The sequence below is a fragment of the Chiloscyllium punctatum genome, chromosome 45 (assembly GCF_047496795.1).
Source record: "Chiloscyllium punctatum isolate Juve2018m chromosome 45, sChiPun1.3, whole genome shotgun sequence".
Classification (NCBI taxonomy): Eukaryota; Metazoa; Chordata; class Chondrichthyes; order Orectolobiformes; family Hemiscylliidae; genus Chiloscyllium; species Chiloscyllium punctatum.
In genome coordinates this window covers 16,164,587-16,308,765 of record NC_092783.1, presented here as the reverse complement: position 1 = coordinate 16,308,765, position 144,179 = coordinate 16,164,587, and the positions used below count along the sequence as shown (strand labels likewise).

Genomic DNA, 144,179 nt, shown 5'->3' with positions numbered 1-144,179 from the left:
GACTTAAATGTTGAATCGACATTCTAAAGTAACTTTAGGATACTCCTCCCTAGATACTTATTTGTGAGGCTAAATCATGATCGTACTCTGCCAGATCACAAATTCAGGTGAAAACGGCCCTTTGCCACAGTTTTGCTTGTTCAAGGTCTCAGCTCAGTTAGAAATGATTTCTGCCTCTGTGTCAAAGGCTTTTGTGTTCAAGCTTTGCACCAAGTCATAAGCACATAATTAAGCCTGGGAGTTTCAGTGCAGTTCTGGTGACTGCTGCTGCTGCCTTTCAGGTAAACCAAGGTCTATTTCAACAATTGGAGGTAAAATCATCTACTGTTTAAAAGAAGTAGTGAGTTCTCATAGATGTACTGGGGCCAATATTTACCCAGCAACTGGCAACACTACACCAGATTAGATGGTCATTATCTAGTTTTTGTTTTAGAGATCAGGCTGCATACAAATTTGGTGCCACATGTCATACATTGCACCAGCAACTTCAAAATATATATCTGTGATATACTTTGGGATGCCATGAATTCTCAAAAAGCACTATAGAAATGCAGAATGGCAGCCCATCATTTTCCTATTTAATTGATTATTAAATGTGGCTGGTGTTCTGAACTCAGTGATGCTCTGTTCTATTCTAGCTCCAGCTGTCTGCTTGACTTTACTTCCTCAGTCTCTCTAATTTGGAGTAAGTGAATCCCACCAGGAATGTCTACCTGCAGCCTAATCAGTGATCGGTATCAACATTTTCTGTTCATTTTGTTCTTCATCTTTAATTGTAAATGTTTTTCCTCAAATATTCTCAAACGTTTTCCAAGTACTAATGGGTCGTAATGTTAATTCCTGGTAAAATTAATCTGATTTTTGTTGGATCTGAGGTTTCCCGTGTCATTTTTGAGTATGCCTAGTGCTGCATATGATATACTTGTATACTTTCTGATTGAGCTGGGTTTAGACCCTGACATGGTGCTAGAATGAGGGATATGCCATGAGTTTGGAGATTGTAGTGGTGTACAGTTCTGCTGATGGCTCATAGCACTTGGTTTTGATTTGTCTTGAAGTGTTCTAAATCAATCCCCATTCAAAGCAGTAGTAGCACCAGTGCACTCATGTGCAGAGAGAACCTTTGTCTTCACAAGGATGGTGCAATGGTCAATACTACTAATACTACTGTAGACAGAACTCTCTACAACTGTTAGATCAATAGAAATTAAGTTGTGTTTCTCATCAGTCTTGTTCATTCTCCTGTTATCTGCCTGCTGGATTTGTGGCAAGTTTTGAGTCACACCGCATGGAAACAGACCCTTCAGTCCAACCAGTACATGCTGACCATAATCCAAATTAAACTTTTCCCATCTACCTCTTTCTGGCCCCTATGTCTCCAAACATTTCCTATTCATGTACTTACCCAAAGTCTTTTAAACATTGTAACTGCGCCCACATCCACTATAGAGTCATAGGGATATACAGCATGGAAACAGACCCTTTGGTCCAACTCATCCTTGCCAACCAGATATCCTATATAAATCTAGTCCCATTTGCCAGCATTTGAGCCGTATCCCTCAACTCTTTCTATTCATATGTCCATCCAGATGCCTTTTAAATGTTGTAATTATACCAGCCTCCACTTTCCTCTGGTAGCTCATTCCATACACACCCACTCTGTGTGAAAACATTGCCCCTTAAGGTTCCTTTTAAATCTTTCCCTTCTCACCTTAAACCTATGCTCTTTAGTTTTGGAATCCCCCACCCCAGGGAAAAGATCTTGCCTATTTACCCTATCCATGCCCCTCATGATTTTATAAAGCTGTAGAAGGTCACCCGTCAGCCTCCGATGATCCAGGGAAAACAGCCCCAGCCTATTCAGCCTGTCCAAATAGCTTAAGTCCCCCAACCTTAACACCATTCTTGTAAATCTTGTCTGAACCCTTTCAGGTTTCACAATATCCTTCCTATAGTAGGGAGGCCAGAGTTGCACACAGTACTCCAAAAGTGGCTGAACTAATGTCCAGCCGCAACAACTTGAGCAACAGAGACAGCAACTTTGAACATTCACTGCTGGATCGGACAGCAGTATAAGTCACTTCCTCTGGAAGTTCATTCCACACACGAACCATTCACTGCGTGAAAACAAAAATGCCCCTTTTTTAAAAAAATCTTTCTCCTCTTACTTGAAAAAAATGCCCCGAGTCTTGAAATCCCCACCCTACGAGAAAGTAACCTGTCATTCAACTTATCTATGACCCTCATGATTTTATAAACCTCTATAAAGTCACCCCTCAACCACCAATGCTCCATGAAAAATATCCACTAATTGTCACCCTTTTAACTCAAGCCCTCGATTCCTGGCAACATCCTTGTATATATTTTCTGAACTCCTTCCAGTTTAATCGTATCCTTCCTATAAGAGGGTGACCAGAATTGGGCACAGTACTCTAGAAGACGCCTCACTGATGTCCTGTACAACCTCAACATGACATCCCAACTCCTATACTCAAAAGGTCTGAGCAATGAAGACAAGGTATGTCCTTCAGGATTTTCCCAGCTTAGTTAGCAGTGCTGCTATCAAGCCACTGTTGATGGATATTGAAACTCCTGCACCTCACCTCCTTTCCTCAACGTTCTGTGCGGGAATGCCCGAAACATCGATTCTCCTGCTCCTCAGACGCTGCCTGACCTGCTGTGCTTTTCCAGCACTGTACTCTCGACTGATCTCCGGCATCTGCAGTCCTCACTTTCTCCCATTCTGTGCCCTTGCCTTGATGTTTATTTCAGATTTATATAAATAGTAAAATTTGAATTCATATCTCCAGGTTATTAGCATACTCATCTGCATTGCTATTCCAGTAAGATAACCACTTTGCTACTCTAGTTGTCTCCTGTACACTCTCATGCCAAAAATGGATGGATTCAATTGTGGTTACAAATGACATTATTTGGTTGGTCTGTTTATTGGCCTGATGTACAATATCTACCAAAGAAATCGGTAAATTACTGAAGAGCGTGTGATAATGTGGCTATAAACCATTGTCTCAACACTGAGCAGATGTAGATTATGAAGACGACTACTTTTTCAGCTCTAATATCAAGTTCACGTTGCTCTGCACGGAAATCTATACCATGTCAGTTGGTCAGATCTTGTGCAAATCTAAATTGGCCTGTTGGTTAGTGCCTAATTCAGGGAAAAGAACTGGCATACTTACTCAAATAACTCTTAAGTAAAATTGAATGAAAATGCCATACAAAGTGGGTAACCTAAATTGCACCCAGGTGTGTAAATCATGGCTGATTTTCCTCAACTATTCCACTGTATTTCAAATGGCCTGGGAAGCAATACCAGTTTGATGTTGATGTTAACAATCCATCTAACAGCCCTAAAAGCTTCCAACTCCAAATGAACCAAAACTCATCCTGTCATCTCAGTAATTTATGTAAAATGGGAACAATTTGTATTGATACTGTGCCTTTTCAGGCTTCCAGCAGATAAAATAGTTTAGAAGTGTAGGCCCTGCAGAGTCATATGATTTTAATACTAGAATAAATATTTTAAAAGCAGATTAGGTGCGAGATGTGATTGTGGTGCAGTGAATATTAATGTAATTAATATAGACTTTAATGTATTGGTAACATTTATATGGATTGAGCTGCCAGAGGAAGTGGTGGGATTACAACATTTTAAAGGATGGGTACATGGATAGGAAGGGTTTAGAGGATATGGATCAAATACTGGCAAATGGGATTAGATTAATTTAAGATAGCTGTTTGTCATGGATGAGTTGGTATGAAGGGTCTATTTCCATGCTTTCAGCTCTATGACTCTATATTTACTAACATTGACCAATACCGTATCAGAGTTGCAATGGACTGATTGCACTGATGGGCAGTAGCTAACTCAGTTCAGTATTTTTCCAGTCAGATCTCCGCTCTTGTTTGCCACCATCCAGAACTCTTACTTAATAACTTTGAGATTGCAAATCTGTGCTTTTAGGGGGACTCCAAGAAAAGAATTGTACAGAAACATTATTGATTCTGTTACAAACTAGCTTAACTACAAACCAGACCATCATTTAAATCAGAATAAATATCAACAGAGTAGTAGTTTGAATAATTCCCTTGCCTTCTGACCCCGAGAGAAATTCAGGTCAGAAGTCACAAATGTACCTCCCACTTCTCTCGCAAAGATGGATTTTTCAGTATTGTAGCATGAACTGAGTAAGAATGGCAATGCCTGTCCCTCACATCATTCCCCTCAGCCCTCAATGCCAATATTTATATTGTAGGATCCTGAGGTTAAGCTAGAGTTAGCCCCATTACCTTGCACAGAAATGGCCCAATTCTGTAAGTGTCAGAGACTCCAGCTTCACCCCATTCCTCTTCAATAAACAGTAACCTTATTCAAACTGAATAGTATTTTGTTTGATACCTTTGTGAAAAAAGGTGATCATATAGCAGTCAGTCAAACGATTCAAGAACATATTCAGAAGAGCATTATTAACTACTCAAAACTGTTGTCAGTAAAAAAACAAAACTCATGGTCTTTTGATAGTTGTGTCAACAAACTTGGGAGTTCAGCCAAACATTCTATTTGTAAAGTCTGTAAAGCTTAATTTATGAAAACCTTTTGAAGTAGCTTGAAATGATGGTCATCCATTGCAATGCTTCAACCATGCAAAGATGGCTCGACTGTTTATCAATGTAAAACTTAACATGGAAGTTCCAAATAGCACATTAATAACAGAGTGCAGAAGAGAGCTCTATTTCCAGTAAAGGACGTACTGTAATGAATTTTAGCACTTCCACAATGCTGGTCATTGGTGACTTCCTTTTAAGAACAAAGCCCTAGGATTGATCACTTATTATTCCTATGGAAACCAAGAGCTGTTTGTATTAAAAACAACTATTTTCCCAGTCACCAATGAAATGAATTGCAGGACAAGATTTCATATTTTAAGGCATTAAATTTAACAAGCAAATTAAAATCCATACAGATGGAGCATTACTTAACAGGCAATTAAAAGAAAAGAGACTTTTGCATAAACTAATTAGTTTAATCAAAATGCCTCATGAAATGTTTTAACTTTGCTGCCCATCCATCAGAAGCATGTGATGTGATCAAATCTCAATGTATTCTCAGTTTCTAGGAAGATCACTTCAGCTTCCATCAAAAATTGTTCCACTCAGCCAGATTATCCCAGCACCAACGTCCACCAGCATAGCCCATCTTGACAATTCCTGCCATCAAGGGTCCTGTTCTCTTGTGCACAGAAAGCCAACGTTAGCAAGCATTCTGCTGAATCATTAACACAAAATCAACCTGCAGTGGTCTTGACACCTGATGCTTCCCTCTAGAGTGGCCATACTCTTTCTTTGTTCCTCTCCAGATCTGAATATCTGACCAAAAAAGTAGCTGTCCATATTTCTGTGCCAAGCTGTCACCTGATTTTTCAATAGTAACAGTTTGGATTCATTGCCTTGTGTCCAGGCAGAATTAGTGTGTGCCTCATTCAGAATGTTCTGCTTTACCTTCAGTTTGAACAGATATTTTAAAACATCCACCTTGTAAAGTTTCACTTTGGAAACCACTATAAGAATAATCATCACTTGTCATGCAGCATCTAATGATGACACGTGGTTGCCAATAATTTCTAACCTTGGAACAGTCTTCCATGTGTCATGGATTGCTGGCCTTACAGGATTCACTCGCACCCACCCACCTCACAGAAAATGTCATATTTCAAGAGGACAGGCTGGGACATTGTTCACTGGAGTATAGGAAGTTGAGAAGTGACCTTGTAGAGATTTTTAAAAGAACAGAGTTTGGATAAGGTGTCTTTTTCCCTAGGGTAGGGAATTTCAAGACTTTGGGGGGGGGGGGTCATATTTTTAAGGTGAGAGGAGAACAATTTAAAGAAGACATGAGGGGCAACCTTTTTTTTACAAAGTGGTTCATGTGTGGAATGAACTTCAAGAGGAAGTGGTGGATGTGGGTACAGTCACAATGTTTAGAAGATGTTTAGATAAGTATATGAATTGGAAATGTTTGGAGGGATATGGGCCAAGTGCAGGGAGGTGGGACTGGTTTAGTTTGGACCTATGGACTGGTTGGACCAAAGGATCTGTTTCCGTGCAGTATGACTATATAAAATGGAGACGGGGAGCCCGGGTCCACCAACACCCTGGAGTCGTTCAGGGAGAGGTGGGCGCCGCAGGGAGTAGAGTGCATTATTCCCCCGTCCAACTCTATTTTGATTTAATCCCTACCCTCCCCTTCACTGTTTTGATCGCACAGCATTGCCCTTTGATGTGAAGGCCAGTGCTTGTCACTGGCCACTCGGGTGTTTTTCCTATCTTCCTGGCGGTGGAAATTGAATAAAGATGTGTGCACTTTGTGTCTCTCACTGTGTCTCACACCTACACATACACACCACGGGTGCTGGGACAAATATATGCACTACTGCAGTTAGGCAGTAGTGTGGAGGGTTAAAAAAAAAATTAAAAATATATATAAATAGGGATTTTTTTCACTGGCCACTCGGGTGAGAGAAAAAAAAGAAAAAATAAATAAACAGGAGTGTGGAGATCACACGAAAAAAATATTAAAAAAGAAAAAAAAATAAATGGAGACGGGCAGCAACATGGAATTGACATCTATTTTCATGTGGGTTCTGCCAAGCATTACACCCAGTGTAAATTGGGTGGCATTTTTACATCTCCTGGCCCTACTTCTAGTCTCCATCCCCCTTACATGGCATTATTCAGCTTCAGCATGGCAAATATCCAGTCTCTGTCTTGGGCTTCATGAAGCCCCATCACTCACTTTTCAAAAAAAAGAACTCTGCCTTTTTAAAGGTTTGCCGTGTGACTCAGCTCCTTGTGTTATTAAATCTGATTCAAAATTGATGACAGCAAAAATATATGATAGTGAAATGATGCAATCGTTTGACAGTAGCTGTCTACCGTGGGATTCTCATCTAAAAGGACAAGGACAGTTGGAAACATGCTCCCCTCTTAGTCACGTCTCACACCCTGAGTGTTTGGCACTGTTCCTGGGTCAAAGCCAGGAGAACTCACCCATCACATTGAGTAGAGAAATTCAAAAATATGTCTCATCACCGCCTTTGCAAAAGAACTGAGATAATACATGTCACCTTGGTAGCAGTGGTGACATTCTGGGAGTGCTTTTTGTTAAATTCGTCCTATAAATTAATTTTTCCCACATCATTTCTTGTTACCAGGAACTACAACAATCTTTGATTCACCACCCCAGGCCCCATCCTCAACCCAGGGAATTTGACATTGATGATAACAGTCCGACGGATTAAGAATCATGTGGAGTATCTTTGTGCTCTTATAGGTGCTTCTCGCCACAGAGCTGTGAAAATACAATAACATGTTAGTAAATAAAGGAGCAGAGTTTCCTATCCCTGTGCAATCAAAATAGATCAGGTGAGCTAAACACATAGTTTAGCAGCATGGTAGTTTAGTGGTTAGTACTGCTGCCTCACAGCACCAAGGACTCAGGTTTGATTCCACTATCAGGCGACTGTGTAAAATTTGCACATTCTCCCTGTGGTCGGTATGGGTTTCCTCCAGGTGCTGGATTAGTGGTGCTGGAAGAGCACAGCAGTTCAGGCAACATCCAACGAGCAGCGAAATCGACGTTTCAGGCGAAAGCTCTTCATCAGGAATAAAGGCAGTGAGCCTGAAGCGTGGAGAGATAAGCAAGAGGAGGGTGGGGGTGGGAAGAGAGTAGCATAGAGTACAATGGGTGAGTGGGGGAGGAGATGAAGGTGATAGGTGGAAAAGGGGATAGGCAGGTCGGACAAGTCAAGGAGACAGTTACTGAGCTGGAAGTTTGAAACTAGGATGAGGTGGGGGAAGGGGAAATGAGGAAGCTGTTGAAGTCCACATTGATGCCCTGGGGTTGAAGTGTTCCGAGGCGGAAGATGAGGCGTTCTTCCTCCAGGCGTCTGGTGATGAGGGAGCGGCGGTGAAGGAGGCCCAGGATTTGCATGTCCTCGGCAGAGTGGGAGGGGGAGTTGAAATGTTGGGCCACGGGGCGGTTTGGTTGATTGGTGCGGGTGTCTCGGAGATGTTCCCTAAAGCGCTCTGCTAGGAGGCGCCCAGTTTCCCCAATGTAGAGGAGACCACATCGGGAGCAACGGATACAATAAATGATATTGGTGGATGTGCAGGTGAAACTTTGATGGATGTGGAAGGCTCCTTTAGGGCCTTGGATAGAGGTGAGGGAGGAGGTGTGGGCACAGGTTTTACAGTTCCTGCGGTGGCAGGGGAAAGTGCCAGAATGGGAGGGTGGGTCGTAGGGGGATGTGGACCTGACCAGGTAGTCACGGAGGGAACGGTCTTTGCGGAAGGCGGAAAGGGGTGGGGAGGGAAATATATCCCTGGTGGTAGGGTCTTTTTGGAGGTGGCGGAAATGTCGGTGGATGATTTGGTTGATGCGAAGGTTTGTAGGGTGGAAGGTGAGCACCAGGGGCGTTCTGTCCTTGTTACGGTTGGAGGGGTGGGGTCTGAGGGCGGAGGTGCGGGATGTTGACGAGATGCGTTGGAGGGCATCTTTAACCACGTGGGAAGGGAAATTGCGGTCTCTAAAGAAGGAGGCCATCTGGTGTGTCCTATGGTGGAACTGGTCCTCCTGGGAGCAGATACGGCGGAGGCGGAGAAATTGGGAATACGGGATGGCATTTTTGCAAGAGATAGGGTGGGAAGAGGTGTAATCCAGGTAGCTATGGGAGTCGGTGGGTTTGTAAAAAATGTCACTGTCAAGTCGGTCGTCACTAATGGAGATGGAGAGGTCCAGGAAGGGGAGCGAGGTGTCAGAGATAGTCCAAGTAAATTTAAGGTCAGGGTGGAATGTGTACGCCTGGAGGAAGAACGCCTCATCTTCCGACTCGGAACACTTCAACCCCAGGGCATCAATGTGGACTTCAACAGCTTCCTCATTTCTCCTTCCCCCACCTCATCCTAGTTTCAAACTTCCAGCTCAGTAACTGTCTCCTTGACTTGTCCGGACTTGTCCGACCTGCCTATCTTCTTTTCCACCTATCCACTCCACCCTCTCCTCCTTGACCTATCACCTTCATCCCCTCCCCCACTCACCCATTGTACTCTATGCTACTCTCTCCCCACCCCCACCCTCCTCTAGCTTATCTCTTCATGCTTCAGGCTCACTGCCTTTATTCCTGATGAAGGGCTTTTGCCCGAAACGTCGATTTCGCTGCTCATTGGATGTTGCCTGAACTGCTGTGCTCTTCCAGCACCACTAATCCAGTATTTGGTTTTCAGCATCTGTAGTCATTGTTTTTTCCTCCAGGTGCTCTAGTTTTGCCCCACAGAGCAAAGATGTGCAGGTTAGGTAGATTGTCCATGCTAAACTGCCCATAGTGTCCAGGGATGTGAAGATTAGATGGGTTAGCAATAGGAAATGCAGGGTATAGGACAGGGGGGTGGGTTTGGAGGTTTGGTGAGGGCTGAATGGTCTGCTTCTACTTTCGATGATAGTGTAAAGGGACTGTCACTTCCATCACCAACAATTTTCGTCAGCATGAGAAAGGGGTGGGCCGTGAGCCTGTGTTTTGCTGTCCTGACATTACAGGAGCAGATATTATTTAACCTTACACAATCTTCAAGGAGTGGGACCACATTTCACAGTTGACTTGCTTCATGCCAGTTCAGAGGTATTGTGAACCATGGAGGAGTACCAATTTAAAATTAAGAATGAGAGCACGTATAATTTCAAAAGATTTTGCCAACTTAAAATATATAATACACTGCATTTTATTTTGACATGTTTTTAAAACAATAATTGATGATAAGATGTCATTCTTAAAAAAAACATTAAATTGAACGGCATCCCGAAATTGAAAATTCCTTCAGCTCAATTCCAGTAAATTATTCGCTGGATAAAGTGCCGCTTTGCACTGAACACTAATGGAGTTCACATTTGATTGTGTAAGTTGTCATGTTTCCTTTGATAGCTCAGCCATCATTCAGGCTGTTTCAACGATTTGAGAAGGTACCAGAACTACGAGCAGACCTCAAAGATTTAAAAGTATTTAGCTCTGCAGATTTTGCTGACAGAGTTGTTCAATAGAATCTCATTTTGAGTGTTTGAGTAATAAGCTCACTTATGCATTATTTACCTGGGTTGTTTACATAGCTGTTCGGGAAATTTGAACTCGGTCCAGTGACTTCTTTTTGAGTTGCTGAGAGGATTTTTAAGGGTGAATTTTGAAGTTATATCTGCTTTTCTTGTCAGATTTATAAGCTTCTCAAATAATTCTCAATGATACATAGTGGGGAAGAAGCTGTTTTTGAATCTATTATCAAACTTATGAATGGACATCTCAAACATCAATTCTGACCTCCTCTCTTTGCACCTTCACTGTGACTGTAACACTGAATCCTGCACTCTGTTCTGCTACCCTGACGCACTTTGTATGGTACAATCTGCCTATAGTGCATGCAAAACAACTGTATGTTGGTATATGTGACAACAATAAATCAATCAATCATGACTGGTAGTTGGTAATTGTATATGAAGGAGGGTATCGAGGGAGGGTTGTGGGTGAGGTTTAGATTGTCTTTGCTCAAGTCCCTCAACAATGCTGCTGTCCCAGCAGATAAAGGTGAGTCTTTTAAACTGGACACTTTGGCATCAGCCCACTTCCACCTGACCCTTGAATTTGCTTCCAGAGGCAATGGCCCCAAGCTCAGCCCATTCCCAATTTCCTTCCACAAATCCAGCAATTCCCACCACCACCTCCACCCCCCCCCCCCCCCCCCCCCCCCCCACCGATCCCCAAGTTGTAAATCTAAATGTCACTTTTCCAAAGTGTAGTGTACAAGGCTGACCTCAGGAAGAGGACAGTCACAAACTCTGAGCTGCCATTCCACAAACTATGTAATCGTTCAACTCTGTAATGACAACCAACTGGATGGAGAGACCAAAACAATAGTTTGGATATCTCTGTACATATCGAAAGGAAGCATCATTGCTGCAATGAGATAACAGCTTTTGTTTTCCCCAAGGGTTACATAAAATAGGGAGGAACTAGGATTTCCAAAATAGCATTTACAACTTTAGGACATTCCAAAGCACTTTATGATGAATGAAGTATTTTTTTTCAAGGAGCGGTCACTGTTGTAAGGATGAGCGCTATCAGCAAAGCGATAAGTGTAATCAGTTTGAAGTGTTGGTTGAGAGACCAAGGTGGCAGAGCGATCTTCCTTGCATCTCACTGAATAATCCAGTGGGATATTTGTACCACCCGCCTGAGGTGATAGGTGCCTTAACATGACTTCCAACAGTGAAGCTCGCTCTCAGAAGGACAAAGAATTGTCAGCTTTGATGATGTGCTCAATGTGGGATGTTTGGAGTTATTTATAAAGACATCTTTGTAAGAACATATAAATTAGGAGCCAGAGTAGGCCACACAGCCATTTGAACGTGTTCTAACAGTCATGGTTGACCTGAATACACCATTGTCCCCGCCCATCCACTATCGCCTTTTAGCCTCATTCTATCAACCCCCACCTTAAAGAGGTTCAAAGGAGTTTCTTGCATATCCTCTTGCAGAAGAGATTTCCCAAGACTTCCATCCCTCTGATTAAAAGTAAAATCTCCTAATCTCAGTCTTAAATGGTGGTTGTCTTATTTTTAAACTTTAACCATTAGTTCAAGAATTGTCAACATTCTTCTTACAGACTCAAAATGTCAAGACCTTTTCTGTCTCCACCAATGCTGCTAGCCCTGCTGAGTTTCTCCAGCATCGTCTGATTTTATTTCAGATTTCCAGCATTTTCTGAGGTTTGTTTCAGTTTCCCACAGGTCGCCTTTGAAGCATGGAGGAAACAGTCAAAATAGGGGGAGTCCCTGTCAACACAGGGCAGCTGTGTCAATCTCTGCTGTGTCCTCCCACTCTGCACACTGGCAAAGCGCCCAGTCCACCTCCACAGACGTTGGGAAGGCATAGAAAAGGTAAGTCTGATGAACTGAACAAATCCTTCACTTGGCTTCTCTCTGCTGCTGCATGCAACCGTAAGCGGTGTGAAGCCACTCCCAGTGGAAGTGCACAGAGAAAGGAACACCTTGGAGGGTTATTGTACCATTTCTTTCCCAACCTCCCGTCTCCAATCCTAATTCTGAACTTTTGGGAAAATTCCAGCCATTTCTTGTTTATTCATTCATGGAATGAGGGTATTGCTGGCTCACCCAGTATTTATTGCCTATTCCTAATTGCTCAGAGGGCAGTTAAGAGTCAACTGCATTGCTGTATATCTGGAGTTGCATGTAAGCCAAACCAGGTAATGATGGCAGTTTCCTTTCCTAAAAGACATTAGTGAATCAGACGGGTCTTTCCAACAATTGACAATGGATTCATGGTCAACATATGACTCTTAATTCCAGATATTTATCGGATTCAAGTTCCACCATCTGCCACGGCAGGATTTAAACCCAGGTCCCCAGAACATTACCTGTCTGTCTGGATTAACAGTGGTTAATAGTACCACTAGGCCATTGCCTCCTCATTGATCAAAAGAGAAGTATAGTGGTAAAATATTCCACAAAGAAACAAAGTCACAATTTCTTATTAAATTACAACTGAATTTTATTAACAGATCAAACAATCTAACAGTGCTTAGTCCTGCTCACATGGGAATCAGAAACGACAAGTTAATGATTAGATTTCTAATCATTGACAGTGCCTGTTTTTCTCAAGATACCTTCCAGTCACCAGTGTCGCTAATCTGAACACTCAGACTCTTAGCTTGATTATGCCTGAGAGTCATTTGCTGCATTGTTTAAAAAAAGGCCTTTGCTGTAATGCAGTTAGAATGGTCTATGGTACAAGGTCAGCCCCTGCTTATAAACTCCTGTGCTGTTTGCAGTCAGGCTGCTGCTCTAATTAGACTCAGGAATACACAAAAAGCATGAAATACGTGTTGCACGCATTGTGTTAACCTTAGACAATCAACCATATAACAATTAATTGCTGATGCCAGGCAAAGAGAAAATATCCACCTTGAAATGACTTTTTACAATGTACATTTGAAATGGAAAGTGCTCAAAGGACACAAGCTCAGTACAAAGTGGCTGGAGTTTATAAAAGGAAAACAAAACCATTGTCATTGCAGCTCTCCTGCCTTCAGCTCTAGTCTGTTCTGTCTTCCCCAGACCACACCCTGTCCCTGTTTCCATGCTTGTTTAAAACTTGCTCCAACCTGGAACATTCCCAGTTCTGACAGCAGCTCTAACCTGATAAGTGAACTCTGATTCTGTTTCCATCGAACAAAGCAGTCCTCTGAGATATTAGATATTGGAGCAGCTGTGGGCCAATCAGCCTACTGGGTCTGCTCTGTCATTTACTGAGCTCATAGCTGCTCTGATAATCCTCAACTCCACTTTCCTGCCTTTTCCCTATAACCCTTGATTACTGGTTAAAAATCTATCTCAGCTTTAAAGTTACTTGATGTGGTGTTGAACTGGGCTGGACAAAATCAGAAATCGCATGACACCAGGTTATTGGCCAAAAGGATTATTTGAAATCACAAGCTTTAAGACTGTAGCCCCTTCATCAAGTGCTCCAAATGGTAAAGGAACAACACTCCAAAAGCTTGTGATTTTAAATAAACCTGTTGGACGAGAAGCTGATGTCGTGCAACCTCTCACTTTAAAAATACTTGACGACCCTCTGTGGTGTAGAATTCTGCAGGTTCACTCCCTTCTGAGAGGGGAAATTCCTCCACAACTCTGTCCTAACTGGGTGACAGCTCACCCTGAGATGATGCTCCCTAGTCCTGGAGTCTTCTACAAGGGGAAACAACCTCTCTGTAGCTACCCTGCCAACTCTGTAAGAATCTTATTTGATTCAACAAGGTCTCCTCTCATTCCTTTAAACTCCAGTGACTACGAGTCCAACTTATGAAACCTCTCCTCATTAGAAGATCCCTCTGTACACAGGATCAATCTACTGAAACTTCCTTTGACTATCTCCAACTATCTCTTTCCTTCAATAAGGGACACAAAACTGTTGACTTTATTCCAGCTGTGCCTTACAAATTGTCAGCAAGACCTCCTTATTTTCATACTCCATTCCCTTTGAAATAAAGGCCAACATTCCACTTACTTTCCCTATGACCTTCTGAAATTGAATGCGAGCTTTCTGCAATTCATGCACAATGACACCAAAATCCCTCAAACAGCATCTGATTTATCCAATTAAGTAATATTTACCTCCGCTTTTCTTCCTGCCAAAGTGCATAATCTCACCTTTTCCATATTGTACCCCATCTGCCAAGATTTTGGTCACTCCACTAACCTGTCTATATCAATCTTAAGAGCCTGTATGTTACCTCCAACACTTTCCTTCCCACCTATTGTTTTATCACTGCAAACTTGGCTATAATACATTCACTTCCCTCATCTAAGTTACTTCTGTATATTGCAAATAACTGTGGTCCCAGCACTAATCCCTGTGGCACTCTGCGAGTTACAGGTTGCCTTCCTAAAAATGCCACCCTCATCACCCTCTGTCTTCAACTAGTCTTCCAATCCTCTATCTTTGCAAATGTACTCCCCCCAACAACATAGGCTGTTGTATTATCAAATAACCAAAAATGTGGCACCTGATGAAACACTGTTTGGAAATCCAAATGTATTGTTTTTTTTCTAGTTCCCCTTTATTGATCCTGCGTCTTATTTCATTGGCACCACATGCACCACTTTCATTCTCTTCACACTGTGGCAGCAGGGTGTATCATCTGTGAAACCAGCAGCAACAATGAATTGAGTCTCCTTTGGCAGCACTTTTCACAACCGATACCATCAAGATCGGCAAGAAATGGAGACACATGGGAATACCACCAACCTGCAACTCCCCCTCCAAGTTAAACACCAGCCTGAGTTGCAAACGTATCCCCATTTCTTCATTGTCACTGGAATTAATTCCTGGAACTCCTTCGCTCACAACAATGTAAGTGTACCTCACCACATGACAGTTCATCACCACCTTCACCAGGTCAACGAAAGATGAGCAGCAAATGCTGACACGACCAATGATGCCCACATCCCATGATTGACAAATGGAGGGCAATATGGGAAAGTGTGAATTTGTCCATTTTAGCAGAAAGAACATTAAAAATACTTATTATCCAAATGGTGAGAGTTTCCAGAGCTCTGAGATGCAGAGGGACGTGGGTGCCCTAGTGCATGAATTGCAGACAGTTAGCCTACACTTACAGCAAGTAATCAGGAAATCTCATGGAATATTATGAATTATTGGGAGAGGAATTGAAAGCAAAAGTAGAGAGACTACACACATACACACCCCCTCTCACACACCCACCCTCTCAAACACCCATCCATTCACACACATACACATACCCATACACACACTCCCTCTCACACATGCCCACACCCCTACACAAACATAGCCTGCCCATACACACACACCCTCTCATGCACTGCCATTTACACCCTCCCAAACACTCCCTCTCAAACTCTCTCTCACACACACTCACACTCCCTCACCCACACATACCCCACACACTCCCGCACACAGACATACCCATGCTCACACTCTCCCTCTCGCACATCCATGCACACATTCCCTCACACTCACCCTCTCACATACTGACCTCCACACCCCCAACAAACACACTCCCCTCTCTCATGTTCCTCAGACCTCCTTGCCCTGCCTTCCTGATTGCTGTTCTTTCAGGAGGTCAGTGCCTGTGAGCAGAAAAGTCTCATTATAACCCATCGCACTTACCAATTCTCAACTCTTTCCCTGACTCACTCACAGCCATGTCCCTGACCTGCCCAGCCTTTTTTCTGTCTTCACAAATGTCCTCCATGAGCACTGCCTAGTGGTCTCACTGACCCTCCTGGTGGCAAGGCCTCAGCCTAACTGAAGGTAGAGATGTTGGCTCAGCTCTCTCAATCAGAGGCCTTTTCCCTGCTGCATTTGCAGTCTCTGATTGGAGGAACATTTCCTTTCCAAATCTGCCCCAGGGATCTAACTGTGTTTGGAATACTAGTTGCATGTTTAATAGGATGGTTTGATAGGCCACATTCTGATCCAAGCTTGTTTTGGCCAGTTCCTCTTCCTTCTCCTTCAGCCAATTCTAAATCCAGCTCCCAAATTTTACCTAGAATTTCAAGTAATACCTCAAAAGCTTTCTGGACATTCAGGTATTTAAGCCAGGCACCATCTCAATCTTGGCTGAAAATGTGTTGCTGGAAAAGTGCAGCAGGTCAGGCAGCATCCAAGGAGCAGGAGAATCGACGTTTCGGGCGTGAGCCCTTCTTCAGGAATCCCACCATCTCAATCTTTCCAAAAACGTTTGCAGTATATTATTTGATATCCTTCAAAGTCCTTGTGTATATTTAAGACTGTGATAGGTAGATTCTTGATCAGTCGGGGAATCAAGGGTTAATGGTAACGGGCAAGAAAGTGGATGTGAGGAATGTAGGATCAGCCATGACCCAACTGAAGGGCAGAACAGGCTTGAGGGGCTGAATGGCTACTCCTGTTCCTATTTCATGTGGTCTTTCATGCAGACCATAGTCAAGGCTTGATCCTAGTCATTAATTCCATTATCCGATCATTGATTAGTGTAAAAATTATCCTACCCAGGCTCATTCTGTTACTCTACATGCGATGAATCAGCTTGATTCTAGTTCAATAATTCATTCATTCCATGTGATCTCATGCCACCTTAGAGGTTTCAGGTTTCCCGCTTCGTCTCATTTCACACTGAGCTCTTGTGACCCTTCTCTGTGAAGCTTCAATTTTCGGCCCTTCTCTGGCATCTGATTGCCTTCGAAGGTCTATTCATAATGTGGCCATAAGCTTCAATATGCCTACTGCAGATGGTAAAAAGAGTGAGACACCCCCTTCAGCTCCTTATTTTTCCCAGTGGCTGCCCTCTCTGTCTTTTGACAAACATTTTGATTTGCTACATACTTGCATCACAAGTTTTTTCTCCTCAATTCGTTCACAGAATACAAATCTCACCAGCTAAGCCATCATTTACTACCCGTGTCTATGTGCCTTTGAGAAAGTAGTAATGGTGAACTGTCTTATTGAAGGGTTGAGGTCAGAAGTCACTATGTTCACTGGGCTGTTGGGAAGGGATTTCTTGGATTTGAAGTCAGCATCAAATCATTGAAGCCTTACAGTGTTTGAAGCAGGCCATTTGATCCATTGAGTCTACACAATCCAGAACATCCCATCCAGACTCACCCCCTACTCTATGTCTGTAACATTGCATTTTCTCATGGTTAATCCACATAGCCTGTACATCCCTGGACACTATGGACAATTTAGCATGGTAATTCACCTAATCTGACATCTTTGGCCTGTGGGAGGAAATCCACATAGACACAGGGAGAATGTGTACACTCCACACAGACAGTCGCTCAAGGGTGGAATCGAATCCCAGTGCCTGGTACTGGTGAGTCAGCAGTGCTAACCATCGAGCCACCAATAAATAATGGCTTAGCTGATGAGATTCATATCCTGTGAATGAATTGAGTAAAAGAAATATAATGTGATGCAAATCAAATTGCTTGTCAGAAAACACAGGAGCCTCTGAGGGAAGAAAATGGTGATATCTTAGCCAATGACAATAGTATGACTTAAACCTTGGTTTGGGTCAAAACACCTGATGCCCTGTTTTTGCAGGTTCTATGCATTATAGATTTGAAAGTTTCTGTTGAAGGAGCCTTGGTGAGTTGCAACAGTGCATCTTCTAGACAACATCACTCTACCACCAATGTGTTCCAGTGATAAGGCGAATATTTGGATTAAGGGTCAATTAAGTTTGCTGTACTCATCCAGACAAGAGAGAGATTCTGGCACACTCCTGATCTGTGTCTTATACAACTTCCAGAGTCGGGAGGTGAGTTTCTTAATCTCATATCTGCTTTTGCAGTCTTAACATTTCATGTTGCTAGCTTAGTTAAGTTCTGATAAATGGTGAACCATCATGAATGTTTATGTTGATGGATGCAGCACTCGAAACTGAAGGGAGGATGGTCTTTGTTTGGCATGATTATTCTTTATCACTCATCATCGCCAACAGGCGATGGGAATTGACTGCTTCAGTATCTGAGAAGTTCTGAACCAAACTGGATGTTGTGCAAGTATCAATCAACATCCCCAAATCTCACCTCCCAATGAAAGGAAGGCCATTGCTGAAGCATCTGAACTGAAGGAAATATTTCTTCAAATAACTCACAATTTCATTTTTAATTAAAGAGTCAGAGATGTACAGCACAGAAACAGATTTTTTGGTCCAACTTGTCCATGCTGACCAGATATCCCAACCCAATCTAGTCCCACCTGCCAGCACCCGGCCCATATCCCTCCAAACCCTTCCTATTCATATACCCATCCAGATGCCTTTTAAATGTTGCAATTGTACCAGCCTCCTCCACTTCCTCCAGCAGCTCATTCCATCAATGTACCACCCCCTGCATGAAAATGTTGCCCCTTCAATCTCTTTTATATCTTTCCCCTCTCACCCTAAACCTATGCCCTCTAGTTTTGGACTCCCCGATCCCAGGGAAAAGACTTTGTCTATTTATCTTTCCCATGCCCCTCATGATTTTATAAGCCTTTATAAGGTCACCCCTCAGCCTCAGACGCTAAAGGAAAAACAGGCCCAGCTTATTCAGCCTCTCCCTATAGCTCAAATCCTCCAACCCTGGCAACATCCTTGTAAATCATTTCTGAACCCTTTCAAGTTTCACAACGTCCTTCCGATACAAAGAAGACCAGAATTGCACGCAATATTACAAAAGTGGCCTAACCAATGTTCTGTACAGCTGCAACATGACCTCCCAACTCCTGTACTCAATACTCTGACCAATAAAGGAAAGCATACCAAACACCTTCTTCACTATCCTATCTACGTGCGACTCCACTTTCAAGGAGCTATGAACCTGCACTCCAAGGTCTCTCTGTTCAGCTACACTCCCTAGGACCTTACCATTAAGCGTATAAGTCTTGTTAAGATTTGCTTTCCCAAAATGCATCACCTCACATTTATCTAAATTCCATCTGCCACTTCTCAGCCCATTGGCTCATCTGATCAAGATCCCGTTGTGACTTTCTTCACTGTCCACTACACCTCTGATTTTGGTGTCATCTGCAAACTTACTAACTGTACCTCTTATGCTCGCATCCAAATCATTTATATAAATGACAAAGAGATAGGACCCAGCATCAATCCTTGTGGCACATCACTGGTCACAGGCCTCCAGTCTGAAAAACAAACTTTCACCACCACCCTCCGTCTGCTACCTTTGAGCCAGTTCTACCTCCAAATGGCAAGTTCTCCCTGTATTCCATGAGATCTAACCTTGCTCACCAGTCTACCATGAGCAATTTTGTTGAGCGCCTTATTGAAATCCATATAGATCACATTCACCACTTTGTCCTCATCAATCCTCTTTATTACTTCTTCAAAAAAAACTCAATCAAGTTTGTGAGACATGATTTCCTATGCATAAAGCCATGTTGACTATGCCTGATCAGTGCTTGCCTTTCCAAATACATGTATATCCTGTCCCTCAGGATTCCCAACAACTTGCCCACGACTGACGCCAGGCTCAGTGGTCTATAGTTCCCTGGCTTGTCCTTATGATCCTTCTTAAACAGTAGCACTATTTTAGCCAACCTCCAGTCTTCCAGCACCTTACTTGTGACTACCGATGATAGAGACATCTCAGCAAGGAGACCAGCAATCACTTCTCTCGCTGCCCACAGAGTTCTCAGGTACACTTCATCAAGTGCTGGGGATTTGTCCACTTATGTGTTTCAAGACATCCAGCACTTCTTCCTCAGTAATATGGACATTTTTCAAGATTTCACCATCTATTTCCCTACACTCTATATTTTCCATGTCATTTTCCACAGTAAATACTGATGCAAAATACTTGTTTGGTATCTCCTCCATCTTTGCTGATCTTTGAGGGGACCTATTCGCTCCCCAGTTACCCTCTTGTCCTTAATGCATTTGTAAAAACCTTTTTGGATTCTCCTTAACCTATTTGCCAAAGCTGTCTCATGTCCCCTTTTTGCTCTCCTGATTTCCCTCTCAGTATACTCCTACTGCCTTTATACTCGAAGGATTCATTCAATCTACCTTGTCTATACCTGATATATGCTTTCTTCCTTTTCTTAACCAAACCCTCATTTTCTCCATTCATGCAGCATTCCATACACCTACTAGCCTTTCCTTTCAACCTATCAAGAATATCATGTCTCTGGACTCACGTTATCTCATTTCTGAAGGTTTCCCATTTTCCAGCCGTCCTTTAACTATGAACATTTGCCTCCAATCAGCCTTCCTTCAACTTTTAGATCCAGTTGAACATTTTCCATCACTATTTAAAAATTAAGAGTTATGGTCACTGGCTCCAAAGTGCTCCCCCACTGACACCTCAGTCACCTGCCCTGCCTTATTTCCCAAGAGTAGGTCAAGTTTTGCACTTTTTCTAATAGGTACACATATTGAATCAGAAAATTTTCTTGTACACACTTAAATTCCTCTCCATCTAAACCCTTAACACTATGGCAGTCCCAGTCTATATTTGGAAAGTTAAAATTCCCTCCCATAATCACCCTATTATTTTTACAGATAACTAAGATCTCCTGACAAATGTTTCTCAACTTCCCTCTGACTATTGGGGGGTCTGTAATACAATCCCAATAAGGTGATCATCCCTTTCTAATTTCTCAGTTCCATCCAAATAACTTCCCTGGATGCATTTCCAGGAATACCCTCCCTCAGCACAGTTTAATGCTATCCCTGATCAAAAATGCGACTCGCCCTCCTCTCTTGCCTCCCTTCCTGTAGCATTTGTACCCTGGAACATTAAGCTGCCAGTCCTGTCCATCCCTGAGCCATGTTTCTGTAATTGCTATGCTATCCCAGTCCCATGTTCCTAACCATGCCCAGAGTTCATCTGCTTTCCCCGTTAGGCCCCTTGCATTGAAATAAATGCAGTTTAATTTATCAGTCCTACCTTGTTCTCTGCTTTGCCCTGACTGACTCACTTTATTTCTCAACTGTACCAGTCTCAGATTGATCTCTTTCCTCACTATCTCCCTGAGTCCTACCCCCCAACTTACAAGTGTAAATCCTCCTGAGCAGTTCTAGCAAATCTCCCTGCCCAGTATATTAATCCTCTTCCAATTCAGGTGCAATCTGTCCTTTTTGCACAGGTTACTTCTACTCCAGAAGATATTCCAATGATCCAAAAATGTGAACCCTTTTCCCATATACCAGCTTCTCAGCCATGCATCCATCTGCTCTATCCTCCTGTTCCTGCCCTCACTAACTCGCAGCACCAGGAGTAATCCAGATATTTCTACTCTCGAGGATCTCCTTTTTGAATTCCTGCCTCTCTATATTCTCCCTTCACAATCTCAACATTTTCTCTTCCTATGACATTGTACATATTGGAATCATGGACTTCCTGCTGGCCCCTATCCCCTTTGAGAACATTCTGCACCCTCTCTGAGGCATCCTTGATTCTGGCACCAGGGAGGCAACACACCGCTGATTTTTCACTGCTGGCCACAGAAACATCTTTTTGTGCCTCTGACAAGAGAGTCCCCTAACACAATCGAGCGCTTGGAACCTGATGTATCCGTCATTGCATTAGAGCCTGTCTCAATACCAGAAACTTGGTTGTTTGTGCAACATTCTCCTGTGTGTCCCTCACCCTACATTTTCCAAAACAGCATACCTGTTTGAAATGGTCTACCTGCCTACCTCTCTTACCTTTCCTGGAGTTAACCCACCTACTTGACTATATCTGTAACTTTTCTCCCTTCCTATAACTGCCATCCGTCACATCCCTTGCTCTTGTACCAGTCTCAGATTGACCACATTCCTCACTACATCCTTGGGCGCCCCCACCCCACTCCCAATCTTAATAGTTTAAATCCTCCTGAGCAGCTTGAGCAAATCTCCCTGCCAGCATATTAGTGCCCTTCCAATTCAGGTGCAATCTGCCCATCTTGTACAGGTCACTTCTACCCCAGAAAAGAATCCAATGATCCAAAACTGTGAATCCTTCATTGCCTCCAACTGATCCATTCGATCTGATAGGATTCACAACCAATGGTATTTATTGTAGATATAATCCTCAGTAACACACCAACTCTTCCTAAACTCTCACATCTGACAAGAAGAGCAAATTATTCTCTTGAAGGCCATTTTTTGCTTGTTCCAATCTACAGATCCAGAAAATAGCCCTGTCTTATTCCTCTACAAAACACTGCTCCATGCTAACTTTAAGCTTAAAAATATAAGCCATAAGTATTATCAAGAGACATAATAAAACATAACACTCAATAAAACATAATCAAGGAAGAACCCACTCTACTTACTACTGCAGACTTACTGCAAGTCTACACTTAAAAATTCACTTATCGGTTTCTGTGCTGTGACCTCTCCCAAACAGGCTCCCCCAAAATTCAGTTGTGAATTTCACTGTTAATTTTCCCAGTGGCATTCCAATGTCCAGTGATACATGAATTCGAACAGCAAAAAGTTCACTGCTGTCAGTTAGCAGTCTCTCTCTCCTGCACTGACTTCACCATGTGCTGCCTTTATCTGTTCCTCACCCTTTTAAAAAAGTGCTGTTGTTTTGACTTTTTGCTGCAAATTTGCAAATCAATGCAACAGCATATAAAACAGTAATTGCGGCTTCTAGAATTTGATGAAATCACCTCCAACACCGAAAACACCTCAAAAAAAAAGGAGCAACCTGTTACGCCCAGAAATTTTTTCCGTCCTCCAGTTTGGACTACCCATACTTAAATGGGATTTGGGCATCTCTGGCTTGGCCAGCATTTACTGCCTATTCTGAGTTGCCTTTATGGTGTTGGTGGTGAGTTCTCCTCTTGAACTGCAGCAATCCATTTACTGCACATACACAAAATACTCTGAGGGAGGAAATTCCAGGATTTCGACCCAGCCACAGCAATATATTTCCAAGTCAAGACAGTGAGTGGTTTGGAGGGAAGTTTGCAGATGGCACTGTTCTCATGTTTCTACTACCCTTGTCTTCTAGACAGAACTGGTCATGGGTTTGGAAAGTGCTGTCCATGGAACCTTGGCGAGTTATTGTAATGCATCATGTATATGGTGCACACTGCTACCGAGCAAGTGATGGAGTGAACATGGATAGTGTCAGTTAAGTGGGCTGCTTTAATGCATTATTAGAGCTGCAACCATCTAGGCAGGTGGGGAACATTGCATCACACAGACTCATGCCTTGTAGATGAGGGGCAGGCTTTGGGGAGTCAGGAGGCCGGTTACACACTGCAGGATTCCTAGCTCGTGTAATGAATGTGACTAATCCCAGTTCAGTTTCTGATCCATGGTAACCTCTGGGATGTTGATTGTGGGGGTTTTAGGACTTGTAGTCATTGAATTTCATGGGGCAGTGGTGGGGGTTAGACTCTTTGTCAGAGATGGTTACTGCCTTGCATTTGTGTGGTGTAAATGTGACTTGCTCAAATCCAGCTCTGCTTCGTTATCAGTGGAGTCGTGAATGTGCAATGTTCAGTACCAATCATCACTGAACATTCCCACTTCTGACCTCATGATGAAGGGAAGGTCATTGATGAAGCAGCTAAAGATGATTGGCCCAAAGGCACGACCAAAGGAACTCCTGCAGAGATGTCCTGGAGGTGAGATGACTGACATCTAACAACAATTGTATTCCTTTATTCCAGCCAGCAGAGATTCTCCCCTTTCCTTCTCCCGGCCAATTCTTATTGGCTCTAGCTTTGCAAGGACTTTTTGATGCCACATAGTCATATGCAACTTTGATGTCAAAGGCAGTTAATGTCACCTCCCTTTCAGTTGTGTGGATGCTATTGCATATTTTACTAGCTTTGGTTGCCTATGAGAAGATGGTGATGAGTCACTTTCTTGAATGTAAGTGCTTTGCTAGGCCATTTAAGGCAGCAACTTCAGAATGAATGGTAGCTGCTTCTTCCTCACAGGTTATCTGTTGCCTGGAATATTACATCAGTGTTGTTATGGACTGGGAAATATAGCAAAGAATTAAACAAGGGGCATCCATGAGTAGAATAAGTTATATCATTGCTGCTTGTTATAACTTGTGGCAAAACTAGTTTCTGAACTGTTAAAATACCATTGAGGAAACTGAAAAGGAGGAAGATTTTATGGAATCTAAAAGTATATTTGCATTTGGATTACATATATGCACATGGACTTGCAATAGAGATCCGAGAGTTCTCAGGTTTAACCTGTGACACATTAGATTATCTTAATTAGCTTGTGTTAAAATTAATCTGTATTTTCCTGGATAGGGAAATAAAGCCCCCCTGACTCTAGACTGGTATGATGGACATTAAGAAACATATTCTTGTCCTCCATGATCAAACAATGGAAACATTTAACATAAAAAGACAATGGCAGCACCATAAAGAACTTGGTTGTTCTGTCCCACTTTCTATTTATGCTTCTTGGTTTGTTAAGTTGGGTGGTATCATTTCTGGTACTCTTTTGCCTCAGAGGTTGGTAAATGGGGTCTAAATCAGTGTGTTTATCCTTACATACAGACATAGAAGGACACCACTTCAATTGGGACAATACATTCATCCTATGATAGGCTAAACAGAGACACACACGGGAATTTCTGAAGGCCTGGCACTCAAACCGGACCTCCATCAATAAACACATCGATTTAGACCCCGTTTAACTGGAAATGATTACACCCACCTTAAAAGACCAAGACACGTAAACAGAAAGTGGTACAGAACACCAGCACTTCACTGGTGGCTCACTGATGTTTCCGAACTTGGTGATGAAACGTCTGAAAACAAACCTGCCAGCTCAGCGAGCAAACCTACATTCTGAACCTCAACTTAAGCTACAAATCTTCTCAAAAATTGCAAACAAAGAATTATACATTCTGGAGTGATACATTTTGGAAGAGACAAAATAAAGGCAACAATTCTAAAATGGATATATAAACAGTGGAACATGGGGGAGGGTGTGGTATGTACACAAATTGTTGAAGGTGGCAGCCAAGTGGTTAGTAAGGCATTAGAGTTTGCAGGCTTTATAAATAGAGCTGTAGAGTACAAATTCAAGGAAGCTATGATGGACTGAAAGGGTTGGCTTCAATCGGAGCATTATATCTAAATTCATACTTTAGGATGTTTGTGAAGGTTTTAAAAATGCGATTTATAAAAATACTCCTGGGGACGAGACTTCAGTTCACTGCATACATCGACAACACTGGGACTATTTTTTGTGGAGAATCTGGGAGAAGTTTGGTAAGTGTGTTCATAATCGTGAGGGGTCCAGCCAGAGAAGGCAAGGAGGAACTGCCCATTGGCAGAAGGGTCAGAAATCTGAAAGTAGCAAGAATGCACTACCTGAGTGTATTGTGGAGGCAGATTCAATCCTGGATTTCAAAACTAAACAGAAAATACTTATACAACTACAATGAAATGGCAGGTGAGAGATAATTTGTTAAGGTTTCTTGCTCTGGATATTTCACATCAAATTTAACTGAGGACTCCAGATGAGACAAAGCCTAGTGTTATGCACTGAAAATGCCAGTGGAAAACGCAGCAAACTTTTATAAAGCAATAAGATCAAATAAAATTGCATAAAATGATGCTGACACAAAGTACACAAATGTAGCCCATTTTATTGGTAACTCAATGCATGTTTAACATATGTAGAAAATACTTCAATCAGAAGACAAGCTACTTTGGAAACCAAAGACAATAAAACAGTGAATTACAAGATAAACAGTTTCATCACAATGGACCCCTTTTCCCAGTTTAAAGTTAGTATTATGAACTTTTTTTAAATAACTATAATCTCTTTATCTTTTGTTAAATTTATTATTTTACAATAACCTCTACAGTTTAACTGCCAGACTACCATAGAAAAATCAATAATTTCTATGAGCTGCCTACACATTACATGTGATAATCACATCGCTATATCAAAAAGTAAGAAAACCGCAGTTCATACAAGAACTAGAGTAGCAAATAACATTATACAAACCAGTCAAATAACCTATTATAGCAATATCAATGATACAAGCCAAGTATATGCTACTAACAATTGTTGCATTCGCTACAATCATACTATTAAAAAAACACTAAAATTCACCCACATATGATTAGCATTAGTAAATGCAGACACATACAGCAAAATAATGAGAACATGCTCCAGCCAACAGTAAATAATGACACACCCATATGTAACCATATATAAGTCAACCCTATAAATATATACTGTTTATATAGATTTTAAAGAGACAGTGCTTTTACAGCCCTACACAGGTTATGTGAAACAAAAAACACCTGGAAATTTTTGTTTGAATCAGTGCAGCAACCTTAAATTCCTGGAAACTTTCAGTCAAGCTTAAATCAAAGTTGTTAGAATTCTTTTCCAAAAAATAAAGAAATCAATGTTTGACTCCATAAATTAGCTTAAAGTTATCAGTGATTAATGTTTGTTTAAATTCCAATCCCTCCATCATCCCCGCCCAAAGAAGCAAGCAAGCTGTATTTGTATTCAAAGGTGGCTGTGACAAGGTTAATTAGGTGCTACTTAAATTCCATGTCAATTGTTTCAAATACAACCGGAGTGGGCTTTGGACTATCTCTTTAAATGTACATTTTTGATACTAAATGACTTACACAGGATACAGATGGCTTCCTTACAAAACATTGACAAAAAAATTGTTACAAAGTAGTACATAAAGGTGCGAGGACACTGGCAAAGTTTACCAACAGGTCTATTCGACCTGCTTGAATGGTCAAAACCAGTGTTATTCCTTGGGCAAATGTTTTCATAAATAAATTAAACTTCCAAAATTTTGCATTATGCTCCTTCCCACAAGAAAATCCCACAGAAAACTACCATCTTAAAGCAGGTTTAGCCACAAGAATCCAGAATTGGACAAAAATCTAAGATGGTGAGAGTCTCTACTGGCAAAATTCAATAATAAGTGACAGAAGAAACTCAACCCGTCATTAGTACTTTGCTGCGCTGTTAACTGGGGTTACTCCTTTAGAAATGGAGTATCCTAGTTTGTGGGCAGGATAAAAGACACTGTACATTGCAATCTACAGCAAGTGCATTTCCCAATGACAGGGCATGGAACACTAATTGACAGCAAAGATTAAAAAGTGCTTAGCTGTAGCTTTTAAGACATGTTTTTCTTTAAACCAATGTTCATCCACGTGAAGTTAAAAACAAATGTCCCATTTCACAAGGTCAAATGCTCTTCACTGCACCAATAAGGTAGATATAATACAGTAAGACTATGAAATACTACATCATGAAAGCACTTTGCAGAGTCTTGGCAGAGATAAAGTGGAGCATTTGGCTCTGTAGGAATCCAATACAAAGTTTCAGAATGTCAATATATATTTAATCTCCCTGGATTCCAGACAGTATAGCATCCAAAGGGGACAGGGAAGGGGTAAATAGTGTACAGGAATTAGTAGCTTTCAGCAATTGGTCAAAATGGATCTGACATGAAGTAAAAATATTCGACAGTAGTGAAATTTTAAGAGCCACCAGATTTTTGAGCACCACTTTACCTTGCTATGACTGTCTAAGTGAACATCATCAACCAACTCAATGCACTAAAGGTTTGTTGTGCAGATTTTGCTGGCCTGTGGAGCTCTCTCCAATCAACTGGAGTTGTGCACCTGCATACCAAGAACCAATTACAAAACAAGATTCACATTATGCTGTGCTCAGCTCAGACAGAACCATACTCTTTCTGAAACTAATTGGTCGATTCTCACACCTTGGTTTGCATTATACAAACCCAGCTTGTGGGGACTGGAAAGTCCAGGCCCTGGTATTCTTGACATCTGAAAGTTCCATAAAGTGGAGCACTTTAAAAATGCTGTACAAATAGTTACCTGGTTATAGAAGCATTGGTGGAATGTTTGTTTCTTGTTAGAAATTTAATTTTTTACAAAAAACATCTGAACCAGCAGGCTAGTGTATTTCTGTAAACCCTCACATTTCTACCAGTTTATCATTTTATAATGCTGGTATTAAGCGTGATAAATTCTAATGTAGATCTGTGCTCTCCAAACATATACACAGGAATAATGCCTTTCCTACAGAAACACCGTATAACACCATCTCCCGGTCAACCTTGAAACAAGACAGGTTTTGCAACACCAGAGGTATTTGACAGAGGCAATTTCTAAAAGCCATTTCTCTGGGAGATTGCCAGGTGCACATTAACTCCTTGCAACCTTATGAAGTCAGGGCATGAAATAAGAGTTAAGAAAGGAAACAAAAATAATGGCTTTCATAAACACTTTCAACACCAAGTAAGGGAAGTAGTGTAAGTAGTACTTTCCTTTCAAATACAGAATGGAGCACTGAGCAGCTGTTTGCAAACAAGAATGATAGGTTGTTGGAATGAATAGCAGATTTTGTTTTTAAAAGTTGTAAATTAAGATTAGCAAATACTTTGCATATCTGTTAAGCAATACCACTTATTCCATGCCCTGTAAATGAGGCAGAATAAATCGGCTTTTCTTTGGTGTGATGAACATGTGCTTTACAGGCAGTCTGCCTGCATGAAGCCAAAATCTGGGTAGTCGCCTTTCAAAGGGTTTACTCAGACAGCATCCCACTGCCACAAGGAATGTTAGCATCCATAAACTATTGAAAAATAAAGTTTAAAAAATTACACATCAAGAAGAACCACAACCACCTAAAGCTAATTGCACATAATTTTCCTCATCCAAAAATCCATTAAACAAACCAAAATACTGCACTATCCTCACATAAGTACAATATGCTCAGCCATACCATTGTAACTTAATAATAAGGTGAAAATCAAAAGGAACTGAAGTTCAGAAGACAGTACATGGATACATGCATTTTCACATTCTAATTAGCTTGCTGCATTAAAAGGAGCATAGTTATATGTGCCAAATGAAAACGAAAATTTAAAACTTCAAAACAGAAAGAATACTGTTTCAAATTCCATCTCCCTTTCTTAAACTAAAACAAACTTCAATTAAAATACTCAACTGATTTTTTTTTAAAAAGATAAACTTAAATGTTTTAAAATCTGTTTCAACAGCACAATACACTTTCCTGTGCTACCCTCCCATCACTTTGTTTTGTATTCCCGAGAGGCCTTCCATGCACACAAGTCCAAATGATCTAACTGTAACAAGTTGGGATTCTCTAAAGCACAGTGTAGAAGTTTTAATTTAATGTACTATGTAAAAATCTGTTAAGGCACTAACTAGGGGAAAGAACTCATCAAATAAGCCCCCACAACATTCACACCTGTGCAAAAACTGAGTCAAAGAATTACTCCCATCCAGAACACACGGATGATGCCTGTTCTGTGACCACTTCTTTTCAAACACAATTACTTCATCAGTGCTACAACATTTAATAAAGTTCCAAAAATGTATCCAAAGACACTGCATGTACATTCCAACATGTTCCAACTTAATTTCTCTTGAAATGACAGGTACGTTAAAAAGAATCCCTTTGGGGTGATCAGGAACTAAATCTCGAGTTACAAAAAAATTCAGAATTCAAGTATCATAATTTACATTTTTGTTCAGACTGTTGTAGCTAGTTCTGTTGGAAACTGTAAGAGTCACATGTCTGCTTCTGCAGCTCTGATGCTAAAGCTGTATTAGTTGCTGGAACTAGTTGAACTACTCCTATACGTAAATAGGATATTATGGCAGTAATGTCACTGCAAATTGCACAAGCATAACTGACAATAACAACTCAATGCCACAGGCCCTCGTGATTGAAAGTCTATACAGTGAGCTGGTATGTAACACACTTTCAATCTGCATGACACACTAAAAATACCAAGAAGTTAAGCAGGGAGGGGTCAAAACAGCTCTGGAACATGATGTGGGACATGATTTAAACACAGCTTTAGGGTGTGTGCATGCATTTAGTTATCTTAAATTACAAATCAGCACTACTGATGCACAAATGAAATCTACACAGTGCACAAAGATTCTAGCAGTGATGAGGTGCCAGAATACACCTTAAATCCCTGGACTCTGAGAAATGACATAGTACGTGCAGTACAATTAAAATACACACCTGTCCTTCGCAAGTTAAAAGAATGGCTGACTTAGAATAGTTTACTCAATATTTAATAATACAGCAGTGACCATATTTGTTCACCATCTCTCCAACTTCCAATTCATTTAAGTAAGCTATTCATCCTCAACAATTCTTGATCAACTATGAAGAACACACAGGCAAGAAAAATTTACAGAAGCAACTGCTTAAAAATATGCTCACTGAAAAGTGATTAAACGGTTCTTAAACCTGCAGCTTTAAATAAAGCTCACAATTCCCGTATGGACGGCAGCACCAGATGACTGAAATGTTCAATGGATTCACTTCTCAGAAGAGCAAGTAGATGTTTTCATTTCTCATTTTCATACTTAATTAAATGTACTGTTCAGAAACCAATACTTTAAGAAATCAGATTAATACAAAATTAATGTTGCAACAAAACTCTAAAAATGTGACATTTCAAACTATTTTACATACCATTCAAAAATGTAATTTTTCTTTAATTTTGAAGACCTCTCATAAATGTTCCAAAATACAATGAAACAGTGATATGCTTGAAGATTAATGAGTTATGCAATTCAGGATTTGTATAGGCTTCAACTTTTCAATCAAACTAAATGATGCATCCATTACTTGCCATTTTATTATGTAATAGGCCTACAAAAAATGCATTCTTTGAACTTCCTAAGCAATAGTATTAACACTTTGAGCAGCATAAACCTATTTCAAGTAGCAGATTCATCAGTGTGTTCAGGCAAAGAGCTGGCAAAATAAAGCAACAGTACATTTAAAAACAAATATTTGTGTTGGTTCTGAAAATTATTTCCAAATCATTGTAAAATATTTAAAATGTGGTCTATTTCCAATATCATTTTTTCCTTTAAAAAAAGGGTTAAAAACCAAGTCTCCTTACTGCTGAATGTTCTGCAGACTTGTGACCCAGCTCAGAAGCAAAACATGACACCACAGAAGAGTCCTGTCTAATGGAATGAAGCACACTCCTCCTTCATACAAAACTGGATTTGTCTAGATCTCGTACAGTAGCACAGCACATTTGCAAATAAGAAAGCTACAGATAAGAATACTGATTTATTTTAGTGGGACTGAGTGGATAGCCAGCATAAAGAGTAGGTGCCCTGGAAGCATTAATGTATGACTGGGTAGCAAATGGATGCTGGTACTGGCTGGGAGCAACGCTGGCAGATGGCAGAAGGCTTGGGCCCATGCTGACTGGCACCTGTTGGAGGAGACTGGTTGGATGAGCTGTGTACGTTGGTTGTTGCATGGCATGTCTGGAGGAACTTTGTTGGTTCAGAAGATGGGCCATGGAACTGGAGGTTGCCAAGGCAGCAGCAGTTGGTGTGTAGGTATACATGTGGGGTTGTCCTGAAAGGTGCGTTGGGGCTGACACAGCCGTCAGGTGAGGGTGAACCACTGGATGTGTGGGACTATTATGCTGGAAAGAGTAAGGAGGTTGAGCAAGAGTTGGTGTCACGTATGCCTGTTGTCTGCGGGGAGCAGGATTCACACTTCGCTCTTGAGTGACAGGTTGCTGGGCCTAAAAAAACAAGGAAGTGAAAATGATTATAAAACTTTTAAAGATAAAATTTTGCTTTTAAACACAAATGTACATTAAGTGGTCTTCTGAAAAAAAAAATCAGACTCCCCAGATCCTTTTGCAGTACAATGGCAACTTTTCAAAGCAACAGCACTAGCGGATAATGCGAAGAACTAACTAACTTGGAAATTGAGTAACACAGACCATTGGTACTCAGGTTCTGAAAACAATCAACAGACTTCGGTGAGGTCACGGCAAAGATGTCACAATCCTTTATCCCTCAAGCTGACTACTTTACATTTTAATGGCTGAAAAATTGTAGGCTAGGAAGCTGCAGAAAAGTTGCAGCCAGTGTTTCCAGTTCCTGCATTTTTCACAGATATTCCTTAATAAATTTGGGAAAAATGATATTAATCAGATGTCCTTTCAGGATAGTATCGGTTGTGAACTCCAAGACAGTGATGACTGCTTGAATGCCAATAGTTGAGAGGCCGTGTTTTGTTTTGTCTACTGCTGGCTTTTGCTTAATGGAGTTTTTGAAGCTTGATTGTCATTGCAAATAAAAATCCCTGTTTGCGTCTTTAAAATTCTGAAGTTTAAACAATTCCCATCACAGTGAACGTCTTCTACTGCCTCCTCAGCTCAGGAGCTAATTATGCCACCTGACCAATGCATCCCATGTCAGCCAGGAACTAAAACACACCACTAGCTTGCCCCAATATCAGTAGCTCAAAATGCACAACAACCCTGGTTGCCACTCCCAAGAATTCAGACACACCCTGCCGCTCCATGGGCAGCACAGTGGCACAGTGGCTAGCACTGCTGCCTCACAGCACCAGAGAACAGGGTTCAATTCCCACCTCAGGCAACTGTCTGTGTGGAGTTTGCACATTCTCCCTGTGTCTGCGTGAGTTTCCTCTGGGTGCTCCGGTTTCCTCCCACAGGTTAGGTGAATTGGCCGTGCTAAATTGCCCATGGTGTTAGGGGCAGGAGTGAAGGTAGGGGAATGGGTCTGGGTGGGTTGTGCTTCGGCGGGTCGGTGTGGACTTGATTAGATTAGATTAGATTACTTACAGTGTGGAAACAGGCCCTTCGGCCCAACAAGTCCACACCAACCCGCCGAAGCACAACCCACCCAGACCCATTCCCCTACATTCACCCCATTCACCTAACACTACGGGCAATTTAACTTGGCCAATTCACCCAACCTGCACATTTTTGGACTGTGGGAGGAAACCGGAGCACCTGGAGGGTGCCCACGCAGACACGGGGAGAACGTGCAAACTCAACACAGGGAGTCACCTGAGGCGGGAATTGAACCCGGGTCTCTGGAGCTGTGAGGCAGCACTGCTAACCACAGCGCCACCGTGCCGACTTGTTGGGCCGAAGGGCCTGTTTCCACACTGTAAAGTAATCTAATCTATATTTCAATCCCATTCAGCTCAGAAATTCAAACAGCACCCCAACATCCCTTCCTGCTAAAGCACATCAGTGAGGAACTTAAATACATTCATTCCCATCCTGGAGTTCTCAAACTTTCTCCCTTTCCCTCCCCATCCTGGAGCTCAAAGTCATTTGCTCCCCTCACAAGCCCAGAACTGCCTTCAAGCTCCACCTCCAGGCAGAAACTATCATCATGGTTTAGAAGTATTTAGATATACGCTTGCAATGCTAAGACATCAATATGGGCCAAGTGCTAGAAAATGGGATTAGAATAGTTAGGGCTTGTTTTTCCCTGGCTCACGTTTGATGGGTGAAGGACCTTTTCTGTACTGTTGACCTCTATGACTCCTGCTACTTGCTGCTTTTTTTTGCATATTTTCCCTACAGACTCTCTTGCCAAAAACCATAAATCCCTATCCCTTAGTTCAAGTTAGCAAACAGGAACATTTTTTTGTGTCCAGATTACATAAATCTGACATGAAGTTTGTACACCTCAATTAAGTCAGTGCTCAATCTCCTTTGCTCTAACATCAGCTTCATCAAGCCAACCTTGTAGCTTTCGTTACAATTTCACACTTATCTTTTACTTATAAATGGTGTACCATGACAGGTACCTTGTTATTGCTTTTCACATTTGTCCTAGACTTTATTGATCATTGCTAATAAATGGTAGAAAAAAAATGGAACGGATGTGAAACAACATTTCAGCTAAACTGCGCAGCAGCCTGAAAACATTACTGTAACTTGTAACTTGATGCACATACAACCATAACAAAAATTTAAAGGGCATGCACACAAAATGTTTAAGGTCACACTGATTACATTTGTTCACAATTTCCCCACCACCAGTTAACCCTGATTCCATGTTATTCTCCAAAAAGTCAGTGTTTTTTCCTAACGTGTTATGGTCTTGCGTACTTCCCAATCTTTAATCTTAGAATTTAGTTTAAATGTTTTTTTTTGGCAGTAAAACTGGTCCTCTCCCTAAATAAAATTATGTATCAATCTTACAAACAAAGAGAATAATTACATACTTGACTGAGGTTAAGAGGCTGCCGTTGTCGGTATGTGGTTGGTGTTGTTGAGTTTGAAGTCTGACCACTCATAGGCATGCCTGTTTTCGCCTTATAAACATTCGAGAAAAAGCCTAAAAGGCATAAGAAATTCATAGGTGAGTGCACAAGGCAAAACTTAACAACATGTTGTATTTCAATCCCCTTCAATACGAAGATCAAAAATCAGGCGAACCTAGAAGAGAAAAAGGAAACAAACTTCCAAAAATATAATTAAAAACCAATTTAGATTCACAATAAATAAATAAATAAATAAATCCAAAGTCAAATTGGTTTCGCTTTTGCATGAATTGAGTTCCCAATATAACATTCATGGTTGCACAAAGGTAATGTCACTAATAATCCAAAATCCCGGATTAACATCTGGGGTATACAGGTAGAATCTACACTCAATCATAAATCTGGAGTTGGACGCTAATCTCAGTAAAAATGACCAAAAATCTTTTAATGTAAAAAATCCATATTGTTCACCAATGTCCTGTAGTGAAGGAAATCTGCTGATCCTAGAAGCTTGGCCTTCATATCACTGTACTTCTACAGTGATGTGGCTGATTCGATGGATGGGCAACAAATACTGGCCTTGCCAATGGCACTCATGATACCACAAAGGGATAAGAACAGAAAAACTTGGACAATTGAGTAAACGCAACACCTCTTTAAATTATTTTTCCACCCAATGAATTTAGTTGAATCTTGTAATCACTTCAATACAAGACCTTTCTGATCTTTTCCCCTGTAGAATTTTGTGTGGGAAAAGCAATACTTGCCCCCCAATGGTAATTAATACCTGATGACAGGTTAAAAGGAAGGCACGGGACAGTTGAGGGAAAGAGGGATTGAATTTCTTACGAATGTCTAGTGCTGCTACCCAATGGAATGAATATGCAATAGTACTCCATGTCATTATGGAGGTACAAGCAATGTTTAGATGTATCTTGATAAGCTTTAAAAACCAAGTGTGGATGTTTGCATTTCAAAGGTTAATAATGGTAACACTTCCAAATTAAAAATAGAGGGGATTACTTCATCAGCATCAGCAACTGAAGCCACATTTTAAAGGGAGTGAGACAAAACTAATTTCAAGGAGAGACTGTTAAAAGAAAGGAACCTCAGTTTTTACATGTCTGAAACACTAACAAGCATATTTGATTTCAATGCCCCTCATTATCAGCTTGGTTGAGAAAGCTCAGATGACAAAACCAATTATACATTGAAGTTATTCAATTTTTAATCAATGTTGAATACATTTTGAAGCGAAGATAAAATTATCCAGCTAAGTTTACAATGATGTTTCATTGCTAGAAGTACTTTGGTACACAATTATATTCCTACCTGACAAACTGTTGCTTTCTCCCATACTGTCACTGACTTGTGCCTTTAAAGGCTGTACAATGATTGTACGAGATCCAGAACTATGACTGACATCCAAAGTTCTTTTAGAAGCTTCCTGTGTACTGCTGATAACTTGCGTTGCTCGAGGGCGTTCACATGGATAGGGACTGTTACTGTTTGAGGAGTCAGATTCTAAAGAATCATGCACAGTGACGTAACTGATGACATTTGATCTCTGTTTCGTGCTCGAGCTAAAGAGAAAAAGAGGAAAATAAAATATTTACAATGCTCAATACATCTCAATGCTCCCGGAAACTCAATTGTTGGATTTAAGTGTTGGAACAGTGACACTTAATATTTGTTTGACCTCTATTTGCCTCTTTCCAACTCTGGATCAATGCTCCTTACTTTGCCATCCAAATACTAATTACTTTGATTAAAGTAACTGAACAAAGAACGTACAAAACATAGAAATGCAGAATTTGTTGATTACCACAGTCCTAATTTCAAAACTGATTATCCAAGATAGTTCAGATTCCTTCTCTTGATCAACATACTGCTGGGAAGTGTGCATTTAAAAGGCATCTGGATGGGTATATGGGGGGGGGGGGAGGGGTTTGGAGGGATATGGGCCTGGTGGTGGAAGGTGGGACTAGATTGGGTTGGGATATCTGATCAGCATGGACAAGTTGGACCGAAGGGTCGGTTTCCATGCTGTACATCTCTATGACTCTATGGAAGTCAGGCAAGAACAACATTGAGGTCAACAACACTGCTTGAAGATCAAGAGCTTGTAAACACTATAAACAAAATGTGAAAGCACGTCTAATTGAGTATCATAAGGTATGTGCCATTCATAGATTATAAGCTGCCACAGCGTGTCAGGGCGAAACGCAAAAAGCTAAAACTACTGACAGCCTACCACTTGTATGGAATGAAGTCTTTTCTTGGGCATCTGAATTTGTTGACTCTAAAAATTCTAGGACTTAGTTTATCACTAATGTTGTGCACTTGCATCAAAATTTACAGAAAAACATTAAATAATTTGACCCAAACTAGAAGGTACAGGTAAGATGATAATATCAATTCAAAGGCAAGTAAATAAGCAATGATCTGATGAGCGACAATGCAGATTTCAATGTACTTTAGCACCTCCAAAGTCAAGCAAGCTTCGACTACCTAGGTTGCATTTGGAAGTGGTGTGGGCAATGTCTTCACCTCCTGTGATTATTTGTGTAGAATAATTTACTTACCTCCCAACCTTCTGCTTTGTTTCTTCCTCTTCATCTGTGTCACTACGAATGGTGATGACACTGACAGCAGGACTGGGTGTATCGGGAATCACAATGGTCTGTCGCTGATGGTCAGCTGTTGTGCTGCAGTATGGGGAGGGTGCACTTGATGGACTGTTTTGAACCACCATGTATGTTTGAGAGGGAGTGACATCCAACACAGGAACATTTCTGATACAGAATTAAGTAACAGACAAGTTTGTTATGGAAAACGAGTGATTTGAGATTCATGGCTTAAAATCATCAGTTAACTTTTACAGAAGCTCTGTTCAAAAAGATATCAAAGCAGTTAGACTTTTATATAATTCAATTTTGAAGAAGCTGAGCTCACTGTACACAGACAAAAAAATATAACTTGTGTAATGCATGAAAGGTTCACGTGCAAACCCACATATTCCGTCAAAGGTGGTTATTTTAATTTTAGTGTGTTGGCAATACACCATGTATGGATCATGAAGTTATGTCAGGGATTTTCCTACTGTTTTTGACGATATAACTGGAAAGGACCATCTAGAAAAACTCACCACACGTGTACTGCATTTCATGCAGAAAATAGTGAATACAATGGATCAGATGTTACTCAAGTCCAGAGAGTAGTTATCTGTTGTTTCAAATTCAAATAGAGTAGCAAATTCTATTCTCAGAATTTTTAAAGAATACTTTTTGATAAGTTATTTCTTTTCCAACTCTTCCCTTGAAGATAGAGGCTCCTAGAAGGTGCAGTTCCACTGGTGCTTAGCACCACCAGAATCAGGGCTGAAGAGGCATTCTTCTGCAAGAACATCAAAGTACATACTGGCACCATAGGCAAGCCTAACAACATGGGATTTGGGACACATCAGTTAGGAGCAGAAGTAGGTCATTCGGTCCCTAGAGTATGATTCGCCATTCAACAAGATCATGGCTGACTTGTGTGTGTTTCAAATCCACATCTGTGTATACCTTTGATTCCCTTGTCTAATAAGAATCTACCCTCCCCCAACTTAAAAATATATTTTCCTTCTGTCTTCTGAGGCAGGGCTCCAAAATTGCACTACTCCCCAGAGAAATAAATTTTCTTCATCTCCATCATAAAAGAATGCCCTATAATTTTTAAAACACTGCCTTACCCCCAAATGGAACCTCCTTTGTTTTACATTAACACTTATGCACGCTTTTAGTGTGCCAACCAACTGTAGATGACATCTTTCACAAATATAAGCAGGAAACATTGTTTAACATTTTGACTTCTCAATACCGTTTGAAAATGCATAAAAAGTTCTGACTTAAATTACTTTATCCTTCTGAGTTGTCAAATGCATCAATTTGATCTTAAATCTGATTTCTGCTCAACTCTAGGCAGAATTATTTTAATTCTTCAAGTTTAAGAGTTCCTACAAAGGTATTCCATTCATTGCCAATAATTACGTTTCTAACTTAAAACAATAGTGCATGCAAGGAATTGTTAATTCCACTGAATCAAGATTGCTTCACTGCACTACTAAATAATTAATATTTCTGATAAAAAAAAGTGTTAAATAAGCAAAATAAAAACTTTCCCAAGTCTCCTGACTTGATAAGTCAACGTTCTGAATGGAAAAACATTTTAATTTCCCCATAGTACATTAGAAGGTTGAATGCACTCTTGAAACAAAACATTACACATCATAAACCATGCAAGGAACATTCCTGTTGCACACAAAAATGATTATTCAACCATAATTTTTCGATTACTTTGTACATTTATAGCATCTGTTTACTTCAAGCCCGAAACATGAGCAGGTGATTTTGCAGAAGAATCCACTTTGACTTCAGTGACCTATACTTTCTACACATTTCTTCATGTTTTAAGATTAAATCAGTTACTTCAAATACTTTGTCATCCCACTATACAGAGGTTGACTATTCTTCCCTCCTTTGTGATTTAGGATCAAGATTGTTATCTTATTAGACAAAAGGAACATCCAGAATATAGTAATTTGTGTTGATAGGACAATTTTGTTTGGTATTTGTTTGATCATTTGTCAATTAACGATGCTCAAGAAGCTCAACACCATCCAAACAAAACAGTCTGCATGATTAGCTCGACATTCAACACTTTCAACATTCACTCCCTTCACCACTAACACAGTGTACACTGTCTACAAGATGTACTGCAGCAATTCATTAAGGCTGCTCTACTAGCAATTTCTAAACTCACAACTATCTAGGACAAGTGCAGCAATTTCATAGGAGTACCGACCCACTGCACATTCCCCTCCAAGCCACACATCATCCTGACATGGAACTGCATCATCATACAATCAATGCCGCTGGTCAAAATCACAGAACTCCACATCTCTTAGGTAAAGTACTGACAGTATATTTATCCAACATGGGCCACAATGGGTGAAGATGTCTGACCACCTGTACCACATTTTCAAGGACCATTAGGATTGAGTAATAAATGTTGCCCCAGCCAAAATTGCATAAATGGATTTTAAGAATATATTGGTAAATCTGAATGTTTAACTTTTTGAATGCATTACCCATGCACTCAGCTAGCCTCTTCCCAAAATAATTAATGCTTGTTGTGACAGTTTCATAAGGGTTCATGCGCCTGCATCTCCCTTGTGTGAGATATTTGAAAGTAATTGTGATTGAGTTCATTACTCTGGGGCATTACATCTGAGGACCTGTTTTCTGCTAGATCCAAGGAAGCATTTTCAACAAAGTCATTTGATAGTCATGTGAAGCCTTTTTATTTGCCCCATTCTGGGTCTAGACGCTAGGACACCACTGTTTACTAACACCCCATCCCAAATATTACAGCTGAGGAGAGTAGAGATATAAATTGCTCTTAAATGCATGTACATGTTCTAGGCCTAGTGGAACAGATCAGAGTACCCTTCTTGTGGAATCAATGGACATTAATATCTCTTGCTTTTCAATTGGGGATGTGGAAAGGGCAGTGTAGTATGCAAAAATACAGGGCCACAGGACAGTAATCAACAGCAGAAAACATTGCTGATAACAAATCTGATTTAGCAAAGGGAGTTGACGCCAATGTAGCATTACAGCTACTCAACTAATGCGCTTGTTGGAACCAGCCAGCTTAGCAGAAACCAGAGACTGAGTCAGGGATCTTCACTATCTCAATGGATCAATTATACAAAAAGCAGTACATTTACCTAGCCTTAAATATTTTATCTAAAATGAAGTGTAACTGATTTCATCCACTTTATTTGATGCACATAGATTATGTTTTAAGTCTACAGTATATGCACTTTACCTTGCATTGTGAAGCTGTTTATTCCTTTTTGAGGAAGACCTGGAGTTTTGCTGCTGGCGTACCACATGGGCAACACCGACATTTAGGGGCTGCGCAGCTAAAGTCACATGGCCAGCCAACAAAGATGGCTGCTGCACAATGGCATTATACTGGCTTCCATGGGAATGTGCATTTCTGAGAACAAAGAGTAAAAACAATGTAAATGAAAATAGCAAACAGTTAACATTAAAACCACAAAGATAAGTGAACTTGGTACCCAAAAACTGGGTTTAGAAAGATGGGTGAAAGCTATAAATAAAACCGTCATTGATGACTCATCTTGTTGCAGTATTTTCAAAAGTTACTTTGAAGTTTAAAAATAACCCAATTAAGTTACAAATTACCACTGCAAAAAAAAAAAAAGCTACATGATATTGTTCAACTTTAAAGTTTTTATTCAGTACTACAGTGAACCTAAAAATGTCTTTTATATTTACTTCCCCTCACCCCCAATAATGTTAAATTTGTGTCACGGCAAGGTGCAGCATTATCTCAGATTTTCACAGCTGCCACTTTATATTACTTCTTAGTAGCAGAGATAAACAACATCACTGGATTCTACAGTATATGCTATGATTATGTTATTGGACTAATAGAGGCTTGGACTAATGATCCGGAGACAGAAATTCAAATTCTGGAATAAAAACTAACATCAGTAGTGGTCACCTCAAAACTAGTGGACGGTCATAAAAATCTATCTGGTTCACTGCATGCCCCTTCAAGGAACTTGGTTAGCCTGGACTGACAGCAATGTGGTTTGCCGAAAAGCCATCCAGCTTCATTCAAGAAGGTGGCTCACCTTCTCAAGAGCAATCAAGCACAGGGAATTTTTCCAACAATGCTCAGTCTGTGAATGACCAATTTAAAAATTCTACAGTATAACTCTCAGAAAAAGCACTCGAGTGTAACTTCCATTTCCGTTAACCTTAAACTAGAGTATATCATAGCACTTGATAATTAGTAAGCAAACCGAGGTATCAGTTTTAACACATACCGAAAAGATCAAACGTACTCATTTGCAAAAGGTTAGGCAGCTTGTTTTTATTGCTCAAATGTACTTTCCCTTCCACATAACCCACGAAAGATATAATGCTAATAATTTTTGTCATGTCCAATTTATTGGAAGTTACTATACAAGGAGGTAATCTTATCTGGGGAATTTCTACAAACAGAAATTTTAGAAAAAGCACAAATTAGAATTAAACACATATCTGGGATCTAGATTTTTTTTGTTAAAACATCAATTTGATTTTTTAAAAGCATTTTCATCAAAAATGGCACAATTTCATTGGAGTGATAATGCTACTGGCAAACTATTATTCAAATATTATCCCATTCCAAGACAAGCCTTCCTTGTAAATGGATGGAAATGCAAAGAAGAAGAACTGAAAAAGAAAAATGTTTATTTCCTTAAAGGTTACTTGCCTCCAATCTGTTATTTGCTGGGTACTAGTCATAGCATCTGGTATCACAGTAGCATGTGGAACTGAATTGTGGACAGCCACTCCAGGCAACTGTTGCCAAGTTGATGGCAACAGGATTTGTTGGGTTCCTCCAGGCCACGCCTGCTGCAAACAAAGACAGACTGTCAAGGTTGCCACTGCCTGGAACATTAGCCCAAAAGTTTGCAGACACCCGTAAAGAACACAAAGCATCTAGGTGAAGACCGCACACAGCTGGCAAGAGAAGCACAATGGTAAAACAAAGATCTGTGATGTTAGATTTACACAACGCCTCCCTCCAAAGCCAATACCTGCACAGGACAAGGCATTACAGTTTAATGAGAGAAAGAGAAAGTGAGTATATCCAATATCTCGCAGCTCTGAAGCAGAAACAAACATTTGGATATTCTGTGCGACGAGCCATTCTGCAGGAATACAAACACACAGACACAGCGATCTCTTCTAAGCAGGCTCATGCCAAGCAGCAAGGGGAAAAGGGAGGGAACATTCTAACCAACCTTTGATCTGAGATAGCAAAATGCACGTGGTCATTGGAAGCAACTGCAGAAGTTGGATGAGCCATTTAAAAAAATAAACATGCTACTAATGTTTAATTTCAGACCACAAAAATTATTTAGCAATCTTACAATCACCTAAGTGTTTCAATAATTGTTGAAAACCACCATAATTAATTTTCCTTAATATACGAGCAAACCCCCAATGGCATTATAGGATATGGTTTTTATAACAATAGGAGCTGGTTTCAAAAAACAGGCATATAACAAATGCTACAGGAAGTAATTCTGACAATCACAAGTAGTGCACATTTACATAGTTTCACTGAACAGCATGACATCATCAGGGACAATTTTAAATATCAAATACTTAGCTTATGATTTCCCTAACATCCCAATTTTAATATGACTTCATATATAAAGATTAGATCAGAAAAATAAATATGTTACAGCTATTGAACTCACTGAATAAGTACCCAATTACTCCAAAACCCATGATTAATGATTCCGGTAATTTGGATCCTTGCAATGTGCTCCCCAATTCTTTCTTGCCAGTTCCCACCGTTAAGATAGGAACATGGTATTTAAGGAATGTTTCTTCAAAAAACAAAGCCAATTGCTAATGGGCTGTAATTTAATAGCTGTAATGCTTTACTTATTTTTAATCAAAGGATAGTTTGATAGGGGACAGGTTTTGAGTTTTTTTTCCAAAGGAAATTACATTAAAGTTTGAATATATTAATAACATCTGATGGTCAGCTGTGATAGCAGGTTTTGTCTGCTATTAAAAGGCTATTTGAGGCAGTAATTAGACAGGATGCAAGTTAGTGACCTTTTTAAAAGATCAAAGGTATCCAATGCTGTCATTGGTGTGATCACTCACATCCCTGCAATCTCAATTTAAATCCATCCATTTTAAAGAAAATAAAAATGCTACTTAATTTTTGCAGTCTTCACTATAAATTTGCTCAACTGTTAATCAGTTCAGATTGAGTCAATTTTTTAAAATTTGACCACGTCACCAGTCATTGACTGCTTGTGAATGAAGTATCAGTTTAAATCCAATGGACTCAGCATTCCTAAAAGGCTTTAATCTGGTTGCTACTGTCCAGCACAACTTCTGTTTCAGAAAAGTCATGAATGAAGGTACTATAAATCAAGTGTTCAGTATCAAGATATGATATCCCAGTCCCATGTTCCTAACCATGCCCTGGGTTCATCTGCCTTCCCCGTTAGCCCTCTTGCATTGAAATAAATGCAGTTTAATTTCAGTCCTACCTTATTCTCTGCTTTGTCCCTGCCTGCCCTGACTGTTTGACTCACTTTATTTCTCAACTGTACCAGTCTCAGATTGATCTCTTTCCTCACTATCTCCCTGAGTCCCACCCCCAATTTACAAGTGTAAATCCTCCTGAGCAGCTCTAGCAAATCTCCCTGCCCTGACTGTTTGACTCGCCTTTGTTCTCAAATGAACCAGTCTCAAACTACAGAGGAGGAAGTGCTGGATGTCTTGAAATGCATAAAAGTGGATAAATCCCCAGGACCTGATCAGATGTACCCTAGAACTCTGTGGGAAGCTAGAGAAGCGATTGCTGGGCCTCTTACTGAGATATTTGTATCATCGATAGTCACAGCTGAGGTGCCGGATGACTAGAGGTTGGCTAACATGGTGCCACTATTTAAGAAGGTGGTAAGGACATGCCAGGGAACTATAGACCAGTGAGCCTGAAATCAGTGGTGGGCAAGTTGTTGGAGGGAATCCTGATGGACAGGATGCACATGTATTTGGAAAGGCAAGGACTGATTAGGGACAGACAACACGGCTTTATACGTGGGAAATCATGTCTCAGAAACATGAGTGAGTTTTTTGAAGAAGTAACAAAGAGAATTGATGAGGACACAACGGTAGATGTGATCTATATGGACTTCAGTAAGGTGTTCAACAAGGTTCCTCACAGGAGACTGGTGAGCAACGTTACAAGACATGGAATATAGGGAAGACTCACCATTTGGATACAGAACTGGCTCAAAGGTGGAAGACAGAGGGGGGCTTGGAGGGTTATTTTTCAGATCGGAGGCCTGTGACCAGTGGAGTGCCACAAGGATTGGTGCTGGACTACCTTTCGTCATTTACATAAATGATTTGGATATCAGCATCAGAGGTATAATTAGTAAGTTTGCAGATGACACCAAAATTGAAGGTGTAGTGGACAGCGAAAGATGGTTACCTCAGGTTACAACAGGATCTGGACCAGATGGGCCAATGGGCTAAGAAGTGGCAGATGGAGTTTAATTCAGATAAATGCGAGGTGCCGCATTTTGGGAAAGCAAATCTTAGCAGGACTTATACACTTAATGGTAGGGTCCTAGGGAGTGTTGCTGAACAAAGAGACCTTGGAGTGCAGGTTCATAGCTCCTTGAAAGTGGAATCTCAGGTAGATAGGATAATGAAGGTGGTGTTTAGTATGCTTTCCTTTATGGGTCAGAGTATTGAGTACCGGAGTTGGGAGATCATGTTGCAGCTGTACAGACGTTGGTTGGGCCACTTTTGGAATATGGCATGCAATTCTGGTCTCCTTCCTATCACAAAGATGTTGTGAAACTTGAAAGGGTTCAGAAAAGATATACAAGGATGTTGCCTGGGTTGGAGGATTTGAGCTATAGGGAGAGGTTAAATAGGCTAGGGCTTTTTTACCTGGAGTGTCAAAGGCTGAGGAGTGACTTATAGAGATGTATAAAATCGTGAAGGGTATGGGTAGGATAAGTAGACAAAGTCTTTTCCCTGGGGTGGGTGAGTCCAGAACTAGAGGGCATAGGTTTAGGGTGAAAGGGGAAAGATATAAGAGTGACCTAGAGGCAACCTTTTCACTCAGATGGTTGTACGTGTATGGAATGAGCTGACAGAGGAGTGATGACGGCTGATATAATTGCAACATTTAAAAGGCATCTGGATGTGTTTATGAGTAGGAAGAGTTTGGAGGGATATGGGTCAGGTGCTGGCAAGGTGGAACTAGATTGGGTTGGAATATCTGGTTAGCATGGATGAGTTGGACCGAAGGATCTGTTTCTGTGCTGTGTACCTCTATGACTCTATGGTAAGAGGAATGGTACACTACAGTTCCACTAACAGCACAAACTAACCCTCTAATTGGCCCGATGTTTTCACAAAGCAAGGCAACTTTGCCATCTTAACCAGAAATTCAGTGTTTTTCAATTACACATGTGCGCAAATTTTTGGACTGAACAATGTGAGGTGAGGAGGAGGATGTAATAGCCAGAACAGAGTTTCATTAACACGCATCATCATCATCAATATCCAATAGCTACCCAACATGGAATCATATGGATTTTGCAGCTAGGCCCAGTTCAGCATCAAATACATTTTAATTACTTATTTATTTAGTATAGCAATAATACATCCTCTTTGCACATCTGTCCTCTTGAATGCAGACACATCTCTCAAAATAGGATAACTGAACTACCTCGATGCACAAGAATTTTGAACAATGCATGATATAACTTATGATCAAAATTATACTCTATTGTTATAACTATTTATCCCAACATTCAATTTCAAAAGCTTTTATAAAAACAAGTTCAAGATCTACTGACAATTCTCAATGGTATTTCAAGTCTTAGAGACTACTGGTTAGGGAAGCATCATAGGCTTCTAGCAAGCTGTTCCTATTCAGAAACTGCTTTACTGTAACAGTTACAATGGAGCAGAAAAACTGACACAAGAGAGGAATCTTAATTACATAGTTTAAAACATAGAAAACAAGTCATTCAATCCAACTAGTTTATAACAATAATCTGTACTCCATATAAGACTCTTCACAGCCCTCAAATTAAAACTGTCAACACATCCACCTATTCCTTTCTACCTCATGTGCTTATCCATATTTCCCACATGCTTTGAACAAAATGGGGCTGGAGGGAGAGGGAACAACATAAGCTATGTCAATTCACAATCCACTTAAAATTACTGAGTTCCATCTGGCAGAATCCACAGAATGTCAAATGATTTCCCTTGAAATGATTTCCATAAAGCGGAATTCATCAAGATGACCTATCATACTATTTTATGGACAGAATCATTCCCTCCCTCCCTGCAACCTTATGCCTGTAAACAGATTACCTCAATCTAACTTGATATATATGAAAAGATTTGGCAGTTGTTACAATTGATGTATTTCTCAGGGAATTGAGATACAGTCAGGCACAAATGTATTCCACCGTAATCAGTCCTTAAAACAATTTGAGCCTTTTAGAAATGCTGAGTATTTTGGACTCAAGTATAGCTTGTTTCACCAGAATGCTCAGAAGAGTAAGAAAGACAAGACGTCCAATGACGTGGAAAATATATAAGGCACACAATGATACATGCTTCCGTTCCTCTGCAGCAGCATTAGAGGAGCATCTGTTAGTGCACAGAATCACACCGAGTGGGAGCATTTACCAGTACTGTGGTCGTCTGATCGACCAGCGCAGGCCGGCCGGCTGCGCAGTTCAGGGTAAAAGGGACCGCGTACTGCGGAGCAACAGTGGCAACGTGAGGATGTAGAGTGGCCACCATCAGCGGTGTGCAGCTGCCCTGTAATGGGGGGGGTTGGGAGTCAGTTACATGATATATTTGTTCTCAAACATGCAGTGTCCCTTTTTGATGCTCAGAATAGTATGAAAATTTAATTTTTAGCAAAACAAAAAACAAACTTAAAGACAATACTGTGCATGTTAAGTGAACCAGAAATTTAGCTGAGTATTCAAATTTGTTTTACTTGAGTTTCTTGAACCATCCATCTCATTCAGATTTAAGTCTAAATCTAAAACCAGCAGAAATGAGCCATGAGAAAACCATAGCCACCAAATCCCAATGTAATAAAACATTCTGAAAAGCTAAACCCCCAACTATTTTAGAAGCAAATACAAAGTAATCTACTATCAATACCAGATTTGATTTTAAAGTGGGGCTGATGCACATCCTAATCAGGCATATAAAAAGAGACACTGCCAACGGCAAATTAAAGAAAAGAAAAAAATCACCATCATAGCTTTAAAAATCATCAGTAAAAGGTTGCATTTTTATCATTATAAACTCATAGAATCCCCAGAGTGTGGAAACAGGCAATTTGGCCCAAAAAGTTCACATCGGCCTCCGAAGAGTAACCCACCCAGACCCATTCTCCTAACCTATTACTCTACATTTATCTCTGACTAATGCACCTAACCTAGACATCCCTGAACACTATGGGCAATTTAGCATGGCCAATTCACTTAACCTGCACATCTTTGGATTGTGGGAGGAAACCGGAGCACCTGAAGGAAACCTACACAAACATGGGGAGAATGTGCAAACTCCACACAGACAGTTGCCCAAGGCTGGAACTGGAACTGAACCTGGGTCGCTGGTGCTGTGAGGCAGCAGAGCTAACCAGTGAGTCACTGTGCCACCTGGAACTACATTTTCTGCCTTTTTTTCTTTATTTTCCTCCTCCCCATCATTCCCCAAAAAAACCCAACAAAATCATTAAACAAAGACATCTATAATAAGACGGTCTCAAAACTCTGCACTGAAATGCATATCCTTTAGCAATAAGGCATTCAAAGCTATGAGGTATTTACCATCATGTACACAATTACATTTTCCATCACTGTAAAAAGAAAGGTTATTATTTATTCCATATTGCCACAGTCCTAGAAGAAAAAGAGAATAAACAGAAAGACATTCCCTGATAAATTACAATGGTTTGTGGCAAAACTCATTTTCAGGTTTCATTGGGTTCTGGATGACTCTGAATCACTGCACTAATCAAGCTCAAATTGTAGAATTGCATCCAGATGGAGTCAAAAGAAGATTGGATTACTGTTCAAATAAAGACTGCAAATAGATTCAAAAAAGGATGTGATATTTTGCCGAATTTCCACACAGCGTGTTTCCAGTGAAACGATATCTATATTGCATAAAAGACATTGAAATCGACAGAAGGTCTAAAAGGTACCACCACTGTGAACCACTTGAGCTTTGTAACCCTAAATGTTAACTCAACACCAATAACAGAGCTATAATGTTTTGGGGCTTTTTTATACATACAAGTTAAGGCTGTTGGCCTGGACAACTAGCTGCCTATACACTGATTGAACCACTGTGGTTTTAGATTGCTTTTGGGTTTTAGGCTGCTTTTAACAGCTGAACCTGATGCAAAAGAGGTCATTGTTGGCTGCATGTGGACAAATTTAATAAAAGCTATCATACTAACTGAATGTTTACTTCATCTACACTTACTGATTCAAAACAGTATATGAGTCACATCTGAATAGACAGAAATTAGACACTAGTGAAAATATGGATTTTTTTAGCAAAATATTTCAGCTCCAGCAAGTGAATTAAAATAAAACACTTAGACATAAAACTGCAGTTTATACTTTAAAGCGAATGCCTCTGCTACTATGGATGGATGAGTATAATGTTATCATCCCTGTTAATCTTTAATCATAGGTGCAGATATTCCAATGATCAGACAATGCAGACTGGAGTTGTGCATCAGGACCCGGAGGAATCCCAGATACAGCTCATTTCATGGCTACTGCACGGGAAGCTGAAACGTCTGTTGTACAATTTTCCTGCAGCTCATATCCCCCAAAAAACAAACCTGCACTATCAAACAATTCTAAAAGCTCTGCTTCTGTTGCGTTAATTGCTGTTTGGGAAAGATTAGACAATTAAAAACTTCCATAAGGGTGACTATTAAGCCGTCACCACACAGAGCCCCAACTTTACATCCCTGAACCACTAGACCTCTGGGACACCTGACAACCATCAACCGGCCTGCAGAACTGGCAGTGGCTCCTTCCCACCCAAGTGTCTGAACCCCAAGGATTTGACACCATCAGTGCCAGCCTGAACTCCTGGGACCCACCACAGCCAGCCCAACCAATCCTACCACTCTGAAGCGGCCCAGTCGCCACTCACACTAACCTGACTGCCAACCCGAACCTACCTACCCTGATAATCTCCCAGCCACTCTCAACATCCAAATGAATCCCAATCATTACCAGCCAACCTTCTCGTTCAACCTTGCCTCGTCTGCCAGCCCCAAAGTTTTTCTGCCACTTTGCCAGCCCCAACACCTGACTTGCTCGCTAGCCCAGGCAGCCCCAATGGAAATCCTGGCTAAAAATGCAGGGCACTCTGCTAATGTAATAATATGAGTGGAGTGGCAATCCAAATGTCTAAGATATTCATAAGAATGGCAAGGTATTTTTTAAAAAATGGACAGACTTCAACAAGACCTGATTCAAATACAGGGTAGGGCCTAAGCAAAAGCTGGCTAATTTATTATGAAGATGATGATCTGTACCGCCGAGACTATTTTTTAAAAAAGAAAGGATCTTCTCTCCCCACCAACCCCATCCATTAATATGGGAAGGTAGGAAAAGAAATGGCTTCTACTTTCAGAATGTTGTCAATTGTCTCAACTGCTGTGGTGGACTTTTTCACAGTTGTCAAAATGCAAGCAGAGCTTTAACAGCAGGTTGTTGGATATGAAGTGACCTGAAACCTCCTCATTATGATGGAAGGTCTAAAATATAAATATATCTTATTTTAGTTTTATAGTCACAAAACAAAAACCAGATAGGGAAAAGCTGCTACCCATAAGTGGGTAATTATACTAACATTTAGTTAATACCAGATTATGGAGGCATACATTCCAAGGGCTCTTTTCACTTGTTTGATGTATATACTACCCTAAAATGTTTCAGCATGAGGGGCACAATTTAAATAGAGATATTGGTATGCTTTATGAAGTTATTTATGTAACGTGCAAACTACTTCTCCAAAGTTAATTTTTTATAATTTTATTTAAACAAATAACTTCACATCCACACAAATCCTTAAGTTTTGCTTTCTTCAAGTTAAAGCCTCTGGCTTCTATTTGCCTTTGTAGCTAAATTACCGTTAGCTGCACCTTTTCACGTAATTCAATAACTTACAATTGATAAAAGTAATTGTTTTAAGAATTGTTAAGTAATCTATAAATTTAAATACTATGAAAAAATAACAAATAGATTTGACAACATACTGCCTTGGTGGTTTAGCAAATTTACTCGAGAAGTACTGTGACACAAACCACATAGTCCCAGAATCAATCCCGGTTAACTGATTTCAGAAGGGCAGTGGCAGGGTGTTACTACAGACCTCAGTGGCTCGAGAACATATCAAAGTGCACATTGTTATCTTGCTAAACAGAACTGGTGTTGATTTTAGTAGCCAGTGATTGAATAGCTTGCTAGCATCAAATATCAAAATTCAACCACGGAGACAAGTTATTTGGGTGAAGGATTGGAGAACTGGTCTAGTTAAAAAAAAATGTTTTGGAAAGATTAATCAACAAATAAAAGTTAGCTTCAGTTATTTAAGCTTACAAAATATCCTGAGCATTTGCAAAGATCCTTGGAAAAATAGTTTTATGTTGAATTGTAAATCAACATCTTAAGTAGTTTTAATTTTAATTAAGCAATCACACAGGCAACCTTCAGAAGGGAGATTGTACTTTTGAAAAGTTTTAGCCTGTAGTTATTAGTTTTCATGTTGTTTCACTGGTAGACAAATAAAAGTGTGATACACAGGGGTGGAAAGTTATTGACGGCCACTGGTTGCTTGTGATATTTAACCATAATGATGTATGACTGTCGAGGCATGGTACCAGAGAGATGTCACCATCTGATGGAGCCCAGCAAGAGTTAATGTGTTCACGATTGGGAAACAAATTTCAGCTTTAAATAGACTGGTCAGCCACTTACCTGAGCAAGAACACCTGGCTGAATCTGAATGGACTGTGCAGCTGGTGCTTGTGGTACAACAGGCACTGCATTCTCCACTCTAACAGAAAAGCCAGAATGTTTTGCAGATGCTTGCAGCCCTGTCAATAAAAAGACACAGCGTGTATGTCCAGTTAATTTCAAAACACAAAAATAAAGTTAAAAGGTGACTTTTTATATTAAACATAAGCCGAAATATTTAATAAAGATTGCAATTCATTTACTATCACAGGGTAACAGACATAGACGTTCATTGGACATTGCAAGCGCCGGCCTCAGCTAAATTCAAGGTGCTTGTTCAGCCCCCCAGACAATCATTACACACTATCAAAATCACATTATCTATGGCCTATTTCTGCTATTATATCTTATGACCTGTTCAAAACCTACTCAGCAGGACAGTTTAAACCAGGCCTCATATTGAACTCTCTACATGAACTACCCAAATAGTGACAGAAAAAATGAATTTAAATGTGGATTCAGATGCTGCTCTGGAACACCAAGCCTTACCCATACTAATATGCTCAGGATTACAGTGGTGCAGGAAATTCTGATGAAGGAATTCCTGATGAAGGGCTCCTGCCTGAAACATAGATTCTTCTGCTCCTTGGATGCTGCCTGACCTGCTGTGCTTTTCCAGCGCCACTCTAATCTCCAGCAGCTGCAGTCCTCACTTTCGCCATACTAATATGCTTCCAGCTCATTAAGTAATTTCAACTCCTCGTATACAGAATTTGTTTATTCTGTAATTAAAGATTTCACTACGATTACTCCTCAACTACAGTTGCTGTTTCTTTCAACCTTTCAGTACCGACCAATGTCTTCTCTCCCCCTTTTAATGATTTTTCTACATAGCAACATTGCTCAATGTTTACACTCCACTGAATCTCAAACTGCAGCATCTCAATGAACAGCACTCAAAAGATTAGTGTCTAACAGCTCCAATTATTTTTTAAAAATCAAGATGCCTGTAACTAGCAAATGTAAATCACAGTTGATTGTTAGAATAAAATATTTTCCAATCAAATCCAAAATCTTTGCTATGTTACATAATGTAATGCAATTTGAAAAGCAGTCAACAAGCAAAATCAATAAGACTCCACAGAAATACAATCCACTGCTGACCACAGGGCTGAACAATTTCCAAACTAAATTAAACACAAGGTTTGCCATAAAATAGAAGAAAATGTGAATATGAACATAGTACAGTCTATATACACACAAAATTGTAAGGCTGATGTTGCTCTTTGAGCTTGGCAGTCTGTGCAGATTAAATAGATTTTGGAAGGGATTCAGATTTCAGAGAGGGTATTTGAATTGCACAAGGATCATGGCATTTGAATTAGACAGTTATGAGGGGCAGAAAAGATGTTTACCTTGAAATGCTGGTGGACACACAATGAGGGCTTGTTGAAAGGGGTCAGCCTGCGCACACAGCTGTGTCGTTCCAGCCTGCAGAGGCATACTTGCTTGTGCAACCCCTGCCACGGGTGCTGCTGCAGGCTGGTAGAGTGCAGGTTGATAGTTAAGCAGAGATACATCAGCACTGGACAGTGAAAGGGTTGCAGCTGTGGAGGTAGGTGCCAAGGTGTTGGCCTAAAGGAAGTAAAGAATTCAAGAATCAAATTATATGTTAGCAATATAAGAAAGTGGGAGCTTTTCATAGGATTTATAACAGAATCGTATGCAAGTAGATTGTCCAGTTAAAAAAAATTACATTTATAACCAGTTTAACCATTACCGCGGCATGTCAATCTTTTCCTCAAGAATTCCAGGAATATTCTACACAAATAATTATCTCAATACATCTCTTGAGGATTATCTTTTCACAACTGCTATGTCATTCAAGTAATTCCCAAAATAGATATATCAGTACCGAAATAGTATTTTCACAAGATTCTCCATTTTTTTCCCACAAAGCAGTTTGCATCCATTAACACTGTTCCGATCCCCCATTTGATTTTGAGCAAAAAAAGTTACACTCAATGTTAAAACCTTTCAACCACTAAGAGGCCAAAGCTAACAAAATCCTATCCATAAAAGTATAAAAGGAGTATGTTCTTGATTAATAACAGAATCAAGGCTTAAAGGGAGAAGGCAGGAGAATGGTGTTGATAACCAGATTAAGCATGATCAAATGATGGAGCAGATTCAATGTGCTGAATGGCCTAATTCTGATCTTATGTTTTACTGTCTAACAAATCTGATGGAATCGAATGTCAAATTATTTCAAAAGCTAAGTACTGCAGATGGTGGAAATCTGAAATGAGCACAGAAAATACAGCAGGGCAGGTAGTAACTGGTATGAAACAATTAATATATGAGATTATGACTTGCAATTACAGAATGTTATCAGTGTTAAGTTAGGAAGGTTATAAAGTGCTTAATTGAAAGATGAGGCGTTGTTCCAATGCAGCGCAGCAAAACTTTAAAAGAACAGGTTAAGGGCAGAAAGGTTAGCATGGGAGTAGAGTCAAGTAAAAGTTGGGAGTGATATCAGTGGATTGGAGAGATATTCTACAAAGCGATCACTCAATTTGTGAGGTCTTCCCTGCACAGAGTAAAATAGATCACATTAACAACTGAAAATTGTACTAAACAAAAACAATACAAAGTAAGTTGCTGTTTCACCTGGAAAGGGCAGTTTGGAAAACTGGAAATGAGAAAGGAGAAGGTAAAAGGGTAGGTGCAAAATTTCTTTTTTTGCAAGGAGAGGGAGGGCTTGACAGAGAAGTGGACTGGTTTGCTGCAGGACCAGAAGTCACTTCATAACATTGAAAAGAGACAGGAAGCTTCGTTTAGTGTTGACATCATTGTAGCAATGGTGGAAATCTGTTAACTGTGCACTACTTCCAGACCAAATCCTTGTTTTTTTACTGTGTCACTGGCATATCCTTTCATCCTGTATCATCCTATAACATTCAATACTGCATCTTCCACCCAATTAGAAACCATCCTTTTTATTCACCGTCCATACACGCCACCCATTTCCCCACCTCTGAATTAGCTTAAAGCCTGTTATATCTAATTTTTGTAGGTTCTAATGAAATATCATTAAGCATAAATGTTAACGCTGTTCCTCCACTAACAGATGCTACCTGGCAATATTTTACTCACAGGTATTAAAGAAGGGGATCCACTTTACTTTGTGGGCCATAATAAGAATGTTGGTTTATTACTCTTGAAAGGAAGGTAATATTAAAAGGTTACACATCAGCTGCGCTCTTTGCTCCACAATTAACCTTTATATTGATATGACTTAATCATAATAGAACTGATTAGAATTTCTTAAGCTACCTCACTTACAGTTCATCTGCACATTTTGCTTTAAGAATATAGAGATGGAGGACTGTTTCCCTATATATGGCATGCATATATCTAGATTAGTCATAATTCCTTCCAGAACACACCTTCCCCATATTACTCATAACATTTATTTTCTTTCTCCAATTCCTTCTTTTGGAATTTAGGACTTACTTGCTATCCATCAGAGTATTAAAACATTAAGTTTGTCCAATAATTCATTTGCATACATTGATGTAAAATAGCCAATATACTGACATTAAAAAGGACACTACATTGGTAATTATTTTAAAATACAGACAGATCGTGAGATGTGAGAGAAAATGTAAGCATCGTTATTTTCTAACAAACAGGTTATAATAAAAGGTCTCTCACATCAGTAATAACATAGAGTTTAAGAAAGACCTGTAATTCAATCTCAAAAACAGACTCTGGGCTGACCAAATTCCGCTCGCCCTGCAAATTGTATCAGAATATGAGTACAACACATGGTAATTTCTTTCCCCATAGGAAAGAATCAAAAAACTGCTCAGTTAGTATAATTGTCTCTCCAATGTCCATGCAACTAAATGGATGAAAATCCAACTCCAGAATATGACTTAAATAACTGCAAATTTACATTGCAAATTCTGTGACCATCAACTTACAATTGCATGAAATGCATTTTGCGATAACTGCGCTCAAAGTGTCTAAACTTCGGTGTTGGGATTCGGAACATTCTCTACTCCTCATATGCAGTGTCAATACCAGGCACTCTTGCTCTTTACAAACATTCGTTTGCAACTTGAAGTCAAAAACGCAGTCCCTAGTATACCAATGTGAAACCTCTGGCTACTTTCTACATGAAATAACACTCTAGACTCAGATTTTCAAAATACACCAAACTAGAAAGCAAATAAAGGAAACTTTTACACTATTATGTTAAACTGGGCTTAAAAAGACATTTTCATACCTGATTGTGCATGGTGTTGAGTTGGTTATTGAAGGCCATTGTCAAGTTTGTGCTTGTGCTCGGCGCAACATGTGCAATAAATGGGCTTTTATTCTGGTTTATTGTTTCATAGTTGTTGGCTCGACGCTTGCAAATCTCCATATTCTGAAAGCAGGATTTCACACTACAAGGAATGTCAATATATTCATTTTTTAAATGGGATTAAAAACACAAGCTATACACTTAATTCCAACACATTCCTGTACACAGCCATGCATCTGCAGTAAACACATTTTGTAAATGTATGGATAAAAAGTACAATAATAGTGCCTAACCTCCAGAAGAAACATTAGGTTTACATACAATTACTCTTCTTTATCTTGAAAGAGCGGAGCTTTATGGGTTCTGGGGAAGCCATGCACAGACACACAATAAATTGCCAAATTACAGTTAAGTACTGCCTGCACTGTACCACTCTATCATTAAGTATTATTATTTGGTTTCTTTTGTCAGACGAAAAAAAATTAGTGTGGGGTATATCTGATCTGTCATTGCATGAAGGAGGTAGATTTTCCAGACAACGAAATACACTTGGACAGCAAGCTGCATGCCTGGTTTAATTGACATATTTTGAATTGTTGGATTGTTTTGAGAAACATGTGCTTGCACAATATTTACATGGCATAAAAGTAGCTTTAAATAAGACCTTAACTAGGAACGAAAACACTGCATTTATAGAATACCTTTAACATTGTAAAACATCTCAACATCCAAGGCGCAATATCAAAAAGTTTGACTTTGAGCAAATGCAAGTGGTATTAAGATAGATGACCAAAAGTTTAGTCAAAATGTATATTCAAAATGTATATTTGAAGAATTATCTTTAAAATAAAATGGTAGATAGGTTTGACAAAAAGGAATGTGAAGTAGTTAAAATTGATATCAAAGCAGTTGGCCTTAGCAGACAAAGACAATACCAACAATTGCTGGGCATTTAAAATTGGATGTGTGAGTATGCCCAGAACTGGAGGAACACACATCTCAGGGGGTTGTACATGGTTCTAGAGATAGCAAGGACCAAGACTAGAAATGATTTGAAAATGAGGAAGATAATTTTAAAATTGAGCCATGAGTCATCAGGAGTCAATGTACATCAGCAAGCATAGGGGTTGATGGATGAAGCTCAGTGCAAGTTAGAATAAGAAAGCAAAGTTTTGAAAGCCCTCAAGTTTATGTAGGTGGAAAGATGAGAGCGCCAGTAAGAGGTACAAATGGAACACAAATCTAGAAGGAACAAAACAAGGAAAATGTTTCCTGCAACATATGAGCTGAGACAGGGGTAGAGTCAGGCAACTTTCTGCAGGTGAAACATTATAATTTCCAAACTCAAGATACAAAGTCTTTCATTTCACAAATAATATTTATGTGTTTTAAAGAGCTTACTGATTGCTATGAGGGAAGTCAAGTAGATGTGTCATGGTAACAAATGGATGGTTTAAGGTTTTTAACGGATTAACCCTCTTGTCAGCATCTATTGTCAACATTTTTTTCAACAAATCAATATACTCCCTCCGGTCTGCCTTCTCTGCCAACATGTCTGTTCCCTCCAAATCATTTGGCATGTTCACCTAAAAGCAGAAAATATTACACAATATCATTGGCAATCAGTAAAGAGAGACAATGTGATAATAGGTTTGTCATTAACTGAATTAAGACAGTCATCTTGAAAAAATAAGTTAGTATTAAGAAGTTACAGAGACTATGACTATCTCAAGATTGTACTCAATCTTCGGTCTAACTTAAGTGTCAAGTGCACAGTTTACAGGTTGAGGTCAGATTTTCTGAGGATAAAAATATGGCAGGGGTTTGGCTAGTTCCTTTCACTGCACTAACATGTTTCAGGTCATATCAATAAATACCAAATGTCAAAATGTTTAAGAGATGAATATGTGTATTTGGCAAATTTCAATGGCCCTTGAGACTTTGGAGTATTTCTCTTGTTCAAGTCTCTTATGTAGTAATGCAGACAATATTTTTTTTATTTCCTGGGAATTGGTAAAAGAATCTTTATCAACATGTGTATAATGTTCAATAATAATCCTCTATCACTAAATACATTTGTGGATTAAGTACTCAGCATTGCATAGGAACCGATCTTGTTGTACACTAAACACTTAGTAACATGCAAAGACTTTAAATCCAGTAAAGGCATGAACTGTCAAAGAACATAACTGATTAGATTAGATTACTTACAGTGTGGAAACAGGCCCTTCGGCCCAACAAGTCCACACCGACCCACCAAAGCGTAACCCACCCAGACCCATTCCCCTACACCTAACACTACGGGCAATTTAGCATGGCCAATTCACCTAACCTGCATATTTTTTGGACTGTGGGAGGAAACCAGAGCACCCGGAGGAAACCCACGCAGACACGGGGAGAATGTGCAAACTCCACACAGTCAGTCGCCTGAGGCAGGAAATGAACCCAGGTCTCTGGCGCTATGAGGCAACAGTGCTAACCACTGTGCCACCGTGCCGCCCAATATTAATTTCTTACTTGTCCTTACTCCAGAAATATTATTTTAAAAAAAAAGACAAGCTTCCCAATGATTAAATTTTAAATAAACAAGACCAGAGGATGCTGGCCTGTAGCAAATTTTAATTGCAATATAATTAGGGTAATATAATTGGTCTTAACACTACTAGACAATGATACAAGGTTTAAAGTGAAAAGGAAAAAATGACCAGAAAGTTACAAGCCAATTTTTTTCTCTTCTAATCTCTCTCTAGATACTGTACAGTTCTCCATTCAGGAGAACTAGCAGACTAGACCAGACTCCTTGTAAAGGAATTTTTCCAATATAATTTGCTTGATTTGTGCATACAACACAGACGTGTGCTGGGGGCTAAGTATGGAACAATGTACCAGCGTAAGTCACTGCTATCAGGAGGGCAGCCGAATGAGTAGGACAAAAAGATGGTGGTCCGGTAGTTTCTAAAACTGCAATAAGAATCAGAATTTTTTAAACTGAAAGTAGATTGGCAAACAATGATGTTATTATACTGCTCAACGAAATTGATTTCACTAGTGTTGGAAAAAATGTTCGGCTCACGATTAGCACTCCAAGCAGTAACATTTGAAATACATTGGATTTAGTTTCATTCTTTCATTTAAAAGCTCCATAATTTATTAGAATCTATTGTAACACTGTCACCAGAACAAACAAGAAAGCTTAATTCAGGCGATCTAAATAAATAAGGAAGAAAACGAAGAGAGATTGGGGTTTGTAATCTCCACTAGTTGGACTATATATGCACTTTCTTACTTTACATTCTTAATGGTACACAACTTCAGACATATCTATGAATATCCAACTTCCAGTACTGCTGAACGCGCTGTGGGTTGATTGGTCCATGGGAAGTACTTTGGACAAACAGGAAGTTTCAGAATTTCAAGGCTAGTTTGACAATACAATTGATTGGAGAATGATAGTTTACAGGCTCTAAGCAGAACAGGAATTTTGCAATAAGAGAGGCTCATCATAGCTAACTATTGATAAGGCAAGGTACTGCAGCAAGATTCCTACCTAATCAGTGTACCAGTAATACCGAAAACTGACTGGTGCCCAACAGAGTTATGTTAAGTAGTCTGACTGTGGGGTTTCTGACTTGGGGGTCTCTACAGTGGATAGGTGCAAGTTTTGTCCTGTTGGTCTTCAGTGAATCCCCTCAAAATTTCTGCATCTACATATGTTTAACATTACATCTATGAGCTTTTTCATTCAACGGGAAATCAAGAAATAAAATTCAGGAAGATGTGACTTTGATCCCTCATCTTTGCAAAGTGACTGATTTTTAAGTTCATTGCATCGAGGAAAGAATGAGGTCACTCTAGCTGCTGAATGATATGTGCCATTTTCAGTCTCACCTCCCAGAAAAAGAAATTCATATGGGGATGTCAGATACCCTACAATATTCCTTATGATAAAACAATTTTCTGCTTCTTAAACCAAGGGAACAACTTTTGCAACCACAGCTACTCTATTTAATTAAGTACAAACTAAACCTTATCATTATCTTAATGCAAAATTTACTAACCCAGGTGGGAGCTCTGTGGAGCTCTTTTACAAATAACAGTAAGTAAAGGTCGACAACTAAAACTACTCACAAAAGAATTAACTTGCATAATATTTCTGTTGAAATACAAACTTTCAAACTATAAAGATAACAATGCAAATATATTACATGATAGAACAAACCAAACATAAACCAGAAAGAACTGTTTTGTCCACCAGCCCATGTTAAATTCCAGACAACTACACAAAAGCAATTTTTAACAAGACTCTGATGGAACAGCATCATTTAATGGGTTGAAACTGAAAGCCAAAGTGGATCTGATGAGCATGGTGAAACTGTTCACTTCAAATTGAGGTCAAATATTTTAAGTTTTAAGGACCAGTCTCAAATATGGTTACTTCCGCTGTCAACAAATCCTGCTCAAAACTGAGAGAAGTGGGGAGAAATATAAGAGAAAGAATACTAGAGTGAGAATTCTCAGCATTGCCTCAAATGTGCTTTACATACAGATAAGAACAGAGCTATGCAGAAGTTAAACAAGTCAAACTCCATTTTTACCTGTGCCATATCATCCAAACAATTGAAAATGTACTTCCTTGCTTCCTTCGATTTGATCCCAGTCTCTAACTCATGTTCCTCTGGTGTCTAATAGAGAGAAAAAAAAGATACATTTTCCTACACAAGAAGCACTGAAGACTATTTCCTCAACCAAAACTTCAACTTGCTACTGGCCAGATCATTTTACTGACTCCATTTTTGATCAAATAAATTGAATAGAAGGCACTGCAGCTCAATGAGTATGATTTGTTTTAAAATTTAAAAAAGATTAATCTCGTTAAAAATTCATAGGATGGCCATGACAATTCTACAGAATTAAACATTAAACTGCTTTCTATCAACTTTTGGTAGCAAGTTTGGAAAATTCTTACTCAGTAAATTAATCATGTAGTGCACTTTGCTTTTGATAGATTTACAAAGGAATTCTAACAAGTGTTACATACATTTAAGTATTTCCTTAATGTACTTTTATCTCAGTTTCAATTCTTAAGACTGTCATGGTCACATTGATGCTTGTTCATTCCCTCATTCATAGTGACTGGTTATAACTCAGAATTAATAGCACCATTAGCGGACTTCTAACATTTAACACATTTAGTTAAAGGTCTATTACTTATTCACAAAAAATTTTATTTCGAGACAGATAAAACAAAAAAAAGAGAGAGAATTACACTTAACCCAAATTCAGAATATATGATCTGAAATAATTAAAACATGATTTTGGCCATTTACAATTGCTAGTAAACCAAGCTCTCTCTTTCTTTGGTAGCAACACAAAAATAGCCTTAGATAGGCAAACAGGAGGTTTTATAAAATTTCTTGCACAATAGCTGGGAAATAGCACACAGTATCATCCAATGCCTGCAGCTGTTTAACACTGATTAAAAAGGGACTTCTTCCTTGTTATATTGAGATTACAATGATCAATAGTTGAATTTTGCAGGAAACAGCTGCTTCGCAATGCAGTCTGGACAAGAATCTGAACACTAAGTTGTGTTTGGATTATCCTTACAGCTGATCAGAATTACTTAGAGGAGAACTAACTCTATTAAGTGACATACCTTTGCTCATAAACATGACAATCAGCTAACTAGTTCACAGCATTTACTAACAGCAGCGATACATCAGAAGTTTAAAAACTAATAGCTCAGCAGATGTAATGCTTGGAGTTCTCCAAACAGAACACCCGAGGTTAAATTTAAATTGGACTTTCACATCCAAATTTCAAGAGAAGAATAGGAGTTACATCGAGTACCCACCCCGACTTGTTCAAATATGCATTATCTAGTTAGCTAGCAAGCTGTTCAGATTACACCTGTGCTTGACAAAACAATTTCAATTTATGAAATCATACGTTGTATTAACGAGTTGAAAAGACAAAAACCACACAGAACTTTATTACAGATAAGGAGGAATAAGATAAAACTGCTTTTTAAAAACTGGCTGCAAGTGCAGACAAGTGATACCCCTCAGGGGAGTACTGGGCTTTAAGCTTTTAAACTTGCACATCTACTTTCAAAAGCTAACTTAAAGACTTCTGTCAATCCCAGAAGCCTTTTTTTAAAATTAAAGATCTAAATAACCTTCAGCTTCCATAATGGATATCCTGCATCTGGATCTCTGTTAAAAAACCTTGTCGTCTTTGTTCCAGCGCTTAGCAAGTACTCAGCTGGTAAACCTTGTGTTTGAGAAATGTAGCGTATCTGAAAGTAAAAACAAAAGAACTGTAATTGCAACTTTCTACTAATTCTAAAACTTGCGTAGATGACTTTAGTTAAATTCATGTGCAATGCAGAAATTTGCCCTTCCAAAACATACGCCTCCCCCAACAAGTTACTGATAAATTACAATTTAGTTTGCAGAGAGTTGCAATGCAATACAATACCATGCTATGCTCATACCAGCCATATATTAATCCATCCATATCAATATTAGTCTGGTGGTCACACCTACCAATGTAAAGATAAGGCTTCAAAACGAGGACACCCTCATTCATGTATTGTGGCACTAACACCATACTGAATGGAACAATTCAACAAATTCAGCAGCTCAAACTAGGGCATTCTTTAGCTGTTTTAGACTATCACCAGTAACATAACTGTATACCTCTAATTTTGTAATCTCATAGAGGCATTTAGTTAATAATTATCCATTCACCTATGCTCAATGGTTTCTGCCAGGACTATTCAAGGACTGGTTACAATTTTGGTCCAAACATAAATAAAATTGATAAATTCCACTCTTATGATAACACTGACTGCCCTTAAACAAATCTGCTTTGACATATGGAAACAAGAAGTCCTTGTAAAACCAGACTTTGCAGTGATCAAAGAGAAAACTTCAGTGTTTGAGATCATATGAAGCACAAAGGAAGACTGATATGGTTGGAGATCAATCATCTCAGAAGAGCATCACTGGAAACATTTATCTAGACAGTTCCCTCAACGCAGACATCTTCAGCTACTTCAATGATCTTTCCAACATCATGAAGGTCTAAAGTGGGACAATTACTGATCACTGCAGAGTGAGGAATCCCACTTTGAATTTTCTCATATCGTGACGTAGTCTTTGCCCACAGGAAAGAAGATTTGGGCAACATTCAGACTTGACTGTCAATGGTAATTAACATTCATACCACTGAATGCCAGGCAATGATCATTCCCACCAAGAGGGAGTCAGATGAACCATGTTGACATTCAATCCTTTGAATCTCACTATTGGGCCCTCTTGTAACATAGAGGTAGAGTCCCTATCTCTGAACAGCAAAGCTTGGGTTCAAGTCTCACCTGCTCCAGAGGTGTATAATTGTCAATTAGCAAAATAGGTTAACTTAAAAAATTAAAAATTTGAATCTCACTACCAAAAGTCCAAGGATCACCACCAACAAAAAATGTAACTGCACCTGTCATTTTACAACTGTCATGAGGTATTGTCATATATTGAGTACAGAGATACCTTGATTATCCAAAAATCAGATTATCTGAAGGAGATCTCGATGTCCCGATAGAAACATTACATCAAAGAAGTGTTTCCAACAGTGACCGTGTCTTTTGTTTACAGTGATTAAACAGGCACCGTCTCCAAATGACTGACCTTCCACCCTCTCTCTCCCCACACTTTCCCTGGAGTTCAACAGAGGGGTATAACCTAAACTCCCCCTTCACCACATAATCTCTCCAACAATGTCCTGTACAGGGCAAAGGTGGAACCTGTCAAAAAGTTGCATGTGTGTCTGTGTGCTATTTAGAGACTTACCCACAAAAGAGCTGCACCAACAGCAGTCTCGTTGTTGGTGTACTATCTGGCTGCCCTGGAGTAGGGGAGGTGGACAGGGTTGGGAGTGGAGGGGTTGGGAGTGGGGGAGGGGGGGGGGGGGGGGGGGGGGGGAGCGGGCAGGCAGTGGCAATGTTGGACAGGAGGTTTGAGGGGACGGTGTTGGATGAGGCCAGGCAGGGGCGATGTTGGACCGGAGGTTTGGGGGGATGGTGTTGGATGAGGCCAGGCAGGGAGCGGTAATGGTGGCGGAGGGTGGTGTTGGACTGGGTTGGGGGGTGCAGGTGGTGGTGGAAGGGGTTCGGTTAGGGTGGGGTGGGGGAAGGAAGCGTGTTGGGGGCGGAGTCTCATATGCTGTGTGCTGCTGCAGTCTCCTAAATGGGGAGCAGACTTTAACAACTCCAAACCCCAGAGGAAAAGCATTGAATTGATTAACCGAATAATCAATTATCCGAACGAAATAGTGCCTGCCCAATTGAGGTTCCCCTGTATTTTCCAATGGCACAAGTCAAGGATGTGATGGAGGATTCTCCACTTACCTGGATGAGTACAGTTCTAACATTTGGTAGGAGAAGATAATTTTAGGGTTGGAAGATGTTATAATCAATATCCTCCCTAACTCCGTAAGTACATTTACGCATCAAAAATAGTAAAGTTAGGTACTAGTATTTCAGCAGCAGTTTGAGATGAAGGCTAGTAACACAAGTAACACTAATACAGAAAGTAGTCTTTATGACCAAAAGTTTAGCTCAGGGCAAATTGAATGTCACAGTTATCAATGATAGAGTTTAACTTAAAATATGGATTGAGTGGGGAATATTGTCACTGGTGAAACAGTAACCTTTATTGTAGAAGCTAAAGAAGTTGGCACAGTGGCTCAGTGGTTAGCATTGCTGTCTCACAGCACCAGAAACCCAGGTTCAATTCCAGCCTCAGGCAACTGTCTGTGTGGAGTTTGCATATTCTCCCCATGTCTGTGTGGGTTTCCTCCAGGTGCTCTGGTTTCCTCTCAATCCAAACATGTGCAGGTTAGGTAAATTGGCCATGCTGACTTGCCCATAGTGTTCAGGGATATGTAGCTTAAGTGCATTCATCAGGGGTAAACGTAGAGTAATAGCGCAGGGAAATGGGTTTTGGTGGGATACTCTTCGGAGGATCGGTGTGGATTTGTTGAGCTGAAGGACCTGTTTCCACTCTGTAGGGATTCTATGATAAGTTTTCGCGATGTTAATTTGGGGGAAAATTATGTCTCAGTCTACTTTCCATCACCAAAGTGATACAAGGGATCAGTGACAGTGGTAATGAGGGGCATTTACCCAACACTCAGCTTGGGTTTTGCCAGGTCCACTCATTCCCTGAACTCATTACAGCCTTAGGTCCAAGGGGGCAAAAGAGCTGAACTCGAGAGAAGTGTGTGTGGTTGCCCTTGACATCGAAGTAGCACTTGATCAAGGAGACCTGGCAAAACCAGTCAATGAGAATTGTGGGGGAATGTTCACTGGTTGGAGTCAGAACTAGCACAAAGGAATATGGCTATGTTTGTTTGAAGCAGTTCTCAGACATTCATCAGGAGATAGTCAAGAATGTGTCCTTGGCCCATCTTCAACTGCTTCGTTACTGACAATTTTCTCCAACAAAAAGTCAGAAGTGGTAATTTTTGCTAACAAATGCACAATGCTCAGCATCATTCAGGACTCTTCAAATGCAGTTTGTGTTTACAGAGGAAGCTCAATTAGCTGAACGAGGTGGGCAGGCACTATTTTGCTCGGAAATTGATTATTTGGATAATTGATTTCCTCTGCGGCTCCGAGTTTTATGTGAAGTCTGCTCCTCATTCAGGAGACTAGACAAAAGCACACTGTGCACGAGACCCTGTCTGCCCCCGCCCGGCTCCCACTCACATCCCCCTCCCCACCCACCATATAAGAATTCTGTGGTGCTTAACTCACCTCCTGACTCCCTAAAACCCATCCACCATCTCAAAGGCACAAGCCATGAGTGTGATGGAAAACTCTCCACTTAACTGGACCTACGCAGCTCTAAAAGTAATCAAGAACATGACACCATCCAGGACTAAGTTGCTCAACTTAATCAGCACCTCAGTCACCATTTTCAACATTCATTCTTTCCAACACTGATTCACAGTTGCAGTACTATGCAGCATCTATAAGATGTACTGCACCAAGCCTCCAAGGCTCCTTTGACAGCATTTTCCAAACCTGCAAACACTACAACCTAAAGAGTCTGGGGTAACACACACATGAGACTTCACATTCTGAAAAAGTCCTCAATAAGCCATGCATCATCCTTTATATGAAGATACTATCGCTATTCTTTCATTATTGGTGGCTCAAATATTCTGTAACAGCATTGAAGGGGTATTCACATTATGTGTATTGCAGTCATTCAAGACAGCAGTTCATCACCACCTTCTCAAGGCCAATTATGGAAAGGCAATAAATGCTGGTCAAGCCAGATAAACAGGAAAGCTTGACTAAGTAGGAGAGAAGAAAGCGGATGGGCCTAACTTTGTAGAAATTTTGAAAATTGTACTCAGGTGGTGGATCTTAATTGGGATTTCACTTGGCTGATTTGAGCTCGGAAGTGCAAGTTTGCATTGTATTTCTGTAAAGATTTGCACCAATTCTATTGTTCACTACCCTGGCTATTTGAAAGCAAAGAGGCATTTGGCTTGAGAAGGGATTGGAGAAAGGAGTTTATAGAGTCAGTTATTTATGGAGAAAAGAACCTCATTATTATCTCTACCCTCAAAGGTGATCCTGCAATCCTGCAGCTTGGTGTGATCCAGCCACACCTATTCATACAGACCAAGAAAGACATGTATCAATTTCATTCAAGTTTGCACTCCTGGACTTGAGACAACAAATAAAATGCTGAAAGACAGGAACTGGTGGTTTTCTGCTTACTGAAGAGTTACAGTTAAAGGTGAGGATTTGGTCGCACAAAATCAATGACATCCATGGAAAATATTAATTAATTGTCTGTTCTAGTTGGAATGACAAGTGCAAGAAATGGATTTAATGGGGTGATTGAGGGTAACGTAGTATTGATGGAAGAGTCAACATTTTGCCTTCCTTACTTAAATTTATCTCAATTAACTGAAAGCAGTTTACAACTGATTATATGCAAATATTGACTATCAACATTAACTGCAGCACCTTATGCTAATAATAGCAGTCATTTGTTGCTTCAGTTTTCTGCTAATCAACTGGGACAAAAACAAGTCTGTTGCAATATTATCCACACCTATTTACTGATGCAAAACATCCCCAGAAATGACAGTGATAATAAACATGTATCTCACTTTCAGGCTCTCATTTCATGTGTAATTCATTTCTCAGGCAGAGATATATATGTGATACAAATTGTGTGTGTGTGAAGATACTAAACTACTGGAACAGAATAATGCTTTAGCACTTCATGTTGGTATTTTAAATTTATAGAAAAACAAATTAGGATTCAAATTAGGATTAGGATTCAAACTCAATCAGCCTGGAGGTCACTGTGACATCATTAAACTTCAGAGCGATATCTTCTAAATATTATGGATTGAGGTCACTGAAAAAAACTGCTTAAAAGAACAAAACTTTAGCCACTAGACCTTCAGCAGGTTTGCCAAAAGGGCAGTTACCACGAATGAGATGGTCTTCTCAGTTTTAAGCTCAAGTAGAGTTTTGTCAATTAAACATCAATATGGAAGTAATGATATTTAACCCAAGGAGGGTTAAAAACCAAATTAAACCACTTCTTCTACCTCTGACAATGATCAAGTTAAGAAAATAGAAGACCCTATTTTCAACACAACGTCTGTACCAAGTCAGATCTCAGCTGGAAAAGAAATAATAATGGTCTGAATATTTGCCAATGAGAAAAATCACTGTCACTCAGCATTTATTTCTTGAGGCCTGAGTTTGGAGGTACAATCCCATTTAAAATAACTAGCTTGTTATCGGAGCAAATAATTCAGCCCTTAATCTGACCACAACCAAAAATAATCTTCATTTTACAAATACACTGATTGTACTCATTTTCACTTAATGAGTCAGTGACTTTTCACATGAAAAGAACTCCCCACATATTTCTCTATGAAAGAAACTGATAGATAAATGAAGCTCATGGATGCACAGCATTTCCTAGTAAGGACCTATACTTTCTTAGGCAGTGCCTTGCAGTTTTCCAAGCTAAAAATGAGTTTCTCAGATGAATGAAGAGTCTAATGCACAACTAACAGTCTGCCACAGGTGGGACAGACTATGGGATGCTTGGAGGCTACGCACCCCTTTCTCTTAGAGACTCAACGTCTACTGGTTGTTGGTGATGAGACTGGAGTTTTACAGAACTTCCACAGATGCTTCCACAGATGGGAATACTGCACTTCAAGGGTATTTTTGAAGCAATTCCTCTGCTCTCCTGGGGCTCACTTGCCATGTTGATGTTCTTGAATACAATGCTCATTTTATATGAGTCTCATGTCAGGCATTGTGATGATGTTGACAAACTAGCGGAGTTGATCAAGCATGGTCAATGTTTTGATTCTGGGGATGTTGGCATGAGCAAGAATACTGATATTGGTACACCCATCCTGCCAATGGATTTGCAGGATCTTGCACAGGCAGCACTGTTGGCAAGTCTCCAGGATTCTCAAGTGTCTGCTATACATAGTCCAGATCTCAGACACACAAGTGGTGCAAATCACTACTGCTCTGCATGTTATGAACTTGCTATTGGGTTTGAGGCCCTGGTCTTCAATCTCTTCCTCAAGTGACCGAACGCTGCACTGGCATACTGAAAATGATGAGGAACCTTGCTGATATCTGCCCTTGTCAATAGTAGGCTCCTAAGGTATGAAAAGTAGTCCACATTATCCACACAATATGGTATGATAGGGGCAGGTTGGTGGGGAGCTCTGTCTTACAAATATTTAATGTAGGACATATGTTCTCATATGCCTCGGTCAGTCACAGAGTTATAACAATAAAACGTTTAAGGATATGGAAAAATATTTTGATGTGCAGGTTCAGTCTTGTTCAGTACACGTTCTTTGATTAGAAACTTGAAATGTCAAAGTAGAATTTTTACTCTTCTGGAAGTAAGTGCTCCCTAGCACAAACCTACACTTTCCACTCACTGTTTCAGAGATGGGGTAAGTATGGCTGAATAATTACAGTTTTTTGCAATATCACATCAAATGCTGAAATTGCAACTACTGTGGTACTACCACAGTAGACCATCTATAAAATCATAAGCACAGGTAACAGACAAGTGGTTGAAGTTTAAATAAGGAAATTGTAACTTTTACAGTTAAGCAGCCTTTCTTACTAGCTAGTGGAAATTGTTTCAAAATTTGTTACTGCCATACATAAATATAAAGTACATTACATATATGCTAATGGATATTGACATTATCCAGTGACATTCACATGAAAAAATACAGCAAGAGCTAGACACCAAAGCTGGTTAAAACACACACTATTTTCACTTGAAGGTGGTACACAAGACAAAGTAGCAGGTAAAGGAAATATTAGCAGCTAATTTTTGGGTACATTTAAAGAAAATAAAATGCACTGTAAAAGGTGCTTTTGAAACTGATCATCTTAAAAACAAAATGCTGGACTTCAAGAGAAGGAAATAATGAACAAGAACAAAAAAGTAAAGTAATGTTGATCCTGGAAATCCAAAATACAAACAAACATGCTGGAAAAATTCAGGTTTCACAGCATCTACAAAGGAAAACCTGAGTTAATGTGTCGAGTTGGAGCCAACTCTTCAATAAATCAGATTTACAGAAGACTTCCAAGCATTTTGTTTTTATTTAGAGCTAAAAGGCACTTGCAGCTAAACAACCAATAGAAGATAACTTTCTTGAATGCAGAACATAACAGTTATTACATCAAAACTATAAAGTTATAAATTAATCGCTCAAGAGACTGCAGAATTGCCCAACACATGACTGGATAGCAGAAAAATTGCTCAACCACAAAAAGGTGAATTCACAAAGCTGAAACCAGGCAGTGCACCAAATGATTTCTAATTCAGCCCCCAGGCAGAAGCTCAATATTACCACTCTTTCCACTGAAGTCAAGTTCAAAATATAAAAACCCTTTGCCAACCTTCACACAGCTCTTGCAATTGATGCCAAAGTAGCATCCTTCCTGATAATTTTAAGTAACAGAACATCACTTCTTACCTATCTCATTTGTAAGGAAAATTAGTCACCTGCAACTCCTGTCTGCTTTTGGAGGCAAATTTGATCATCATTTGTTTCTACTTTTTCTTCTGCTCTCCCTTATCCATCCTACACTATGCATGACCATCACCCTTACTTGTTCCACACCACAACCCTACCACTGCTCATCCCCAAAATACCAGTCTTGCCCTTCTCATTCCTTGAACCTTCTTTTCTTCCTTGTTGCTTACACAGCTTCATGTAATGGCGATATGATCACTGAATCACCCACTATCACCCTGGGGGTTACCATTTACCAGAAACTCAAAAAGAACTCATCACGTAAACATAGTAGCTACAAAAACACATTAGAGGCTAGGAATACTGCAGAGTGACTCACTTCCTGACTCCCCAAAACCTGGCGGAAGTGGTACTGCAGATGGTGGAGATTACAGTCAAGATTAGAGTGGTGCTAGAAAAGCACAGCAGGTCAGACAGCATCTGAGGAGGAAAATTGACATTTTGGGCAAAAGCCCTTCATCAGGAACCTAAAACCCTTCCCGAAAACCTGTCTACCATCTACAAGGCACAAGTCAGGAGTGTGACCATCCAGGAAGCTTGAGACCATCCAGGACAAAGCAGCCCACCTGATTGGTACATCCACAAGCAACCACTCTCTCCACCAATGGTCAGTAGTAGGACTATGTTTTATCTCAAGATGCACTTCAGAAATTCACCAAAGATCCTTAGGCAGCGCCTTCCAAACCCACATCCACTTCAATCTAGCTAGAGGATAAGGGGAGCAGAAACATTGAAACACTACTACTCACAAGTTCCCCTCCAAGCCACTCACCATCCTGACTTGGAAATATATCATTGTTCCTTCACTGTGACACCCACATGCCACGAGTGGATAAATGAATAAAATAAAAAAGCTAACGTGTTAGCAGAAAGATATGCAAATTGAATACCAACAGCCTTGCACTTCGCCACAATAAGCCTCTCTCAAATCAGGAAAAATATTCAAACTCAAAATCTAAGTGTATTCTAAATCAGATCAGTTACAATCATAGTCTAGATTAGATTAGAGTGGTGCTAGAAAAGCACAGCAGGTCAGGCAACATCAGAGCAGCAGCAAAGTCAATGTTTTGGGCAAAAGCCCTTCATCTGTTACAATCATAGTCTACCTATTAGGAAATAAAGTCATTTGGCACAAAATGAAGCATTTTCACCAATGATGATATTTGAGCAATACTAATACACACAATATTAAAAATGCCATATTTTACAACTTTTGAGGCTTTTCATACCTGATCATACTCTGATGCACCTGGATACAATGGCCATCCCAGAAACATCTCTGCAATAACACATCCTAGTGACCACATATCAATGGCTTCACAGAATCGTAGTCCAAGAATAATTTCAGGAGCTCTGCAAAGAGGGAAATAGAAAAAGTCAAAAATCATTCGTACATGATTGATAGGCATTGGGTGAAAAACAAAAATCAGCATTCCAAATGTAATGCATTAGCTAGGAAGCATGACATCAAACATTTAAACCTCTTACTATAATTTCTACTGCCATTACACAAGGCACAGGTATGCAATGGCGGAAATCAAAGAGAACATCCTTTAAATTTTGCAACGTAATTTAAAAGCAAGGTAATAAGTGTCAATAAAATTTTTTAACAAGTTGAATTTTGGCTTTGGAATAAATGGGGCTAGCCAAATGGTACTGTGTTATGTCAGCACCTTTCAGACATTTCAATTGAAAAGCTGCTGCTTAACCAGGAATCCACAAACATCTATCTATCTTTGTTCAAAATATTGAAAATTACAAAACTAAATTCATCTAATACATAGAACATTTTTGACAAAACATTCTTTGAGATTATATATAGGTTTAATATTACCCACCCAAGTACCATTTCAATTTCCTTGACAAAATAATTCAATGATTTCCTCCATCAGTATCTGCACCAAGCAGTGCCTCATCTTGGATGATTTTAACTTTCATCTCACTTCATCACCTTCTCTCCAGAGTTTCCTACTCTCCAATCCTCCTAACACAATTTCTTCCACCCCCCTCACCCATATAAACCCACCAACCCATATTCACAACCACTTACTGCCATCTCATAAATGGTGATATTTGAGCATTACTAATACATACAGATATTAAAAAAGTGCCACAGTTTGCAACTTTTGAGGTTTTACATAGCTGATCATACTCTGATTCACTTGGATACAATGGCCATCCCAGAAACATCTTTGCAATAACACATCCTAACAAGAGCAATGGCCAACCTGACCTGGACCATCAAAGAGGCAGCACCACGTTGTGGGGGGTGGGGTAGGTGGCGGTGTTGGTCAGGGTTTTGGGGGTGAGTGGTGGTTGTTATTTGATGGGGCTTTAGGGCAGATGGGGAGTGGGGGGGCAGTGTTGGACGGGGTTTTGGGGTGGGCAGAGGCAAATCGGAGGGCAGTGTTTGACAGGGTTTTGGGGGCGGACAGGGGTGGGCAGAGAGCGGCAATGTTGGACAGGATTGGGGGCGGGAGGGAGGTGGAGCCTTACACAGTGTGCTGCAGTTTCCTGAACAGGGAGTAGACTTAGTAGAAAGCTCCCAAGCCCTAGGGGAAAGTCACTGAATCGATTATCCGAATAATCAATTATCCAAACAAAATATTGCCTGCTCATCTCGTTCAGATAATCGAGATTCCTCTGTACATGGATTCATGCAGGTTTTTGAGCAAAATAAAATGTAATTCTGCCAAAACAAATTCACCCCATAAGCTTATGTGTGTGTATGTAGGAGCGACAGATTGAGTGTGCATGTGAGTGCACGTGATAAGAGTATGCGCAAGCTTGGTTCAGTATGCGATGGGGTTTGCGCGTGTGAGTGTGTGCAATAGGGTGTGAATGCGGGCATGGGATGGGATGTATGGGCAGGCAATGGTCTGGGCGTGCAATGGCATGCAGGCGGGTGATCGTCTGTGCGGACAATGGTGTGCAAGCGTACAAAGATATGCGCGGGAGTGCGATGGTATACAAGTGTGAGAGTGTGATGGGGTATATGTGCGTCCGCCCACAGAGGAGTGACCAAAGAAGGGGTCGACTGGACCCCACCAGAAAGCCGCTGCCCTGGGTTTGACACGTATGCTCAAACCGTCAGGAAATGCACAAATGCCAGATTTATCAGCTGTACCCACAAGTAGAGCAAATCACCCGATCACAACGTACACTATCCATTCTCTCAAAACCAATCGCAACATTGTCATCAAACCAGCAGATAAAGGAGGAGCCATCATCATTCAGAATAGAACAGGTTACTGCAATGGAGTGTACCGACAAGTGAACAACCAGGAACAGGCAACTACTAGCCGATCTGACCAAAGGGCACACCTGTGACCTAAACACATCGATCTGGCTTTTGATCCAGTCCTTTGGAGTTCTCATACCCCCTCATCCTACATACTTCTCACGTAGGTAACTTCTACTGCATTCCAAAGATAGATGAATCCAGCACACTAGGATGTCCCATCATATCTGGCAATGGGACCCTGTGAGCACCTCTCTGGCTTTGTCAAAGGCATCTTGAAACCCATTGTATGAGGACACCCAGCTTCTGTCACAACACTACAGATTTCTTACAGAAACTTAGCACCCATGGACCACTCTAACTGGGAACATTGGACGTGTCAACAGCCTCCGTGCTCAATACTAACAACTGCCAATCTCCAAGCACCATCTAACAACTCATCCACTTCATTCTCGACCACAACATTTTCACCTTTGACAACCAGTTCTTCACACAGGCACAAGGAACAGCCATGGGGACCAAATTTGCACCCCAATATGCCAACATCTTCACGCACAAGTTCGAATAAGACTTATTTTCTGCACAGGACCTCCAACCAACACTATACATCAGATATATGGATGAGATTTTCTTCCTCTAGACCCATGGGAGGAATCACTGAAACAACTACACAGTGATATCAATGAGTTTTATCCCACCATCAGACTTGACAATGGACTACTCTTAAGTATGTCTCATTCTTGGACATATTCATCAAGGATAGGCACCTCAGCACCTCACTGTACCGCCAACCCACAGACAACCTCACGATGCAACATTTTTCCAGCTTCCACCCAAAACGTATGAAAACAGTCACCCCCTATGAATAAGCTTTATGCGTACACAGGATGTGTTCAGATGAGGAAGAACGTGGCAGACACTTGAAAGTGCTCAAGGATGCCCTCATAAGAACGGGATACGATGCTCAACTCATCGATTGCCAGTTCTGACATGCCACAGCAGGAAACTGTAATGACCTCCTCAGGAGACAGACACAGGCTGCAACAGACCGGGTACCCTTCATTGTCCAGTACTTCCTGGGAGCCGACCGACTATGCCATGCTCTTTGTAGCCTCCAACACATTATCGATGAGGATGAGCACCTCGCCAAAATCTTCCACATGCCTCCACTTCTCTCCCTTAAACAACTACCAACCCTTAAACAGATTACGATTTGTAGCAAACTGCCCAGCCTTCAGGCCAACACCATACAACCCTGCCACAGCAGCCGCTACAAGACGTATCAGAGTACCGACATAGGTAACACCATAACACATGGAGACACCTCCCACCATGTACGCAGCAAGTACACGTGACTCGGCCAACGTGGTCTCTCATACGCTGCAGGCAAGGATGCCCTAAGGCTTGGTATATTGGCAAGACCAAGCAGACAGTATGATAACAGATTAATGGACACCGCACAACAATCACAGGCAGGAGCGTTCCCTCACAATCAGGGAACACTTCAGTGGTCTGGGGCATTCGGCCTTGGGTGAGGCGGACTTTGGAATAAGCAACAATGCAGAGTAGCTGAGCAGAAGCTGATAACAAAGTGTGGTACGCATGAGAATGGCCTCAAATCAGAACCTTGGGTTCATGCCACACTATAGGTGACCCCACTGCATGAAACACTCTCTCACACACACACACTCCTATATACTGACACATCCATGCAGACCCTCCCTGGACCAGATAACATCCTTGGCAAAGTGATTAGAAGATGCTCTGACATATTGGCGATGATCTCATGGGCATCTTCAACATCTCCCTAAGCTGCGTCACAGTTCCAACGTGCTTCAAGGCCGCTACCCTTGCCCCCGTGCCAAATAAGTCTTCAGCACTTTGTCTCAACAACTACCGTCCTGTTGCAATGACACCCATCATCATGAAGTGCTTCAAGATGCTCGTGATGAGGCATATTCAGATCTTGCTGACCTCCTCACGACTGGACACCTTGCAGTCATGCATCGATCCAACTGCTCAACAGATGTTGCCATTTCCACTACCCTCCATCTGGCCCTCACCTACCTGGAGAAGAAGGACACCTACATAAAACTACTGCTCATAGTGTTAAATACAGAACTGAAGCCTATCATTCCTCAGCACCTAATTGGAAAGCTGGGCCTAACACCTCCCTTTGCAATTGGATCCAGGACTTCCTGACTGGGAGACTTCAGTCAGTCTGGATTGGGAACAGCATCTCCAACACCATCACCCTGAGCACAGGGACGCTCCAGGACGGTGTGCTCAATCCATTGTTGTTCACCCTGCTGATTGCAGTGATGCACAGGTCGAATCACATCATCAAGTTCGCCGATGATATGACTGTAGTAGGTCTCAGCAGCACGAATGATCAGTTAGCATTCAGAGAGGTGGTGCAGTTGCTGACAGACTGGTGCAGAGCCAACAACCTTATTTCTGAACGTGGACAAAACGAAAGAGATGGCTGTTGACTTCAGGAGGGCATGGCAACCACTCTCCGCTGGGCATCCCGTGGAGATCCTGAACAGCACCAAATCCTTTGGTATCCACCTGGCAGAGAATCTCACCTGGGCCCTCAACATCAGCTCCATAGCCAAGAAAGCCCAGCAGCATCTCTACTTTCTGCGCAGGCTGAGGAAAGCCCACCTCCCACTTCCCCCATCCTCACCACATTCCACATAAGGTTCATTGAGAGTACTCTGAGCTGCTGCATCACTGCTTGGTTCGGGACTTGCACCTTCTCTGATCGTAAGACCCTACAACAGATAGTGGGAACAGCTGAGAAGATCATCAGGGTCCCTCTTCCCTCCATTACAGACATTCACACCACATGCTGCATCCGAAAGGCTAAGAGCATCGTGGGAGACCCCACAACACCCCTCACTCATACCCTTCTCCCTCCTGCCATGTGGCAGAAGATACCAGAGCATTCGGTCTCTCACAACCAGACTGTGCAACAGTTTCTTCCCCCAAGCCATCAGGTTCCTTACCACTATATGATCGGACTCTTTTCCATCTGAAATTCTTTGCATGAGTTCAAATTGCTGCCAGAAAAATGTCTATTATTTGACATCCTTTTATTACCTTGTAACTTGCGTGCGCTTATGCACTTTATACCGTATTTGATTGTGTAGTTTGTACTGCCCACATAGCACCCTCAGTCCTGGAGGAACATTGTCTAGTTTTTACTTTACCAATTGTACATGGTAGAAATGAATAAAAAGCTACTCTACTCTCTATATGCTTGCTAGCTCATTGTTATTCACCAAAAGGTCTGGATAGCTCACAAAACCCTAATGTCCCTCTTTTCATCTGTGAAATTCGTCATTATAATGCAAAGGTAACTCCCCGTTTCTTTCCTATGCTACCCATCAATTTACTTATGTTGTTCAGTGTTAATAGGCAGGGTTGGATAGGCTCTGTTCAAATTAAGAAAGAGTCAAAGTAGCCAAAATGTCAGGAAAAGACATTCAAATATATTCAACATAATAGACTTGTTATGAAATGAAGCCTATAAACTTCTGTCCATTGGTTTCTCCACCTTCACCTCCAATGACAAATTCAAGTTGTCATGGATTTCTTAGTCACCACTTGAAACCATCTAAACAGCTGAGACTTTCCTCCCTTCTCAATGGACTAAGCTTCCACAATTGTTCAGGCATAGACAAAAGGGAAATCTCTTTCTTGGTCCACATTTCTATCCTATTCCTCCTTGCATTTCCTCCCAGCTCAACTTATCGATGAGATGGACTTCATCAAATTCTCCACTGTTCACCAGCTGAACTGGGAAGGAAGCTCCATTATTTGCCAAGTATATGATTCCCAATGAGGGGCTTATGCCCGAAACATCAATTCTCTTGCTCCTCAGATGCTGCCTGACTTGCTGTGCTTTTCCAGCACCACACTCTCGAGTGTGGTCACCAGCATTTGCAGTCCTCACTTTCTCCACAATACTCTTAGGGTTAGGAAAATGGATTTGACTTATAATTAGCCAGCTGTAAATGACAGCACATAAATGTTTGAGGTAACACAAGTGCTTACAGGTTTGGGTTAATTAGAATTATAATTAAATTTATTGTCACGTACTTACAAATGCAGTGAAAGATTAACAAAGTTGCCATTTACAGTGCCACCTTAGGTATAGAAGGTACTGAGGTACAGGATCTTAGGAATAAAGTAGAAAAATACAGGTAGTTCTTCCATGACATGACTGCGTTCTTGTGCAACCCCACATTACAGAACAATTGCGCTTCAGAAACAGTGCTTGTGTTGGCGGTGCAATCATGTTACCGGCAACACACGTTTTAAAACTTTGCACTTTAGAAAGTGTTCCCAATTCAGCAATCACGTTATAGCAAATTCATGTTACAAATGTCTTCACAGAATGACTTGTCAAAAAGTTTGGCATTTCAATCCTAAAAGATTTAGTGGCTCTTAAACTACCTGTTGCATTCTTCAGTGTTAATGGGCAGGGTTGGACAGGCTCTGTTCAAATTAACAGAGTCAAAAATAGACAAAATGTCAGGAAAAGACATTCAAATATATTCAACATAATGGACTTGTTATAAAATGAAGCCTATAAAAATTAAAGTGGCAATATTAATCTAACATTGTTTAAGAGGTGGAACAATAGAGAAATTTTGTTTTTCAGATTGAAAGGAAATGTACAATGTTTTCCCCAGAGATCAGTGTTAGGACATTGCCCTTTTTGGTACATTAATGACTTGTGCTTGGCTATTACAGAAGAACACTTTCAAGTGATATAAATGATTTCAAGCAATCCAAAAAGTTGAAAATATAACAAACAGCAAGAGAGCAATGAGCTCTGAGACATGCAGACATGACACGCAAGTCAGATAAAGTGTATTGAATGAAGTGCAGAGTGATGCATTCTGGTAGGAAGAATAAGAAGACATAACACAAATTAGAGACTCAAGTGGTTGGTGGGAGGGGACAGCACAGTTTGATAGTATATATGTGTGAAACTGTTGACATATGCATCAGTAAGCAAGAGATGTGCATTTAAGATAACATTACAAAACACTAAGGGGAAAACAGGGAAATGTTCTTAAAACCGACAGTTCTGTTCTGGAATATACACAGTTTAAAAAAATGGTGGAAGCAAATTCTATTGCAATTTTCAAAAACGGATTAAGTATAACTGGAAAATGAAACATTTACATGACTATGTATAAACAAAAGAACAATGAACTAAACAAATAGCTCACTCACTAAGTCAGCACAGAAATAATGCTTTTTCTTTGGTACTGCAAGATTCTATTATTCCATGCAACAAAAATTTTTCATAGACCATTAATTCAGATGTTGGCAACATGAAATCTCTCTTTACATTACTATCATTTCAAAATAGCCAAGAAACTTTTATTATTGGGGAAAGATTACTTACATACTGATTACTGATATACGTGTGAAGGTTTGTCTGGTGAGGATGCAAAACAATACTTTTCACTGTACCTCAGTGAATGTGACAATAATTAATCCAATCAAAGATTTATATGATCCACAGAAAAATTACAGCAATATGCTGTCTACTTTATTAACCTTGCACTAATTCAAGTTATACATTAAAATAAAAATTCAAGGGCCTATTTAAATGTACTTAATTCAGAATATACTATATTTTATAAATGCAGAAACCTTGGAAGAGTGTGGTGGCAGACCCAAAATTAAAACATCTCAACTATCACATTTTTCTCCAACTTCCTTTTCTTAAATGTGCATTCTTACACAAACAAGAAACTTTTTGTGCCAGCATAGGGATATGTGTGTACAGTTTTCAAATCATGACTATTACTTGCATTATGCACACAACTAACATTATCTACCATCACACTAAAAGCACATTAAGCAATAGGTTCCCTGGAACCCAGTTAGTATCAGATCAAATAAAAATTAGCTTCCAAACTTGCAAAGGCAATGGTGAGGTGAAAATTAGAATCTGCATTTCAGATGTACATAAATGAAGGAGATCATCACTTATAAGAACAAACTTGCAAAAAGTTTCAGGGCGTGCTTGCCTAAGAATCCTGTTCTCGCTTAAAAAAAGGATGTGGTATCATTTGTAACATCGTTATAGGTTATTTTATCACTGTTCACATGTTAAAGCCTGGCATTCAAATCTCTTGGCTGTCAAATGCAACTTTAATTTGCAATTTCTTTTAGAAAGGGCCAAAAAGACAAATTCATATGGTGCTTGAAATAAATATTTTACAATAGAATTTTAAAGAAACAAAGATATATCATCATTCTACCCGTGTATCACAAATGAAAGAGGTTATGTTTATTCAAAATCATGTCATTTAGGAATACTACTCAATGAAAAGCTGGTATGGTAATGCATATTGGCCACTTATGTACTAAAATTACTAAGTGACACAGTATTATGCTGTCCCAGTCAGTGATGGGCTGAGCAGAATTCAAACATGAAAAATTGGAAGGCATAAAAAGCAAATATTAGCACCTACTGATTCTAGGGCAATGTACCATATATCTTTATAACTGCAAGAACATGAAAGGATCAGTTCATTTTCCTAGCACAAAATTGTACACGAATTAATGAACACTTCAAAAGAAGTCTAGATCGCATTTATTTCTAAGATGGTTTTGATGGTTTGAACGTCATTCAAGGAAAGTACAGTAAATGTGCATTTCAAATCTTTGGAAACTTGCAATTTACATTGTCTGGATGGGTAAACTTTCCATTCGAGAGTATTAACCGAAATGCAAAACATACATTCCCAAGCAGCTAATAATAGCACAAGAGTTCTGACACTAACCATTTGACACAAATCAATAACATGACAATTTACTTTTTGCATTTTGTCTCAATCTTAGCTCACTGGTGACACCTTTCTCAGAACCAAAAACTTTCAACCTCACTTTAGTACCTAAAGTAAGATGACACCTTAGTGTAGCACTGAGGAAATATGCACCAATGGAGGTGTCATCTTATCAGCAAGATATTAAGATATTATGCTCTCAGATTAGCATAAAGATCCTCCTGCGCTGTTCAAACAGCAAGAAAAGGGGTCATAAACCACATCCATGAGACTATTCAAAAAAGAGTAAGAGATTTCTGCTGTCCTATACAGCATTTAATCCTTAATCAACACCTAAAGCAGATGCTGCACATGGGATGTGTGCGCGAAATTGTGGATAAAATTGGTTTTTGCCTCTTATGTTACAACAGTGGTACCAATTCAAATCTTTTCCATTGGTTGTTATAAGAGGTTTGGAACCTTAAGATCCTTAGACAATGATAAATAGATAGACAAAAGATAGATAGATAGACAAAAGATAGACAGATAGATAGACAGATAGATAGATAAAAGATAGATAGATAGGGAGTAAGCTTTTCTCATTTTTCTCTGGAGTACTTAGAAAGTAGAAAGAAATTCCCAATGCTGTTCAGAGTATAATAAAACAATAAAAGGACAAAGCCTAAAAGATGTTAGAAGCTTGATGAATATGATAGGTTCAAAGTTGGATCTAAAAGGAAGTACGGATGCAAAAAAAAAGTGGGAATTTTGTCTGTAAATAGCTGAAAGTATGGCTGCTGATGATGGAGCCAAAAAAGAGAAAAGAATAAGTTGACGATCACAGAATTATCGAAGGAGCGAACTCACAAGATCATTTAAACAAGGGTGGCCCAAAGCAGGGGTCAGGATCCCAAGAAGAGACAGAGGCTAAAACTTTGAGACCATGAGCCCCGAGACAGTAATTGGCCTCACCGAGTCCAACCAAATTATAACAGCTGCCCCCTATGCCACACACCATCTTAAGCCCTTCCTCCCTTGGTCTGACAAGGTCACACCAATTTTTAAGCCTCAAAACAGAGTCAAAAGGACAAAAGTCTCAAAACCACAGATTTAAAAGCATACATTAGAAGTGTAACTTTGTGGCATGTGGGGCAGGGAGGGCGTGAGGGAGAAGGCACTCAAGTTAGGTCAACAATGCAGGATGAAGACTGAGCTCCCTTTAGTATGGGACAAAAACTGGATTGATTTTAGATGAATAAGATGAAAGTGAGAAACTAGCAGGAGACCTATAGAAGAAGAATGAAATTGACAAAGATATGATGAGGAAGTACTATTGAGCAGGTCACATTTTCAACTGATTTTGCCTAAATTGGAAGCACTACAGATATAATATGTGAATTCGTAAATTTATTCAATGCAGTGTGCGGCAATGCTCCAGATAGACCATCCAGATCACAATAGAAGTCAATTATATTTACAGTAGTCAGTTTGATATATAAAGCAAAGGACCAAAGTACTGATACATTAATGCATAATGGTTCCTGAAGAAAATTTGGCCTTTGATGTAAACATCAGAGCAATCACAATAATAATTCGCTGAAACAACACTGCACTCTAAAAGTTAGTGCGTTAAGTATTTCTGTGTGATATGTTGTTACATAAATCCAAAACATCTTTATCACTACTGTATGGAGGTCCTTTTTCTGTTGATGCAGCAAACAGCATTCCAATTTTAGCATTGATTTTTGATTATGGAAACAGGAAAATCTAGAATGCTAAAGGAGTACAATTCACTGCATTTAACAAAGAAGACTATCACATGATAAGGCACAACTGAAGACATAACTACATACATTAAATATTTTAGGCACCTGGGCATTTAAAGTTGTAAAACCTTTGACTATGTCAATTACAAAATGCATAGGAAAAGTAGCGCAGAGGTTGCCAATCACTCCTTTAAAAAAAAAGTGTAGTTTCCCTCCTCAGCCTTCTTAATTCTATCGTAGCTGCTCATGAATTCAACTGTTTTAAATATATTTTTGAAAAGTACTTTGATCGCTAATGGTACAAAGAACCATTTATTTAGCAAAATAGAACTTGTGCTTACTGAATGTTTTTGTTTTAAAGTAACATTGCATAATAATTTAAAACAACCAAAACAGGTACTTAAGGTCAAGCAAAAGCAGCAATATCCTTTCAACGGCAAATATAATTGTGTATAGTAATAACTTCTCAATGCCAATATTTGAGCAAGTGAATCAAAACATTGAAGAAATTCTTCAGTAAGCATAATGTCATTGGCAAAAAAATTAAAGTTGCATTGCAGATTACTTTGTAAACAACACTGCGATTGGTGGACGTGAGTACAGGAGCAGGCAGTGAATGTTAACTGCCATATTAGAATATCAAATATGACCGTTCCAGTTACTAGACTAATGTATACTAAGAAAATATAAGCAAGAGAAATCTCAGATTTCATAAACAAAAGAAACTGGCCAACATTTCCACTCGAATTATATAGTCCTATCTTGCATAAACCCTTTTCCCAGATCAAACTTAATCCAAGCTGGGGGACTTAGATAAACTGCAGGATTGGGCTGAGAGGTGGCATATGGAGTTCAATGGAACTAAATGTGAGGTTCTTTGGGAAGAATAACAGGAAAGCAGAGTACTGGGTCAATGGAAAGATTCTTGGTGATGTGGATGTGCAGAGGGATGTTGGAGTCCATGTACATAGATCCCTGAAAGTTGCCACCCAGGTGGATAGTGCTGTTAAGCAGGCATATGATGTGCTAGGTTTCATTGGCAGAGGGATTGAGTTCCGGAGCCACAATATCATGCTGCAACTATACAAAACATTAGTGCGACCACACTTGGAATATTGTGTACAGTTCTGGCCGCCATATTTCGGGAAGGATGTGGAAACATTGGAGAAGGTGCAGAGAAAATTTACCAGGATGGTGCCTGGTCTGGAGAGAAGGTCTTATGAGGAAAGGCTAAGACACTTGGGTCTGTTCTCATTGGAAAGAAGGAGGCTAAGAGGAGATTTGATAGAGGCATACAAGATAATCAGAGGATTAGATAGGGTAGATAGTGAAAGGTCTTTTTCCTAGGATGATGACGTTAGCTTGTACGAGGGGGCATAACTACAAATTGAAGGGTGATAGATTTAAGACAGATGTCAGAGGCAGGTTCTTTACTCAAGAGTGGTAAGGGCACGGAATGCCCAACCTGCCAATGTAAATAACTCAGCCACATTAGGGAGATTTAAACAATCCTTAGATAAGCACATGGATGATTTTGGAATAGTGTAGGGAGACGAGCTGAGAATAGTTCACAGGTCAGCGCAACATCGAGGGCCAAAGGGCCTGTTTTGCGCCAAATTGTTTTATGTTATATAAGGAATTGCTGATGACAATTTCTTTGTCAACTTATATACCTTTAACTCTTCGAGTTCAAGTAACTGCAGTCTACCCAAGCAGCTGATGCTAAAAGATTTTTTTGAATTTCTGAAGTCATTGCAAGGTTCTATGATTAAGGATAGTGAGTTTTGAGAAGATTTGTAGCTCAGGTTGAGGTTCTGAATGTAGGTTTGCTTGCTGAGCTGGAAAGTTCGTTTCAGATGCTTCATCACCATACTAAGTAACATCATCAGTGAGCCTCTGGATGAAGCACTGGTGATGTAGCCCACTTTCTATTTATGGGTATGGGGTTGCTTGGGTCGGTGATGTCATTTCATGTGGTGACATCATTTCCTAAGGTGATGTATTTCCTGTTTTTTTCTCATAGTAAATGGGATCCAAGCCAATGTGTTTATTGATGGAGCTCCGGTTGGAATGCCATGTCTCTAAGAATTCTCGTGCGTGTCTCTGTTTGGCTTGACCTAGGATGAATGTGTGGACCCAGTCGATGTGGTGTAAGGATATGTAAGGACACTAGTGAGAGTGTACACGAACATTGACAGCACAAAAAGACAATCTTGGATGTAGGTTTGGGTTAAGAACAATTTAAATCTGGAAAGGAAAAGTATTTTTGCAAGGATTTTGAATAGACAAGAACTTCAGGAGGTCCAGGAAATAATATGAACGCAAAATTTAAATAACAGTTTAAACTGGAACAAAGATGGAAATAATTGCGTAACTTTAAATATTTATAACCATATTAAAATTAGAATAGCTACAGTAATCGGCACAGATTCAAAATCCCAGATAAGACTTGGATTATAGAATAAATATGCAAAAACAACTTTAGCCACTTGTAACATTCTCTATATTATTGACTTTGATTATATAATTGTATTCAGAGAACTTAAACAGTACTCAATCATCTTCTGTAAACACATCCAGGAATTTATTACTCAGGAGTCTGATCCATAACACTCAATGCATGCCCACATGTTTACATAGCCAGACTTCAAATGGAAAGACGACTTTGATCAATTTTACTCTATCCTTTCTTAAGCAAACGAGCCAAATTTTATATTTTGTTGGAAACATTTTGTAATGTTTCCAGTTTAATACATCAATAAATGAGCTCTTACAAGTACTGTATGACATTTCAAATCTTCTTGAGTTAGTCCATGAAACAGTATGTCTTGCAACAGGTGATAAATGGAGAAAAGGCTAGATTTTCTATATTGACTTAATTTGTGGATGTAACTTCAAAATTTACACCATCTATCAGAAAACAAGCTGGAAGCCATGCTCATTTAAGCACATACTAAGTTGAGACAGACAATTTCCAAAATTTCTAATCCCAATCTGTCTCATGTTAACTGTGACAAAATAGGAATTGCTGACTACACATCACAAATGAGCTAACTAGCCTTTAGTGATATTGCTCCTCTTTGGCTTTGTAACAAGTTGCATAACATTAACATAATCTAAATTAGTCTGAATAACACATTCAAAACATTTCAGGTTTTCAGTAAACAGAAAGATAACACAAAAAGATGAATTATATTATCTAACTTTCAGAAGTCAGAGTCATAGTGATGTGTATCTGTTAATGACAGATGAATTTAGCTGCAAATGAATACACAACATACTTATTACATTTTAAGCAAAGAACAATGAATAGAATACAAACATGTTTTAAACTAGTAGCTATAAAGTAAGCAGTAGGAAAGAATGGGTCACAGCAGAACTGCATGATTTTAAATGTCAGAAATGGCAAGAGGATATTAAAGATATACTAACAAATTATTTGTTTTTTATTCAATTCATCAAAAGGTAGCTTACCACTTGATTAGACAAAGGTATTCTGCTTTCACAACAGGAAAAGGATTATAGTATTTTACAATCAATGTAACAATACAAAAATCATTCAATTAACTTCAACTTCATTCCAGAGACAATCCTCAATGATACAATGCACAAAAAACATGACTTGAGCATTATATTCAACAAGCAATGCAAATCATCAGTCTAAAAACACAGGCTTTACCTATGTTTGATATATCATGGCCACAATAATACATAGGCAAACAATATAACATTTTCAAACTTAGACTAAAGTCCGATTTTTAGAATGACACATTTTACACTGTCTTAGACTCGTAACCACATAAATCTAACTAAAACCAGAGCAGAAGGAAAGTGAACTAATTATCAGTGGTCATATTCTGTGCAGAATTATCATAGCAGCTCGAGGAACACTTAAAAGTAGTTCAGCAGACGCCAATTTAATTAAAAAGGCCAAGCCTTAAGTTCACTTTTTCCAGTATTTAAGGAGTACTATTAAAACCTGAAGAACATTTAAAGAGAACCTCAGAGTGGGACAGTGGAAAAGACTGTGACAGTCCACAACCAGTTATCAAGTCTGCTGCCCACAATTCTTCCAGTCCCATGTAAAGTTTAACTAAGAGGTAACCTATCAAAGTTTCCATTAATTCAATTGTATTTGCTGAACTAGAAACAGTTGGATTTATTTCAGCTATGGCACAAAAGAGGCAATTCATTAGATATTTAAAGGTTCTGAATATAGATTTGCTCGCTGAGCTGGAAGGTTCATTTTCAGACGTTTCGTCACCCTACTAGGTAACATCAGCAGTGGGCCTCCGGATGAAGCAATGCCGTTGATTCCTGATTTCTATTTATATGCTTGGTTTATTCGGGTTGGTGGTGCCATTTCCTGTGGTGAAATCATTTCCTGTTCTTTTTCTCAGGGGGTGGTAGATAGGGTCTAACTCAATGTGTTTGTTGATAGAAGAATGGCATTCCAACCGGAACTCTATGAATTCTCGTGCGTGCTCCTCACCAGTTCCATCACTTGTAAAGCTTAGAATCAAAGGGACCATCCACAATTTTGGAAGTTCATAGACTAATTTAGTAAAGCCACTGAACATTTTTTATTTGTTATATTATCACTAATATAAATAGTACATAACAAAAAAAAAGCAAAGAAACATGGGACTTTTAGCAATAAGTAAGGCCAATTGATTTTAAGAGGGCTAATTAAATTATTCCATCAACAATGTAAAGATGCTATTTTAACTCAGTATCTAGGACTGTAACCTTTTGGGTAAACAACACAATGACCTTCAAAACTCTGCAATCTGCGTACTTAAGGCACAAAAAACAAAAGTGCAGTCCACCATGCAACCAAGGCCATTTGAAAGGCATTCAGGCTATTCATACAGTATTGAACATTATTTTTCAATAACTTGATTGCGTTAACAAAAAGGTCAATTACAGTTCTACTTTTCACACTATAGGTCATATCTACAAAAATTCTAAACGATTGTGACCTTTTGAAGTAAACAATTCATATCTATCACATACTCAAGTAATAGTCTGTCTCATGTAAACTTTAACTTTTGACAAAATATCGACCGCACCTTTGACCAGAAATCCAAACACTTTCTACCTATGAATTGCTTGCCACTAAAGTCAAACTTACCCCAGCGCAAATCTCATTCAAAGGCAGCTGCTCAGCTTCTCACACAAATTCAGAATGGCTAAAAATAGATTTGGTTCCTCTTATGCTAGCCTTAGGTAGATTTAACAGAGATATCTCCAACCTGGCAAATCTGATGAGCTGATGTACTGCCAGAAATGTTTCGACATCAAGACAACTGGAGATTGTGGATTTCTACCCAAAACATCATAAAATCCCTAGTGCGGACACTGGCCCTTTGGCCCAACAAGTCCAAACAGACTCTTGGAACAGTAATCTCATGACCATTAATTGCCTCATGGCACAGCACATCAGAATTGCAATGAACTGGCCTTGGAGTCACAGGATAATAAAAAACACTAATTTCCAATGCTGTAAATTCAAGAACATGAACAGAAGTCAAGTCATTTGTGCATGTGAACAGACAACTAAACTAAGTCACCCGAGTTCACATTTATCATAATGGTTTTAAATACCAATCAAGAATTAGAGGAAGAAAGCAAAAATACTTGCAATAGTTAAAAATCAAAAAGTTGAAAATTAAGACAAAGCTAAACTAAATAAGGCATATTACCTGAATATTTCAAGTGGGGGTGGGGAAAGGAAATGAGGGGAAAAATACTGAGTGAAAGTGTATGGTTAACCTGGTACAGAATGGCTGCACAAACAATGCAAGAGAGAGATGGAAAAGACAGAAAGTAAGTCAAAACAAATAAAGGGAACAGATGTTAGGAAAGATACAGATACAGCCCATGCCAGAAGTTATCCCAAAAGTGAGAGATAATACCAAGTACTGAAAAAAACATATCTGGAAACAAACCTTTTCAATTTGTACACCAAATCTTGCTGACAGAATCTCCTCAAAAGAAAGTTTAAGTGCACAGTGATAGCATGCAAAGCTAAAGTGAACCAACTACTGACAATACAGCAGCAGGTAGTGCACAGTAAGAATTTCAAAAATAAAAATTAAAACAAAATTACAGATTTGTCACACAAGTTCAAGTGATAAAAGGAACAAGGATGATAGAAAGACCAAATTACAATGATTATAGTTCTAACCTGAATTGAAATTGCTGCTTTTGACATATTATGTTCAGAACTGCTGGATTTTGCAATTTTGTAAATTGATCCTCCAGAGTTAAACAAAAAAAAAGAGAGTTGTACTGCATTCAGTACATAATCTATTTTGCATTGACAAATTAGATTAGTCACAGAACCAATGATTGTAAATGCTATAGATACGGAGGGGCAATAAGAGCGAACAGACTGAGATTGATAATTTAGAAATGTGTGTGCATCCACAATGAGAGATGTAATTGCACCATGCAAATCATACAACATACATCCTGATATCACCAAGGCATTAGATATGCAAATTTGGGTACGAAAATAATGTATTTTCAGCATTTGAAACAGCATATTTGAAAGGAAATGTTTGAAAATAATAGTAACTTATAGTGGTGTGATGGGTGATTTTTAAATTATTCTTATGCATCTAAACAGTGCTGAATACCAAACCATTCATACAGATACAGCTATTTATCCACATTTAAATTTACATTTAGTATTTCCCAATAAATCAATCTAAAATGAGATTTCTTTCCCTCTTTCAAAAACAATACTTCTATTTCTGCATTAATCTTGGGATTTGAAGTCAAGTATACCTCACAGATGTATTTTAACTCTAAGCAGACACAATGTGGGAGACTGGGTTTGGTCACAATTGTGTACTAGAGCATAGTTGATCAAATGGCTTCTTTCCTGACTGAAACTTCCAAGATTTGAAGATCAAAGATACAATTTGCCTATCCATAACTGAATATAATTAGCACTGTCATGCAACACCCTATATACACATTGCAACTTTAACAATTAAATGACTCAAAGTGCTTCACAGGAGTAGTGGAAAATTAAAGTATGGAACCAAGTCATAGAGAGACATAATGGGGGAAGTTATGAAACACAAGACAATCACTTCAACAGTGGAGTTAATAACTACTTCTATTTTATATTCAAAAATTTATATTTTTGTCACATATGTTTGTTATTCTTTTGCATTATAAATTCCTATGTCCACAAAGAAATGGAAGCACCTTAGATTAACTGGTCACATCACAATCACTCAGGGGAGGCAATGCAATATCACTGCTTTCAGCAGAGTGTAATTACAGAGTGGCAAGATTAAGTAGGTACATTCAATTACATGCCCAGCAATTTATAATGGAAACCAAGTTCGGAGACAAGTATAACTGTTCGTAAATATATTAAAACAAAAAGTTGGAGTAAACCATTTCATAATGATTCCAACTACCAGCTCAAATAGCTTTTAGTCCACTTCTGCAATCATTAAAATAGCAAGCAATTCATGGAAGGCAATATTTCCCAAAATATGTTCAAGAAGAATGACTTTGCACACTAGACTGCCAATGGGAAGCAAAAATGACATACATATTCAGTGCCATTACTCCAAATTGTTCTGAATACCATCCTCTGCTAACATTCCATCACATAAACCTCTCCCTGGCCAATCACACCATCATACATCCCAGTAGCAGTGGCAAAGGCCTGGACAAAGGTCACTTCCAAGCAATGTGAACTCAGCTCAGAATATTGAGAAGAATCATCAGACACAATCTTTGTCAAATCATCCAAAATAGAACACAAAGTACATCATTACAGTAGCCTAGACTTTGCATTAAAAAAACTATTAAGCATGCCAGAAAAAAAACACTTTCCTCATTCCTGAAGAAGGGCTTATGCCCGAAATGTTGATTCTCCTGTTCCTTGGATGCTGCCTGACCTGCTGCACTTTTCCAGCAACACTTTCAGAAAAACGTTAGGACTAGCGCTACATTTAGGTGTAAGTAAATTTTTAATGGTATGATGAGCCATGAATTACTGTCAAACTTATTTTGTGTGAAGTTTCATATTAAGGATTTTGTCTTGTCTTTTTCTTAGTCTTTAGATTCTGCCTTTTTCCTCCCTCAACTCCTTTTGCTTTCTAATCATGATTTACAATTAATTAAATATCCTAATTTAATACTGCAGTGACCTGCCTCCGGGCAGATCCTCCGTTCATTTATTCACACCTCAAAATCCAGCCCGCGTCTAATGTTTCTCACGTGCTTAAAAGGAAATCCAAGTTTTCAAGTACTAGTTCCTCAAGGTTCCAGCTCCTTTGTCATCAGCAATGAAAATTCACTGGTTCCACTGTTGGTCCTGAGTCTGGGAGCCCAACCTGGGTTTGTGGTAACTCAAAGGAAACAGATCACAATCTCAGATCTCAAGTACCTTGTTTCCTCATTCTAATCTATGCTTTCTGGTTTGGACTCTTACCTCAGTCATGCCTCTTTAATCTGATTGGTTGATAAACCACACAGTTGCTCATCCATGCCCCAGATGCCCAATGGGAGAGTTCTACATTGAACATGATGACAAAGTCATCACAGTCAGTGATGGCTGTATGAGCAATAAGACATGAGCACCGCTCCATCACTGACCACCTCCCAGATCTGGACCAATAACACAGACAGGCAAAGTGTCCAAATCGAACAATCAATACAAGGAGTTGCATTACAACTTAACTTGGATACAAATCAAGACTGCTTTGGATCTTTAAAATCACAGATGGTTTCCTCCCTCTTGCATGCATAAAACCCAACTTTAAATATATGAGACAACCACAGGTGAGATCAAACTAATGACACAAGTATTAAGATCACACAAGCATTTTGGCTACAACCCTGCAGCTAACCAATTATTTGATCTAAATAGGAGTAGCTCTAAAAACAAACAATAACTGATTCACGTTCCATATAATTCAACATATAAAATCTGAATTTGTTCAGCAAGAAACAAATAAAACTGCATATTCTATCACATTCTTGTCAAATACCTTTTCCATGTCTCCAAATAACCTTATACAGCCCATAATGAAATTCAAACAAACTGGGCAAAAAGTAATGAAAATTAACACCTCCTAGCTCAGTCATTGCACAGATCAACTCTGCCATTCTGAATTATTGAAAATGTCATCAACAACCCAACTGAACCCAGAAACATTCATGTGTTGTGCTGTGCTCTTTTTGGTGAGATCTACACTTGGTCTTAGCCATCCAAATTAGTCAACATATGACAATTACAACCATTCAACAACATAGCTGGACAAGGAGTTACTTGGGTTGAAAAATACAATGTATCAATGCATATGATTTGTTATCTTTTATTCCAATACAGTGAAAGTCAACTAACTTTGCTTTGATTTTTGTTTACACTTTGAAGGGGTTACAGAGACCATCAGTTATCAATTTGCTTAATAGCCAAGGAACTCCACTATTTACATATATTTTTCATTGGCTTCTGTGGAGATATTTAGTCAGAAGCCAAACCTCAAGAATACGTGGCCTGAATACATAATTCCTGTCTCTGCACTTTATGCCAGGCACCCTCCTTTTTAAGAGAGAAGTAGAAAGCTGCACATTTTCTGCATTAGTTGTTCATATCAAACAGAAACATAAAAATACTTGTGTAGTCAGTTAAGAGTTTCGTGAGGGGAATGTGGAGGAGATGGAAGAAGAGAAGTAACTGAACAGAAATTCTTCAGACTGAGGTCAAGACATATTGCTGCATTTGACTGGTGACAGAATGGGCGCTAACATTAGGAACAGACAGACATCCCTACACAACTATCACTGTTATCAATACAAATTTATTTCGTATTATTTCGGGTCAGTGAACGAGTGTTTAATAATAGCTTAGCCCACGTGAAGTAAAACTTGCTGCATCAAAATAATGTGCGGATTTATAGAAAAGTAATATCACTAGATTCTGGTCATTTTAAGAGATAACACAAACAATGGAATGGAATTTCTGTTGAATCATTTAAGCACAAGACAGTAATTTGAAGAATTTAAGAAAGTGCTGACTTTACGCCAGGATTTATTACTCACTGAAATTAGCAATTTGAGTGCACCAAAACTCTCAGATCAAGTAAACAACATGTCTGATGACAGGAAACTAAATTGTTGACACTGCAAGTTTCTAGGCTCCTCATACCAAAGTTATACACCCAGGCCTCTGTCAACATCCATCTTAGGTGGGATAGCACAACCTGGAAAACACCTTCCAATTTTCCAACCCACTAAATCAAATTGTTTTCTTATATGGTAGAACCAAACACGTCTTCCACACAAAACAACAGTTCAGTGCACTGAACAAAGTTTCCATTTAGTAAGATTCCATGAACTTTATAAATTACACAAGACACGTCAGTTACAAACAGAGAAAATAGCGAGCATATAGAGCATACCAGATTGATCCTGCCCTGGTTCAAGTCTAATGTTGATTTTTTTGAATATAAGCAGCTACAAGTCACAACGTATTGAATGATCAAACCAAACCGTAATTTTACAAAGCAACTTTATTCCACCATGTACCTGCACTTTCTACAATTCTGTAAAGCATCCTCCCAAATTACTGTATCTTGAAACTGTGTTTGTGGATGATTATATTACTTAAACACACATGCATAAAGTTTAAATTGGGTACAAAATTCTCAACTTGGTCAAGGAGCCTGGTGAAACAACAAATACTGATTCTTTTAAAAAGAAATACGCAAAAAAGGACCAAATAGTTATCTGGTGCATAACCTGGCTTTAATCCAAAAATTACCTGCTAAACTAGAAAAACATATAACCAGTATATTGTTTCGATTGTTCAGAGATTATGCATGAAGGCATTGCCATCAATGCTGGGACTGGGAATATGGGAAAAAGGAACAAATGAGAAGGTAATACAATTCCCAGCAAGCTAGGTTAGAGATAGGAGTGAGACAGAGAGAAAAAGAGCACGCGCGAATGAGGGAGGGAGTGAGCGCGCACGCACGCACGCAGAGGGAGAGACAGAGAGAGTGGCGCGCGAGGGAGAGAGAGAGAGAGCGCGCGAGCGCGCAGGCGCGACAGAGAGAGCGAGAGAGCCAGAGCGAGAGGGGCACACAGAGAAAGAGAGAGAGAGAGACAGCCAGACAGACAGCCAGAGAGTGTGTCAAGCAAAAAGAGCCTGTGACCAAGAGGGAATGCCAGTGAGATACAAGAAATTAATGGGAGGGAGAGGGGACGGATCAGACAGAGAGCACGAGAGAGAGTAAGCAAGAGATCAAAGAGAGGAAGTGAGAAAGATGAAAACCCAAAGGATTTAAAAATGTATGTTTAAATTCAATGTTTAAAAGTGAACAGAGATGTGGGCAGGACAATATGATTCCGCAAAGTGAGGGCGATGTGCAAATTAGTCTATGGCATTGAATAGGATGCAAATAACAGTTTCAGCACAGAACAGAAAACAAACACATACAAAGTCATCATCTTTAAAGTATTAGCATTGTAGGATGCTTAAAAGATAAGATGAAAATGGATGCTAAGCCCACAGAAAGGAAAAAGTAAGGTGGGGGAGTTTTAAGGAGGACTAAATGGAAATGGAAATGGTCAGGTAGTGTTATTTTATTGCGATGGGAACTAGAAGGCTGATCGTAATTCAATTATTTTGACCAGCTTGAAGTATTGGTTTCTTTAAAAACAGTTGTAAAGCAATTTAGCAATATGCATTATTCAATATTTTGGAAATGCAATCGTACCAACATGTTAACAAATAGTCAGAGATAACCACAGAAACAGCTCCTTCGGCCAAACTCGTCCATGCCAACCAGATAGCGTACATAAATATAGTCCCATCTGCCAGCATTTGGCCCTTCCTATTCATATATCCATTCAGATGCCTTTTAAATGGTGCAATTGCGCCAGCCTCCACTACTTCCCCAGGCAACTCGTTCCATACACACACCACCCTCTGCGTGAAAATGCTGCCCCTTAGATCCCTTTTAAATCTTTTCTCTCTCACCTTAAACCTATGCCCTCCAGTTTTGGACTCCCCCACCACAAATATTTGGGTTACATAACTTGGTTAGGCTTCCCACAGATGTTAGTTTTGGCTGCAAATCTTCAGGGAGTCTGGATATGCTAGCTATTTGCAAATTACAGGGTTCACTACTGTGGGGAAATTCTTGATTTGGAAGTACATTTTACAGACCAGTTCTTGCATTGCTACCAACTCCCTAAATTTTGGTGCATTTTCATTTAAAGATGTATTGACAGAGAATGTACAATGTACCCACTGCATTATATAAATGTATAACTTTGTAATCTGCATAAACACAATTCACTCATAATAAGAATCAAATCAATAAAAGGTTTACACATAAGCTGGAAGACCAATGTCAGACCGAAAGAGAAGATGCTGTTTGCATTCCAACATTTATTGTTAATGCAAGTGAAAGGTACATATAAATTCTGTCAACTAGCTGCCTTTTACTTTTAAAACGCAGGCAGCTTCCTCATTAATTCATTGGATAAAACCAATATGCGACAGCGCACAGACCAGTGGATCCAGGTCAAATTCCTGGTCTGTGCCGATTTAGTTTTATTTTGTTAAGTTTAGCCAAGGTGATCTCAACAGCCCTAGAATTGCAATACGTTGGTAGCGAAATGCAGCAATGGAAATTCCAATTCTTGATCATATGCAAACAACCCATGCTGGAAAGTGCACAACTGTGGATGTCAGATGGGCACACAACATGAAAGCTAGAAAATCTTCTTGTTGGTTATTGGCTTGGTTGACAAAGAATATGAAGCAACTGCAGAGATCCCACATCGCAACAGTGGAGAGGAGAAGGAAGATGTTGGCGGCACTGGACAGGGGGTGGAAAAAATAAACAAACTTTATATAATTTTACACTGCACCTCATCAAATAGTGTTATTACATTTTCAATCAAGGATTCAAGAATGCAGCACATTTTAAAACAACACACTATCAGTGACTTACAATATAAGGTCTGTTCAATATGTGCGCAAAGAAACAACATTCTTTGTGAAGGCTTTTAGACAACCTACTTTCAGACCAGCTTAAATGTTGGTGATAATTTTGTAAATCAGTTACTTCTCCAGGTCCTCATGACAGCAGGAGAGAAAGCAAAAGCATGCATTATACTCGGGTAAATATCTATTTATTAAGAGAAAAAAAATTCTACATTTTGGAATCCATGGAAATTAAGTCAGTCAATCATCAAAAATACTAATCGTATCACAAAGAGAGAGACATTGGACTGATGATCCCAGTAGGTTCAGCATAAATCAGGATTGGTATTTAGCAGAAATGTACAATACACATTAAGTTAGTTCAACTTGTACTGTCACAATCGCTAGTACATGTTAAACAGTTTTGTCTAAAGGTATTGAAAAGTGAACATTGACTAATATCAATAAATAAAGAATTAAGGGATGCTGGAAATCTAAAACAAAAACAAACTGCTGGAAAAACTCAGCAGGTCTGGCAGCATCTGTGGAGAGACAGCAGAGTTAACGTTACAAGTCCAGTGACTCTTCCTCAGTCAAGTATTACTGGACTCAAAACATTAACTCTGATTTCTCTCCACAAATGCTGCCAGACCTGATGTGTTTGTCTGGCAATTTCTGTTTTTGTTTCAAAACAATGTTTCTTCAATGATTATAACTGAATTACTGCCGCTAAAATTTCCATAGTAATAAGGTAATTGCAATGCTCCCCATTTGTAGTTTATTCATGCTCAGTTGTGTTCAGGATGTGGCCCCAAGTATTCAAGAGATACCTCTACAAAATATGGTATTTATTGTGCAAAACAGTTTCACCAGGAGAAAAACATTGTTTCTGCTATTTATTTTTGATAATATGCAGTTAACTATGCAAAGAATGGAGTGTTTTTTTTAACCATGTCGTCATTATATCAGACTACAGGAAGCTATTAGAAACATTAATCAATTTTAATGCCAGAACCAGGGGGAAGTGAAAAACAGGTTTGATCAAATGTCACCAAATTCTTGATCCCAAGTACTTTGTTTTTGCAAGCTTGCACCTCCTCTTGTCAAACTGCATGCAGAAGTTCTCTAGTATTACTCCACTTCATGCCTCTAAAGAGAGATCCTATAAAGTGGCTAAGAACAGTGGGAAATCAGAAGATTGGGAAGGATACAAAAGCAAACAGAGGATAACAAAGAGTGTAATAAGAAATGAGAGGATCAAATATGAAGGTAGGCTAGCCAGTAATATTAGAAATAATAGTAAAAGTTTCTTTCAGTACATAAGAAACAAACGACAGGCAAAAGTAGACATTGGGCCACTTCAAACTGATGCAGGGAGCCTAGTGATGGGAGATAAGGAAATAGCAGGAGAACTTAACAAGTACTTTGCGTCAGTTTTCACAGTGGAAGACAGGAGTAATATCCCAAAAATTAAAGGGTGTCACCGGGCTGAGTTGAGTATGGTTGCCATTACGAAAGAGATAGTGCTAGAAAAGTTAAAAAGTCTTAAAATTGATAAATCTCCTGGCCCCGATGGGATACACCCTAGAGTTCTGAGAGAGGTTGCTGAGGAAATAGCAGAGGCATTGGTTGAGATCTTTCAAGAGTCACTGGAGTCAGGAAAGGTCCCGGACGATTGGAAGATGGCTGTAGTAACCCCCTTGTTCAAGAAAGGATCAAGGCAAAAGATGGAAAATTATAGGCCAATCAGCTTAACCTCGGTTGTTGGTAAAATTCTAGAATCCATCATTAAGGATGAGGTTTCTAAATTCTTGGAAGAGCAGAGTCTGATTAGAACAAGTCAACATGGATTTAGTAAAGGGAGGTCATGCCTGACAAACCTGTTGGAATTTTTTGAAGAGGTAACAAGTAGGTTAGACCAGGGGAACCCAGTGGATGTGGTCTATCTGGACTTTCAAAAGGCCTTTGATAAGGTGCCACACGGGAGACTGCTGAGCAAGGTGAGGGCCCATGGTGTTCGAGGTGAGCTGCTGGGATGGATTGAGGATTGGCTATCTAACAGAAGGCAGAGAGTTGGGATAAAAGGTTCTTTTTCAGAATGGCAGCCGGTGACGAGCGGTGTCCCGCAGGGTTCGGTGCTGGGGCCACAGCTGTTCGCATTATATATTAATGATTTGGATGAGGGAACCGGGGGCATTCTAGCGAAGTTTGCCGATGATACAAAGTTAGGTAGACAGGCAGGTAGTACTGAGGAAGTGGGGAGACTACAGAAGGATCTAGACAGGTTGGGAGAGTGGTCCAGGAAATGGCTGATGGAATTTAACGTGAGCAAGTGCGAGGTCTTGCACTTTGGCAAAAAGAATATAGGAATGGACTACTTTCTAAATGGTGAGAAACTTAATAAAGCCAAAGCACAAAGGGATCTGGGAGTGCTAGTCGAGGATTCTCTAAAGGTAAACATGCAGGTTGAGTCTGTGATTAAGAAAGCGAATGCAATGTTGTCTCTTATCTCAAGAGGGTTGGAATATAAAAGCAGAGATGTACTACTAAGACTTTATAAAGCTCTGGTTAGGCCCCATTTGGAGTACTGTGTCCAGTTTTGGTCCCCACACCTCAGGAAGGACATACTGGCACTGGAACGTGTCCAGCGGAGATTCACACGGATGATCCCTGGAATGACAGGTCTAGCATATGAGGAACGGCTGAGGATACTGGGGTTGTATTCGTTGGAGTTTAGAAGATTAAGGGGAGATCTAATAGAGACGTACAAAATAATACATGGCTTTGAAAAGGTGGATGCTAGAAAATTGTTTCTGTTAGGCGAGGAGACTAGGACCCGTGGACACAGCCTTAGAATTAGAGGGGGTCATTTCAGAACGGAAATGCGGAGACATTTCTTCAGCCAGAGAGTGGTGGGCCTGTGGAATTCATTGCCACGGAGTGCAGTGGAAGCCAGGACGCTAAATGTCTTCAAGGCCGAGATTGATAGGTTCTTGTTGTCTAGAGGAATTAAGGGCTACGGGGAGAACGCTGGCAAGTGGAGCTGAAATGCGCATCAGCCATGATTGAATGGCGGAGTGGACTCGATGGGCCGAATGGCCTTACTTCCACTCCTATGTCTTATGGTCTTATGGTCTTATAATCTGGTCTCAGATTCCCCAGAGTACTCATTGGCTTCTAACCTCATATGTATGCTGTACCTTTGACAACTTTAAATGAAAAACACAGGACTAGATTCCACATCAGTTGGCCGATCAAGCTCTAACACTTACTTCTCGTGACAACTGCTTCACTGTCAGACTGTTTATTCAACAAACAGTCATGGATTAGTTACAATTTTCTTCTTTCAGGCCCTTTCATTTTACACAGGGTCTCCACAATCCTGTTTCACACCCTTCTCAATTTGTTCCTGTAAGTCACCCAAATCCTTTTCCAATCCACTGCATTTAAGTCTCCCATGGCCACATCTCTGCATTTGGCCTTCGGTCTTTCTCTCCTCATTCCTGATTAAGAGCTCATGCGCGAAACATCGACTCTGCTGCTTCTTGGATGCTGCCTAACTGCGCTTTTCCAGCAACACACTTTTCTACTCTAATCTCCAGCATCTGCAGTCCTCACTTTCTCCTTTCTTTTCTTCATTCAAGTAGTCTCACCTCCAACACTAAAAGCATTATATTTCCTCGCTCCACAACAGTTGGCCATTCCATTGCAATCTCTTCATCGCCACTTGCTTTGAAGCTTCCACAATGCTCCCTAACCCTTGATGGACTAATTCTTAATTTTGTCCTTTTTCATTACTTCACACATCCATTTCATCTCAGTATCTAATCATTGTTCCTCTTTATTTGATGGCGTCCAAGTTTCTGCACCAGATAAAAGTTCAGAATAGTCTCTCCAGCACAAGGATCACCTACTTCCACCCTTTATAATGACTCAATAATTTCAAGATTCACATGACTAGCCTGTTATCATCCACAAACAACTTAAATTTATATATTTTGAGCATTAACTGACAGATTTTCTCAGGTGAAAATCAAAAGGCAAGAGAATTTGAAAACTATTGATCCAAGCTTTATGATTTTAATTTCAACTTTGTGCAAACTTTTAAACTCATTTGCTCCCAAAGTCCAAATTAAAAATTTAGTCAGAAATTTCAACATTTCACTTTCAGAAAAAGTTTTACACTATGATTTTTTTTAACCATAAAGATTTAAAAAGCAGTGAGCATTAGGAAAAAAATACTGATCAACATTAGCTTATAGTTCCCTCAGAAGTCATCAAGCACAGTAGTGTCCCTACCTCTGGGCCAGAAGGGACACTGCTACACTACAAGAACCCTACCCCTAATTTTTTTTTAAAAACTGAATCTTACCTTGTTCTAATCTCTTCCAAAAGAGGAAAGAAAACAGATTCCAACTGGTGGCTAATTAATTCATTATAGCTTCATATAAATTGCATGCCTCATGGAGGAGAGGGGTCTCACAAAGGCTTAGTTCTGCCAGCTGGCTCTCTAGACTTTGGACCTATCATTCAAGATATGTGTGCAGTTTTCAATGAAAAACCTCAACAAGTGCAGTCATTTCCTTCAAAGTCTGACAATATCCTGACTTGGAACTCCAGAGTTGTTTCGACACTATCACTGAATTAAAATCTTAGAACTAGAATCCCTTCCACTGCAGGCAGTTCAAGAAAGCTGCTCATCACCACCTTTTCAAGGGCAATTAAGAATGTGCAATAAATGCTCAACTGGCTTTAGAGACTCTCAGATTAGACAATCACCAATCACCAGCTGCTGTTAGGGGCCTCACAATTCCAAAGAACAACCAGAGAAAGCACACAATATTCCAATAACAAAAGCCTGATCAATTTTTTGAAAAAAGTAAAGCTTAATTCCCTGCCAATTGTTTATTGTTTTCTCACAATATCCTCTCTTCTTGAGAGAATTCCCACAGACACAGGGCTACCTCTGGTACCCCACTCAAGCATTATCATCTACCATGGGGCCCTCTTGTGCAGAGTGATAGGGTTCCTACCCCCTGGACTGGAATGCCCTAGTTCAAGTACCACCTGTCCTGGAGGTGTATAGTCATCGCTTGACAGGTTTATTAGAAAAATGGGTTAAATTAAAAAAAAACACATAGTTCCATCATTGGTGTCTGGACCACAAACAGAAGCTTGTCTGAACTGACTTTCTCTTCCCCAGTGATTAAAACTAATTGCAGCGTCCATTTTCCCAATTTATGCTTAATTTTCCACTGAAGCATCAAACCAGAGATCCTCCTCACCTCTCTAGCTCTGCAATCCACTAGATGAAATATTTGGTAACAATAGTGGTTAGCTATATTACATATTAAGATTAATGTGGTCTTATAATTCCTTAAAGAGAAAAGATTCTTAAGTACGTAAGTCTGTACTTTTTGAAAAAAAAACTGTTTTCAAAGTTTTAATTTTACAAGAATTAGGTGGCTCTATGGTAATGCAATGGAACGGGAAGTCCAAGACCACTCAAAACTGTGACCTCAAAACACTCTTGCTCAAACATACACTGCAAACACACACTTTCCTGCATGAGTCAGAAGTACATGCTTCATTTCCAGTCACCAGTGTATCTGTCACACACTCAAAAAAAACCACCCTGAAAATTGAGCACATCTGTAACTGATTGCTTCGCATTACAAATGGTCCATTTTTATACATTGTTGTAGGTTACAATGTCTCATTGCAAATATTGTACATTCAAAATAATGAAAAACAGCAAAAAATTCCTAGTAAAAGCAGGTAACAAAGTCTGTTTTACAATGCCACTGGGAAATGCTAAACTTTAGACCTGAATGTTAATTCACTTCACTTAATGTCATTTTCTTTACTGGCACAATTGTTAACAGGTTAATTGTGTTTTTGGAAGAGATATAAAGTTACATACAGTCTAATCATAGCTCTTCAGAAACCAAATGATTTCAAAAACAATTAAAGTGTAAAAGACTGTTTAGGTAAACAACAAAATCACCATTTTGTATAAAAAGCAGGTTAATGATTAGTTTCTTTTATTCACTGGCACTGATTGTATTTACATTCTATTTAGCTTCCATCTTCAAACATGCTGATTTTAGAAAAGTGACATAATACATCTTCAATTAAGTCTTTAATGCCAACTTACAAAATCACAAACAGGCATGGCCTTCATTTGTCATTTCAAACTGAGTGGTATTACTCTTGATAATTGAGAGCTCCCTTGATAGCATTCTGGAGTCTCAGCCGAGGTTATCTGCTTAAACAGTAGGGCTTGAAGACCAAATTTTCTAATAGACTACTAAGAGGACCAAGCTAACAATAAGTGACAAGAAAACTGGAAAATTTAACCTACCTTTCAGTAATCACAACTGTGGAGATAGTGCAAGCACTAGCACCAGTTTGCCAAAATTCTGTTGATTCGGAAACAGTCCCTTCAGATTGGAAGCTTGCAAATATTAAACCACTTTACAAGACATTGAAAGCATGCCAGTTAGCCAAACAAATTGTCGGGAAAAAGCTGAAATTTACTAGTTAAGACTAAACAATGCACTTAAAAAAACAAAAATAATGTAAAAGGTCTGAACGAGTGAACATACTCTTATGAAAGGAAAAATTTGATTGACAATTTATTGACATTTTTAAGGATGTAACTAGCAAGGTAGATAAAAGGGAAATAAGCAGTAGCAGTATAACTGAAAATCCAAATGGTATTTGATAAGCTGGGACACAAAAGATTAATAGGCAATTTAAGAGCTCATGGGGTTAGGGGTAATCTGCTAACTGAATAACAGACAGGAAGCAGAGAGTGGGCATAAACAGGGTACTTTCAAGTTGGCAGGTAATGAATAGTGCCACTTAATAACTTAGATAAAGAGACAGAGTGTAACAGAAAAGTTTATTAATGATACAAAGCTAGATGGAAAGGTAAATAATGGGAGGCACACAGAAGCCACAAAGAGATATAGACAAGTAAAGTGAGTGGGCAAAAAGATAGCAGATGGATTATAATGCAGGATTTGTGAAGTTATTCACCTGAGAACAGAATGGAGATTGTCTTTAAATCTATGAAACTTGTAAGTGCTGATATTGAGAGAGACTTGGGTGTTGTGGCAGATACACAAAGCAAGCAATCAGAAGGGCGAATGACATGCTGGACTTTATTGCACGTGGATTGGAGTACAGGAGTAAAGAGATCTCTTGCTACAATGTACAGGGTTTTGGTGAAAATACATCTGGAATACGGTGTGCAGCTTTGTTCTCCACATAAGGAAACATACACTTGGACTGAAGGCAATACACAGAACATTACAGCGCAGTACAGGCCCTTCGGCCCTCGATGTTGCACCGACCTGTCATACCAATCTGAAACCCACCTAACCTATACTATTCCATGTACATCCATATGTTTATCCAATGACGACTTAAATGTACTTAAAGTTGGCGAATCTACACCACTGCAGGCAAAGTATTCCATACCCTTACTACTCTCTGAGTAAAGAAACTTCCTCTGACATCTGTCCTATATCTATCACCCCCTCAATTTAAAGCTATGCCCCCTCGTGCTCACCGTCACCATTCTTGGAAAAAGGCTCTCCCTGTCCACCCTATCTAACCCTCCGATTATCTTAGATGTCTCTATTAAGTCACCTCTAACCTTCTTCTCTCCAACAAAAACAGCCTCAAGTCCCTCAGCCTTTCCTCGTAAGACCTCCCCTCCATACCAGGCAACAGCTAGTAAATCTCCTCTGCACCCTTTCCAAAGCTTCCACATCCTTCTTATAATGCGGTGACCAGAACTATACACAATACTCCAAGTGCGGCCACACCAGAGTTTTGTACATCTGTTGCACAACCTCCTGGTTCCGGAACTCGATCCCTGTATTAATAAAAGCTAAAACACTGTATGCCTTCTTAACAACCCTGTCAACCTGGTTGGCAACTTTCGAAGATCTGTGTACCTGGACACCGAGATCTCTCTGCTCATCAACACTACCAAGAATCTTACCATTAGCCCAGTACTTTGCATTCCGGTTACTCCGACCAAAGTGAATCATCTCACACTTGTCCTCACTAAACTCCATTTGCCACCTCCTAGCCCAGCTCTGCAGCTTATCTATGTCTCTCTGTAACCTACAACATCCTTCATCACTATCCACAACTCCACTGACCTTAGTGTCGTCTACGAATCTACTAACCCACCCTTCTACGCCCTCATCCAGGTCGTTTATAAAAATGAAGAACAGCAGTGGACCCAACACTGACCCTTGCGATATACCCCTGGTAACTGGACTCCAGGATGAACATTTCCCATCAACCACCACTTTCTTCTTTCAGCAAGCCAATTACTGATTCAAACTGCTATATCTCCCACAATCCCATTCCTCCACATTTTGTACAATAGCCTACTGTGGGGAATTTTATTGAACGCCTTGCTGAAATCCATATACGCCACATCAACCGGTTTACTCTCATCTACCTGTACGGTCACCTTCTCAATAACGTTTGTGAGGCACGGCCTACCCTTCACAAAACCGTGCTGACTATCCCTAATCAAATTGTTCTTTACTAGACGATTATAAATCCTAACTCTTATAACCTTTTCCATCAGTTTACCAACAACTGAAGTAAGGCTCACTGGTCTATAATTACCAGGATTGTCTTGACTCTCCTTCTTGAACAGGAGAACCACATTTGTTATCCTCCAGTCTTCTGGCACTATTCCTGTAGACAATGACGATTTAAAGATCAATGCCAAATGCTCGGCAATCTCCTCGCTGGCTTCCCAGAGGATCCTAGGATAAATCCCATCCGGCCCAGGGGACTTATCTATTTTCACACTCTGCAGGATTTCTAATAGCTCTTCCTTGTGAACCTCAATCACACCTAGTCTAGTAGCCTGTATCTCAGTAATCTCCTCGACAACATTGTTGTTTTCTAAAGTGAATACCATTGAAAAATATTCAATAGTAATAAAAAATTTAGTGCTTCCCCTATCTCCTCTGACTCCACACTCAACTTCCCACTACTATCCTTGATTGGCCCTAATCTTACTCTTGTCATTCTTTTATTCCTTAAATACCTATAGAAAGCCTTAGGATCTATCCTGATCCTATCCGCCAACAACTTCTCATGTCTCCTCCTGGCTCTTCTGAGCTCTTTCTTTAGGTCTTTCCTGGCTACCTTGTAACCCTCAAGCACCCTAACTGAGCCTTCACATCTCATCCTAACATAAGCCTTCTTCTTCCTCTTGACCAGAGATTCCACTTCCTTCATAAACCACAGCTCCCGCGCTCTACAGCTTCGTCCCTGCCTGACAGGTACATACTTATCTAGGACACAAAGTAGCTTTTCCTTGAAGAAGGTCCACATTTCTAATTCTTCTGCCTTGGAACACTTCAATTCCAGGGCATCAATGTGGATTTCACCAGTTTCCTTATTTCCCCTTCCCACACCTCACCCCAGATATGAACTTCCAGCTTAGCACTGTCCCCATGACTTGTCCTACCTGCCTATCTTCCTTTCCACCTATCCACTTCACCCTCCTCTCTAACCTATCACCTCCATCCCCACCCCCATTCAGCTATTATACTCCAGGCTACTTCCTCCCCACCCCCATCCTCCTCTCATTTATCTCTCTACTCTGCAGGCACTCTGCCTCTAATCCTGATGAAAGGCTTTTGCCCGAAATGTTGATTATCCTGCTCCTCATATGTTGCCTGAACTGCTGTGCTCTTCCAGCACCACTCTAATCTAGAATCTTATAATTTACATGGATGATTTGGAGTTGGGGACCATGTGTAGTGTGTCAAAGTATGCAAATGACATTAAGATGAATGGTAGAGCAAAGTGTGCAGAGGACCCAAAGTTTGGACAGGGATATAGATAGTTTAAGTGAGTGGGCAAAGGTCTGGTGGATGGAGTACAATGCTGATAAATGTGAAGTAGGAATAACAGTAAAAAGAACTATTATTTGAATGGTAAAAAAAAAATCATAGCATGTTGCTGTGCAGAGGGACCCGAGAGTCCTTGTGCATGAATTGCAGAAGGTTGGTTTGCAGGTGCAACAGGTAATTAAGAAGGCAAATGGAATTTTGTCCTTCATTGCTAGAGGGATTGAGTTTAAAAGTTGGAAGGTTATGTTGCAGCTGTACAGGGTGCTGGTCAGCTCACACCTGGAGTACTGCAGGCAGTTTAGGTCTCATTTCTAGAGATAAGATGTACTGGCAGTGGAGGGCATGCAGAGGAGATTCACTCGGTTGATTTCAGAATTGAAAGGATTAGCTTATGAGGAGACACTGATAAACTCGGATTACATTCATTGGAAATTTAGAAGAATGGGAGGGGGTTGGGGATCTTATAGAAACATATAAAATTATGAAGAGAATAGATAAGATAGCAGAAGGGAGGCAGAATTTGCTGGCAGGTAAAACTAGAACAAGCAGTCAGAGCCTCAAAATTTCAGGGAGCAGATTTAGGACTGAATTGAAGAACTTCTTCACCCAAAGGATTGTGTATCTGGGATTTCCTCCTATTTGAAGTAGTTGAGGCTTTCTCATTGATTGTTTTTAAAGCTAAGGTAGATCATTTATTGAACAGTAAAGGAATCAAGGGTTCTGTTGAGATGGTGGGTAAGTGGAGCTGAGGCCATGAAAATACCAGCCATGATATTATTGAATGGCAGTGTGGGCTCAAAGGGCCAGGTGGCCAACTCTTGCTCCTGGTTCTTATGTAAGAAGGATTGAGAGGTTCTGGAGAAGTTTGACACAGGGAGTGTGTCACAGGGAGTCACAACAGGTATTGGAGATTTTGGTGGACTTAAATCCTCTGGGCTGGATGAGTTATATCCCAGGCTGCTGTGCGTGGCCAGGGAGGTAACTAGAAGGGCTCTGACCCAAATTTTTCATTCATCTCCGGCCACGGGGGAGGTGCCAGAGGTATAGATGACAGCTAACGTACTTCCACTTTTCAAGCAGGGTTGTAAAGATAAACTAGGGAGTTACAGGCCAACAAGTCGCCCATCAGTGGTAGAGAAACTATCGGAGAAAATTCTGAAGGAAAGAACTTACCTCCATTTGGAGGGGTAAGGTTTGATCAAAAATAGTCAGCATGCTTTGTCAGGGTGAGGTCATGCCTAACAAATGTGATTCAATTCTTTGAGAAGGAGACCAAGTGTGCAAATAAGAGTACTACAGTAGATATAGTTTTTATGGACTTCAACAAAACATTTGATAAAGTCCCAATGGGAGATGGATAAAGAAGCCAAAAGCTCATGGGATCCAGGGTCAGATGCCAAATTATTTCCAAAATTTGTTTAGTGGTAAGAGACAGAGAGTAGTAGCAGAAAGCTGTTTGTGAGAATGGAAGCCAGCAGTGTACCACAAAGATCAATGTTGATAAATGATATAGAAGTAAATGTTGGGGAGTTACTTAAGTTAAGGATCACTGAATTAATCCCTGTTCTGTGACAAGAGGCTCATCAAAGTGGACCAATGCCCTACAGAGTTTAGACGAATGAGTGGCAAGTTCATTAAAAGACACATCTTTGGTCTTGCAAGGAATCAAATAGACAGCAAAGTGGAGTTGAAGCCCACGATCACCGTGAGTATACTGAATGGCAAAGTGGCCTGATGTGCCATATGAACTGCCAATGCAAATTTTGTCACATGAACTTATGTTGGCTGTTCCTCTTAGAGCTGAAAAGAGAGCAACTGAGCAAGGTGATCATCACTGAATTGTGATTGAGAGAAAAAGTTACTTTGGCAAAATTAGCACACCACTGAAATTGCCATTAAACTACTTCAACTTGGATAAGACAGCAGAGATCATGGATCAAGTCTTGGAGTTTTGTTTCTTTCAATAATTACATAAAGGAGACTATCAACTCAACCATAAAGCAATGCAACTCTTGACACAAGCTGACAGACTATTCAAGACATCAAGTTTGTATCAACATTTCCCCTTCAAAAAGTAAATTAGTTCTAATCACATTTAACCACAGTTTTCACCCCGTTGACTCCTTTTCCTTCATCCACATATTCAATCTAATCGTTTAATGTTGACATAGTTTCTGTCTGAATAACCATAGAAATTAATTCCTCAGCTTTTCCACTCCATGTGAAGCTTTCTCTGATCCCTGGTTTAAATCTAATTCATTTAGGTTTGATTCTTCTATTCCATGTTCTTAATCCCTCATATTTTTAACTGTTCAGTGTCAGCCCTTCACAAAGAACTTTTGTTATATTAATCTGCAATGTATATTGTAAAACAAGAAAAATGAATGATCTGATCTTGACAGTAAAGGGCACAATTTCAAAATAAACAAGAGCCACAAAACTTTGTCATATTCGCAACGAGGATGGTGATAAAGTTTAAGATGATATGGACAGATTGTCAGAGTGGTCAGTCACACGGTTGACGAGAATTGAATTCAGAAGTGTGAAGTGATTTTGGGAAGTAGAATAAGTAGTAAATATAAAATGAGGGATAAAATTCTAAAGGGGGTGTTGAAGAAGAGTGCCATAGGAGTATGCATGCAGAGATTGTTGAAAGTGACAGGGCAGATTGAGAAAGTAGCTAATAGAGCCCAAATCTGCCTTATGACTAGAGATATAAGGTACAAAAGGAAGGCTATTATGGTGAACTTTGACAAAAACATTGCTTCAGCTTCAAATAGAAACTTGTATGCAATTTTAGCACCACTCAATACAAAGGATGTAATGGTGTTGAAGTGGGCTCAGAAGAGAATTACAAGAATGAAGTCATATTTTTGGAACCAGTTGTGAAAAAATAGATTGGTGGACCTGAGTAGCTCAATTTAGAGAAGGTAAAGAAGCGATTCAGTATAGAGATATTCACAATCATAAAGGGAACTGGACAAAATAGATAGAGAGAAACTGTTGCAACTAGCATAAAGATCAACAATTGGAGGAGGTAATTGGCCAAAGAAACAATGGCAAAAGTCAGAGGTGTACAGCTTGGAAACAAACCCTTCAGTCTAAATTGTCCATATCTACCAGATATCCTAAATTAATCTCATCTCATTGGCCAGCATTTGACCTATGTCACTCTAAACCTCTCCTATTCATATATTCATCCGGACATCTTTTAAAACGTTGTAATTGTACCAGCCTCCACAACCTCCTCAGGTAGCCAGAATTGGTAGATTACATAAAGAGGGAAAAAGGCACAGCTACAAGGAAAAGATTGGGATCAGTCAATTTGCTCTTATGGAGAATCAGCACAGAGATGACTTGTCAAATGACCTCTGTTTTTAATTATTGTTATAACGTGCATTTTGTCAAGGCTAATTTGCTGTAATGTGATTGACGAATTGGGGAGGCTGTTCCTGAAGAGCGAACTTTTAAAACATGTTGGCTGTAATGTGATTACAGCGCTAACACTTCAAGCGCTGCTTATAAAGCACAATTTTTCTATATCACAGGGGTGCACAAGAATTCAACCATCGCCTTACAAAAAAACTGACTGTATTGTAAAAGACCAACTTTTCCAAGTACTTTGTTGCACTATGCAATAACAGTGAGTTTGTATTGTAATGGCTCAATGGCTGCATACCAAAACAAACAGGGACACAAAATAAGGCTCCATATTACAAGATGCTTTAATCAATTGTTTCAGAGTTTGATATACACATTCAGTAATTGTTCCATCAAGGGACTTAACCACTCAACAATAAAAATCATAATCTTATACTGTACTGCAAAATAAAATAATATAAATACTTGACAAAAAAAGCTACAAAACAATCGCTTACCCAGATAAACATGACAAGCAGAAGTGAACAAAAATGTCCTGAATGTAATCAAATATATATAAACATGAAAATATGTTGTTGAACCATGAGTAGCATACATATTTTCCTTGTTTGGGAAGAAAGAATGTCAATTGTGTGAACATGAGCAAATACAACTTAAGACACTAAGTACTGCACTTCAACTTTCCTCACTCTGTCCTATACAATTTGTAACATGAAGCAGTGGACACGTTGTACACTTCAGGCTATCTTGAATTTAGTGCAATTTAATCTATTTTTTAAAATAAAGTTGGCACAATGAGTGACTGCAATTGGTGAATAATTCCAATAAAATGCATCCACTGAACACCTTTACAAACACACAACCAATATGCTATATAAAACTTAAAAAAATGCAAATACTAGTTTTAAACTTTATTTTAAAAGTCATGTTGTATATACTGAAGAGCCATTTCAAAAATTAAAACTTGCACCACAAAATGAGCAATGAGTAAGCATTTCTGAAGAAAAAGTATGCCAGGGGTTATTTTCCCTCTCCTGACAGCTCAAAGAATTTCATACCAGATACAGTGAATCATAAAAATTGCATTTTATTATGATTTGTATATAGATTTTGGATTAACTTCTCTTCACACTTAAAATGTATTACTCTCCTTTCTTTTTTTCACCTCCCTTCTTTCAGATGTAGGTGCTGAAGCAGCTGCACAAGACCACCATCACTCCCAACTTCCCCTCCCAGCCACAAACTATCCTGACTTGGCGCTATATCAGTATTCCTTTACTGTCCAGGGTCATAACTTGGAACTCCCTACCAAACAGCACTATGGCCTTACCAAACACCATGAACTGCAAAGTTCAAGATCAGGCCTCACCACCACCACCTTCAGGGCAATTAGACCCATGCAATAAAATGCTAGCCCAACTATAAATGCCCATAACCATGAATGGATAAAGAAAACATTGCTATATAAGCAAAGGCACTGAAAAATTATTTGGGAGAAGGGCAATTAAACAGAACTTCAGAAAAACCTCGGAAAGACATCTGTCGGAATATTAAGTATATAAAATGAGCAGATTAGTTGTGAACCTCTCTTTTGAAAGGGAGTAGAGTTAAAAACCTTTGGCAAACCTCATATGAATCTCATAGGTACCAACTGCATTCACTGATGGCTGAAACACACTCCTTATAAAAGACTGCGATTAACCATGTTTTTTTGCAAAATAAAATCTGTTTTTGAATCTAAAGCTGTATTCTTTGGCTAAACACATATCATAGTTTGCTCTAATGTGGTTGTGCTGTGCCAGTCTAATGGAGTGAATACTACTTGGTTGATCAAGCAAACTCGCAAGTTAACACAGTTGCTCCTACCCAAATAGTATTTAAATGTCATAACCAACAGCTTTGAAATGGATATTCATCATGGTTGACATGTTTTAGCCAATAAATGGCTTCCAAGTGTGAATGTAGATATTAAGTGGTGGCGACTATGTTTACTTTGTCAACAATACCGGTCTTGCACAACAACAGTTTTCAGTTCTACTGATGAGGTTGCAGATTTGATCTTAATACTCCTCGCTTCAAAATCATTCATGAAAAGAGAAAACATGAATCTTACTGCCAAAAAGCTACACAGAGTGGAAAACTTGGAATATAATGTCAATTTTATCACCAACTCATGCTATTTTAAAGTATACGTTGACAATGAGGGCACAGGTTCAATGTGGGATGCAAATGTAGCCAGACAGTTAATTCAGCCAAGACCAAGGCATCAGGAAAACAAATGGGGGAAACAAGTGGCTTGACATAAGCTCTGCATTCACCCTCCCCAGCAACCCTCATTGTACTTCAAAACAAAACCTTTATTTGCAAAGGATTTTAAGTCAACTTGGTTTAATCATTGAATCACTACCATAATTAATGATCTGAATTGCAAAATGATGCATGCCCCAAGAAGAATTAAAAACAATTCACTGACCTGTAATATCGCGACTGCAGATATGTTGAACAAACTGCTTTTAAAACATGACTGGCTGAACCAAAATCTATGACCTTCACTCTATAGGGCTGACGGGTCGGATCCACCAACATAATGTTTTCTGGTTTCAGATCTGCGTGAATGAGACCAAGACTTTTTAGTTTCATTAAGGCTGTGGCCACCTGCTGCAGGATGGGTCGTATATATTTCAAGGGCAAAGGGCTGAACTTGTTCTGTTTGAGGAAGTCATACAGGTTCTGTTCCAACATTTCAAAGACCAAACAGGTATGATTCTTGTGTTGAAAGCATTCATAGGACCGGACAAAATTGTAATCATCAGCGTTCTCTGTGCTCAAACGATTTAAAATGCTCACTTCAATCTGTCCCTGCCGTGCATAAGATGGATGATTTTTCAAGATCTTGATAGCCACAATTTCATTGGTGCCCCTTTTCCAGCATTTTACTACCTGCCCAAAAGTGCCACGGCCAAGAAACTCCAATACCTCATAACTACTGACCACTGAGCAAAGTATTTCATGTTGTACCAACTGGTAATCCCCTTCATTAGTCGAACTGCCATTCTTTGAAGTTACAGTTGATGTGGTGGTGGCAGTTGTACCCACCGCAGTCCTGCCAGTGGTGTTCTGAAGCATCGGAGGTGGGTGTTCCTCAATTATTTGCACACTGCCACTGCTTTCAATCTCCTCACTCTTTCTCTTCAGTCCACATTTTTGATAGGTATCCAACAGCGTGACTGTGCTCCTGCGTGTCAAGCTCTGTACTCCGTTGGATGATCCAACTGACAAGGCCGCCGTACAGGCCCCACTGTCAGCACTCTTAACCGGGATCAACCCAGAGGCAGTGGTGGTGTGTAAATTTTGTTCATAAACCACGATGCTGCTTGATGCCTGGTGGGGCAGATTTGTCTGTACTTGAGTCACTGAAGGATTTTTGCTTTGATTGCAATGTTTTGTGCTGCAGCCTTGCCCCGTTGCATCCCAGTTGATGGGCTCCACTTTCAATTTCTTCACGCTGCAGAAGGCACTGGACTTTACTGACATTGGTGAAAACACTTGCAATTGTGAGGCCATACCTGTCAAATAAAAAATAAGTTATAAAATAAAAAGACACGACTTCAGCTCTGCACATGCACAGTATTGTAAACACCACAGTCAAAGATGTTCCTAAATACACCTCACACAATTAAAAATTCTCTAAACAAATGTTACTTTATACTTGCAAGCAAACCATAGACCAGCCTAAATGATTAATACTGGTGTGTTTAACCAAGCTGGTCAGTAGAAATGTTTATTATAATGCATTTGAAACAATACAATTCACCTCTTCTATTAAACTGAAGTGAAATACTCAAATATGTGAATGTATTCCTAAAGTTAACTGAAGCACATACTATGTGGTGATTTATCTTCTTCTGAAACATTTAAATGGAAGTAGTACTGTAAATTTAAATACATTCAAATGCTTAGTAGTATTCACAGTATACAGTACTAAGTCCCCAGTGTCATTTGATTCCAGAAATGTAAATTATGAAAACTTCTTCTAAGAACCAAAAGGAACTTTCTCAATGAAATATGCAGCAATAATATTTGTTAGGCAAACAAAGGAAGAGTTGTTTTCACATTTAAGTACAAATGCAAATTTAACTTGCAAATCAGAGTGCAGCTTACCCTTTTTTAACAAGGGACCCTTTTTTGAGAAAATGTAACTTTATCATGACTATTACTTTAGATAGGAGTATCTAATGTAATGTGTGATAAATGCATCAAAGGATGTAACATTAAGTCAAAGACAAAGAGGGCTGTTTGACCTCAGCTAAGTCAAGGTATTACATGGGTACTTCAATTGGTCTCAGTACTCTAAAACTACAAAGGATGTTCTGCCCCCATCTATCATGCAATCGGCTGACAACCATTGTTGAAATTCATACATGAAGAATGATTACATGGTGGAGGTACTATTGGCCTGTAAGGACATGTAAAGTCATAATTCATCTACAGCAGTATCCTTGGCAGTGAGGAAACTTCGCAAAGGAAGCACTGGAGAAAGGAGAACTGAACTTTTGCTACTCAGTAATTGATACACTATGTATAACAGGATGTACAGAAACTGAGCAGCACTGAGCCTGCTAATTATGAAGTTGTGCAGATAATGGAGTTTAGTGTTGAGAACTGAAATTCTCCCTCCAGCTCTTTCTGAATGTAACGATCAGGATTATGTCCGATACAATGCTACATCACCACCACTCCTCCCACCTCTGATCCAGCACATCCCTCCAAATTCCTATGGAACTATGTATCCACATAAGAGAAAGGGAAACATATTGCTTCCTTGAAAAAGTATACTTTGTCACCATCTTGCCATCTCAAAGCAAACATTGATTACAGTTACTAACTACTCTCCACAATAATTCCAATACACTAGCCCATGGTACTAATAATACTATACATTAAGCACCATTAACATCAACACTACATTTACAATACATCTTTAGGATAAGCACAAGAAAAACAAAGTGCTGGATGGAGAAACTCTGATTTTGTAATGTTTCTAGTTCAGTATGACTCTTCAAGAGTCACGAAGAGGGGAAATACTGAACTCAAAGCATGAGCTCGGTTTCTCTCTCCGCAAATGGTATCTGTCCTACTGAGTTTTGCCAGCACTTTCAATTTATAATTCAGGTTTCCATTAACTGAAATACTTTGTTTTTATCAGAACAAGATGGTGACTGCAGTATCACCGTGAACCAAAACATCTAATAATGTGACACCACAGCAAAACTGGTTGACAGTTCTTGGAGGAGAGAGTCAGAGTTCTTTTCTGCTTCATTACAGAATCAGTTCTGGTTTTCACATTGGATTTATCTGATTCACAGTACTGCATATTAATGTTTAGTGTGAATACACACTGACATCACTCTTTAAAGTAATAAATACAGTACCATTGGTTTGTCAAACATCAAACTTACATTTAATCAATAGTCAAACACTCAATATTAGAGATAAAGAATAAAGTTGCCAATAGAGTCATAGAGATGTACAGCATGGAAAACAGACCCTTCAGTCCAACCCTCCGATGCCGACCAGGTATCCCAACCCAATCTAGTCCCACCAGCCAGCACCTGGCCCATATCCCTCCAAACCCTTCCTATTCATATACCCATCCAAATGCCTCTTAAATGTTGCAATTGTACCAGCGTCAACCACATCCTCTGGCAGCTCATTCCATATAGGTACCACACTATGTGTGAAAAGGTTGCCCCTTAGGTCTCTTTTATATCTTTCCAGTCTCACCCTAAACCAATGCCTCCAGTTCTGGACTCACCGATCCTAGGGAAAAGACTTTGCCTATTTACCCTATCCATGCCCCTCAATTTTATAAACCTCTATAAAGTCACCCCTCAGCCTCCGGCGCTCCAGGGAAAACAGCCCCAGCCTGTTCAGCCTCTCCCGATAGCTCAAATCCTCCAACCCTAGCCACATCCTTGTAAATCTTTTCAGAACCCTTTCAAGTTTCACAACATCTTTCCAATAGAAAGGAGACCAGAATTGCACGCAATATTCCAACAGTCACCTAACCAATGTCCTGTACGCTGCAACATGACCTCCCAACTCCTGTACTCAATACTCTGACCAATAAAGGAAAGCATACCAAACGCCTTCTTCATTATCCTATCTACCTGTGACTCTACTTTCAAGGAGCTATGAACCTGCAGTCCAAGGTCTCTTTGATCAGCAACACGCCCTCGGACCTTACCATTAAGTGCATAAGTCCTGCTCTGATTTGCTTTCCCAAAATGCAGCACCTCACATTTATCTGAATTAAACTCCATCTGATCAAGATCCCATTGTAATCTGAGGTAACCATCTTCGCTGTCCACTACACCTCCAATTTTGGTGTCATCTGCAAACTTACTAACTGTACCTCTTATGCTCGCATCCAAATCATTTATGTAAATGACAAAAGGTAATGGACCCAGCACTGATCCTTGTGGCACTCCACTGGTTACAGGCCTCCAGTCTGAAAGACAACCCCCCCATCACCACCCTGTGTCTTCCAGTTTTGAGCCAGTTCTGTACCCAAGTGGCTAGTTCTCCCTGTATTCCGAGAGATCTAACCTTGTTGAACGCCTTACTGAAGTCCAAATATATCACATCTACCACTCTGCTCTCATCAATCCTCTTTGTTACTTCCTTAATTAATATATTAAAGGGAAGAAATAATTTTGATTTGAATATTTTATGGATCCCATGACTGGTTTCACTGAACGAATAGGAACGCCTGCAAGAAGCAAGTTATATTAGTGAGACTTTAAACTTTTGATACTTTGGAGAGAACTAACAATGCAAGCACAAAGATTTACTTGATTTTCTCAGGACATCTTTTAAGGCAGTCTTCAACTGGACAAATTTCAACAACAGGCAAAAATAGATAACTATTTGGAGAAATAGTAATCACACAACACCAGTCCAACAGGTTCATTTGATCATAAGCTTTCAGAGTGTAGCCCCTTCATCAGGTGAAGTGAAAAGGAAGCACACAGAACACAGAATTTATGGGCAGAAAAATCAAGGGCAGAGAGATCAAAAGATTATACAAATTGTGTGAGTGGAGTGTCGCATATTAAGTCTCAACAGGTGACCAAGGGTGTTAGATGGTGAGAGTATAGAGTCAATAGCTGAATAACAATCAAAGGGATGACCTATAATCCAATTAAACGAGTAATGGAGATTCTTACGATATATTAAAAATAAGGTGGTGCTGGAGACAATCCAAATAACTGGAAAACATGGATCAAAAACCAACATTGCTGGAAAAACCCAGCAAGTCCTACAGCATCTGTGAAGGAAAACCGAGGAAAGGCCCAGATATGAAATGTTAACTCTTGATTTTTCTTCACACATGCAGCCAGACCCACTATGCACACACACCACCACTACATCCTCCCTCCCCGCAACACCTGGCTCAACGGCATGCACAGTTCTTCTGGGTTTTATTTAACTGAAACAATATGACAGGTATTAAGTGTTACATCCTGTGAGTCTAACCAATGTAATAAGTAATCCAAAATTTTGTAAAAACTATTTAAGGTAGAGATAATAATTTATAAAGATGATGATGTCATAACAGGACAGTAAGGAAGAGTTTGCAAATAGCGTGTGGATGAACCCAAGATCATGGTTAAGGTAGTCTTCATGGGTATGGAACCTGGCTATCAGTTTCTGCTCGGCAATTCTACATTGTTGAGAATCTTGAAGGCTGCTTTACCACAAGATCAGAAGCTGACTGTCCTTGACCATTGAATGCTTCCAGCCTGGGAGTGAACACTCCTCAGAAGACAGACACAGGATATGACCGATAGAGCACCATTGCCCAGAACTCCCCCGGAGTAGAGAGACAACATCACACTCTTCACAGCCTTGAACATGTCATTGATGACGATCATCTCGCCAAAATCATTTTTACGCCTCCACCTCTCACCCTCAAATAACTGCTAACCCTTAAACAGACCATCATTTGCAACAAACTATCCAGCCTTCAGGACAACATTGACCACAACAGCACACAGCCCTGCATGGTAACCTCTTCAAGACATGTCAAACCATCAACACGGACACTACCATCACACATGGGAACACCACCCACCATGTACACAGTGGATATTCACATGAATCGGCCAACATTGTCTATCTTATTCACTGCAGGCAAGGATGTCCCAGGGCATTATATATTGGCAAGACCATGCAGACACATTGACAACAGATGAATGCACACCACACAACAATAACCAGACAGGAATGTTCCCTCCCAGTCAAGGAACACTTCAGCAGTCAAGGCCATTCAGCCTTTGGTCTTCAGGTAAGCGTCTTCCAAGGCGGCCTTCAAGATACACAAAAACGACAAGTAGAAACTGATAGCTAAGTTCCATATCCATGAAGGTGGCCTCAACCATGATCTTGAGTTCATGTCACGCGATGTGTAACCCCATCATACTGTTCAGTATCTGTAAAATCTTCCTTACTGTCCTGTTTTGACACCATCACCTTGATAACTTGTTATGATCTCTCTACGTTAATTAGTTTGTACAGTTTTGGATTATATATTACCTTGGTTAGACCCTCAGCATGCAACACTCAGACCTACCAAATTGTTCCAGTCAAATAAAAACCAAAAAGAATTGCAGATGCTGTAAATCAGGAGCTGGGGCAGGGGTTGCTAGGGGAGCTCAGCAGGTCTGCTGGCACCCGAGAAGAAAAATCAGTGCTCGGTGACCCTTCCTCTGGTTTTTCTTCACAGATGCAGCTGGACTTGCTGGGCTTCTCCAGCAGCTTCTGTTTTTGTTCAATGTTATTCCAGTAAATTGGTTTGTCTCCAGCACATTTTGTTTGCAATTATCTGTCTGCCTCGTTTAACTGAATTTAGTTCATTCCTTCAGTCGTTAAATCAGTTATTGACACTTTACTCACACCATCTAACATCCTTGGTCACCTGCAGAAGCTTATTATTTGACACTCCACTCACACCATTGTATGATCTTTTGATCTCCCTGCCTATAAATTCTGTAATCAGTGTGCTTCCCTTTCATTTCACCTGACTACGCTCCAAAAGCTTGTGATTTCAAATAGGCCTGTTGGGCTATATGTTGTGTGATTTCTGACTTTGTCCACCTCAGTCCAATACTGGCACTTCCATGTCAAAACAGTAACCTAACTTGGAGAGCTCAAAATCTGCAAAGGCTGAACCAAAGGAATGACAAAGTAATAACTAAAACAGACTGGGAAAAATTAATTTACATATCAACAGTACCATCTAATCAGGAAAGTAATTTGTGGATTGTAACTCATGTCCATATTTCTGAGGTTCAAAAAAAAAAGGAACATTGGGTAATACAGCTAAATTTTAAAAGAATTGTTACATCAGCATTGAACAAAAAAGTTTACACGTGAAAGATGAATAACAGCTGGAATGAAGGGCGGTAGGATTACAAAAGCAGTAACCAAGTGAAAAAGCAAGGTCAGGGAGAGTTATTTAGAAAAGCTTGCAGGTGATGTCAAGCTTAAGTTTCTTTTAAGTACATCAATAAATTAACCTAAAAGAAGGTGGCCCCATTAAAAAAAAAAGATAAAACAAATGATTTGTAACATTGTTGCCTTTAGACTGCTCTGGAATTTTGAATTTCTCAGGAAAGATGGCGAAGCCAATGCAGTTGCACATCAAAGCGAACACCATCCCAATGACATGCAACCTACTTCCTTCCTTGTATTCCTAGTTGTGAGAAAACGCAAGTGCTAGACTATTTCAACATGTCACCACCAGGTAGGGTGAGTGCGAAAGCAAAAGCACATGAGAGCATCAACGCGAGAGTGCGAGTGAGTCAACATACACACAGTAGGATGCAAAGGGGCCTTTGCCTTCTGCTGTACAGTGGTATCACTTGGTTATGTTCGTCGCCCAGTACATGGAATACCAGTGTTCCTGCATTCCAATCCATTCTAAGAGCACTATTCCTGCCTATTCCCAAGTATAGGGAGGATGATGCCAGGGTAGGAGGATGATGCCAGAACAGAATAATGAAGCCTATAAAGTTGAAAACAAGTCAGGGATTATATCAAAGATTACAAGGCAGTTATACTGTATATTTTACTCAGAAAAAGGGATATGCTAAATTACAAGTGAGTTTAAAATCACTAGAACACTTTGTAATACTTTAAAATTTATGACAGTCCACCATTGGGGTCAAAATGAACAAGCCGATTGGGGGAATCAGCATCTTTTTGTGATAAATAAATGAATCATCCTTTTTTTTGACAGCAACAGGGAGATAGATGTTTCAATGCTTATGGATTTTCATTAGATAAGCTTCCATACATAAAACTATAAGCTAAAATTCAAAGAATCTGGTAGCTATGCAACAGGCACAAGAGATAGCTGGCACAAGAACTGAAATGAAACTTTTTTTAGATTGTGTTCACTTACTGTGCATTCCCAATATTTAAGCGTGAGCTTAAATAATTAAAAAGCAATCCACAAAAATAATCTGGAACACGAGTGCCAAAGTTTCAAAGTAAAAATTTGAAATACACTGAAAATTTGTTTTGGAAGTCAGGAGAGAATGCTTATTTTGAAAGATACACAACTGATGAAGAGGTACCATAATCAGTAAAGAGGGAATTGGTAGCATAATGGTAAAATCAGTGGAGAGGTAATCCAGAGGCCTCAGCAATACTCTGAGAACATGGGTTGAATCCCATGATTTCAGCCAGTAGAATTTAAATTCTATTTATAAAAAAAATCTGGAAGACAAATCTAATCTCAATAATGGTGACTGTACACTGTAATTGATTATCACTAAAACTCAACTGGTTCAGTAATCTGCCATCCTTACCTTGCGTATGTGACTCCAGACACAGAGTCATGTGGCTTGCTGATCAATTCTTAACTGCCCTCCAAAGAAGCCAAGCAAGCTTCTCAGTTGAAGAATAATTAAACAAGGGAATAAATTCGGCCCTTACTAGGGACACCCACAGGCCATGCAAGAATAAAACGCAAAATTTGGTGAAAATCCAACTAACCTATTCAACTCCTTATAGAACTTCTCGTTTTTAATTTTAAAAGACTGTTCCTAAAACTTTGGAGGAGTCTCCAGGCTTTCATTTTCTCTTCACATAAACTCATACCATTTAGCCTTATGGATTACATATAAAATTGAAATTATAATGTTCCAGTTAATGTGTCATTTAATTTAGGTATGTCACCAATTTCAAATACCTACACATGGATAAATCTTAAATGAACAGCTAATCTTAACAAAGCTAACAATAGCTTTCTTCTAAATATTCAAATTAAAAATATTTTTTCAAGAAACAAAGAGAAAGAATCCTTGCATTGCCAGGGATATTGGTCACAGGTTTGGGCAGGCCAGCATTAAACTTTCAGGTGCTCATTAACTGGCTGGACATTTTCTGCACATTCTGTTCTTATTTCAAACATTCAGCAGGCAATTTGAGTTCTTTCACAAACAATCAATTTCTCAGGTTTTGAATGTGCCTGCAACCATAAGAAGTCAGTCTGGCTCAGAGGATAAAAAGAAATAAAATACTTAATGAACCAAGAAAGGCAGAGAGTAGTATATGTGTAGGCTTCAAAGTGGCACATGTTTAAATAAAACTGGGAGAAACATCTGTTTGAATGTCAATCGATTGGAATGCCTAAGTGTCTCATTACTCTAAGGAAGCCACAATACCCATTCCATAAAAGGACACACAAAATTATACAAAGCTGCAGAATAATGCATAATGCATTACATGTTCTAGAATTCTTAATGAAAATGGATATGCTTAACAGAGTTCATGCTATTATTGCTGAACGAACCTATACATTTAAAACTTATAAAACATCAGCAGTTCCATGGCAGCCTAACAGTACCATTTTATGCAAGTCTCCATTTATTGCCATCTTGCAACATTCAACCACGATAGATATTTTAAAAATTTGATGACATGTCATGACACACCTCTGGCCTCAGAAGTGGGCACAATACCACTGTGCCACAAGGACCCTGCAGTTACTATAGCCCTGCCCATTCCCAAAAGGCTTTTTCACTCCCAGCTGATCTTAATACTGGTCCCAAAGATATGAAGACTTATAAAATTAAACTCCTCACAAGGAAGGAAGGTACACCCACCTTGTACAAGCAGCAGTCACGCCACCACACCCCACCAGCAGCTCTTGTCACAACAAAGTTCCTGAAGTAGCCAGACTTTCTCCAGTCCTCAAATCCTTGCCAGTTTTCTCCCAGACCAGATCCACAGCACAAATCTTTTCCCCCACAGTATGCACTGTTTCCAATCCAAGCAACTCCACCTTCAAGTCAGCTTCTTATTCAACAAGAATGACTCCTCCGACACAGTAATGGTTTCCTTCCTTAAGTATGACGGTTCCAGAACTATATAAAGGTTACTCCCGCTTCTGTGCCCTTCTCTTGAAGTCACCAAGATCAATCTGCCCTACTTTCCAGTTGAAACCTGTATAGATACCAAAGAAAACTATTAATAAATGTCTATAAATTATGCATTACATAGGAAAATGGTGCTTCATTCTTAAGTTAACTCAATTGAGCATTATGTGCTTTTTCATGTTGTACAACATTTGCATTTAATGGTTGTACAAGTTAATTCCATACATTTTTCATATATATTGGATTATATGCACTGGTGTAACTTTTTCTGGGCAATTTTCTAATAGTATTTATGTAACTGCTTTGTTTACTTATAACTTCCCTGTGACTCAAGCCTCCTGAAGAGATTTGGCCAGCTGCCAAACATTTCAACCCACCCAGAGTGGGGAAGTCCATATTAAAATCTCCCTCATTCCTCACTAGATACTGGGGTAAAGTATTACATTATATGATTGCTGCAAAGCTGAACAAGTGTATCAGATGCTATGTAGAAACCCCCCTCCCCATCCCCCAATCAAATCCCAAAATACTGAATTTTAATTTTAGTTCCAAGTAAAATCCAAAGGTTGTTGATTTTTAAAATGTTCAATAGTTAACTCTTCAACGATATCACACAATCAACACTTCCACTTTCATTTATATCAATGGGAATATGCTATTTCCACAGATATTCCACTGAGGCTTTAGATTCTATTGGTCATGATTAACAAACTTATGCAGATTGTTGAAACTCCACTTCAAAACATTGGAAGCACTCAGCCAAAACAAAAATACAGGAGAAAGTGAGGACTGCAGATCCTGGAGATCAGAATCAAGAGTGTGGGGTGCTGGAAAAGCACAACAGGTCATGCAGCATCTGATGAACAGACGAATCGACATTTCAGGCAGGAGCCCTTCATCACGAATGAGGATTCCTCATTCCTGACGAAGGGCTCCTGCCCAAAACATCGATTCTCTTGCTCTGCAGATGCTGCATGACCTGCTGTGCTTTTCCAGCACCACGCACTCTCGACCAAGACAAAAATATTTCTGCACTGTTGTTTAAATGAAGAAGTTCAGACCAGAATGCTCGACACTCCCTAACCTTCCTTGAATAGTACGAAAGAATGTTCAACATCCATTTGCGCCAACAACACAGATAAGCAGAGAGACGACCCTGGGCCAGATGGGATTTATCCTTGGATTCTCTGGAAAGCCAGGGTGGAGATTGCACAGCCTTTGGCTTTGATCTTTATGTCATCATTGTCGACAGGAGTAGTGCCAGAAGACTGGAGGATCGCAAATGCTGTTCCCTTGTTGAAGAAGGGGAGTCGGGACAACCCTGGTAATTATAGGCCAGTGAGCCTTACTTTGGTTGTGGGTAAGGTGTTGGAAAAGATTATAAGAGATGGGCTTTATAATAGTCTGGAAAGGAGTAATTTGATTAGGAATAGTCAACACAGTTTTGTGAAGGGTAGATCCTGCCTCACTAACCTCATTGAGTTCTTCAAGGTGACAAAATAGGTGGATGAAGATAAAGTGGTCGATGTGGTGTATATGGAATTCAGTAAGGCGTTTGATAAGGTTCCACGTGGTAGGCAAACGCACAAAATACGGAGTTTTGGGATTTAAGGTGATTTAGCAGTTTGGATCAGAAATTGGTTAGCTGAAAGAAGACAAAGGGTGGTGGTTGTTGGGAAATGTTCATCCTGGAGCTCAGTTACCAGTGGTGTGCCATAAGGATCGTTTTGGAGCCACTGATGTTTGTCATTTTTATATGGAATCTGGATTTGGGTGTAGAAGAATGGGTTAGTAAATTTGCAGATGACACTAAGGTGGGCAGAGCTGTGGATAATACAGAAGGATGTTGTGGGTTATAGGGGGACATAGATAAGATGCAGAGCTGGGCTGAGAAGTGGCAAATGGAGTTTAATGCAAAAAAGGTGAGATAGTTCATTCCGGTAGTAGTAACAGGAATACAGAGTACTGGGCTAATGGTACAATTCTTGGCAGATGAACAGACAGATCTCGGTGTCCAGGTGCATAACTCCCTGAAAATTGCCACCCAGGTTGAGAGAGTTGTTAAGAAGGCATATGGTGTGTTGGCGTTTATTGGTAGGGGGCTTGAGTTTCGGAACCACGAGGTCATACTTTAGCTGTACAAGACAGTGATAAGGCCATACCTGGAGTACGGTGTCCAGTTCTGGTCACTGCCATGATAGGAAGGATGTGGAAGCTTTGGATAAGGCTCAGGGGAAATTTACTAGAATGTTGCCTAGTATGGAAGGAAGGTCTTGCAAGGAAAGGCAGAGGGAACGGAGGCTGTTTTCATTGGAGAGAAAAAGGTCGAGAGGTGACTTAATCTAAACGTACAAAATAATCAGAGGGTTAGATAAGGTGGACAATGTGAGCCTTTTTCCTTGGATGGTGAAGGCTAACATGAGGGGACATAGCTTTAAATTGAGGAGTGATAGATTTAGGACAGATATCATGGGTAGTTTCTTTAATCAGTAGGAGCAGTAGACTTCCGACATTAAGCGCATTTAACTGGGCATTGGACATACATATGGATAATAATGGAACAGTGTAGGTTAGCTGGGCATCAGATTAATTTCACAGGTCGACACAACGTCAAGGGCCGAAGAGCCTGTACTGTGCTGTAACGTTCAATGTTCTATACACTCAGTTTAATGTCTCCTCTAAAAGGAAAGTACCTATTTAATTCAATGAAAAAATCAATACCTGGAGTCAATCTAGATTATCTGCACAGATTAAGCTTGAATCCACTGCTCTGACTCAAAAATTGAATGCCATATTAAATGAACTAAATTACAATTTCAGATTAGAATTGATTGTTTTTTGTTTTCTAAAAATTATAGTTTGATCCAAATGCTAATCAAACAGATGAGCCAATTACACCAAGGATATTCAAAACATAAATGAATGTCACGCAAGCTGGAGGCAAGAGAGATAAGTTTCAACAGGTCAAATAGGTTTTACATAGCCAACTTTATTGACCTGTATTTCAGAACTAATCAGGACTTAAAAGCACCAACAACTTCAATTTATATAGCATTTCTAAAGTAACAAATCATGCCAAGGCTCTTCAGAGGTAATATTAAAAGAGAGAGACTCAAAGCCACATAAGGGGATATATGAGAAGTTGACCAAAAGTTCAAAGAAAGAGGTGGGTTTTAAAGAGCTAAAGGGAATCTTAAAGGAGGAAGAAAAAATTGGGGGGGGGGAACAGAGAAGTCCATGGATGGAATTCCAGACCTGAGAATCCATATAATTGAAAGCACAGCCACCACTACTATAACAATTACAATCAGGAAAGTCAAGACACCAAAATTGAAATATCTTGGCTTGAGGGTATTATGGAGACAGTGAAGGGGCCAGATCACACAGGGATTTGAAAACAAGGATCAGAATTTTAAAACTGAGGCACTGTTTAACACCAGTGTTGGTCAGCAAGCATTGGGATGATGGCTGATGCATTTGTTGCAAGTAACATGGGCAGAATTTTGGATAATCTATTGAGGCCAGCCAGAAGTGCACTAAAATTATCAGATCTGAAAGAAACAAAGGCACACAGGAGGGAGTTTCAGCAGTAGAAAACCTAATGCAAGGTCAGAGACAGGCAATGTTATGGAGTTGAAAATAGGTGATCTTACTAATGGTTCGAATATGCGCATGCAAGCTTGTCTGAGTAAAATACATCATCAAGGTTGCAAACAATCCGACTCAGCCTCACGTTAGCCAGGACAAAGGACAGAATCAGTGGAGAAGAAGCAGAGCTAGAGGATGTGACTGAAGACAATGGCTTCAATCTTACCATATTTAAGTACTGTAATGAAACGTCACACTATTGTTGGTTCAATTGTGCCGACTAGCTTCACCCAAACTGCATTTTAATGCAGCGCACCCTCAAAACCTATACTGATTAAAACTGTTTACACCCTTTATAATCAAGGACTAAAATAGCTACAAGTATGGGAATAAATACAGGCTTTTGTGTGACCCCTAAATAATATATTCTGATTACACATATGGCAGTTCCACCCAGTGCCAATAAATGGAACATCTGAGCAATTCCAGCCTAGCAAAGTCTGCATTTACTACAAATGCACCAAACATCAAACATTTGCAACTTTTCACCCAATTAACATTTAGAAATCCTGAATATGGACAATTCAACAATGTTACTTAATCAATTACAGCTGGAAAAGGAAGGGTTAGAACAGCAAAACCTACTACAAAGTGCAGAAAAAAGAACTGAAACAGCAACCAAACTTGATGAATATGCTCAATATTAAGCTTCAGGTTTTGACAAGAATAATAAAAATTGAGGGGATAATATATATTCTTTGTACTTGAGGTTTCATATTTAAGGGTGACAGAAATGCCGCACAGCAAACCGGAGAGGTCAGTATCAAATTTTGTTTTATAACATATTTCATTCTGATGGCTAATCACCTTTCCTGAATTCTGTTAAGAGCTTAATAATTATGTCAGCTTCTATCTTTAATTTTCTTTTGTTAAATGTTGCCTACACTGCTAAGTGCAGCTATACAGAGTTGACATGGCTCTTGTTTAGTACAGAAATGACAGCACCAGTAATACTAGTGGAACATCGTTCTGTTGCGAAGCCTCAGAATATTCCTATTCTGTCAGGCTATAAGACATGAGGAAGCATTAGAATTTAATTACTATATTCCAGTTGCGCTTTCTGCATGCCAGTTAGTTCATATAATTACAAAAGAGCTGAACACAAGATCAGGTAAGAGAAAGAAAACATGAAGTTTGGGAGTTACACAATCTACATATTTGCAAGCTGATGTGTAATTTTACCTTCGGGAAAAATATTTGATGGTAACTTGCACTAAAAGTTAAAGCAGAATTTCCCAGCAGCTTTCCAAGAGCGATTGATGGCAATCATAAAACCATGAGTGCAAAACCCGAGACAATTAACAAAAGGTCTATTCCCCAACATTGCAAAATAGTTAAGAAATAGGATAGCTATTGTAAACAAGAACTTATATTTATCTTTAGTTTGTTATTTCCACAATAACAAATTGATTTCTTTGTCAGCTCACCTGGTGTTAAATAAATTTTGAGGAGTTATTTTTCAAAGAGTGTGAATTTTATCTTATTCCTTAAAATCGGTATACAAAAGTGAAGAGTACACTCAGTAGTGTACATAATTCTATCATGCTCTTTTAACTTTAAATCAACATTATTATAAACTGATAACTTTTCAAAGCTTTAAAAATACTCTTAATAAAGAGCTTCCATCTCACTAAGACATCAGGCCAATCCACGTCATAATCTGCTTTAAAAGTTCTATTCTCATTTTGTCAGCTGTGACAAATTCCACCAACAGCGAGAGAGACAATTGAGGACATCCTAAAACAAATCACACTTAATAAACAAAATTCTACCAAATGTGAATTCACCCGATCTCCCAATATTAACATTAAAACAAAGCTCAAAATTAAGACATTCAAAAACAACTAACACTTTTCTGTTTGGGCCACTTTCTTTAAGTTTCACACAAATCTATACATTAGGTTATGTGATATAATGCTCAGTACCGGTAACACGGAAAAACAGATTGTCCTTGTTCGTTGGGAATTTTACCATTACTTTAAATAGCACAGGAGATTTTGAACCTCAAATAGATCATAACATCAAGCAGCTGATTTAGCAATGAGCAAGCCACTAGAGCAATTTAACTTAAGTTCTTCAAACAGTAACGTTAATCCCAGTTCCCTTACTAGATGTATATACACTACTGCGAAACTATGACAATGTGCAAGCAGTGAGATATAAGTGTTCATTTACATCAACAGCAGAGCACTGGTCTGTTGGCAAATTTCTAGGGGGTAGCATTGCCTCATCTGTTTACAGTTCACTTCAATATTACACAGATTCAGCATACAACTCAGAACATAAGCAATGTTACCAATAACAACTTCCACCCAGTTCCTCCTCAACTAGGTCATCAGCATCGTTGACACAAAATACTATCCTCAAACACAAATGCAAGCTGAAGACGAGTGAAGTTGAAGCAACAGTTTAATTTAACAGTACCACGTAGCTTGCTTTGGAGTATTTGGCTAAGAAAGATTAAGAGCAGTTATTAACTCTTTCAATATATGTCTATAGGAGATTTGCAAGATTCATTTTGCAGCAGATTCTTTGTATCATTGGAAGCCTAAAAGGCAAAAATTATATGCTAAATACTATGGCATTATACTTCAACTTAATCAGTCAGAGTAATAATAGAAGTACTGCATGGAAACAGTCCCTTCGGTCTAACTCGTCCATGCCAACTTGATATCCTAACCTAATCTATTCCCATTTGTCAGCACTTGGTCTATATGCCTCTAAACCCTTCCTATTCATTTACCCATCCAGATGCCTTTTAAATGCTGTAATTGGACCAGCCTCCACCACTTCCTCTGGCAGCTCATTCCATACACACACCACCCTCTGCGTGAAGTTGCACCTTAGGTCATACCTTTCCCTTCTCACCCTAAACCTATAACTCTCTAGTTCCGGACTCCCCAAACGCAGGGAAAAGACATTGTCTTTTATCCTACCCATGCCCCTCACAATTTTGTAAGTCTCTGTCAGGTCACACCTGAACATCCGAAGGTCAAGGGAAAGGGCTACAGCCTATTCAGCCTCTCCCTATAGCTCAAACCCTCTAACCCTGGCAACATCCTTGTAAATCTTTTCTGAACCCTTTCAAGTTTCACAACATCTTTTCGATAGGAAGGAGACCACAATTGTACGCGATATTCAAATAGTGGCCTAACCAATGTCCTGTACAGCAGCAACGTGACCTCCCAACTCCCGTACTCAATACTCTGAACAATAAAGAAAAGCATAACAAATGCCTTCTTCACTAGGAGAAAGTGAGGATTGCAGATGCTGGAGATCAAAGCTGAAAATATGTTGCTGGAAAAGTGCAGCAGGTCAGGCAGCATCCAAGGAACATGAGAATCGGCGTTTCAGCATGGGCTCATGCCCGAAACGTCGATTCTCCAGCTCCTTGGATGCTGCCAGACCTGCTGTGCTTTTCCAGCAACACGTTTTCAGCCTTCTTCACTATCCTGTCTACCAGCGACTCTACTTTCAAGGAACTGTGAACCTGCACTTCAAGGTCTCTTTGTTCAGCAACACTCCCCAGGACCATACCATTAAGTGCATAAGCCCTGTTCTGATTTGTCTTTCAAAAATGCAGCAACTCACATTTATCTAAACTAAACTCCATGTGCCACTCCTCAGCCCATTGGCCCATCTGGTCAAGATGCCATTCTACTCTGAGGTAATCCTCTTTGCTGTCCAATTTTGGTGCCATCTGCTAACTTAACTATACCTCCTATGTTCAAATAGAGTCAAGTAATGGACTCAACACCAATCCTTGTGGCACTTCACTGGTCACAGGCCTCCAGCCTGAAAAGCAACCCTTCACCTCCACCCTCTGTCTTCTCCCTTCAAGCCAGTTATGTAACCAAATGGCTAGTTCTCCCCGCATTCCATGAGATCTAAACTTGCTAACAAATCTCCCAAGAGATTTCTTCAAAAAACTCAATCAAGCTCGTGAGACATGATTTTGCGTGCACAGTGCCTTGCCGTCTGTCCCTCGTCAGTCCTTGATTTTTCAAATACATGTAAATCCCGTTCCTCAAGATTCCCTCCAACAACTTGCCCATCCCCAATGTCAGGCTCACTGGTCTATAGTTCCCTGGCTTTTCCTGACCACCTTTCTTAATTTGTGGTACCACGTTACCTAACCTCCAGTCTTCAGGCAACACACCTGTGACTATCGACGATACAAATATTTCAGCAAAGGGCACAGCAATCACTTCCTTAGCTTCCCACAGAGTTCCCAGGTACAACCTAATCAGGTCCATGGGGATTTATTCACTTTTATGCATTTCAAGACATCCAGCACTTCCTCCTCTGTAATATGGACATTTTTTCACCATCTATTTCACTACATTCTATATCTTCCACGTCCTTTTCCACAATAAATACTGATGCAAAATGCATGTTTAGTACCTCTCACAATTCCTGTGGCTCCACACAAAGGCTGTCCTGCTGATCTTTGAGGGGCCCTATTCTCTCCCTAGATACCCTTTTGTCCTTAATATATTTGTAAAAACCCTTTGGATTTTCCTTAATTCTATTTGCCAAAGCTATCTCATGCCTGCTTTTTACCCTCCTGATTTCCCTCAAGTATGCTCCTACTTCCTTTATACTCTTCTAAGGATTCACTTGATCTATGCTGTCTATACCTGACATATGCTTCCTTATTTTTCTTAACCAAACCCTCAATTTCTTTCGTCATCCAGTATTCCTTATACCTACCACCCTTTCCTTTCACCCTAACAGGAACTTCCTTCTCTGGATTCTCGTTATCTCATTTCTGAAGGCTTCCCATTTTCCAGCCGTCCCTTTACCTGAGAAAATATGCCCCCCAATCAGCTTTTGAAAGTTCTTCCCAATACCGTCAAAATTAGCCTTCCTCCAATTTAGAACTTCAACTATTAGATCAGGTGTATCCTTTTCCATCACTATTTTAAAACTAACAGAATTATGGTTGCTGGCCCCAAAGTGCTCTCCCACTGACACCTCAGTCGCCTGCCCTGCCTTATTTCCCAGAGTAGGTCAAGTTTTGCACCTTCTCTAGTAGGTACATCCACATACTGAATCAGAAAATTGTCTTGTATACACTTAAATTCCTCTCCATCTAAACCTTTAACACTATGGCAGTGCCAGTCTATGTTTTAGAAAGTTAAAATCCCCGACCATAACCACCCTATTATTCTTAAAGATATTCTTGAGATCTCCTTACAAATTTCTCTCTGTTTCCCTCTGACTATTACGGGGTCTATAATACAATCTCAATAAGATGAACATCCTTGGGGATTTATCCACTTTTCAGCATTTCAAGACATCCAGCATCACCTCCTCCGTAATATGGACTTTTTTCAAGAGGTCACCATCCATATCTTGCACAGTAAACACTGATGCAAAATACTCTTAGTATCTCTCACATCTCCTGCAGCTCCACACATAGGCTACTTTGCTGATCTTTGTGGGGCCCTATTCTCTCCCTAGTTATGCTTTTGTCCATATATATAAAAAACCTTTTGGATTCTCCTTAACCCTATCTGCCAAAGCTATCTCATGTCTCCTTTTTTGTCATCCTGATTTCCCTCGAGTGTATTCCTACTGCCTTTATACTCTAAGGATCCACTTGATCTCTCTTGTCTATTCCTAACATATGCCATGATAGCAATTTTTTAATTCAACTCAAGAAATATAATTAAACAAAAGTAAAGGGAGGAACCTCAATTATCTGAAGGACATGGGCGGGGAGTGTTTCGTTCAGTTAATCGAATTCCAGATAATCGAATGTCAGGTAATATAGTTTAGCCAAGCATTGGGACCTTGCAATCTTGCTGGATAATATGATAGTCGAATGCTAGATAATTGAGGTTCCTCTGTATTCGTGGTGTTTAGGTACATCATATGCAAAAGACATCTCCTAAAATAACTTCCACATAAATGTAAAAGACAGAAAGGAGCTGTTTGAAGGCTACAATTGAAACTTCCTCATAACCTGCTGACCAAACCTCAGTGTTATTTCCTCCCTCTCAATAAATACATATATACGTATCCAAAATAATTCAATTCACGTGATCATAAAAAGCTGTTACTTGTTCTTAGGAATATACAAAATGAATATGAAAGAAAGGCCACCTGACACCTCAAGAGAAAAAAATCACTAGCCAATCATTATCAGGATTTTGGTATCCACACTCCCAAACTGACTGATCCTAACAGTTCTAAAATACCAATAGTGCAAAACTGAACAATGGTCTACAGCTAAATATAGTTAATTAACAGTACTTTCAGTTACTTTGCAATGAAATAGTGTCCAAAAAACAAGCATATTACTCATAAGTTATTTAACATAATGTTTGACATTTTAAAGTTGTAGCTACTGTACACAAGGTTGTTGGTCACATTTATTCTATGTGAGATCATACACCTTACATAACCAATTAGTAAGGTCTTCAGTCATCTTACTTCCACAACAGGATTCACTAGCCAATAATTTAGCGGCTCTAACTTCAGCTGCTTAGGTTCCAAGCTCCGAAATGTCGTCTTTAAATATGTTTGCATCTATTTCCTCCTTTAAGAAACTTCTTAAAACCCACCTCTTTGAACTAGCTTTTGGTCAACTCCTTTAATAATGCCTTCTATAGCTGAATGATATATTTTACTTCATAGCGCCTTTTTAAAATGCTTTGGGACAGTTCATCGCATTACAGATACTACATAAATTTTATTTTTACCTAAATGTACGGCATAAGTAAGCAACCATTTAGCAACTGCCCCTTCTAACGGCTAGATAGATAGTAATCTCTCACACACAGTATAAACATGAACTCAAGAAAGCTGATACCACTGGGACAAAGCAGTCCAAAAGATCTACACCTCACTCACTGGTGAAGCAACATGTACTACCTACCAAGTTGTCAAGGCTTCTTCAAAGTTTCTTGCAAACCTGCTAAATCATCTGCTGGAAAAGGAAAGGACATCAGGAATGCACCCCTACAAGTTCCTTCAAGTCACATACTAACCCAAAAATACATCATTATTTCTCTTTATCACTGGGTCAAAATTAAGGAACTTCTAAGAAACACTACAAATTGCATAAAGTCAAGATGGCAGATTACCACCACCTCTTGAGGGCAATTTGTGGTAACCCAATATATGCTGGCCATATGAACACAGCTTGTATCTTACAAACAAAATAAATCTAAAGCTTATTACCAAATCATCTTGCAATCCTAACATCTGAACATTTGTTAAAAGAATTTAATTGACCATCTTGGAAAATTCATTTTTAAAGAATCACCTGCTTATCCTGTGTGCTACACTTGCAGGAAATTTTGAGGTTATTGCAAAGTTAACAAGAGAAACATTCACTCTGACTTCAGTTTACTATAGCCAAAATCAAAACAATCACTAGCTAAAGACCTGGTCTCAAAAAACGATCAAAGAATTGAAGCAGCAATGCTCAAGTTTATATGACGAATTAAGTTTGCAAAAACAAAAGCGCCTGCACTAATGAAAAAATGTATTTGGTTTACCCGAAAGGACTGAAAACTTCAACCCACTGGTTTCGTGAATTGGATTGTAACTGACTACATATAAATGAACTCTCTCTCTCTCTCTTTCAAATTCTTTACTTTATGGCTTGGATCTGCAGGTGTAATTCTGTTTCACTCCTCAATTACTTCGTTCAAGGGTAGGATGCCACATGCAGTCCAAATAATAAGCAGTTTAAGGTTACATATGACTGAAATCCTAAGGGATTCTGACCTGGAGTTTAAAAATAGTCAGCGATCAAAAGCGATTGCTACCAGAGCAGGCCAAACGTCTAGTTAAATTTTTACAATCACATTCCACCAGCCAAGTTACTAACCCAATCAGTGTTAAATCCTATTTTATTTTCAACTCTCCAAATGAAACTAGACAGATTTCAAGTGGAAAAAAAAACTGTTCTGACTAAGGCAACACTACTTTTGTAGCAACAGGCATAAAACCATGAGAAAGTCTTACCATGATTTTAATGCTGTCTTTTATTGCCCAAGCTGCACTGAACAAAAGGTGCTAGCATTACCTTACTGCCTCCCTACAAAGATTACATTTTTTATTTGCATACTGATCAGCAACGATAAAACAGAAAGCCATCTTTTAACATTCACTAATTGAAAGATCAAACTTCGGCATCAGCTGTTCTCAACTGATAAAAGCTGACCCAGTTAGAGAATAGTGAGCAACATACCAGACCAATCAGGCAGTGTAATCACATTTTTCCACTGGCATCACTGCTCCTGCTGCATCATAAACACATTTTTAAAAAGTGCACTTTGAAACAACAGAAATAGTGCAGAATCAGAAATGGTTTAGTTCTTGGTATTGATTTCGATTTTGTGTGAATATACAACAATTCACACCAGACTACATGAGTTAATTACTTCTGAACTGTAACATCTTCGAAGGCTATATACAAGATATTCGTGGATATTTGTGATTTTGATCATTTTCTCCCATATCAATGGTCTTCTATATATTCTTCAACTGGCAAATCACAATATCGTAGTTACAGGCCATTCAAGAGGAAGGGTGTCACAGCTAAACTGAACCTTCCCTGTCCTAGAAACATGTTCTTATTCTTTCATTTCTACAGCGTCTGGAGTGGAAATCCCGCCCGATTTACATTGCCTTAATCCAAATGTGATGTGAATTGTAGTACCCATCCCATCATCCCAGCAAAGACCAGCACATTATCTGGGCAGTTCTACAGTTTGATTTGTGTTTGAAATTTCCACTGAAAAACTTACAAAATTTCTACACAACTGTAATCTTATTCCAAATCAAGTCTTAGCTTATACTACTCTTAACTTGAATTCAATAAAAATATTTGGAATTAACAGTCTAATGATGACCATGAAACTATTACTGATTGTGGAGAAAAGCATCTGATTCACTAATGTCCTATAGGGAAGGAAATTGCCTCACTTGGCCTGGCCTACATGTGACTAAATCCATGGCAAGGTGATTGACACTCAACTGCCCCATGGGCAATAAATGCCGGTTTGACTGGCCATGGTCTGTTAATTAATTTTTAAATAAACCCATGAGACAGGCCTATCCTATAAATTATCAATGCCACCACCAAAATTCCAACACATTATTTACATTGTTATCCTGTATACAACATCCAACGATAAAGCTCTGCAAAAATCATAAATATGACTCACTTGTGCATGCACAATTCTATTACACTTACAGTTATTTCAATGTTCAAAGTATGTGTCAATGGGTAAAAGGAATTTGTCCACTGCCCCCAAAACAATCTCACAGATTAACTGATTCAAGGAAATTAATATACTAGTCAATGTACAGTTCATTTTCACATTCAACAATCACACAATCGGGTTTTACACTCAGAGGTCCATCTTGACAACCGTGAGCCTATAACTGAATTACATCTCAACAAGACCATTAATTCAGTCTGTTTTATCTCAATTTCTATAAAATCACATTAGGTCCAACGAATTCAACAGACATCACTCTTATGATCTGCACTAAACATACCTTCAGGTTATGTGAACAATACACTGACCACAACTCAAGAGCCTAGAGAAAACAGGTTTGAGAAGGTATTTTTTCAGACAGGTATAATAGGAAATTTTATGTACAAAAGATTCTCAGATTGACAAGGCTGTTATCACTGTGAAGAGCTTACGCACAAATTCCAAGTCAATCTATATTTGATAGAAATACAGGCTCTAGCAATAACAACTGCTTATTATACCTACAACGGCAAAGGTAAGTATTTGGAGTTCGGCCACAGATCAGCAATGATCTCACTGAATGGCATAACAGGCACTAGGGTTCTGAATGGCCTATGTTCCTAATAGAGAATGTTTGTACAAATACAATATTTTTAATCACATTCACTCTTATGGAACAAAAAAAAACTAGGTCGTGTTGAACCATTGCCTCCAATACCAAAGAACATGCAAACAGAAGCTTCATTCCACGATGTGACAGAAAAGAACTGCATTCTCATCACATAATTATCTTTAGCAGCCCAAGTCCGTGGGCAGCAATCTTACAGCAACCGACAAAGTACATCTTTGCCTGCTGCAATCTTATCCAATTTGACATTGATGGCATAAAACAATGTAAACAACCTAGGAAAGAAATAAGGTGGGAAGCAAACAATACACTATGATAAACATATCTAACTAAGAGTCAACCAAATTGCTGTGGTTCTGGAATCGCATATAGATCATACTTGGTAAGAGTGGCAGATTTCCTTCCTTAAAGGATATCAGTAAACCAGATGAGTTTTCCAACAATTGACGATGGTGTCACAGTCACTGAATTCAAATTCCCCCATCTCTCATGGTGAGACTGGAATCCAGGTCCCCAGTATATTGCCCGGGTCTCTGGATTGATAGCCCAGCAACAACATAGTGGCTCAATGGTTAGCACTGCTGCCTCAAAGCACCAGGGTCCCAGGTTCGATTCCAGCCTCGGGCAGACTGTGTGGAGTTGCATATTCTCCCAGTGTTTGCGTGAGCTTCCTCCGGGTCCTCTGGTTTCCTCCCACAGTCCAAAGATGTGCAGGTCAGGTGGATTGGCCATGCTAAATTGCCCATAGTGTTTGGCGCATTAGTCAGAGGGAAGTAGGTCTGGGTGGGTAACTCTTCGAAGGGACGGTATGGACCTGTTGGGCTGAAGGACCTGTTTCCACACTGTAGGGAATCTAATCTAAATCTAATCTAGTACCAAGGTCATTGCCTCTCCTACTGACCATATCCTAAGAACATTCAGTAAATACTCTTTCTAAGATGCATCAACAAGTAGGACAGTATTATCATGCCCACAACATTATCCAGAAGCAGGGTCTCCAAGTTTAGTGCTTAATTTTGAATCCAAATCATACTCACATTTTTGACCTAACTACTCAAAGTGCCACACTGAAGCTTAAAAATAAGCATAATATTTAACAGCTGGATGAACAGATAGTTAGTTACACCCTGACTTCTCAGGAAAACATTTATCATACAATACCAAAAACACGTTGGATTAACAGCACCTTTATCAATAGCACACAAGGTTAGCTACACAAATGTTAAAAAGGTATAAACACACATGTTGGTTTGAAGGATTCTGGCAAACAGACTTGCGAACCTGGGTATATAAAGACTGAAAAAAAATTGAAGGTTCTCAAATTCAAGATTAACTGATCCATCGTTCTGCAAAATCAATAGTTTACACAGTTCCTGAAAATCTATATCCTACCAGTGGTGAAAGAAAAATAATAATTTACAGATGCAAAGAAACATTAAATGGTCAACAGGAATAGAGATTAAATCAAATCCTTGAACAAAGGACGACATTTATAATTTTACAGAATAAGCACATCTCAGCAAAGGACACTAAAACGTTGTTAAACTAATCTATGTCTTCTTGAAAAGTGTCTTGTTGGGAGTGCGGGTGTCACTGTTTATAAATAGCACCTATTTTCTAAAACGTCTTTGTTACCAATAACAAATTGATGACTTTCCGATCTGACCACTGCAATTCTCATAAATAGGTGAAGATTTCGAGGGGGGGGGAGAAGAGTTAAGAAGTAGCACTCATCAATGTGGCACCACGAACAATGTTGTCGCTCTCCCCACTCCGGGCGAGAGTAAAGACGAGCCGCTACCGTCTAGAGCGAGGGTATATTTTAAAAGTCTCGCCCCCTGTCACTTCCCCAATTCCAATAGCTCCTCGGAGTGGAGGGAAGAGAACAGATAAGGGAGAATGTTACGTTGGCGAAAAGGCGAATGGAGGCTTACCTGGGATGACAGAGCCCGGGGAATAGGCTCAATGCTGGCAGCCGCTCAGTGAGGATGTGAGAAGGCCCGGACAGTCCCAAACCGGCCCCAGCATGTCGCTGCTGCTGCTGCTGCTTCCTCCTCCTCCTGTTGCTGATTCCAGGATCCTCTTCCTTCTTCCCCCCTCCCCTTCTCTTCTGCTTTCAAAGAGGGGGAAGAGGGGAGGCCCGGCCTGGATAGAGGGCTGCCCCGTCAACAATAGCCGTGGTGGTGGGGCGCACGCAGGGTTTCCGAAGCAGGCCGCATGATCTAGCTCCTGTCCCGGCTCCCCTCTCGCTCTGTCCCGAGCTTCGCTTCTCTCTGGGGCCCGGGGCCTCCTCCTCTCCCTTTTTTTTTCCTCCTCCAATTGTTTTGTTTCTGCGCCCTCGGCGCGCCACCCGTGCGTGCGTGCGTGCGCGGTGCCGTGCACGGTGCCGGGTACGCGCACGCCGTCGGCCGTTGGGACCTCCTCCTGGCAACAACCAGGACGGTAGGCGACGCCGCCGACCGACTCTTCCTCAGGAACACATTGCGGAAACTTTTTTTTAAAAAAAATTATCCAACCGAAAGAGGTTTGTTTATCAAAGAAAGCGACTAAATGGGGAAAAGTAGTGTTTAAAATATAAAGTGGACGTGAACGGCGGCACTGACAGACATCGTTTTCCCCTCCCACTCCCCAGCTACTGCCACCAACGGCAGCCGATTACCTACCGCGTCGATTTGGAATGTTGTGCCGGAAGTCCCACCTTCTTCCTCCACCTGCCCCTCGCGCTGCCGAACGCACTACTTCGATTGGGCGAGGCGGACGCCCGTCTCCGTTTGCGAGTGCGGGATCGAACGCCGCCGTCATGACATCAGAGGAGGGGGTGGCGAGGTTGTAAGCGCATGCGCCTGGTTTGTTGTACCAGTGCAGTCTGGGAGTTGGAGTATTGCAGTTTGCTCGCCTTTCACTTTCCCAACGCATAATGGTAGAGACTGTGATGATGTTATAAGTGTCAGTGCAGTGAGTCACTTTAAGCTGGGAGTTTTTTCACTCACTCATTTGACTCATTTTTGTTTAAAATAAGGCACTGGAAGAACTTTGTTTTCTTCTAATTTATCACTTCATTCACATTGAGTTAGTCAGTTTTAACCTTTGAAAGGCATTGCTTCAGTACATACTGATTAATCACATTTGTTTATCATCACTTTTATTATTCATAAGTGACATTCCTGGTGACTTACCCTTCTCACCCTTTCTGCAATTTTCCACACAGCTGACTATAACAACCTATTCTCTCTGATCTTAAGCTCCAGGCTTAGTTCCACTTTTATCAGATACTGTTATTCTAATTATCCAGTGTCTCTATTCAGCTGGAACAACGTCAATGTGGACACAATCTCTATTGAAATTAATAATTGTAATTTGAAAATGACCTTACTGATTTCAGTGAGGTCAAATCAGCGATTAAAGTTAACTGTAAGCTGACACACATGCTTGTTGTTGCTTGCACAAAGAGGCCTCAAAGGGAGTCAGATTGAATGACCAAGAACTTTGCAGTTGCTATATAATATACGTAAGTACAAATTTAGCTAGCGTCCTGAGAGAATAGGGCCCCTCAAAGATCAGCAAGGCAGCCTTTGTGTGGAGCCGCAGAAAATGGGGTAGATACTAAGCGAGTATTTTGCATCAGTACTTACTGTGGAAAAGGATATGGAAGATATAGAATGTAGGGAAATAGATGGTGACACCTTGCAAAATGTCCATATTACAGAGGAGGAAGTGCTGGATGTCTTGAAACGCATAAAGCTGGATACATCCCCAGGACCTGATCAGGCGTACCCTAGAACTCTATGGGAAGCTAGAGAAGTGCTTGCTGGGCCTCTTGCTGAGATACTTGTATCATCGATAGTCACAGGTGAGGTGATGTCACTGTTTAAGAAGGGTGGTAAGGACAAGCCAGGGAACTATAGACCAGTGAGCCTGACGTCGGTGGTGGGCAAGTTGTTGGAGGGAATCCTGAGGGACAGGATGTACATGTATTTGGAAAGGCAAGGACTGGTTAGAGATAGTCAACATGGCTTTATGCGTGGGAAATCATGTTTCAAACTTGATTGAGTTTTTTGAAGAAGTAACAAAGAGGATTGATGAGGGCAGAGCAGTAGATGTAATCTATATGGAATTCAGTAAGGCATTCAACAAGGTTCCCCATGGGAGATTGGTTAGCAAGGTTAGATCTCATGGAATACAGGGAGAACTAGCCATTTGGATACAGAACTGGCTCAAAGGTGGAAAAGGGTTGTGGTGGAGGGTTGTTTTTCAGACTGGAGGCCTGTGACCAGTGGAGTGCCACAAGGATCGGTGCTGGGTCCTCTACTTTGTGTCATTTACGTAAATGATTTGGATGTGAGCATTAGAGGTACAGTTAGTAAGTTTGCAGATGACACCAAAATTGTACGTGTAGTGGACAGTGAAGAAGGTTACCTCAGATCTTGATCAAATGGGCTGAGGAGCGGCAGATGGAATTTCATTCAGATAAATGTGAGGTGCTGCATTTTGGGAAAGCAAATCTTAGCAGGACTTATAGGCTTAATGGTAAGGTCCTAGGGAGTGTTGCTGAACAAAGAGACCTTGGATTCAAGGTTCATAGCTCCTTGAAAGTGGAGTCGCAGGTAGATAGGATAGTGAAGAAGGCACTTGGTATGCTTTCTTTTATTGGTCAGAGTATTGAGTACAGGAGTTGGGAGGTTATGTTGCGGCTGTTCAGGACATTGGTTAGGCCACAGTTGGAATATTGCGTGCAATTCTGGTCTCCTTCCTATCAGAAAGATGTTGTTAAACTTGAAAGGGTTCAGAAAAGATTGACAAGGATGTTGCCAGGGTTGGAGGATTTGAGCTATAGGGAGAGGCTGAACAGGCTGGGGCTGTTTTCCCTGGAGTGTCGGGGGTTGAGGGGTGACCTTATAGAGGTTTGCAAAATCACGAGGGGCTTGGATAGGATAAGTAGACGAAGTCCTATCCCTGGGGTCGGGGAGTCCAGAACCAGAGGGCATAGGTTTAGAGTGAGAGGGGAAAGATATAAAAGAGGCCTAAGGAGCAATGTTTTCACACAGAGGGTGGTACATGTATGGAATGAGCTACAAGAGGAAGTGGTGGAGGCTAATAGAATTGCAACATTTAAAAGGCATTTGGATAGGCATAGGTGGGACTAGATCGGGTTGGGATATCTGGTCGGCATGGATGGTTGGACTGAAAATGGAATGTTCAGAGTGTATACAGTCTATAATACAGGACACTGCTGGTGGTGGAACTCCCATCTTGGAGAAAAACGTTTTTCAGTGTGCTTGCCAGCTTACTTCTTTCTTTGCTGGGAACTGAGTAACATTATTCTCTGTAATAAGAGCTGAGACGTACACTCAAGTGAGCCACTGCTGAATGCGTGTGGCTCTTGCAGCCATGTCAGCATGGCAACTGCTATGAGCTTTTTTATAGATAGATAGAATCCCTACAGTGTAGAAACAGGCCCTTCGGCCTAGCAAGTCCACACCGACCCTCTGAAGAGTATCCCACCCAGACCCATATTACTCTACATTTACCCCTGACTAATGCACCTAACCTACACATCCCTTAACACAATGGGTATTTTAGCATAGCCATTTCACCTAACCTGTACATCTTTGGATTTTGGGAGGAAACACACACAGACACAGGGACAATGTGCAAACTCCACACAGACAGTAGCCTGAGGCTGGAATCGAACCCGGGTCCCTAGCACTGTGAGGCCGCAGTGCTAACCACTGAGTCACCACGTCGCTAGGATGGTCTTAACGGTTTTTCTCCAAAGCCTTGGTTAGAGACAAAAAAGAAACTCCAGATGCTGGAATCCAAAGTAGATAGGCAGAAGGCTGGAAGAACACAGCTAGCTAGGCAGCATCAGGAGGTGGAGAAGTCGACATTTTGGGTGTAACACTTCTTCAGGACTGGGGGTGGGTATGGTGAGGGCCAGGGTGGTGAAGTGGGGATAGGTGAAGAAGGTAGAGGATACAGCCTCTCGAATTTCAAATAGCCTCCCTCCCTTTCCCCTGACTGCCTTCCTAGCCCCTACCCCTCACTGCCACCAACCGAATTTATTCCTCCTATTGACCAACCAGGTCATACCCTGTACTTGTCTTCACCTTTACCCCCTTCACCACCCTGCCCCACCACCCCCTTTATCTGCAGCTCCCCCCACACTCATCCCCAGTCCTGAAGAAGGGTTGCACCCGAAACGTTGACTTCTGCATCTCGCAATGCTGCCTGGCTTGCTGTATTCTTCTAGCCTCCTGCCTGCCTACTCTCTCGAAAGCCTGGGCATCAGGGACCACCGATATAAGAACGTAAGGCATTTCTGCTCCCCAAGCCTGCTCTGTTATTCAGTACAATTGTGTCTGATCTCAAATGTACCTCAATTCCATTTTCCTGCCCGTGCTGTATAACCCTTCAACCCATTACTAATTAAAAATCTGCATCTCCTCTTTAAATTTCCTGGCATCCTCCACACTGTGAAGTAGTGAATTCCTCAGCTGGTTATATTCCCTCAGCAGTTGTGAAGTACAGGTACCTGCTTGGTCCTCTCATTCCTCCTCCAAGGAAGACTCATGTTCCAGATTCTGCTCTTTATCCAACTCCAGCTTATTTGTAAAACACATTGCAGGGCACACAACAAATCATCACAGTACAACACATTCTGGATGACATGTATGGAAGGCACCACCTGAGCAGTCAAGACAACAGAAATGCAGATTCAAGATGCTACTGGCCTGTTCAATGTAGGTAAATGTTAAGAGCTGGCTCTGTGTCTCTGTTGTTTTTCTCCATGCTGTGTTATGGATGGGCATTAGGAGCCTGTTCCTCAGATGATAAACTGAGCCCCCAGTAAATACCCAGAACCTCTTGCTGTTGGCCTGAAGATATGTGATTCTTGCAGCATGATAGAGTCACGATAGCTGACTTTCATCCAAGCAAATTGGCACAGAACACTGGATATTCAGTGAGTGTAAGTCTTTTCTTTTCAGGGATTTGTTTGGTTAGTCTATGCCTTGATGGCTCACTGGGGACAATCAATGACTGAAGGGAATCTTTAAGTGGCAGAAAATCCTGATGCCTTCTCTGTCTGCCCTGACCCTCTGTTCCAAATTAGTAGAGTACCCCACCCTCTGCAGTGGAATATCCATGACCTGCCAGTTAACATGAGGAGCTGCAAGATCCTATCCAACTGCACAGTTCTTTTCTGGAGAGATCCAAATGCCTAAAATGTTGCTGTCACATTGACTTTGATGGCTTAGGGTTGGGGGATTGACACGGGGTCTGCAAGGGCTCGACTAACTGTGGTCCAGAGTATATATGTCCTGGATTAACTGCCAATCTGTTGGCGTCTCAGTCCCCTCAGTTGGCACATTTATTTGCCACAATTATAACCGCCACCCATTTGATGCCAACAGCATTGCCACCCTCTCAGGAGTTCTATAAGCATAGTATGCAAATACAAACCACTCCCCTTCAGAACAGCAGGCTCTGTGCCTCAGGTTGAACAGTCAGTCATTATTCTCCACTTCATCAATGTATAGCCCATTCACACTCGTGACTCCCACTGTATTCACAATCACTACACTCTTGACTGGTCCAACACTCTGCAGGTTCCCCAAATTGAATAAAAATCTGAAACGGCTACTCTGAGGCCAGTACATTGCCTCCACAACCAATTAATTTGAGGCATGCTGGTTTCTTACCCATTCCGCTCCAACACCTTCCCAGCCTTCCCCATCCTCCCTTCAGAATCGTGTCATGTTCAGGAGGCAACGGGATCCAGTGACCGCCTCTGGAGATTTTCAACACACACCTGTATCTGAAAATCCAATCACGCCCTCCCTGACATGTACAGATTCTGCCCCTTTAACCTAAGGAAGGATTTACTTGCATGGGAGGAATAACTCCAGATCGCTTACAGATATTTTGAACTTCTATTTACTACATTTGTTTTTTTTTACAAGTCACATAGCCAAACAATGACTGTGGATTTAAATTCAGTGGTTGTCTGGAAGGGGACTGTGCACTGTCATATTTGACAGGTGTCAAGGAAGCTTTAAATAGAATGACTCCAAAAAGGGGGAAATGGTCTGAATTGTAATCTCCTGTGAGTTATCTCAGATTGTGAACATGAAGAGAGAAAATAAAGCAGTGTGGGCAAGAGACAATCTTGTGTTTTCCCTTTTCAATATACAAGAACAGGAGTTAAAAGCTAGTTTTCAAACCTGACCTGCACGTTAGTGAATTCATTTGTCACAAAGGTCACAGCTTTAGAGCATCCACTGCATACTCCTGCACTATAAATAAAAAGTAAAATATATTTTCTTGCTCTGAATGCTGTCAGACAGCCACTGTTGAAAGAAAACAGGACAAAAGAATTTCAGCTGACTGGCAAAGCCAAGCATCTCAAAATCAATCTCCCACTCACCAATATCCCACCGACTCCCAGAGCTACCTGGACTACCTCCTCCCACCCTGCCTCCTGTAAAAACGCTAGCCCTTATTCCTAAATTCTTCACCTCCACCACATCTGCTCCCAGGAGGACCAGTTCCACCAGAGAACATCCCAGATAGCCTTGTTCTTCAAAGACCGCAATTTCCCTTTCCACGTGGTCGACAATGCCCTCCAGCACATCTCCTCCACTTCCCGCACCTTCGACCTTGAACCCCACCCCTCCAACTGCAACAAGGACAGAATCCCCTGGTCCTCAGCTTCTACCTCACTAACCCTGGGACACATTGCATCATCCGCCATCATTTTCGGCATCTACAAACAGACCCCAGCACCTGGGATATATTTCTCTCTGCACTCCTATCTGTGTTCCAGAGAGACCATTCCGTCCATGATTCCCTTGTCAGATCCACCTCCCCCACCAGCCCATCCTCCACCCCTCACACCTTCCCCTGCCACCGCAAGAAGTGCAAATCCTGCACCCACACTTTCCCTCCTCACCTCCATCCAAGGCCCCAAAGGATCCTTCCACATCGACAGAGAATCACCTATACTTCCACATATATCATCTACTGTGTTTGTTGCTCTTGATGTGGTCTCCTCTACATTGGGGAGACAGGATTCCAATGTGCAGAACGTTTCAGGAAACATCTCTGGGACACATGCACTAAACAACCCCACCACCCTGTGGCCAAACACTTCCTTCCCCCTCCCACTCCACCAAGGACATGCAAGTCCTGGGCCTCCTCCATCACCAAACTCTAGCCACACGACGCCTGGAGGAAGAACATCTCATCTTTTGCCTTAGGACCCTCCAACCACACAGAATCGATGTGCATTTCACTAATGAGGAAACTAATTTCCTCATTTCCCCTCCCCAACCTTATCCCAGAGCCAACCTTCCAACTCGGCACTGCCCTCTTGAACTCTCCTACCTGTCCATCTTCCTTTTCACCTATCTGCTCCCCCCTCCTCTCTGACCTATCACCTTCACCCCTACCTTCATCTACCTAATACATTCCCAGCTACCTTCCCCCATGCCCTACCCGCCTCCCATTTATCTCTCAGACCCTTTGAGCCACTCCCTCATTTCTGATGAAGTGCTTATGCTCGAAACATTGACTCTCCTACTCCTTGAATGCTGCCTAACCAGCTGTGCTTTTCCAGCACCACACTCTTCAACTCGGATCTCCAACATCTGCAGTCCTCACTTTCTCCATGTTACCAATGGCAATCAATGTAATGGGCCCAACGTTCTATCATCTGATCTTCATGGATCTCAGAGACTGGTCAATATTTTTTTAACATGTATCTTTTTTTTTGGACTCATCCAATTTCTAACCTTTGTGTTATCTCTTCTGCCATTTAGTACTTCATGAACCCGCTCTCTCATGAACTCACAAAAGCCTGGTTAAATTGGCTCCTTTTAAAACAATAATTAATTTTGGTCTGGGAAAATGGCTTACATAAGGGCAGGGATCCTTTTGAAATTAACCTTGCTGTGACCTAGGAAGCAAAGCGGTTCATCCCTCCTCACCCAAGAACTCAACAATTTGAGATTTATAATTTGGGAAATGTCACTCGGAACAAACTGCGGGGTTGTGTCAATGATTTGAACCCGCAAAGCAAAAGAATTAAGAGTGGGTAAATTTTCTCTTTGAAACCAAAAAAAAGGCTTCCTTGTAGTTTCTTCCTGCACCAATGTAGAAATATCTGCATTCAATGCCAGCACATTTGTAGGAGAATTAAGTGAAGTTATTTCTGAGGATTTAAACGTTCTGCTGCTTGAATTAGCAAGACTCTTAAGGTTAGAATTTTGTCTAAAAATGAGCCAAAAGTTTTGGAAGCGGGGGGGGGGGGGGGCGATTGAGTTTACAGATCGAAATTAAGGGTAATGAAACACGTACAGTGACAGTAGAAAGATTGAAAATAGAGCAGTAGAAATTAGAAATTCCATTAAAAGGAACAGAATGGTAAAGAGAGGGATAGAAGAAAGGGAAAAAAGCGAGAAGAACATGAGAAAGAGAAGAAAGAAGGTGGAGAGAAGAGAGAGAATTTCAAGCAAAATGGCAGAGATCAGAGTTTGAAGTTAGACAGCTCGGGTCGAGGGCAAGGAATCCTGCTGTGTCTTATGACGACACCACCAGCTCTCACTTAAGTATGGAGGCAACTCAGTTTGTTCATTTAATTCCTAGGTTTGATGAAGCAGAGGAAGAAGGCATTTGCTTTTTGAGTAGGTAGCATAACAGTTAAAACGACCAGTCCAACTTTGGTCCTTATGACTGCAGAGTAAGCTTTCGGGGAAAACTAACAAGGTTTACTCTTTTGCCTGAGGAAAATGACACTAGTTATGAGGCAGTAAAACCAACTAACTAGAGAGTAA

The 144,179-nt window shown here is 40.0% G+C and overlaps 2 protein-coding genes across 6 annotated transcripts in view; one reads left to right on the top strand and one right to left on the bottom strand.

Moving 5' to 3' along the window:
- Positions 1 to 869, top strand: part of mcee (methylmalonyl CoA epimerase) — a 1,888-nt gene extending 1,019 nt beyond the window's left edge. The window contains exon 1 of the mRNA XM_072563371.1: positions 1 to 869. This exon is cut by the window's left edge and continues 1,019 nt beyond it. The gene's annotated coding sequence lies outside the window, so the exon portion shown is untranslated.
- Positions 870 to 25,718: 24,849 nt separating this feature from the next.
- On the bottom strand, positions 25,719 to 135,999 carry LOC140467188 (homeodomain-interacting protein kinase 1-like). Of its 5 annotated transcripts, none has more exons than XM_072563365.1 (17): positions 135,282 to 135,999; positions 119,575 to 119,914; positions 109,872 to 110,964; positions 70,559 to 70,682; positions 61,372 to 61,491; positions 59,789 to 59,875; positions 56,595 to 56,779; positions 55,173 to 55,335; positions 52,294 to 52,513; positions 50,900 to 51,018; positions 46,557 to 46,691; positions 41,566 to 41,708; positions 40,102 to 40,275; positions 36,813 to 37,022; positions 35,560 to 35,810; positions 34,189 to 34,301; positions 25,719 to 31,711 (listed from the first exon to the last, which is right to left on the bottom strand). In XM_072563365.1, the coding sequence occupies exons 3-17, from the start codon at positions 110,960 to 110,962 to the stop codon at positions 31,223 to 31,225; spliced, it is 3,624 nt and encodes a 1,207-aa protein (XP_072419466.1). In that variant the 5' UTR covers positions 110,963 to 110,964; positions 119,575 to 119,914; positions 135,282 to 135,999; the 3' UTR covers positions 25,719 to 31,222. The 5 variants fall into 5 exon arrangements, with proteins under 5 accessions (XP_072419466.1, XP_072419469.1, XP_072419470.1 ...); XM_072563368.1 differs by having other exon boundaries at positions 41,566 to 41,705; XM_072563369.1 differs by lacking the exon at positions 46,557 to 46,691.
- Between the last annotated feature and the right edge of the window lie 8,180 nt (positions 136,000 to 144,179).

Bases quoted from the DNA above. Each gene is read 5' to 3' on its own strand.
- LOC140467188 (XM_072563365.1), bottom strand. From the start codon at position 110,962: ATGGCCTCACAATTGCAAGTGTTTTCACCAATGTCAGTAAAGTCCAGT. The intron at 40,276-41,565 runs GCAAGTAACCTT...CTTTGTTCTCAG, and splicing joins CAGCAAATAACAGATTGGAG to AAATGCACATTCCCATGGAA. The intron at 37,023-40,101 runs GTAAAGTGCATA...ATTCTGTATCAG, and splicing joins AAACAGCTTCACAATGCAAG to AAATGTTCCTGTGTTGGATG.